Source organism: Denticeps clupeoides, chromosome 15, assembly GCF_900700375.1.
Source record: "Denticeps clupeoides chromosome 15, fDenClu1.1, whole genome shotgun sequence".
Lineage (NCBI taxonomy): Eukaryota > Metazoa > Chordata > Actinopteri > Clupeiformes > Denticipitidae > Denticeps > Denticeps clupeoides.
Window position 1 is genome coordinate 13,495,953 of NC_041721.1, and position 121,896 is coordinate 13,617,848.

The window sequence follows — 121,896 nt, forward strand, 5'->3', positions numbered from 1 at the left end:
TCATGTGACAGCCTGTCCAGCTTTGTTCCTATAGGACACGACCACAGGCACCATAATTTATCTCACAATCATTCCCGGCACTTCACCTCCCTATTGGATTTGCACAAAACAAGACACACTTAATGCCAGAGTGTACATGCTTAAAAAAAGAAAAGAACAAATGAAGAAATAAATAATAATGCTGCAACAAGACATTCATCATTGGTGAAAGGCAAAGGGACAAATCTCCAGAAAGTTCATGTCTTTGCATAATATTTCTTTTTTATAAATATTTTAGTTATTTTGCATGTACATGTATGATATGTATCTCCAAAAGACAAATCCAAAAATATTTTTCAAAAGGTAAATGCATAATAGAATGGACATTAACACCATTTTTAGATGATACTCTGTGACTGAAATTCCATGAGATTGTAACAACCCATGGTTCATGGTTCATGGTTCAGTCATTGCTGTTGCAACACCTGCCTGAAAAGTATCAAGACAGGCTGGAAATTGGAAATCACTTAGTGAGAACTAACAATCGTTACCAATATAAAACCATGATATAATTATGATGGGGGTGTTACTACAAGGCCCAGCCCCAGAGTGATGGAGAACAGGGAGACACGGGAGCTGAACACTGGGATTGAGGGGGGACGGTGCGGAAATGCCAGACGTATCAGGTGAGCTGTTCGAATAGGGAATACAGGAGGAATGGAGCTAAGGACAATCTGTCACCCCACAGCCAGACTGTGTTCCCACAGATGATGTGTTCCCCGTGCAGTCCGCTGAGACGCGAGGAAGAGTGGAAAAATAAAGAGAGAGAAAGAGCTGGGACAAAATATCATCTTTTGCTCAGGTAAAACATTCTCTATTGACTTATAAAGGTCAAATGAGTAGATTTAGATAACTTTAGCTGCTGAAAAGACAACAATATAGTGAGCAGAAGGTATAGACTGTCTGTCCTGAGAGAAGAGGGCCTGCAGACTAATGGTTTGCCAATTACTACCATACTGTACTAATTACCATAATGTAATCTGCAATATATTCAAGGAATCCTGGTCTGAAAAGGAACCATCTGAATTGCTGTCAAAAGATCAAGGTGCTGTCTTGTGTAACAGAAAAATAGAAGGTTTTCATGGTGAAGCACAGGCACCTTTGTCGCCAGTAAGACTAGAAACCGTAATTAAATCACTGCAAAAACCTGATCTTTCACCCCTTATCGTTTAGTCTGTTGGGCCTCCAAAACACAATTCTGTCATGAAAAGACACGTGAGACACGATGTGGGAAATGAAGAGACCTTCAGAGAGAAGCTGTTAAAAACGGGCCTGAAAATATTCCATGGAACTAATAAAAAAACCTAAATGAAATAGTTACCATGAATATCATCCATCATCCATGAACAATGGCTTGAAATCCAAGCAGTCCTCTATACTGTATGTCGGCACCCAAGGACCAACCGGAGTTTCCATTGAACAGTATATGGGACCTGAGAGCCGGCCTAAAAGCTCATGGGTCAGGTCCTCCACAGACTGTATAAATGCAGGAACGAGACTTCCTCCATTCTTCAGCGCGTATTTACATTGCCGGGACGGGACGGTGGTAAACAGCAGCTTTTGTTCATGTTGATGTGTGTGAGTGTGTGTTTGTGGTGACTAAAGGACTTTCAGGGTCAATAAAAAATCCAGGCCTGCCCCGTTTACAGAGGTGGAGAACATCAACCACGTCGCCAAACACAGAGAGCGGAGAGGAAGAGAGGAGTTGTGTTTAGACAACACACAGGTGTGGCCTGGTTTAGATACACACTCACGTTTTGCAGCCTATCCGTACAAATTCATAAACCCACATACACACATATGCATATGCACACACACACACACACACACACACACACACACACACACACACTCAGCAACAATGTAGGTACAATATTTTTTTAAGGAGAAAAACGTGCACACATTTACACTAACAAGCACATACATGTATCATTAAATCACTCCCACACAGTCTGCGCACACACAAAGCAGAAACATATACACACCCACACTCTCTCTTTCATAAACACCGTCCACGGCTGAGCCAAAACAGGAAGACGGGACACTACATAACAGCCGAGGTCACAGGGGCAGCCCCATCTGCGACAACTTTACAGCCCTACAGCTTCCTGCCACACCGCACGGAAGACGCTGGGCCTTCGCCTTGAGTTAAAAGAGCAGAAAGGTCACGGCTGCATCGCTGAGCAAAACGGTGGCAGTGCAGGCCATTTGCGAGACGCCACGTCCAACTGTTTTCATCAGGCGGCGGCAGCAGGAAGTGAGACGTGCTAGGGAGCGGGAAGAGGCAGCGGCTTTATGTTTTTTGTTGTGTCTCTTAAAAGACACATTTCGAGTGAAAACTGACCAAAAACTATATATATGTACAGTAGACAGAGGGGAGAAACGTGCCCTCCTTCAACACACTTGGCAATTTTTTTTCCTGGATGAGGCGAGGAGCTACAACCCATATGTCACACAATAAAAAGCCCCATGAAGCGTGCCGCTTGAGTGCATTTGACAGAAAAGAGGAGAGCGAGCAAAAGAGAAAGCAAAAAAACAATCTGATTGGAGAGCGGGGGGCTTTTTGCGGCTGAGTGGGTCAGCAGCTGAGGAGGACAGCAGCGACACGGAGCGGGCCGAGAGCAGGGTGGTCCCGATAGGCTCTGGCGGGGGTGGGGGGGCTGCTCTCAGCTGGCCCCGTGCATTGTTGCCGTGGCAGCACATGCATGGGGGGCGGACAAGTGTCCACCCCTAACTGCCCTCCTGCCCTGTCCCCGTGGCCAGATCCCTTAGGTCTGTCCTGTTCTGCTTTACTCTGCTCCCTGGCTACAATACCATGACTATTGGCCTCTGTCATATTATGGACTTGCTGATTGGCTGACTGATCTGAGTTGTCATGGAAACTAAAGATGACCCTGGATGACCGTGCAACAGCAGCTTGAACATATGTTACAGTGCAAGGTTTAAGGAAAGAACTGGTTTAGTGATGGCTGTTGGTCTAATTGGTTAAACCATCATTTGAATCAGCTAAATCATAAACAGTAACAGTGTCATGGAAACTCACCGCAAAACAAAAATTTCCGTATTGACGATACCCCCCCCCCCCTCCCCTTTTTATAAAAAACAAATTAAAACACTTATATTTAGGCTACATGTAATGGTCTTGCATTTTTATGTCCATGGCACAAATGTAATTTATTCTGGTGTATTTTGGGAAAAGAATGCCAGTATCAACTTTGTAATTTGTCACATTCATAGAGTTGCATATATATTCCAATTAAATGTTAGCTATTGATTCATTGGTGTTGTGCATCCTGAGCTCTGGACAGTTTTGGAGGCCAAATTGGTCTCTTAACCAAATTCAGATGAGTACATTGCTGGGTAATCTTGTATACAAAAGTTTTTACTTCATTCACTAATATAGTGTATTTATCACAGGGCATACAATTTATTAAAAAAATAACAATGAAATTTATTTATACAGGTCATACACAACAGGAGGCTCATAAACATCAGCATTAAAATAGGAACTGACCTACAAACGACCTGAGAGGGAGGACGCCGCGCCACTGGACCCAAAACCCACCGGAGAGGAACGGAACCCTTGAGGAAAGGGAAAAGAGAGGGAGGAACAGAGAGAAAGAGTGGGGGGGGATAGATGAGCAGATATTGTACAGCTGTCAGCAGACGTCTCGGAGGGACAGTCTCCACAGGTGGATGACGGCACAGTGTGTGGAAGACACACACACACACACACACACGCATGCATGCGGCATCACCTGCCTGCGAAGAGGCTCCCTCTAATCTTAATGGAAATACACACAGCCTGCCCCTTGGCTGCTGGCGGAATAGATGGCACATTAATAGAAAGTGTTTGCAGAAAAAACAAGGCAGGAGAGTCACTTGAAATGGGCCCTAATTCATTTGTTATTGAGGTGAGTGTGTGCGAGCGAGACCGCTGGGTCAAGCAGAGCAGACCCTTCTATGGAGTCACTGCAGAGAGATGACTGCACACACACACATAACACACTCGGTTTCTATCTCAAACACACACACTATGTGTCTTTTCCGGGCCCTTGCTCACGTACTCATATTCAAAATTCGGTCTTCTGATTACCCCATCGCCCTCACACACTTGTCCTTAAACGTGAAATCAGATGACCCAAGCGTCTCATGCTTTAATCCACACGCCCATACCCAAATCAGCTAAGGGAGCTGATAAAACAGCACAATAAATATGAACGCGTGTACTCATTTCTACTCTACATTCAACTCTTCTCAAAGAATACAGAGAACAGACCTCCTGCTCTTGTAAATAACACACACACACACACACACAGCTTCCATTTATTACTATTTAAAAAGGTCACCATTTCCCCTGGCTAAGCACCCCATGCTATTGATAATTTTATGCATAAACAAATGGCAAATTTGTGCCACATAAATATGTATTAGCAATTAATAATGTCCTCCATCTGAGGCAATTCCAGGTGCATGCAAAATGGCCGGCACGGCGCCGAGCTGGTGCCTTTGTGTGGCTGCCGTTCGCCGACTCCGGAGAACAATGGGCGCACAATGGGCACTTCTGGTGGGCACCACGAGAGGGGCACCTCGAGAGCGCACAATTGCGGGGCCAGCGGCGTTGAGCGCTGAATGTGACCACCATCACCTGGGCATCGGCGCAACAACGCAGGCCGGGCCCCCAACATGTCGTTAAATGATAGACAGAAAGGGCAAAAAAGCAGGTGCTAATAAGGGGGGCGGGGTGGGGGTGGGGGGCACTGCTGGGGGCCACCACATGCCAACCAGCACCCGTGTGGCTGAATGTGTGTGAATGCTGCGATTGTGTGTATGTTTTATAAATGCATGTGCAGCAATGTGCATTAGAGCAGCGTATGTGCACCTTTGGAACATATACAGTGGTATTTGTGTGTAAGTGTGTGTGTGTGTCTGTGTGAATTCAGCTGGTGTAATGTCAGTATGTGAGTTTGAACATGTGGAACAACAATGTGTGTGTGGACAACCCGAAAAAGCCCACCTGCCCAAGCAGTGGCTACTCACCTGGGTGCTGTCACCTCAGTTTTCACCTGAGCTCTCCACCAATGCAGCTACTGACAATACACACACACACGCAGCGCAACACCTATGGCAATGTCATATCACTGTAACATTTATATTATGTATATGCTTCACAACCATCCATACATTTTTGTTCATAAATGTAAACAATAAAAATGTCCTTTTCCACATTGGAACCCTGTAGGGAATCAGTGTCACCAGTAGCATGATACACACACACACACACACACACACAGGACAGTGTCTGGCCCTTCTGTCTCACTTAGCTGTTAATAAGGATGAGATAAAAGTGGTCAACCTCACATTATAAACCAGAGAGATCAGGTCAGAGAGGGGATGTTGTATAAGTATATCCCTGAAAAACGCACACACACACACACACACACACACACACACACACACACACACACACACACACAGGGATAACAGAGGGCTTTATTCGGTTGGCAGGGTGGGGGGTGGATTAACGGCATTTCCCTAATCAGAGCTCTCATAATTTCCCAACAATAATCATAATAGAGAAACAACACATCTGCCTATTCATTTCAGTCCTAATACAATAATAGCATTGAAACATCTGCTAATCACGCCGCATGCAATCAAGACGAGGGGGACTGGAGAGGAGGGGGGGGGGGAGCGTGTGTTGGGTGGTTGGGGGGGGGGGGCTGTGATTCAGAGCTACATCTGTTTCTGACTGCGCCTGCCTGCCCCGTGTACGAAACAATCACTCCCCCGTTTCGAATGACCCCGGAGAACTTGGAAAAAAGAGGGCAGGCGCTCTGATAGGGGTCACCTCTTCCACATCTGCAAATTACCACCGCTACCAACAACACACCCACCACTCTGGTGGGGGGAGGAAGAGAGGGAGAGAGAGAAAGAAAATGAGATAGAGAGAGAGAGACGGAGGACCATTTCCTGTCTGCGTCCCGAGGGCCCCGAGGGCCCCACACAGTAGTGACACTGCAACCCTCCCCACTGAAAGAGACCATTGTTCACTATGGTGGTCCTGGTGCGAGGCGTCTAGGGCTCTAATCACAGAAAGAGATGGGGGGGTGGGCAGTGGATGATCGGGGGGGACAGACAGCGGTAAATATTTATCTGCTGGGGATGTAAACGAGGCCGTGCCCGTGTAATTTAGTGACATGGCTGTTCCTTCCACCATAATGATACTGTTTAGTCTCGGAGGTCCAGGACGGACAAGAGGGACAAGTGGTGATGGGGGGCCAGGGATGGCAGTGGTTTCCTCCTTACTTTAGTGGTGTGCATAAGAGATGTCATTATGGCAAAAAAAATGTATCACAATACATTTCTATATTGAACAATTTGATTGTTCAATCAGCGTTTATCACAATTTTTTTTTCTGACATTGCCAGACTGAATTCAAAGACACCAGAGATACTAAACCATTTATTAACATGACTATCGCTGCCCTCAGCCATTTTGCTCTTAGCTAGTTTTACATAGTGAACCTCGTCTCGTGGTGTCCCGTGTCTCCAGTTAAAAGAAACATAAACACACTCACACAAAAGTTGTAAAGTTCTCCCATTTTCATCATGATCATCATGATTTTTTAACCCCCTTCGAATGAGATCATATATTGCCCAGCCCAAGATGTCAGCATCACACGCATATACAAATTGTCAGACTGCTATTTCACCACTAATTTATAAAAAAGTGTAATTAGTAAATAGTTTAGAGTCAATATCAGTCGATATGCATATTGCTATTACTATGCACGTTTTCTAAATATATGCATTTTATGGTATTTTATATAATGGGCCAATCACTGTATTCAAAAGTGTTCTCTTTGTTAGGAGCAGTAATATGCAAACACGTGGTAGAGTTACACTAACATTAATGGTTTAACTTTTCACTTTCACGAAAGCCATGGTGTCCTGTAGCCCCCCTCACACAGGCCTGTGGTCTTCTCCCGTTATTCCTGTTTATACAGTAGCCCGCTCTGACCCACACGCTCCTGCCATGTAAAAGAGGGCCATTGTTTCAGAGCAGATGTTATCTGACGCGCACGTACATGCATGAATGCAAACACACACAGTTCATGGGCTCAAACAACCCATGCCATACAATACCAAACCACAACCCTAACCTAACCTTACAAAGCCAGACCGAACCCTAACCAAACCACAGCCATTACGCTCAATCCATACGCTATGTGTATAAAAAGCCCTTGTGTAGTTGTTGTTTTTCAAGGGGTTGGGTAAGTCAGCATATGGTACTAGGGTACCAGGATGAACACGTCACTGGTGATGATGATGCTATTTATGGTTTCTATTTGAATAAACAAACTCAACTGATAGCAGTTGAGGCTTTTTTGACATTTCTCAGAGACAACATCATCTAATTCGTCATTTTCCCCTTTTATTAGCACTTAACAGCTGTTAGAACTGTCCAACTGAGCCAGATTCAGTTCTGATGCAACAAAATAACCCAGAAATACTTCAGTGCTTCGGTAGATGCAAAACATACACGGCTGCAATCCCGACACATATCCCAAAGAATACCCCATTCCATTAAAAAACAGAACACAAAACACAGACGGCCACACAGACATGTCACAGACTTTTTCTCCTCCCACCTTACACCCCGCGTTGTTCCTTCCCCTCCTCTCAATCCACTCTGCAAATTCCCCAGCCACCTCACCCCTCTCCGCTCTCCCTCTTCCTTTAATTAACAAGTGTATCATCGCTGAGCGCGTGCTAAGAGCCTTTTTTCTGGGCCAACGCTGTCCACAGCCCCCGTAATTAAATCCCGGCCACCGCTCCGCCAGCATCTCCCCGGCCTCCCCTCGCCCGGCGTGGGCCTCCTGGAGTCCGGGCTGGTTCAAGTGGAGGAGGCTGAGATGAGACCTGGCGGTTGGTGAGGTCTATCGAGCGACGTGGTGATGCTGAGCTAATACTAATTAGGAGAGAGGAACAATCAGCAAACAAGAGGAGCTGCAACCATGATTCTGACTGCCATGCAGGGTGTTTGCAGTGTGTTTATGTGTGGATTTGTCATGATGCAGTCACTTATACAAAATACCACTAAATATTCTCATATATTGTTCAAGTAATTAAACGTGTAAAACAGTGTTATGTCATACTGAATTGTTGGTGATGAAAGCTGGTTCAAGACAGGCAAACCAAAGTGACACTGTGTGGTTCATGTTACATGATTAGTTTGCAAATCTATTAAAAACCACAAGAGCTTTAATGGTACATAATGGAACATTTTTTGGTTTATTATTTAAAGGGACGTTTTTAGGCCCAATTCGGTCTGCCTCATACCTGAAGCTGATACCACATGTGACATTTGTGAATATGTGGAAATTGTGGCAAATTAGTTCGCAACATGATGTTCTGACATTGCAAACAAGGAGAAAATTGTGTGTGTGTGTTGACTGACAGACGTGGCCTGCCCTTTAAATGTGAGCGCATGATACAAAGCAACTGAACCCCACTGGTGCATTGTGCGGACCCAAAAAACCACACACAGTGGCCACTATTAAAAGGAATCATAGAGAACAGCCCCCCCCCCCCCCCCCCCCCCCCCCCCAACCTGTTGGCCACCGCTCTGCTCAGTCTGTCCATTAACCCCCCGAGCATGACTGGGGGGCTGGCGGGCGGGAGCGGTAAGCGGCGCGGCGTTTAACGCACACCCGCCGCCTGACAGGCGGGAGTGAAACACGCAGCGGCGCGCCCCCTTGATGTCTGTATTCATCTGCACTGTCACAGCCTGGGCCACGCCGAATATTTCACTTCCTCTGTCAGCCGGGCTAAATTACAGCTTCCCTCTTTCGCTTAGTCGCTCTCTCTCTCTCCCTCCACACGCTGGCTTTTATTATCTTTTAACACCGACTCCTGACTTTACACACATTCCCACATTCCGCTTCACTCTTTAATGTGAACTTTTCTTTCTCCTCCACATTTCGGAAGACTACAGCCATTTTATCCAAGGTACATAAGTTATAATAGTAATAAACACCCCATTCAGACGGAGTTTGCAGTTGTGTCAGAAGCTGTCGGACATGGGATGGGGATGTGGGTAGCATGAGATGGGAAGATCAAAAACTCGTGAAGGGGGAAAAAGTGCCTGGTATGCAGCTTTCAAACCTCGACAGAGAAGTAATGGCGCACATTGTCTGTTGAGGTAAAGTGCCAGATGTTACTGCAAATAAAATCAAATAATTGAAAAATTCACTTTCGGAGCATTTAAGAAAGAGAAACTCCAACTCACAGCCCCTCCTGCAAATTAGTGAACTTGAGTTACATCTAAATGGGGCTCAGCATAAGACCTCCATCAGAACATTCTGGAATGGAACCGACCCAATGCCCAAGTATTGTTGGGAGAGGACAACGGCCTGATTCCTCCTGCCATGATTTAATGATGACGCCTGAGCTGACCTCTCTTCTTTTAGGGCAGTGGTGGCCTAGCGGTTAAGGAAACGGTCCTGTAATCAGAAGGTTGCAGGTTCGATTCCCGATCCGCCAAGGTGCCACTGAGGTGCCACTGAGCAAAGCACCGTCCCCACACACTGCTCCCCGGGCGCCTGTCATGGCTGCCCACTGCTCACTCAGGGTGATGGGTTAAATGCAGAGGACAAATTTCGCTGTGTGCATAGTGTGCTGTGCTGCTGTGTATCACATGTGACAATCACTTCACTTCACTTCACTTCTGTGATTTCACAAAGCCCACAAGGCCACCGTAAATAAAGGCCATCGATTCTTCTCAGCCAAATGATTCACAAAAAAAAGAAGCCACCTGCTAGCTTTCTCAAGATGCATTTTTGGTGTTTCCTGGCAAAATGAGATGAGTGAAGCGCAGATCCCATGTTGCATGCACGGCTAAACTTTAAAAAATGTAAGTAAGGAAGTGTTCACTTTTTCAGTGTAGACAGTATCAAGTTCGACCCAGTGGTTTCAAATGACTGTCTGTTGAGTTCTGACCTCAATTGGCATTGGTCAACCACATCAGCAGCAACAGGCTGGAACTATTTTATGCATAACAGTAATAAGAGCAGGTTATGCCCTGAAGAAGTGGTAAAATTGTAAAATGTTAGGTGTGACAGATTACTTGTTGAGAGTATTGTTATTCCTGCTAATCAATATTGGTCACAAATCAAGTTTACATTCCAGCTCTTCGATGTTGGCTACAATCTGGTATTACTGCTAAGCAGTTTCATGCCATCAGCAGAATGTAGTTGTCATTTGTCACGTTTGGAGACACTTTGGAGGAATGCCTTCGGAGGAAATCAGAGAACCCGGAGGAAAACACAGGGAGAGCATTCGAACCGCGGCACGATGCTAATCTCAGCGCCACCGTGTGGTCCAAAGCTATAGCTAACATTGCTAAAATGTAATACACAAATTATTTATATTTTATCCTCAAAGTGCAACCCACTTCAAGTATCACTGATGCTAATGTAATGTCCTCATATTGCAAAAGCCTAATCGTGTTTCTAATTCAATAGGCATTATATACTGCCCTTCATCAATGGCCACCTTCATTATTTCTATAGAGTTTATTGTGCCTTGTGCAATAATGAGAAAGTTCCCGTGAGTTTGCAGACAATGTGCAATACAGAACCATGTCTTACCCACGCTGTTGCTGTGGCAAAGGAGGTATTTGTGCAAGACAATGGCACTTCAAAAATAGTCCTGTCGAACAGACACAGGGTGATGGTAACCTTTGTGTCTTTTTCTACATGCATTTCGTTCTGTAAAAAAAAAAAAAACCCTGCCGCCTACTACGTCTCAGACCTTCTATAGAGAAGACTGCGCCCAAGATTCAAGAGACAGACAGCGAGGAGGAAAGTGGTCAATATCTCTGCTTGTTCAAGTTTTTCCCCTTCCTTTGTGTGTAAAACCGAGACCTTTGTGGACACTGTTCCTATTTTAAACAGGGAAGTGACCTCTATCGATTCATGTTGCTGCCACTGTGGTCGAGGCATTTGTCTCAAAAGAACTGGGTCTGCAAAACTGAAGAAGCCTATTGGGTCTTGCATTTGTACAAATTGAGTTTCCGTTCTTTCGTTCTCCTTTTCTTCTCTCTGACCATGTCTCCTGGTCCTCATTGTTTTTTTAAAGGTTCAATCTTTAAAGGTCCAGGCTGTATTCAAGTTTCCTTGGTGATTATGAAGTTGAACTGAGTAAATGAACATATATAAAAGTTAAATGAACGAATGCACCTTGAACGACTCTGACCATATAGGATTTGTCCCATACTGCACTGTTGCTCTTCTCTCCCATTTACTTGCATTAGTATAAGTATGTCATTTATAGGCCTGCATCCTTTATCCTTCATGCTAAAGATGGACTTTATCCATTTATCCACATTTCATGGTGTGGCGATGATTTCTGTTCGCAGAGTCACTCCGCTGCTCATGCATTAGGACACACAACTACCCCCCACCCACCCAACACACACACACACACACACGCATGGCATAGTTTTAATTCCATCTCAGTGTGGTAACAAACACTCGTTAAAGCAGATTAATTCCACAAGAGGATTATGCTCCATATTAGATAATGAAAAGGGGGTTGGGGGGTTGGGTAGACGGAGGAAGAGAACAGAGGGATGCATGGCAGAAATAGATGGCTAATCCAGGTGTAACACATGTAGAGGCGGCCACCGGTGATCCGGCGGTAGCTGCCGTCGCTAACCCCTTTCTCCTTGCTAGTCTGTGTGTGTACATGTTGTATGTGTGTGTGTCAGTGTTGGGGATGCAGGGATTACTGTGGCAACAGCTTCCTCTGTGAGCTGCTTTTGTGCGTCTCCTATCATTAGAATTGGATGATAACTACTGACTGACCCATTAACTACAGAACGATCGTACCCTAATTTTTATTTTTTTTTAAGTGTGTTTCTGTGTGCAGATGTGTACATGCTTGACGGGTGCAAAGCTGTGACACTCAGCTACCACGGCGATGCAAGTGTTATAGCGTTTCTGGCACATCTGGGCTATTTTCTACTGTAACCGTCTCGCAACGGCGTGAAAGCGATCGGTTAGGAGCCTCTGCAGTGTCACACTTCCTGCAGGGCACTGAGAAGAATGGGTAAAAAGAAGACAACTACATTGCTGGAGAGCAGTGCTCTTGTGACAATTTCACTTACAAACAAGAAGAATCAAATCAATCGGCAACATCGGTATTAGTGAGGTTTTAATTATGCTGGGGCCGGCTTCACCTGAACAGGGGCCACTTGGAAGCGTGGCGCGTTGACAGGCACCCAGAGGGCCCGGAGGCCTGCACCACTTGACCCGAAGGGGTCCTCGCCTTTATCATCTCATCACCGACTGCCCCGCAGGAACCAAGTACTCGTGCAGAAGTAATCAAATAAAAAGCGCCGCCTCATAACCTTCTACCAAACTACCCACCCCCGCCGCCCCAGTCCATCTTGAGTGTGTGAAGTCGCTATCCAAGCAGAAGTAATCAGAACTACTCTGGAAAGCTGAGGGTCAGTACACTGATCTCAGAGCAGGGGAGCGTGTTTTAGTCTAATCACTCACCGCGGTTCCCACACTTACTGAGACGTGTTAAAACTGAACCATTTCTTAAAGAAAAGTACAGATTGGGACTGTGCACAGTTCGGCAAACCAGCCGCAGAATTTCAAATCAGCTGAATATAAATCAAGAGTCGTTTCTCGCCGCTTAATGGTTTTCTCTGTGTTCTTACTTTTTTCCTGTATTTGTAGTGCTGAGACAGATTATATGCACAAAATATGTACAATACATTAAATATTATATCTACATTTGTGCCATTTGTCCAGTACAATCAGTAGTTACGGGGACAGTCCCCCCTGGAGACACTCAGGGTTAAGTGTCTTGCTCAGGGACACGCTGGCACTAGGTGGGGTTTGAACCTGTGCCTCTGTGCCTTCTGGTTCACAGGCGAGTGTCTTGCCGAGTAGGAGATATATTTGTTTTATGGAAAAATTAATAAGAAGCTGTCTCAAGGGGGTTTGCATCTGCACAACCCGCTATGACCAATGTGCTGTCAATCAGCACGAAGCTCCGCCCTGCGACGCTTCGACAGACGCGAAACAATCCACTGTATTCCGAAATTGAACAACAGGTTCGGCCGCCCAGCCCCCCGCCGGAAAAGCATCAGACGGAGGCACAAAAAGTCCGACACCCTGATGGTATGACAACACCGGAGACAGGCCGCACGCTGCGAAAACTGGAACGCTAACTAATTGTTATCATTACACGTGTTTGAAAGGAGTTTTCAAACAAGCAATCAAAGTCGGTCTCTATAATTAGCACAAACCGCCCGTCTCTGTTGCTGAGTCGCGGAAAACGGCGGATAAATCAGATCCTTTCCCCCGCGGAACACTCACTCCGCCACCGACAGGCTGACTGGAAACAAACTGACACAAACCATTTGAAGCAGAAAGGAGGAGGAAGACAAGGGAAGGAGGGGGGGGGGGACTGAACAGAAAAAAACACAACAACCTGTCAGGAGCAAAATGCCTCTAATTTTTCTGTCATCTGCCAGTAGTTTAACAAGAGGGAGGGAGGGAGGGAAGGAGGGACGAGAGCTCTGCCCCCACAGCACAGCTTTCAGCCACTTGCGGTGGGAGAGAGAGAGAGAGAGAGAGAGAGAGAGAGAGGGGGGGGGGGCGCTGTTAGTCTGGAACATGGACTCCTTCTTGTGTCATTCATCGGTGTCCCGTCCACAAATGATCGCGGAGAGGGACGATTCGCGTTGCGCGCGCTCGGATCAGCCATAACAATAAAACCACTGGCCTGTGAGGTCAGTGACGCTGACTGTGCTCACCGTGGTGTGCACCGTGTGCTGTGCTGCTGTGTCTCACAATGACAATCACTTCACTTTAGACCTGTCCTGGGGCTAGGATGGGCCGACAACTGGGATCACTTATGCGACAATGATAAAGTGATTTTTGATTTAAGCGGGAAACAGTTTACGGGTTTTTTTTACGGAACGCCTTCTTAAAACTGTCACATTTGTACTGTATGGCTTTGTTTAAACTTAAGTTACACTTAAAAGCAAGGATTTGTTCTAAAACGTCCTTAGTATTAGATTGATAAAAAAATGATTTAAGCAATCCTATAAACAATCCATTTCATGTTAATGAAGGAATATTGCCAGATGGGGTGTGGGGTGTTGTGGGATTGCAAAATAATATGACAGTTGTGTTTGAATATTCCAGTTTCTTAATATTGACAGCAATAAAAATCTTAATAAAAATACAAATTTCTCTAATAAGAGTCAAGCAGTGGTGGTATGGAGGTAATGTCATACAGTACAGCACATGTAAAGTGTCCCTCACTACACAATTTCAATTGTAGAAAACATACAGCTCTGCATACTAATGCACACTAAACTTCCAGAATTATACAAATCTACTTTTAACATCCTGCCAAAATTCACAGGCCTTTGTGGCCTCGATGTTTCTGAACTGGTTCAGTGGCATGATGGGTACGCTACACCATAGTTGGCAGGTGGCTACAATGTTGGTCCTATTCTACGTTGGTGTTCACAACTTACAATCAAGACTCGCATTTGTTTCCAACGCTCGACTTCCCGTCAACGCTAACATACGTACCACTTATAAATAACGTAACAGGATATCCAATCTCCTGTACACAACTTTTGGTGCGGCCTGGGTGGTAGCTGTGTGTCCTGCGTTTGTGTGGCACACAGACAGTGTGTTTATATTATGGGGGGGCGGCATGGTAATGCTAATGTGGTGTAATGGTAGGTGGTGTTTATGTAGAGAGAGGCCGGCTCGGTGCGGCGCGGCACATTAAACCGATGCCGCTGTCAGCTCGCGTTATGTCGGCCCCGCCAGGCGGCACAGGCAATTGGCCCAGACAGCCCGAGTGGGAAGTAAATGAAATATTTAACTCGGCACCGTTTACAAAAGGCACAACGCCTCCTTTGTTTGGCTAACTAGCAGTTTGAGGCCTGAAACGCTTACACCGGTGTGACAAAGCGAGCCGCAAATGGGGGAGGGAGCGATGGTGGCGCGTGTGACGTGTGTGTGTGTGTGTGTGTGTGGGGAGAATGCCTCATGCCTGTCCCCTGCCATCAGTGCGGATGTGTCTGTTGGCCTCCTCAGCCATGAAGCCACCGGGCAGCACCCCGCAGCAGTCTCCCCGATCGGCCTGGTCCTCAGATCCGACATGGATCCACACACTGGGGTTGGGCCATCTGCTGTACTGCGGTCTGGAGCACCCGTCTGATAGACAGAGCAATGCCTCTCTTGTCTGTCTGTTCTTAATGCAACTTTAGTGAAGTGAAGTGATTGTCACATGTGATACACAGCAGCACAGCACACGTGGCACACAGTGAAATTTGTCCTCTGCATTTAACCCGTCACCCTGAGTGAGCAGTGGGCAGCCATGACAGGCGCCCGGGGAGCAGTGTGTGGGGACGGTGCTTTGCTCAGTGGCACCTCAGTGGCACCTTGGCGGATCGGGATTCGAACTGGCAACCTTCCTTAACCGCTAGGCCACCACTGCCAGTTTTATGCATTTTTTATGCCACCTTCTGTACCACCACTTGCAACTTGTATTGCCAAGGCCAAATGATCGTGGAATGTGAAAAGTGTCTCCAGAGAAATGGACAGGCAGAGGCTTTAGACAAACAAACTACTACTAAGTCAGAGGTATGGAGTCAGAATTGTAACTCAGGAGATGAAAAGAGAGGCTTCCAAAACCATGATGACTTAAAAAAAATCTCACAGTTAGATGGGAGGAAGTAGATCTTTTCTGGTGCAGAGTGTTCAAAATGCATAAAGGCAGTAAAATAAATGAAAAGACAAGTAGCCAGTGATTTCGCTGGTCCATTTCTCATTGCTCCTTTCTCATTGCTGATACAAGCCCAAATTCACATGAACCATATCTGAACACCCCCCAACCCTCCCCTACATCTGACCGCTTAGAAGAGAGCTAGGGACCCATTATGCCTGCTAATAATGATGATTTGAGCAGACGCCTCACAGTCTTGCAGTTTCTACACAGGAGTGAAATGATGGCCTAGGGTCAGTTACCATGGGTGACCCAGGAAAGGGACTTGGAAAGCTCCTCCAGGAACAGCACTTTAGGGAGTAAAGTAAGCGGCATTAGTGAGACCCCAGAGGGGTGGTGGGGCCAGCAACGTCTGGTTCAGCACATCGTAAAAGTTCAGCGCCTAATATAGAGCAGAATCGCCTGCCGGTAATATAGGACCTGCAGATTACAGCAAATCAGCAGCACGAGAGGAATGGAGAAAATGTCCCTTTATCCAGAAATGGAGGAATTTAAGCTCTCTATTCTGCTACATAGAGGTCATGAAGACGACAGACAAGGAAAGACAGAGACAGATCAATCAGAGACAGATCAATTTAGATGACAATTTATAAAGCTATCACTGTCTGTGCAGGGGTGCAGGTTATTTAGGTGGTTTTGTCTGTCTTGGCTGATTCGGGTTATAAACCCGTTGGGACAGTGCAAGTCTACACCATTACATTCGAATTCCTACGCTACAATTTGTATTCGTTTCAACAGATTAATGACGAATGACACATATATTGCATTAATATTAGCAACCACTGAAATAAAACTGGTTTAAATCAGTAGTGCCCAATGTGGTCAGTCATAAACACAAAAAAAAAACCTAGTTAACATGATCACCTGATAATGAAGCTCCACCCCGTGTTGCTTCCTCATTTAACACTGAATAATGATGCCCTACTTTTTCAGTTTTTTTTAACACCTATTTGCAGTTAATAATTTGTATATATTGTTGTGAATATGTTCTAGGTAAATAATTTAGCAATCCTTTATTAGTACTTGTAAGTGGTGTAAGTTGTGTATGGAGTGCTCTGAGTAGTGTATAAAATATTCCAAGCTGGTTAATCAGTACCACATTATGTGTCCAGGTCAATATTGCATCCTGTTTCAGCATGAGCAAGGTATAATGCAGCCAGTGCATGATATTCAGTATTGCGGGATGCACGGATGTTCCAGAGTTAACCCGCCCCAGCCTCGTCCCTTTAACCTTCACAGGCCATCTCAGGGATAGCAGTCAAGCTTAATCAATGGAATGGAAGTGACATTTGAAACTAAATCAAATTACATGGAAATGAAGGCAAACTAGAGGTCTACACTAAGTGCCACTCACATTAACACCCAGGTCAGAGCCACGGCAGTCAAGGATCCGTCCCTCAGCAGAGCGCGTGTAAGGCCAAGCGCATGAGCATTAGCATGGCATCCTCTGCAGGTATTCAGTCACGCAGATATCATGCACTCATACACACATGCACATTCCTTTCTTTTATAAAGCCTCTTGTCTTAGTATATTTCCAGATCTTGGGTCTTAAAGGTTATGTGTGGTATTCTCCTGTCAAGGATCAGCTGACGTGCAGGGGAAAAGGATGCATTTACAGAAAACAGGATTTACTCAATGATAAAACAGGCCACATGGACACTCCAGTCATTCAGTCCCTCCAGGAATTCACAGTGTTGTGATCGCAACTATTAATGCAAATTCAGCCCATCAGCGTGGATTATTTGCGTTTTGCACTTTTGCCGAATCACTGCAACTTTTTTTGCAGTTTTGACCTATTGTAAGAGCTTAAATTCCTCCATTTTCTCAGGGACTATTTATACTGTGCACCAATGTCACTCTCGCACTTCCCCTTAAACTATTTTGTACCGCATGCGACGTTGTGGTGGAACAAAACACACATGGAAGGTTGCAGACATGGGTGGCCAGCTGAGGTAAATGACCCTGATGGAGTATTACTTATTTCAGCAGTTTCCCAACAGCCTTCACCGCAACTTTTGTCACAACTTTTCGCTAAATTTGCCGCAAATTCAGGCATTTTAGATGGCAACAATCACAAAAGTTTATTGCAAAATCCTGGAGGGACTGATTAGTACTCAAGACACAGTAAAAATACCATGACCAGACGCAATGAGGATACATTTATACTTAACATGACAGTTGCACACAATGAGCACCCCAAAAAGTCAGGATTTGACATCTCTGTAGAACTCGCATTATGTCTCACTGACTCCATGTTACGCATTAGCTCAATGTTTCAGCTTCAATTCATAATGTTCACAATGAAGTATTGCTCTCAATCAAGCAAAAATATATACACATAAGTTAAGGGTTAAACACATTCTGTAAGGTATCTTATAGACTCACACACTCTTGTCCAGAGCAACATATATCATTTGTATTCATAACTGTATAACTAAACTTAATTCAACACCTGCTGTTCAACAGAGACTAAATAAGCTAATTTATCACATGACCTATTAAAGTGCAGAGAAACTTACATTTAAAACAAGCAAAATGTACAGTCAAGAGTACACACGTTAATAGGGAGAAGTGATGTTTTTTTGGGCATAGTTAGTCTGGTAGAAACTCTTTGAAGAATTCAGTTTTTAATCATCCTTATGTTTATCACCCTTCTGGTAGGTTGGAAGACTGGCAGTAGTCTTATAGTATCAGGGCCTTCAGGTAAAATCAGAAGCGTGTCTGTATCATATAGAACCCTGCTACTGGGAAACTGTCCGAGAGTATTGCGTCATACAGGCAGTTCATACATACATACAGTTCAAACTCTTCAAAGGAAATTACAGCCGCCCTCTGTTAAAAGGTTAACAGAGTTAAAGAGGTTCCCACTAGAGAGAGGACAAATCCCAATCCGATCCCACATGAAATACAACCATCACCACCCCATGTCCACATGACCCAAAAACCAACTTTTCACATCCCTGCACACTTCAAACATGTATTACTGGTTCACTGACCCACGCCTCATATTAAGCACTTTACTCAATAACTCATATCTGCAATGTTGAGAATAACAATGCTGTGTTTAGAAAATCATAAAAAGGACAGGCATTTTGTATATATGTTTGTGTGGGATGAACATTTCTGTGACGGACAGGAATTAAAAAGGCTGCCATGGTGCCAGTCTAAGGTAGAAGCAGAAGGCAAATTTCCAAAGGGACTACCAAAACCCTTAGTGAGCAGTGGGCAGCCATGAAAGGTGCCCAGGCAGCAGTGTGTGAGGACAGTACCTTGCTCAGTGGCACCCAAGTGGCACCTTGGCGGTTCGGGATTTGAACCTGCTTCCTTTCCTGATAGGCCACCAGTTGTTACAAAAACACTTTATTCAATTAATTTCACTGCAACTTTTTAAAAATGGTATATGAAGAAACGCACACTACCAGTAAAACAGTACACCCAGTCTCTGGTGGTTATGGATACTAAGATGTCGACATTTTGAAGAATCAAATGCAAGAAACATATTTGGTATTTTTGTATCAGGAGAAAGTGGAGCATGTCCGATGATTTGGTATTTCCAGAGTCGCCTCTTTTTACCTTCATGGCTGCTTTGTTCACTATTGTCATCATCAAAAGCCGCTTCATGAGATAATCATTAACATGAGTGAATGATAAGAAAGTGTTCTTTCAGGATGCTTGGAGAGTTCCCCCGTTGTTAAACTTCTTTATTGATCTCAATAAGTGTCAAGTCTCTCTCTACTCCCAACCAACCAAATGACCTAAAATCTAACATGACATAGATTATCAGACACAGAGAGAGGCAGTAGTGACAAATGTCTGGATATCGCCAGCCATTTACCTGTTTTTTTTTTTTATCCTCTGCTCACGTGTACATGTAGAACATATGAGGTATGGGCCAGTATGAAGATGTGACCAGTGGAGGCTCATTAAGCTTCTCGGAATCAGCACCAGTGTCAGTGCAATCCCTACCAACCGGTGCTGAGCCACAGCACCTGCCTCAGCACACATTTCAGAACACACACCCACACACATACAGATGGACACAAACACACTGGCACTCGCATACATATACTAAATACGTCAGGTATAAAAATACACGTGGGCACCAAACCACGGAGGTGCTGTGACCGACTCTCAACGCTTGTGCTATACAGATATAGACATCACATGACCCCGAGAGACCATGGCATCTGTGTTCTTTCAAACAACAGCATGGGTGACCTGAGAATCTTCTCTAAAAACAGAAATGTCTTACATAAAAAGGCAGATGCTGTGCTTTATTTCATTTCAGCATCACACCAACATAACAAAGAAACACACAAAAAAAAAAAAAACATCACAGAACACTTGGACACCAGGACACTTGTTCCATGATGTTCTGATCATGTTATTCAGAACCTGGTAGCAAAACAGATTTTTTTTTCTTCTGATTCACAAACAATCACATTTACAAGCAGAGGAATGATGCAATGTTCTCTGAGAACACGGTGGAACACCAGGAACAGGCTGATCATACTTCTGAAGGTCCAGTGCATACAAAGCATAGAAAACAGAAGGGATGATAATAAAAATAAACTACAAAGAGAAATGAAACTACAGTGGTGCAAAGAAGTGTTTGCTCCTCTCTGATCTCTTACTTTTTTCATGCTAGTCACACTTAAATGTTTTCATTAAATAATATTAAATCATGGTCAAAGTAAAGACAGAATGTGGTTCAGTGAAGGATTTTATTATTATTATTAGCAACAACTGCAATCAAGCATTTGTGATAACTTGCAATGAGTCTCCAAAGTCTTCATTCTGTTTTTCTTCAGCCAATCAGAGGTGGACTTGCTGTTATGTTTTGGAACATTGTCCTGCTGCAGAATGTAAGATTATTTCAGCTTGAGGTCATGAACAGATGGCTGGACATTCTCCTTCAGGATCTTTTGGTAGACAGCAGAATTCATAGTTGCATGTATCAAAGCAAGTCTTTCAGGTGCTGAGTAAGCAGAACAGCCCCAGACCATCACACTATCACCACCATATTTTACTGTTCTTACATTTACACCAGACGTAATGGGACACACACCTTCCAAAAAGTTCAACTTTTGTCTCGTCAGTCCAGAGTCTTGAGACGAGCCTTAATAGTTTTTGTCTTGGCCTTGCAGGCCATTTTTGCCCAGTCTCTTTCCTTCACTTAAAAAACACATTTAGTGATTACTTGTGTTGTCTTTTAATATTTAATATTAAGATTTAAATATTTAATATTTCTGGATGATCTGAACCATTTAAATTGGACTAACATGGAAAAAGTAAGATATCAGAGAGGGGGCAAACAATTCTTTTTACGCCACTGTATATGTTACATCATGTACTGTACAACCGTGTAAACACAAATTATATTGAACACTTCACCTTATTTATTTTATTTTACTGGCCACAAGCTAATATGACCAGCATTTTATGTGATCACCGAAAGAATAACATCTAACAGGTTGGTTAAAATGCGGTAGTTCATATATATTTGAGGTATAAAAATCAATGGTGTAGATCAATAAAACCTTGGGAATCAGAACCATAGACAGTTCCTCTAAACTATTCAGTAATTAGAATTCATTACTGCAATAACTACATAGACTAGAACCTTTTAAATAGCATAGCAAAAATACAATTAAATTAAGAATTCTTAAGATCAACTGTATGTTGCTTCCACAGCAGAACAAATCACGTACCAAACTTCATCAAGTCTCATAAGAGGTCTTGAGTCTCTTACGGGCATTCGAAGGCATACATCACAGGCGCACTTTGATGCTGAGGTCCCGTCCAGCCACGCCCTTAAGACAGAACCAAGACAGGCAGCTCAGTAACAAGAAGAAAGCAACAGGGTGCAGGGGTGGAGGGAGGGGCAGAGGAACAATAGAATAACAGACAGAGAGGGAGAGGCAGACAAAGTAAGTGCATTCATTAAAACCCATCAGATTGTCTTCCTGTCCTATCAACCGGCATCAAAACCATCTACAATCTAGAGAGGAACTACAAAGTGGGTCCCGGGGCCTACAGAAGTGAGGTTTTGATCAGACTAATTAAAAGCCATTTTGTTTTAAACAAACAGACACAACTCTAATTGGCTCTTTTCCATAAGAAAGGGAAGATGTTGAAAGTGAAAGAACGCACAGGGAAGATCAGAGGGACACTCTCAGGCAGAGGCGCTTGCATACACACACACACACACACACACACAAAACCGTGGTCTGATGAAGCCTGAACGCCACAAACATGGAGAAGCACACAGCCATGCACACACACACACACACACACACACACCACGTGTACACACACTGACAAATCACAAAAAAAAAAAAATGGAACATATGGCGCGGACATCCAGAGTTTAAGTATGTCACACGGTGCATAATGATCCACTAATGTGTTCCATACATCTGATTCCGCTCCGTTCTGCGAAAAAAAAAAAAAAAAAAAAACGAAGCTCATGAACACTGAGCTGAAAAAAAGGTATCAGGGGGTTTCGCACTTCCACTAAATCGCTGAACAAAGGCCTTTGATTCTGTACCAAAAAAAAAAAAAACAAACACAGTGAAAAACTATCTGCAAGCACTTGAACAATGCCACCGATGCAAACGTCGGACGCGCTCTTCAAACACAACTAGACAAGAAACCCTATGGGCTCTCACATCCACCTTAGGACAATTTAGGTTTTTAACCTGTTATTAGTGCTTGATATTGTGGTATATTTTGGGGGAATTAAGATAGGACGGTCCTTTATTAGCTCCACAAGTGGAAATTTTATAGGTAAACTAAGGAGCCATGTGTCCATCTCCAAACATTTACATTTACATTTACAGCATTTATCAGATGTCCTTATCCAGAGCGACTTACAATCAGTATTTACAGGGACAGTCCCCCCTGGAGCAACTCAGGGTTACGTGTCTTGCTCAGGGACACAATGGTAGTAAGTGGGATTTGATCCTGGGTGTTCTGGTTCATAGGTGAGTGTGTTACCCACTAGGCTATTACCACCCTGTAGTAACACGATTATTAAAAGTACAAAAAATCTGAGAAAAACGACCTGGATTAGCACGAAATGGCAGTACATGGTGTCAGAATTGAATTACTAAGTTACAAGGATAAAGAGAGAAAATTAAGAATGAAACTCACACAGAAGTGTGAGCAATATATTAGCACAACAAGCCCCAAAAATGAATGACAGCTGACAGCCCTCCCCTGCATCAGTTACCTCCTCTTCCATACGCAAACAGGCTGCGTTGGTTACGCAGTGGTGGCCTAGCGGTCAAGGAAGGCAACGCTGTACTTGAGAGACACCATCTACCGGGATCAAATTCCTTGTATGTGCTTGCACATACTTGGCCAATAAACACGATTCTGATTCTGATTCTGAATACCGATCTGCCACTGAGGTGCCACCGAGCAAAGCGCCGTCCCCACACACTCGCTAAGGCGAGTGTACGTCCACTTGAAAGATTAGCCGTGGACTTCTTATCAGTTGTTAGTAGCTGTAAACCTCAGGTTTTTGTGATACATATTTCCAACCACAACGTTTTTTGGATTGGTGATGCATATTTATATATGTGTGTGTGTGTGTGTGTGTTTTCACCCTCATAGACCACACAAGTGTATTCGTCTGGGTTAAGTCACACGGTGTTGAGAATAACAACAGGCTTTAAACAGAAACTGGAACAATAAAAAAGAACATCAAGAAAATCAAACATCACCAGCACAATAAGGATCAGAGAACACCTCAAGGAGGATCGCTTACATCCACATTGTTCCTCTTCCTCCATTGTCCAAATGCAAAACACTACAGACACAGTAATGAATGAATGCGCGCACAACACACACATGTTTTTGTGTAAATCTGTGACAATCTTTGATTTTAACAAAATGAGACAGATATTCCAGGGCCTACAGACAAAATGATCTGGCTTACATGCAGGTCTTTGTTGAACAGAGACACTAGACGTTATTGCCCACTGTTTTTAAACTGGTGCTAAGAGAAGTGCTCGCGTTCGCTAATGAAAGGTCAGAGGTCGTCCTCACAATTTACATGGACAGGGTGGTAGTTACCTAGTGGGTAACACACTCACCTATGAACCAGAAGCCACATGTTCAAACCCCACTTACTACCATTGTGTCCCTGAGCAAAAATGAAAAAGTAGCAGGCGTGAGAGCAGTCCATCATCCCTTTGTGTTCTGAGTGACCAAAATGAATACACAAAAACTAAAAGGGTATTTTGTTTCTCATATGTAAAATACAGATAAATGACAAGGGTTCTTTCTATTTTATCTGTGTAAATCCTGAGTTCTTTAACCATAAAAAAAATAAAAAAATCACACTCTCACAAGGTTCATTGGAATAAGTGCATATTTCAATAAATTGCAGTGGTTTGTGTGCTACACATGGGTGAGTATTTGAGATTATAAACTTAGAACTGCAACAAATTTCTCTTTTCCTTTGAATTAGCCCAGTGCGATCCTGCCACTGGCGAAAATGGTTGTGTTTTCTTAAGTTTGTCACTTCCCAAAGCCTGAAGCATCTTATGCAAGTTAAGTTGAGTGCCGCTCATGAGAATTATGATTCACCTCATTTATCTACTCACCATAAGCCCACAACAGCCATGGCTAAGATCTGAGTGTTTATATAAAGCGACGGTAATCTCCTAGAATTCAAAATATTTAAATGGAGTGTTCCTTTATGACATTTAAAAGTTGGACACTGATGCCCCTACCTCACTGATTACACACTCACACTCTCAGCCAACATGCATAATCGGGTCAGCGCTTACCTACACGAGCCTTTCATCGTGTACTGTACGGTCTGTGTCTAGAATGGCTGCGGAATACAACCGTTTCTCTGCTAACAGGTGGAGAGAAAGAGATCACAAAAGAATATAATTTCATATGATTTAATAGTCCAATTTTACATGGGCACCTCAAATTTTCCGTCCCGTCTTTCGGAATATTACATTGAGCAAATTAATGAGGTAAACGTAATGATCTGCGATGATCAAAGGCAATTGGTTTTGAGCAAGTATAGCCACCAATTAGTAAAATAAGCCCGGGAAAGAGACTAAAATATGCAGTGCGGCGGCTGATGAAAAGACGAGGTCAGAGGGAATGTACTAATTTTCTAAATGAAACGATTCTGCGGTACGGGGCCAGACTGCACCGTGTGTGGTGGATGGGCGCGGTGTTAAAGCCCACCCCCACGCATCTCCAGCCCGAAATTCCCTACCGCAACACATAACCACCGCCAGTGTATTCCAAGACTACTCAAAAACTGCGTCACTTCACTTGTGAAACCTCCTGATAGATGCCATGCTGCGAACCTGTTCAGACAGTTTAAGGGCTGAATTAGTTTAATATCGCAAAAGAGTTCATTAGAAGGAGCATGTCTGTCAGAATACAGCAGCCAGCTATTAAAAAGCTGCAGCGTGTCGGTAGCATAGTGGTCTATGGGTTTGGCTTCTCACTTACACCACATACAACTGTATTGTATTTTCACTGCATCCTAAAACATGTTTCCTCAGCACTCGGTACAATAAAACTGCACTGATACTAATATATAAAAAGACTGATAACTGGTCTTACATACGTAGTGAACCAACAGCATTTGCATGCAACAGACTCGAGGCTTTGTACCAGATGTGCACTTTGCAGAGTGGCCAGGTGTTGTGCATGAACGGAAGGTGTGGTCTGCCAATCAGAAGCCTGGAAATGATGGAGGAGAAGGAGTTTTATGGGTTGGGTCACACCAAGCCCCGTTTGGCTCTTTTTTTCTTATCTATAAACTTTGACCACAGTGACTGAAGGAGACGTCACTTTAAGCACCCATGATGTCTGTTTTTGTGCAACGTTTCGTCTATGAAAATGGCACTACTACCCAGTGAGCATTAAAGATGAAGTGACCCTCTCACCATCCGTGATCATTCACATTTTCTTTTCTGACTTTTGAATCTACTGGTAGGATGGGCCCCGGTGGACAATGCCCTTTCTTATGAATTCACTATTCACAAGTGAATGCTAACCAGCCATTTAAAGGTCATGAAATTAAAAAGCCCAAAAATGTTCCACTTATTAATGTGAATCTTTAACGGAGCGTCTTTAACGGAGCGTCTCTCTTCGCCGCATTGACTGGCATGCCGCATGAGACCATGACATGTGGAGAGCCCTCATTTCTGAGAACTTCCGTCCTAAACAAGAGAGTGGCTTCCTCTTCCTGTGACACGTGAAGAGAGCGAAGAGAGGGAACTGATAAAGGGCCCTTTTCTCCCGCTCCGGAGGGAGAACCTCACTGGCCTTATTGTGTATTGTGGACCGTACATCATTCCAACGGGGCCTTAAAAAAAAAAAAAAAAAAGACACACAGATGTTCTATCACCATCTGCAGCCACAATGGCTCCTAACAAGAGTCGTATTCATCGGGGAGGGCGCGCTGATGATTTCCACGAGTTCGATGACGGATACAGACTGCCATGGTCCCGCTACGGCCAAGTTCAAAAAGTGTGCGCCGCTCGATAAAAGGTTCCCAAAACTGGAGGCCGATGGGCCGACCGCGAAAGCACAAGAGTATCCAGCCGCTGGCAGAAAGAGGCCAGCCGTTTGTTGTAGCCATGTCCAGATGTACAGCTGGACCGCCATCTAGACCCAGACCCCCGGGACGGTGGCCCGAACCGATGGTGTAAATATCAGTGGCCAGAGAGAGAAACCATTTCAACGTGGCCCAAGCAGTCCCCACTCCCTCCACCAGCACCCACATATTTTCTGGAATGCTGCGCGGTTTGTTTTTCCCTCCTCTCCGTAGTTTTATGTCCCAGTTTTGTAAATGTGAGAGAGGGGGGGGGGGGGGGGGGTGTGTGTGTGTGGAATAATATCGCTTTAAATGTCAAACCCATTACACTTAAAACTGCGGCCTGCCAAATGTTACAGGATTTAGAAAGCAAAAAAAAAAAAAAAGATCTCTCAATTTGCAGACAATTGAATATTTCATGGTTCCATGAAAATATATATATATATATATATTTCATTTCATGAATTCTAATCCTGACCTCATAATAGGCTATTTTGGTTTCCATCTATTCCTGTTATTCTCTAAGCCGGCTGCAGCAGCGTTGAGGAGAGACAATGTTAGGACAAGCCACTTAAGCCCATTAGCCTTATAATTCATATGTCTTGGCAAATGCTATTCAGTGGCGTCCAAGATCTGCAAGCTCCTTCTCCCGCTCCCACCGTCTCTCTCTCCCCGCTGGCTAGCGCGGCGAAGGGTGGGCGTTCCGGCCTGGCGGCGGGGAGACCTGCCGGGGAAAGCGGGGCGAGGTATGCTCCCGCATGCCGCCACATGTTGGGGAATTTGTTTACCGCTGGCTGTTTACCGCTTCCTGTCCTGTGATCAACACACGCACACAAAAAGAAGCTACTGGACTGCGTGGGACGGCCTTGGAGCCTCATTGCACTGGTCTAGTGTGTCTAGTCTGGTTTTTTTTTATTTTTTTTTTATTATTAATATTTAGGTCCCTCCACCCTTCGGGGCAGGAAGTCCTTGATCCTCTCCCAGGCGGAATCCGTCACTTTGTTTTATTCTTTGACAGCATACGCAAACTGGGCTGAAGAAAAACTTCCTTACCGACTCGACTGTACCCCGACTGTCCCCACGCCTCCGAACACCTGACATGAGGTCCTTGCAGACGGAATGTTCGGAGTAAATGCTCAATAACCGTCTCGGTCAACCTGATTATCAGGTCCGATGAAGGGAACCGGACGCCAGGTCACTAGCACGCTGCTCTCTCACCCACCGCGCCGTCTGCGCGCGTGTTTGTGCTTTCCTCCCAGACTCGCCGCAATCGGAAACCAATCCCCGATCTTACATCCAGATAAGAGCAAATCCCTGCTACTAACACGGCCTAAAACAACAGGCGCTGCGAGCCTTTCACAGACAAGCTGTTTTCCTGGGGAAATATCAGTTACATTCCACAACACAATCAGCCTGAGCTGCACCGCCGGGCGCTTTACGTATGGAGGCCAGTCAATACGCTCTCTTCCCAAGCGCCTGCGACTGGGTTATTATTTAAACTACGCCGAGGCGAATAGGGGTGATTATATAAAAGTGTTGTCTTTGAACTCGGAACTCGCGGGGGTTGGGTGGAGGGGGGCAAATCACTTAAAGGGCGTTTTAAAAACCGACTACAGATAATGTGGTCTTCGTCAGGGTGGAACGGCTGAGCTTGTTTTAATGTGACAATATATTGAATACACACACACACGGTCTGGGTTGGTGTTACACTGTAGTGTGTCGCTTCATCCTTTTCAGCTGTATTACTGTCAGTAATACAGCGTTCAAAGCGAGTGACACTATTTAATGGTCCTTAGTGAACTCAAGACGCCCTTTGTCACTATAATGCAAATTGCATTTGATTTGGTTAAAGTAAATTCGGCTTCGCCACCCAATTTTAACTCCCGAAGTTCACATCTTGGATGTTAAGCGACATCTGCCATCGGAATAACGTGGACTGCAGTGAAAGTGCATCCTGTGTTAATTAAAAACGTGTTAACGTGTGTTCATCATTTATTACATAAAGAGCAAACAGCAGCATGACGACAAAAGCAACTGTTGCAGACATATATATATCTATAAAACCAATAAATATATATATAACCAATATATATATATATATATATATAAACCAATAAGTTAAATGCGATGTTTTATGGTGTTTTATTAATTTTATATATATAACAGTTCTTTTTAACCTTCCCCGCGGATACAGGTACGCGCCTGTGATTGGAGGGCGCCGAGTTCGAATCCCGGACGGGGTATTACGCGGCCCGGCTCTTTTCTCTTTTTTTGGGGGGTTTCCCGTGGCGCGCCGTCCCCGAGCGCGTCTCTTTCCTCCGAAAAGTTGCCACTTACCGCTGCTCGTCGGTCGCCTCGCCCCTGGACGGACGTCGCCGTGTCGCGAGATCGTCGCCACAGACGGCAGCCACGCGGCAGCTTCGGAGCGCCGGCGACGCGGCGTGGGGGTGGGCGCAGGGGCTCGTCTTACCGCTTTTAACACGCGCTGGAGCGAATAAGATGTCAGTGTGTGTGTGTGTGTGTGTGTGTGTGTGTTTCTAAGTCTTTATTAGCCCGGCGCAGGTAACACGGCGACCGCGGTCCCTGTCAACAGGACGCCGCTACTCGCGACAAGCGGCTTTTAACAGAAGAGTAAAAAGGAAAGTTAGACCCCAGCTCGCCTGGTTAGTATTGTGACGACGGCGACTCTGACTCGGGTGGATGGACGCGTCTTACTTCGAGACCCTGTGACAACCCTTCTTTCTTTTTCCTAATTCGTACACACCTTTCCTCCGGTAACTTGGAGGTCGAGGGGCTGCCGCGCATGCGCAGACCGATGCGCGGTCACCTGTCATTATTCTCACAGTCACATTTACATTTACGGCATTTATCCAGAGCGACTTACAATCAGTAGTTACAGGGACAGTCCCCCTTGAGACACTCAGGGTTACGTGTCTTGCTCAGGGACACAATGGTAGGAGGTGGGATTTGAACCTCGGTCCTCTGGTTCACAGGCGAGTGTGTTACCCACTACACGCACTATACGTTGTCTTCTTCTTTTTCTCTTTTTCTTTTGTCTTTGTAATGGACGAGGCCCCGCCTCTGCTGGGGTAATAAATGAGGGTGCTGGAAGGCGGGGGTCCTACTGAGTTTGTCACCTTTTCGCCGGTCACATCTGCCCAACATCCCCTGCTTAAGATCCTGTGGGGCGTGAGCTGAGGCGTCTCCAGCTGTTTCGCAGTCAGCAACTTTTCAGATTCCCTGCTGCTGTTGCTGCTGTCCTATTGCTCAAAAACAATTATATTATTTCAGAACTAATAAATACACGGGGGCAGTGGTGGAATGGGGCATTGGTGGCCTTGCCCCGTAATCATTACATTACATTTAAAGCATTTATCAGACGCCCTTATCCAGAGTGACTTACAATCAGTAGTTACAGGGACAGTCCCCCCTGGAGACACTCAGGGTTAAGGGTCTTGGTCAGGGACACAAAGGTAGTAAGTGGGATTTGAACCTGGGTCTTCTGGTTCATAGGTGAGTGTGTTACCCACTAGGCTACTACCACCCTAATCGAAAGGTTGCTGGTTCGAATCCCGATCCGCCAAGGTGCCACTGAGCAAAGCACCGTCCACACACACTGCTCCCCGGGCGCCTGTCATGGCTGCCCACTGCTCACCAATGGGTGATTGTTAAAAGCAGAGGACACATTTCATTGTGTCACCGTGTGCTGTGCTGCAGTGTTTCACAATCACTTCACTTTCACTTTTTCACTTTCATTAGTAATGTGGGCTTTCGGAAACATCTGCAAAACAAAAGTGTTTTTTTAAGATCAGTTTTTAGTTACAGGTTTAAAAAAATCCCCAATGCATTGCACTTCAGATATCTTTTGATGGATAATTTTTTTTATACAGTTAGAACATTTGGAGAGCTTTTATACTGAATCAGCACTGCGACTGGCATCTGGGTGCGTATGATGAAGGCTTTTAAGCTAATCAGTGTTATTCTGTTTTTTTAGACCCATGGTGATTCCTGGTCACTTAATATCACAGCAATGCTGCACATGCTTTCACACACACACACACACACACACACACACACAAAGCAACTCTTATGAATTCATATTGTTCATGGTGGCAGCGCTTCATGTAGTATTTAAATATTTATTAATAAGACTTTTCCTTGTTGGAGTATTTTGTTTTAATCATGTGAAACATAGCAATTCCATTTTTACTGCCTCATGAACCAAATAGAACCAAATGTTTTTTCTTGAATTCTTTGCAACAAACTAACAACAGATCTAACCGTATATAACACCAGTGTTATAATGCAAAGTGACGTAACATTCCAAGGTGGTGAAACCGGAGAGTTCTGCAGCAATTTAACCTACAATGCAATGTAATGTATGAGAGGGAGCAGAGCAAAATATAACTTATCAGTGACCAAGTTAATATAGCACATTAACATGTGTTAAACAGTCTTGCTGCACTCACAAAGAACAGTAATAAATTAAAACAGCTGTAATGGCATTTGGTGATTGAAAGCCCACCTTATGTTGTCACAATTAAATATGTAAATTGTGACCTCAGAACTGTTGGTTTTTGGTGGCAAAGCTTATCTCCTATTACATATAATTTTTAGTTAAAAGCCTGAGGCTCTGCTCCTCTCAATGTTTACTTAGACGGCCTAATTTACCATTACAAAAAAAACCAAAAAGTATTGAATAAGAATAACTATAAACTCGACTGTATGCCAGAATAATGATTTTTAAGAAATAAATTATACATATGAATTTATTTATTTGTATTTTTTCCCCACCAAAGTTAGTCTGTAAAAGATTCTGTAACGTCTGACCTCTAGCGGTGACGGCGAGCAACTGCAGCCAGTCCGTCATGACACCGAGGAAACGGTTTTGTCCGCAAGCAATAATATATCATCCGTTTGCCGTATCGGATGTTCTATTCTTGGTAAAAGAATGAAGGAAGTAGTTGAAACATAAACAAAAGGCAATGAAGGAAGTGAAGTTCAAGGCAGCGCGTCCTGTTCCAGCAGAAAGGCACTACAACCCCATTTCCTCTTCTCATAAGAAGCCTGATCCGGACAGAACTCCACCAACCTGGACAATCATCAGATAGATAGATATATTTTTATTTTAAACGACTGAAACAATTAGACTCTGACTCTCATTACAGACGTTATTGTTTTAATAATGTCATTATTATTACTATGTTACTATGAAAAATTCATGATTAGATGATATTATGATGAATTAAATTCAACTAAACATAAAGTGACGTCGGTTTAAGGCAGAATACATTCGGTTTCTGCTTAAAAATACAAGAAGACAGGATAAAATACGATTTTAATGGAGGCCCAATAGACCTTTGGCAGTGAACAGCAAAGTTCCACGATGCTCCATTGGCCCGGTTCCACGACCCAACAGAACACAGTTGTCAGATGCAGCACGCGCGCACAGGAAGCGAGAGGGAGAGAAGGCGAGCCGGGAACAGCTGTCTCCTCCAATACCTCCCCTTTATCAAAGTATTCCTCTCAGCACAAATGAGACTGATACACTGAGCACCACTGATTTTTTACAAAGTGGCTCTGTGAAGTGTGTGTCTGTGTGTTTGCACGCGTGTGTGTGTGTATGTGTGTGTGATGGTTCAAGTGCTCTCATCTCACTGTGAAATATTAACCATATGTCTGTGAAGTGTCTGCTTGTGCTAATTTTTTTTTTTTTTTCGCCTCGGTACGAATCCCCCCAAAAAGTAAACATTCAAGTGCAAAAGGTAAAGAAAAAAAAAGTAGATCATTATTTCAGTGGTTCAGCAGTTAATTACATAAATTCTGATGAGACTTTTTCGGCATGCACTGGATTTAGCCCAGGATGCTGCAAGTGGGCGATTATGTCAAGGGAACGGACCCTCGTTTTCTTTATCTAAATAGCCCATCTCCAAGAAAATCCAAGGGACTAATACTAGTGGGGATTTAAGAAAAAAAAAAAAGACACACACACACTTAGTTCAAATCAGCTCGTATCAGGCGTCCTGAGAGATGCTTTAATATACGCGCGTATGTGGGCCCTGGCTTGCGTCTGTCTGCTTAAGGCTTTATTACTTAAAAACGATGTGAAGGGGGGGGGCAACTCTCGACAGAGTGAGTGACTAATAACTAAAGCCGACAGAGCACAGAAAATCACACACACAAACACACATTTATGCGTAAAAGCCACCAAAAAGCCATTGCAGCAAGACAGTTACACATGGCGAAAAAGAGGAGTCGATGTGACATTTTAGTTTCTTTGTTCGGATAAAACTCAATCACCCTAAACCCTGCAGCGAGACCCCTTCCCCACAGAGTGACACACTGTCACACACACACACACGCACACGCAAATTTGTTTTTCTTGTGTGCAGTACAATTGCAAAATATTCCAGGCCCGCCCCCCAGGGATTTTACATCATTTGGACGTCGTGGTGACAGGGCCAAGTGTTCCGCAGCCCTTCGCACAAGACGTGCACGCGCACTTCCAAGGTGCTCTGGTCCGTGGCCAGCCACCCCGTTCGGCAGCGAGAGCGGATGGGAAGCCGCTGATCCCGGATCAGCCGCGCCGGCGAGACATATTGTGAGAGAGAGCCGGGCCTAATCCCCAGGAGCCGGGCGGCGGCAGCTGCCGGGTGCAGATGGAGCGCAGAGGCCCGGCTGAAACGGGCGCGCGCCCGGGCAAGCGTGCAGACGAGCGAAAGCCACACACGGCAAACCCACATGCTCGTGGACGCACAACCACTTCCTGTGTGGGCTACTGGGAGCGGCAGAAGAGCGCAGAGGGGAAAAAAAGCTTTTAGTCCAGCGCGGAGGGCTTATTGGACACAGTTTTTGAGTCGTAAGAGCTTGATGCAGCCAGGACACCAGAAGTGAAGCTTAGCGGGATTTTGCTGACAAATTCTCTCACTTTTAAGGACAAATGCACCAGAAATGTCGGAGTGCATGTCCGTGCACTTCATTGTAATGTATTATTCCTGATGAAATACAGTGCAGTATGCGATACAACAAATTACACAATTTCCAATGAAGGTCTTATGTGCGGAGAATACAGAATACATGTCATTTACATACATAACTAACAAACGAGCACATCTATAATATTACAATCACATGGGTTTTTCCGACTTACGCCTCAATAGGCAGTTTTATACATGACAGAAAGGCCAAGGCAGCATATATCTCCACTAACCTGGATATGTCTGGTTCTACATGTGTCATATATGGTTATAAAATTTTATGAAAGGTTAAAGTTCGGTCAAACGAAATAAGGCAAGTTGTGAATGCTGACAAAAATCACTTTGACCCTTGTGTCACAGACAGAGGGCTGAGGACATAAAACTAGAAACAAAGTTGTCTGGCAATCAAGAACTTCCATGGGGGGAAAATGTGTTTGTAAGACACTTTACAACCTGTGCGAACTTTTTTTTCGCAACTTTTTCACCATTGTTGTTGTTGTTTTGCTTTGCTTTTCGGCGCCACGGTCTCGTCAATCTTTTGTCACACTGGCTGTTTTAATAGGTGCATGATTTACATCCATCAATGGCCGTATCAGCTTTGGCCACAACGAGCATTGTTCAGCTCCTGCGGAGGAAGTCACTTTTGTGGCACTTCCTGTTCCCGATACGTATGCATCGGACCGGCCGGTCGCATTGTTCCAGGTAGGGCCAAGCCGCGGGCCGCTGATCCCCAGGGATCCGCCGGTCTCACAGCCTCCTTAATATAGTGGCCGACGCAGGCCCGTCGGAACTGAGCACAGCCGCGCCGTCTGCTTGCGGGGTTTTATTTAGTGCAGCGCAGACGGCCCAAAATACCAACAGGAACTTCTCATGGCAACCTGGTCTGCCTCCCAAAGATAATCGTCCGTATTTTGTACCGAAACTGCCACCATTGAAAGATTACACGTTCCCCCTGTTTTTATGCCGCCTGTTCCGTCTCCTCTTTTGAGAAAAGTATGAGATGCAATCATTTTCCAATTACGGCGAGGGCCGTAGGAGCGAATGGGAAAATAACAACTCTGATCACGATTTCAGGAGGAATTCCTTTTCGTGTTTTTTTTTTTTTTTTTCACCTGTAATGGGGACAATTCAGAGGCTCTTCCACAGCGATGAGGCCCTTTGACCAGAAAAAAACACATTTTCATCCCTAACGTTTCCTCAGCAGAACACGGGTCTGGTGGCAGGCGCACGCCACGCCTCGACCTGACGGCACTCAGGAACAAACGCTCCGGAATTTTCCCAAATAACCCCTCACTCTGTCACCCTGTAGGGACGCTTTTTAAAAAAAAATTTCTCTCGATGCCTTGCCCCTTGTTGCGGGCAGCCACGGGAGGCATCGTTTCACAGCGGTTGCTGTGGCTTTTGACGCTGACGGAATTTCGATTAACCTTAGCTTAGCTTTTTGGCACTGCAGGGACAAGGCGGGCTTTTGTGACGATCGCGGAGGTGGTCCGTCAGATATCTCAGGCGGTGATGACAAAAAAGAGCTGGAAATATTTGTATGTGTGTCATAAGATACAATAGACAAGTTAGACATGGAATTGAATTCCTTTATAGTGATTGGCTCACACTGCAAGTGATGCATTATGGAAACAGCATTAAAAAAAAATCTTTAAACCATATACAAATGATACATAAAAGAGTATGAGAATATGATGAAATATCATAAAAATGATTTGGTAATTTGCATGCTCTGTAAAACGGCCACGGCCTGTATTTGCTTGCGTATGACTCCAGGCATTTACGTTACTGTATGCATATGTACTGCTTTTTATTTGTCTGGAAACGTCACCCCCGGCATCACGCTGCATGAGCACACGCTTCTGACATTTAGCATTTAGCGGACTGATTCATGGGAGTAAAAAAAAAAAAAAAACAACAACAAACAGAAAAACCAGAGCAGTTTACCCCCAGAGTAAACCTCCATTTTGCCGCTCTGTCATTTTCTCCATCAAAATGGAGCGGCGGAAAGTGGTGTTGTGGCAGATTGTGACTCTGCTTCGCTCACACTGTCACACTGCCAACCTGTGGGTACAAAATATGGCGGGCCGCTGTCAGCGTAATTTGTTTACGGCTATATTAACTTAGCATCAGTGTAATTCACTTTAGGGGTCCCTTGAACCGGAGAAGCACGGTGATTCACTTTTGTGTGTTTTAAGTCACAATCGACGCAATCCGGGCAGGATTCCGCCTTTTCAAACGGTCGTTTGAGCCGAAGCCGCCGCAGCGCTGGGAGTGAATTAGCCTGAAATTCACACCGATCGGCCTGTAATTTCACAGCGCCCGCGGCCGCACGTAGTCACAGCAACATGTTTCCCTCTGGAGGCAGGAATTTTCCACGGAGCATCTCCCCTTTTTTTAAAATGTGGGAGTGCGGTGGAGGGGAAGACAGATATTGTTATCAATTGTACGTCTTGCATAAATTTATAATGTGCGTGTTGTGCAATAGGCCACTTTTTGTTGTTGTACTACCTTTGAATTTTTTATTTTTGGTTTATGGCATTTTGCACTGAGGAATGGTGGGCAGGACCACAATCTCGTTGTACTATTGTACTAAGTATGATTTGCAGTGACAATAAAGCCTTTAATCTAAAACTTACCAATACTTCTCCTTCCCCAGTGTGCATTATACTCTCGCCCAGGAGGTGGACGGGTGTGATGGAGTAATGTTGTCTTTTCTCCGGGACCGAGGCCCCAGTTACCTTCGTAGAGGGTCCGCGTGAGAGGGACGGCCCCCTGCCTCAGACGGTGTGCTGTTGTTGTGTTGGGGGAGGCACGGAGGAGCGGGTCGGCCTGAAAGGGCCCTTTGTGAGGCGCTCTGTTTTCACAGGAAATAGCTGGCCTTTATTCTCCGCCAGGGAATATGAAGCTCTGATCACCTAATCAAACCAAAGGCCCCGGCCTGCTCAAGCACTGCTGAGACAATGGCACACTTATGTCTTCCTTCGCTCTCTCTCCCTCTGAGCCTCTCATTCTTTCTGCTGTCCCACATTCCCAAATCCTGCTGCGCTTACTGACTTCTTTTAGTGGCAAGACGCATTATTTTCCATCCAACTTTAACACCAGGAAACGTTGCATGAGGCACGTGCTCCGAAAATATGGTCCCATGTGGAAATGAAAATGGTTCCATATCATAGAGCCTTCGTATATGGCACCACAAAAGGTTCTGTATGAAAGAATATTTGGTGGTTCTTGATACACAGAACTCATTGTTCTAAAATTCTAAATACCTTTACACACCTCTTTCCATGAAATGGAAACCAACCACAAACCAACCACATTCCATTAAAACATCTGACTCTTCAAGTCATGGACTCCTCAAGATCGCTGAAGGTGTCTTGAACCAAGACGTCAGCAGCAGATCACTGTATTGCACTTGGTTTCCCAGCGCAATCCAAAGATGCTTTGTTGAAGTTATTCCTGGCAATTTGGTGACCAAGTCAACATCTTAAGCACCTTGTTGTGTCCCTCCTCCTAAAAGAGGGCACTGCCATTAGGCAACACTTTGTCCACGAAGCATGAAGCGATCAGCAACAATGTTGAAGTAGGTAGCACGAGACAAAATGTACCCACATTCAGGGACGGATTACGGACTGGGCCAGCGGGGCCGCTGCCCAGGGGCCCTTGGGGTGCAGGGGGCCCGTGGGGCCCCTAGCCCAAAACAATTTGCAACGCAAACAGTTTTTTTCACATTGGAGAACTTGCAATGTGTAAATCATGGGGAGAGACCTATCTTTTCCCATGGTAATAACCAGGCTGCTGAATAGAAATGGGATGATTAGCAAAAGATTTAGAGCATGAATTGTATGACATTCAAATAATGTTTGTTATGGTACGATCTGGTTGTGCTACGTTGCCACCTGTCTCTATAAACAGAGATGGGGAACCTGGTACTAACATTAACCTGAGGTAATGGCATTAGGCTGTACTGATTATAATTTGAGATCCAACTTACTGTTAAGATCCAACTTAAGCCACCTTCTTTTCACTTTTTCCGAGGTAAAAAGCGGCAAAATATTTTGTCAACGTCATTCTGCTTTTACAACACGGTACACCGCACTAGTTTGGACCCACAAGTGGCATGGTGACGTAGCAACTAGCCATCCCAGACAATGCTGGCATATTTTTTTTTGCCCAGGGGCCCACACGACCCATAATCCTTCCCTGCCCACATTGCTCAAAGCATCACACTGCCTCCACTGGCTTGCTTTCTTCAATAGAACCTCCTGATACCATGTCATCTCCAGGCAAATGATGCACACACATGATGTCAAAGAAGACATCATTCATTCGGCCAAGACACTGTTCCATTGCTCCTTGGTCCAGTTCAATTCAGAATCTGTAAATTCAAATTCTCTGGATTCTCTGGAGCACAAAGACCCCACTTACTCAGACTCATTTACACTCAAGACTGAAAACAAGACACCTTCTGATCCCAAACCAGGGATTAACAGCACAACACTGATCCAGCCCAGACACGGGATTAAGACTCTTGCCAATCCAGACTGAAAAGAAAGGGGAGTGCAAGAGAGAGACGGGCGGATGTGGCCGAACATGAAATAATACAGCGAGGGTAAGAGACCAAAGGAAGAGAGAAAAAGGGACGGTCATATGTGAAATGGATGCTGCATTGACAGGAGTTTACAGGGCCATGGTTTGAAAACAAAAGCTTTTAAAAAGTCAAAGAATCATACACACACACACACACACACACACACAAAATAAAGTGCAATAATAAAACCATGGGTTTTGCACCGTTGCCATGGACCCAGGTACGCAGAAGAAAACCTAGAAAAAGCTGGCCCTGACCCTCAACAAAGACTCTCTCCCACTCCCCCTCTCTTTCATTGTGTGCACGGCCATTCCTCATCCTTTGAGGATAAAAAAGAAGGGGAAAAAAAAGCACTTGTCTCCGAACAAACAGAACACATGGAACACGGCGTTGTATATGCGCTAACTGCGTCTGCGTAGTCATCTCGGTTCGCGCCGGGTCACAGATTCCTCTTTCTTTCATTCGGCGTGCACTAGTCGGACCAAAACGGTGGGTCACAGCTTCACCTTTGTATAAAGCATACGCTGCAAACAAAGCTGGTTTTTAGCGCTGGAGCGTTTTCACCACCTCTAACTAAGCACCTTTCTCGGGAGATGGGAAAAAAAAAGCAGCGTTTTCTTACACTGTGCCATTCAGTTAAGCCTATTATTGTGCCGAGCAAAAGGACGTTGGAGCAAGGGAGATCGCAGGGGTTGCTGGGGAGAGGAGGCAAGAAAACAGAAGGCCAAATGAGAGAAGAGTGAGGAGAGAGAGAAGAATGAAGGGAAACAGAGAAAAAGGTGAGCAAAAGTGGCTTGAAGTCCCAGAACTGCCCCAGGCCACGGTGCAATATTGATGGGCGGGAGACGTCTCTTTCTCTGTCGCTTTTGCTCGTAGACACGCTGGAAAACAAACAGACGCACACTCGCCTACACATCGTGCCTCCAATCACAGACATCCCACAATGGCTGGCTCTGTGTAGGCACCTGCGCTGCCTTCCACACTTCTTCATAAAGCATCAGCATACAGGCATGTCTCACCCGACCCCCATCAATCCTTGCATTCATTTTGCATCGTCGCAGAGAACTAGAAGCTATTCCACTGAACTCCAGCATCGAGTACTAAAGTATTAGCCAATGATACAACGTGAAATATAGTATCAGGCACATATCTCAAATGCTGTTTTTTTTTTTTGTTTTGGGTTCCAGAGCCAGTTACAGCAATCTACAGCCAAAGACAGGAACAATCGAGCATCATGACACAAGAATTGTAGTGAATATGTTTAAATGTACACTTTACTGTCATCAATGCAGATCATGGATTAAAAAATACATGTATAAGAACCTATACTATATATGTCCTCACGACATTTAGACTTTATAAACAGTTAATATAGGTTCTAGAGGGCAAAGACAGAAGACAAAAACCTTACTGTCATATTTTGTAGCATATTGCATATAATAACAGCATGTTCATCAAATGCATATGTAAGTATTTTATGTATGCATATGCAATATATCTGAGAATATTCAAAAAAGTGTGACATTTATTAAATAGCAGTCCATGCAAATGTAGCAAACCTGTGTGTGTGTGTGTGTGTGTGTGTTTAAGGACAGCTTCTGTTCACATCAGTATGATCACACAGGCGGTTGGGATTTAAGCCTCCCCCGATGAGTACGACAGGCCCGTCTCTCTCAGCAGGACCTGAGTGGCCTCAGATGCGGCCCCATCCAGCTACATTCCCTTACAAAGATCAAAACGCCTCTCAATGGGGTAAGAAGCCTTGGATGTGGTAAGCAGAGCCAGCGAACGTGCTTGAGACTTTGTAATTGTTTCCTAGTAAGCACAAGGAGAAGGCTCGGGTTGCAGACCGAGCCAGAACCCACCCCTCGCTGAGAACCGCCGCCTTGTTTGAAAGTAATTGTGTTTAATGGCGTCGAACCGTCCTCAGAGCAAAGACAACCTTGCGAGTGCAGCAGACAGTGGATTTCTCATCATGTATTCTCAGCACGTACGGAGGGACACCTGTGGAGTTGTACTTCTCCTTATTACAGTGTGGCCCGCTGTGATGACCTCTTATCTTAACTCTTAACTAAGTCCTCTGTCTCCTCCTTTCTCTTCTTCACATTAACGGGAAGTATGGAACAGTGTAAATTTCAGCAATTCCAAATTGAGTCCTTTGTATTGGATAAACAATAATTTTTTTTTTTTACATGTATTATATATTCAGTTGTTTTTATTATTAAAAAAAAAAGTTTTTCACTGGAGAAGGTTGTGTGTAACTGTTACAGAGCAGTTTTGGTTCAGCAGTCTCCATTTATGAGCAAGAGAGGGACCTTGCATGTGTTGGCACACAGAGGGCACTCAAGCTGAGATCCTGCTCAGTTGGCATGGGACGAGCGACGTGGTTTGCTGAGGCCACCGTTACTCAGGACCTGTGACTGGCAAGTCCCACCCCAGAGACCGCTACTCAGGACGCAGTCTCGAGCATGGAGCGCTGATGAACCACATTCAGGTTCACAGATTCAGCACTTTGTTTGTTAATGTGGATTCACTGTTTTTTTTCAGAAGTGTGTCCTCTCTCTCTCTCTAACCCTTCCGCCACTGAGCTGAAGTCAAACAATGCATGCTGGGTTAAACTGATCATACACACAGGAAAGCCCCCTGACCAGCTCATCTGTTGGCAATTTACTGAGGTTGGGGTCACGGCTCAGATCAAAAGGTCTCCCTGCAGCCCTGAATGCTGCCAGTAATTCTATTGTCAAGAAGACAGAGCCCATATTCATACTTCTTCAGCAGCAACTGAGACCAGTTAAAGGGGCCTTGCCTTGAATACAGGGGCGTCACAATCCACTTCAAGCCCCTGTTATTAAGCACATGTGATTCAACTCATGTGATAATTAGCAGGAGTTTGACTTCCCTGCCATATTAAATAAAAGGCGAAACGTAACTTTCAGAGCGTTCTCTCAAAATAGGCAGGCCAGCCAAACACCTACGTGTGTGAACTGACAGGAGTGGGTTTAAATAATCTACAGATCAGAAGTGGGGTGTGTCAGAGCTGTCAGTCATGATCAGGGGCTGATAACTTATGAAATATTATGGGGCTTCAGACATAATAACACACACATGTGTCGGTAGATACAGATGTTTAGCACACGGTCTTTCCTCAATTGCATCTTGTTCTTCAAACCCCAAAAACACGAATGTTGTGATATAACCAAAGAATCCCCATGTACAGTGTCTTTTCAAGCACCGGGACAATTCAGCCCATTGTCCCCAGCACAGTTGCTGATCACAATCCTCATATTTAGAGGCAGTCAGGCTCATTAACACCACCCCCCCAGAACCTTCCATAGTCTGGCCTTCCTAAACCATACTTCCACACGCAAAGGATCAGGGGGTACCTTTACCCTCTAAATACATTAGTCATGTGACTGAACATCATTGAACAATGAATGGCCTAGCAGCAAATGCAGGCTTGAAAAGGGGAGGTTGCGGGCTCAAATCCCCTAACCGTCAAGGAGCCACTGATGTACCTTGAGCAGGGCAGCACACACTATTGTCTATGTCTGAGCACAACAGAGTGTTGTTTGTCTATGTTTGAGATAGATAGATAACAGATTTGCACTCGCCCTTTGCAAGACTGAAAAGTCAGAAATAACACAGATCACACTCAAGGTCAGAGACATTATCACATATTCACATTAAACAAAAAACGAAACAGAGCACTTAAATTTGGGTGTTTTTGGGGAGACAAACTCTCAAATCTGAAGCATCTGGACCAGTTTCATTTTCCCTTAATTTAATACATGCATCAAGCACATACAGCTATTTATATCCAAATTAATATTAGCTTATACCTTCTAATTTGACCTGCTTAAATGTGAAATTCAATTTAATTTTGCTCAATTTCAAGAGGAAACTACATGGAGTAGCAGCATTTAAAAAAAAAAAAAAAAAAGATTTGCAGGAATATAGTGAGCAGTAGTTAACTTGCCTCTGTACTTCCTCTATTTCCAGATTCATGTGTTCAACTTCATTTCACTCCATCAGCTAGCTGCGATACAGCAGGGTTTGTGTTTTTGGAGGCTACTGTGCACTCTAGTACTGAGACTTGTAGCTAAATTAATATAAGTTTTCCCGCACATTTACCCAAATTCACAATTTTTGGGTAAGAATCACAGCTCTATAGATAGAATTTTTAGAAAGAACATCAGCTAGATGGTTTAAGCAGAAGAGCTGCCCACTCAGGATGCTCTGTGCATATCATACCCTTCATTTCTCGCTGTGTGCTTTGCCAATGTCAATTGCATTAATAATTTTTTTTGTATCTTTCTCCGCCATTGCAGATCATTAGTGATCAAAGAGGCTTCTTCAGAGACTCCTGCAACAGTGACTCCTTCGAGAGACTCCAGCAACGGCTTCCAAGGTGTGCGGTTCCAGCAAGAGGTTCCTGCACAGGAGGGACGGGCAAGAAAGACCACCACAGGCTTCTTCAGACCCCTAAAATATACAGGAGCCAAAACCACACTCAGGAGTGAACACCTCTATGTTCAATCTCCTGTCTATTTTATGATCTATTATTATTCATTCTCACTCATTTCTCTGTTGTTGGAATAAAATGTGATGAGGAGACTTTGGTGTGATTCATGGATGTATGACTAAATAAATGATTTGCTCTCTCATTGCCAATTGTTAGAATATTCATATACCTGGTCCGTCAGGAACCCGGTCCATCACAAGCTCCACATTTTCCAACACCCACCAGCGGAAATCTAAAATTGTTCCAGGAAGTGGCATCCTGATATCTGATATTTTTCTCACTTCTTCCTTCCTTCTGCATTCACAACCAGAGGGTTTAGATCCTGTCTTTGAGGGTCATATTTTGTGATCCTGGTCAGTGCACCAGACACAGGAATGTGAGTTAATTATAAAATAGCCATCCCCTATGTTGCGAGACAGGAGGTTCTGCGTCCCTGTTTGAGACAATCTATTATCTTATGCCAGATAAAACAATCTGTAAACATCTCTCCATCTTACTGGACATTCATTTATTGCTGACGTAACCGGTCTGCGTGCTTCTGTTTTGCATAAAGTCGTTATGATACCAGGAACTTTGGACAAAGGAGCGAGATCCTGCATCAAATTTGCTGAAATCCATAAATGTCGCCAGAGAGAGAGAGAGCGAGAGTGAGAGGGGACGTGACCAAGACACTGGTCTGGGGCAACAGTGTGACACGACTCTACCAAACAGGAGCTTTCCTTTGAACTAACCACTCCGCCAGCATTTCACTCGCGCTCTTTTCATTAGTTCCACACTCAGGGTCAGAGCTGCCGGAGCCCGTCCTGGGACGCTGGATGCAGGGCGGGTGCACATACCCACCACAGACCACTATTTCATTTTATTATCTTACAGGTGGAACTTCATAAGTGCATTTCAAATGTGAATCCATGAATCACGTACTAAGAGGAGACGGGTTAAATCCAATAGAAACTGGAAGTTCGGTTGTGCGAGTGTTTCAATCATAATCGGAGTTAATCTTTACACACCAACAAAAAGGGATGGGTGGGTAGTTAGCTACTGCTAGCTATATTCCCCTAAATCCTGCACTGTATCTTACATAGCACCTATTCAACATACATACATGTACACGTACGCATTAAAATACGATAAAAATCTAAATTACAAATGAAAAAATAACCTGCAAGAAAAATAAACACATGAATGCAAATACAATCAAATACAAAGTAGGTTCTCTTCCTGAAAAGACTAGATGCCCTAATTAAAGGTTTCAAGTAATCAGCACCATCTACCACTGACACATGAATCATGGCCAACATTAACATTTATTTACATGCATTATCTTAATTGACACTGTTTTCCAAGAGCAACTTCCATTCACTAATTACAGGTTCGGTCCCCCTGGAGCAGTGCAGGGTTGAGTGTGTCTTGCTCAAGGACAGCGGTACGACGTGCAAGACTGGGCTTCACACTCGTGACTTTGTTGGTCAGATGGTTGTTGCCCGGTACAATTTAAAAAGGCAGAAATAACAAGTAAAATGTAAAAATCCCTGCAGGACTTCATGTAGCGAGCTTATGACAGGAAACACAATGGAAAGGGACCATGTGACAGTTTTGACGCAAAGGTGACAGAATGTTGTGGAATTCTAGGGCAGCAATCTCAGTCCCTCCATTAGCGGGGTGTGGGCTTTTTTTTTTTTTTTAAGCTCTTAAGCAGCAGAGTACAGTTTCTAACACACACTAAAGGCAGATCACAAGTGTGAGGCGAGGATAAAGCCGATGTAAATGTCACTGACACCGCATTTTCTCGCATTGCTCGCTGAAATGGGGGCGAGGGGGGGGGTGGACTGTCTCTCAGCGCTCTAAAGCTGCCACTGCACTTAATCACGCGTTGTTATTTAAAACGTTTTTTACGCAACAGTCGGGCGGCAAGGCGAGGCAGAAGATGATGGTGCGCGATTATATGATTTCATCACTGTATTAGCGGATTAAGACGTCCATGAAAATAGATTAGTCCTGCATCCATTTTCACTCTGACTGGCAGAGGTCCAGCGCTCAGAGATTCAGGGGTGGATGGAGAGTGACAAGGCCCCCGTGTGCCGCGACAGATGTGTGAGCGCCATCCACAACTAGGAGTCGGCGCCACCTGCTGGCCCATGGCGGCTTTGTCCCCGAAGTCGAGGCAACTTCTAATTTCCCCGATTCTGAAGGGTAAAATATTCCGCTGCGTGCGATTGGATTCTTTTCGCCAGTGGGACACAGGGGCCCGGCCCAATAACCATAACACAGGACAGATACCGCTCAGTGCCGCTATTGATCAGCAATTCTTCAAAGCCCCGCCCCCTTATCTCAGGGCCCCGCCGAATTGTCATGCCGCCTGTTTGTTTCCTTGTGGCACGAGGTCTAATTAAGAGAGAAGGGAGAGGGGGGGTCTGTCCTCTGTGAGCGCACGGGGGTCTAATGGCTCTCGCAGCCTTCAAACCGCCAGCGCTTCTGAGGCCTTCAACTCTGGGGTTAGATGGTGCGGGGATAACCAAAAGACAAATAGAAGACAAACGGCAAGGCCACCGCAACAACAGCACTGCGAGAAGGAAAACCTCAACACGCGATGTGGCTGCGCAAGTAGCTGCGAGTTCATTAATTAGAATTTCAAATTGGACAAACTGGAGATGACAGAGGCGCGCTTGTCAAATCAGATCATGACCCGGTGGGGAGGGCCGCTGCAAGACAAACGGGGGGGTCGCATTGCCTAACCCGCCCGCCCCCCCCGCTCCCTCGCGAAACACAAAACCACGGCAGCTCTCCCTTTCTCTTCGTCTCTGCTGATTAAACCCGGCCCTCCTGGCCCGTCTGCCAACGAACATCACCGTCCCCTCGTATGTGAAGTGACAATGAAACGTCTCACTCCGGGCGAAGACGCCGTCCTCTGCCCACAGGTCCGGAGACGGAGAGACGAAGAGACACGAGGTTAGGGAGAGGCTAAGGAGACCTCCCTGGGCTTCACTTAGCTAAGAGAGAGGGCGAGATGCCAAGCTGGCCTCCCGGGGCGACGCGCCACAGGGTAAGACATGGACTCTGGATCCAGCGGCAGGCCAAGTGCCGGCTGCTTCAGTCCGTCCGCCAGAGGTGGAAAGTTGATTCTGGGCACAAACTCCTCAAAGTCAGAGGAGAGCAGAGCCAGGAGAGCCTCGCATCAGCCTGAAGTCAATTTAACCCACATTTCGGAGACGAGCCAGCAAGTTCCTCTCAGTTTCAAGGGGAGTAAGGGCCATATTGACCGCAGCAGTCCTGTAACAGAGACATCATATCTTCGCCATATATATATATATATATATATTTTTTTTTAGCATTCTGTCTGAATGGCGAGATGTTTCAGTTTTAGGAAAACATTCAGTTAGAATTTCCACCCTGTCAGATCCGAAACGTAACCTTTTACAGACTAACGTAACTTTAGTAACCATGTCGGATATGTTTTAAAACTTGCTTATCGGACCAGTATCCTACATAAAATATAATAACAAGGTGGAACTTTACAACTGGGGCAAGCAAGGTAACACGAAAACCACCGTAAGAAGGTAGGAGCAACCGCTGAAATACAACGAAATTTACTGAAAATTGTCCTAATGAAATTGTAGATTTTTTTGGAAAGTACATACAAGTGTGAAAAGCAGGAACACAGAAAATGAAGGGAACAAATAATTACAGTTTCACCACATTTTAGAGGAATTTTTAACATAACAAAATTATATTTAAAATTTTTAGCATTTAATGACTGCAGCCTGCAAAAGGGCTTAAAGAATAAAAAAAAACTTGCTTGTTTGGACTTGGAGAAGATGGAAGGAATCTTTATTCTCTGATGAGAAAAAAAACTACCCTGGACAATCCTGATGGTTTCCGACATCACTGGCATGGCAAGGAGATCCCACCAGAGATGATTTTTATGACCATGACATGGGGTACGTTTCCCTTCAATGGAACCACATCAAATGGCGGCTGGCCATGTGGAGATGCTATGGCAGGAATCCTTCTTGAAATTCCAGCGTGGTCTAAAAATCCATTGAGAACATTTGGGGACGGGAGGCAAGGGAAGTTTACAAAAACAGACGTCAGTTCCAGACCATGGATGGCCAGTGTTCGTTGTAACAAAATGTACCTTCTTGAAGCTATCGACAAGAATGGGTGTTTTTTTTTTTTGTTTAGTTTTTTTTTAATCAGCTGATCCATCAGCGCAAAATGGTGGATCAGTGGTGTCAGTGGTGGCCTAGCAGTTAAAGAAGCTTCCCCGTAATCAGAAAGTTCGAACCACCAAGGTGCCACTGAGCAAAGCACCGTCCCCACACACTGCTCCCCAGATGCCTGTCATGGCTGCCCACTGCTCACTTAAGGGTGATGGTTAAAAGCAGAGGACACATTTCTTTGTGTCACCGTGTGCTGTGCTGCAGTGTTTCACAATGACAATCACTTCACTTTCACTTCAGTTCAAATTGCCAACACATGTTTTCCAACATATCGTACAGGAGGGTCTTTGGCTCATTGGAGAATATTATGCAAATGTTTCAGTGCCGAGACGTCCGTGTATCACAGGGTCTACTCACGGGTGACACCGAGGACAGACTTGGTAACGGCTCAAAATTCGTAACAGGGCCTGAGCCTCGTTTCTTTCTGCGTTCGGAAGATGTCATGACCTCGGGTGCAAGTGGAGGGCTGGATGGGGGGGTGGGGGTGTTTTTTGTCTTTTGCAGGTTTTCCATGCAAAATCCGACTGCGTTGATTGGCTCGCCCTCGCACCCTTGCTACTTTTGGCACCTGGCACCGTCACCTGTGGTGTGCTGAGCGATGACTCGCGATGACACCATCGTCATGCCATCAATCCCTATTTCAGCCCAGGAATTCATTAGCAGCGAGCAGGCATTAATCAACGAGAGATGCTTTACTCCGGTAGGGTGTCTTTGTTCCTCGGGACAAGCGTTGCAATTGTGTATTGGGGGGGGGGGTTAAAAAATAAATAAAAGTTTCAGTTTACCGAGGCGAGGTAAATAAATTAATGATGGCTAATTAAAGTAGGCCATGTTTTTGGTGATGAATGTGTGCATGGTGCCTTTACCTTGGGAGAGTGCCCGTGGGTGCGGCTAAGGCTGCAGTCCATGCCAGGAGGACCGGCGCCTCCCAGTGGGGTGGAGTGGTGTTAGCCCGAGTGCACGGTGGATCTGTTTCTCCTAAATGTGTTTCATACATCACCACGGTCCCCAGTGCCAGCCTCCATTCACACTTCCTGCCTTTACTGGCTACAGACGACTTCACACTTTCAGCGGCACTTCCACAGAATTCAGGAGGGGGAACAAGGATGCGGGAGAAGGGCGAGCGGGATGAGAGAGAGAATTTAGAAAAAAAAAAAAAAATGTGTGTTACATTAACATGTGCATATGCCCCCCAATTCTTTAGGCATAAGCTGCGGAGATTTAGAGGCACAAACTGGTATTTTATTCACATTTATTATTGGATCTAACAGAGTCTGACAGTTTACAGAAATCTAATCACACATCTACAAATATAGAACTCTATGCGGCTGCTATGTGATTTTTCACTCCACCAAAAACACACAGGTGGCAAATAAAATACACACTTTGTACATCAATAAAAAGTACAAAGTGCAACATTACTCTGCTTATTAGAATATTCGGGAGCTAAATGAAAAGGAAAAGCATGAATAAAACAGAAACTGTGGATTTGTGGAACAACAGGTCAGTTTCCACACGACTGCATTCAAATATTATTCATGCGCTCGTGCATGTGCTTGTGTTCTTCCAGCGTCATCACTATGAAAGGTCCTGTTAGCCGTGGTAATTTTCAGGGTGAAGGGAAGCCGTCAGTGTGCAAACCTACGTTTCTGTTGAAGTTCTGTTTGTGCAGGTTTCAAGTGTCAAGAACATGAATCAGTCTCCAACAGCCTGGGATATTGCATCCAAAATCATCAGTTTTCCATGTGCTACGGAAGAAATCTCATCTATGCCGTAAAATCACAAAGCATTATATATTAACACTATATGTGCCATTGTGGGTATACCAAAGCTTATTCTATGTAACCAATCTACTATAATATGGTTTAGTAGTAGATATTATATGTCTTTAATTAAAGTACTACATTAATAATAAGTCATAATACTTATTAAGCATTACGTTTCAGATGTACTGCAGTGTCGCAATTAAGTACTTGTAAGTCATTATTATTTGCATTCAAATAGTAAAATTTACCAATCTAACTTTATTCTATCTGTAAAGGGTACAGCACTTTGGTGAACAATTTAGTTTAAATGTGCTTCATAAATATGTGTGCTTGGCTTTGCATTGAGTTTTGCATTGTTCTCTCATATGTTCTAGTTCATCCCATAATAACACCTCTAATACTACCTCCAAACTCAAGTTGTGTCATATACAGCTGATATAATGAGTACATAAGGATTATAGTACAGGGGTGAGCAGAAAAGTTCACAGTACCTCTGTGAAGTTATTGCTGTTATTGGTTTTCACACTCAAAGCTAGTTTCACTAACCTACCACAGACAACTAGGGTCACCAGCTCTGCTGTGACAATATTATCTATGGAATAAATCTTTAAAACATCTGTACAGAGCGAGGACGTGAGTTTTGCCTCCATTTGTCTCAGCAGACCTCAGAAGCTCCACCCGCCGTGATTACACCTCGAAGTTCCAGTCGCTTGCCGTCCGTCCATACTGCAATCAAAGGAGAGAATGAAAAGGTCATTAAAAGATCAGAAAGTGGTCATTAATTGGTCACATCAAGCAGATTCTCTCCATCCGAGACGTACGCGCAGAACCAAGCGCAGAAAACAAGAAATATCCCCGAGTGAATCTGCAAACTCAGCCCACGAGGCAAATCAAAACGGAACGTTCCCCGATCCACGACAGCCGTGACAACAAATCCAATTATTTGCCTCTCATGTTGCAAATTTGTTCTAATGGCCCACACAAGAAATAAATAAGCGGCCGCGACTGGAAACAAAAGGATGCAATTTCTAATTAACATGAAAGGGGGGGAAACAGAGGGATGTGTTAGTAAACCCATCTTTCATCCCTCTCCTCTGCGCTTCGGACCACACGCCTGCCTATTCTCTTTTTTTCCTCTTTGTTTGTGCCGAGCGTTGTCTCCGATGCGAAGGGACACTGCCTCTCGCTCACAAATTAAATGTCAACAGATTTAACAACATCGGCCCGCACCCTTTCATATTTCTTCCGTCATTTAAGCATCTTGTCTATTTTATTGTTCATTAGGCTTCCGCCGCATCTTTCCTCCGTCTCTTCGTTCTCCAAGGCTTTATTTTGTCGCTACTTCAGCTTTTTGAAGATCCGCACAAAAGGCGGCGGAGCGGTAATTAGGTTTTGCGTAATTAGGGCCCAGGCCTAATGAGTGCTTTCAGGAGCCGCCACCGCCGCCACCGGCCCCCCCGTCTTCAAGCCCCCCGCGCCCGAGCAGCCATCAATCCCACGTTGACCTTCCACTGCCGGCCCGGCAATGAGGAGCGTAGCGGGAGCCGCGGAGCAGGGCCAGGCTGCTCCAGCCCTTTACATTGCGCACATCTCAAGGACTCTTCGGCAAACCGGCCCTCTTGATTAGTCATCAGTTTACTGAGTTTCTGGGTAAGACCAGACCCCAGAATAGGGATCTAGAATAGAGAACTTACTTTGACAACCTCAGTGTGTATGAGCGTGTGAATCATACACACCTGAATGTCCGTGAGCTCCTTCATTATTCTGGAGGCAAGTGAAGAGCCGTCCTCAGCACAGGGAAGTTCTAAGGCCTTCAGAATAAGCGTGGAAGGCAATAACATAGTAATCACGACAATGTTCTGTGTAAACTAATACATATCAAACAATGTCTATTAGAAGTATGAAGATAGAAAGATTAACATTAACAAGAGCACTAAATCCGATCTAATTTTTTATTTACTTATTTTCTTAGCATTTGCAGCAATGTGGAAGAAATGGTGGTTCTCATTCAAGTATTTTACTCACTTCTCCTTGATACAGTATCCGACTGACTGGACAGACTACACAAGCTGTACCAGAACCAAACATCTCTGTCACCCGGTTCTCCTTGAGAGCTCGCTGCAGGTCCCCCATAGTCAGGTAACGTTCAGACACTTTAAACCTGTCCTGAAAGTAAAAAGAAAAAAAGTCATACACACGCACAATTAACACGATTAACTCATGAGCTCTAGCAATTGTGACGTAATACACATTAAAGGTGTCTATACACTGGATGAGAATAAGTAGGAAAATCCATCCGAAGTTTCAAAAATGTTCTCAGTTTTTCAGGTCATCTTAAGAAGGCTCAGATCTATTTTTTGGCAAGCATCTTTGGTCAGTCCACAAACCAGAGGAATTTATTTTTTTTACAGAAACATACATTTCTAAATATGTGAAAGTGAAGAGAAGTCACTCTCATCGTGATACACAGCGTACAGTGCACACAACACTTAGTGAGCAGTGGGCAGCATGGGGGCAGTGTGTGGGGACGATACCTTGCTCCCCTTGGCAGTTTGGATTCAGATTACGAATGCACTTCCTTATCTGCCAGGCCACCACTGCCCCTCAATAAATGCAATGGAATTTACTGTAAATAGAATTTAATTTTTGCTGTCTTCCAACTGTATAGAAGGAAGGAAAATATATTTAATTTATGTCATGATTGATTATTACAGTCAAGATCAGTGGGAGTTTTAAACATTTAAAAAAAAAAATTTAATAAATGAAACACTCATGTTTTATAGCTAATGGCTGGTTTACCCATTTCAGTGCCAGCTCCAGAATACTCTGCCTGGTGATGCCGGGTAAGATAATACCATCTAGTGGTGGAGTTGCCAGTTCCTCCTCTGTGACACAAAAAAATATATAAATATATATATATACAATATATATATGAATTCCTGTGCCAATATAAAGTCATATTAATTAGATCAAAATGATTGACACATTTTCCTTCACTTACCTCCATCCTCATTTGTCCAGTACAGAAAAAGGTTCATTGTGCCAACTTCTGTGATTTGGTGATCATCACCGTACAACCAAAGGACTTGCTGGCACCCATAATCCAATGCTTCATACTGAGCACATATAGACGCCCCATAGTTCCTAGAATCAAATCCACTCTTCAAGTCCACTCTTCAAATCCACTTAATCAATTTGCATTCATATAAGTAAAAAGTATTAAACAGAGCTCCCCACATGGCTTCTGTGAATTTCTGCAATTTTGTGTATAATAAATAATACCAAAAAATCTTTAATATATTGCCTATTATATGAGATTAGTATTTTTTTATATGTAAAAATCCTTTTATTTTTTTAAGTCAACAGGCAAAAAATAAAAGGTCTTTATATAGAGTCCAAAACTACAGTTTCCCAATTGTGTTCATAAAGGCCCTCCCAATGGTGAGGGCCATCATGGAGCCTCCAGAAGCTCAGAACAGAACAGAAGAACTGCAGGATATGTCCACAAGGTGGCAATAGAATATCAGCTATGACTGATGTTAAAAATATATATATACCCAAATAACAGGCAAATTAAAACAAACACTTGAAGTCTTTTAGTGAGCTACACACCAAAGTGCTTTGAAATTGCACAACATGTTGGGCTGAATAATTCTATCCATGTAAACAGATTTTTGAAGTAATTAACATATTTATTTTAAAATATATCTATTGGGGGACCTTTGCATGATTCAAATATTGAATATGGTTCCATGTTATTATGGAATAAATTATTTTATAACCTTTTTATCTGTAGTACCCAATTCCATTAATATACTCAGTGGACTGTGATTCAGGAATCAGCACCATAGACAGCTCCTCTATATTATTAAGCAAGTACAAGTAAAAAAAAAAAAGCAGCTGTCAACCTGCCAACAGGTCCTAGAGATCTTATCAGGATAGAGAATATATCAGGATATAGTTTAAGGTATAGCTCATATTTGATGCTCAATTGGTGCTCTGATGAAATTATGTTTCAGAAATGTGTAAGCATGCAAGAGTTGAAATGTTACCCCCCCATTTTGCAGTCCCCTGTGCCTCCCTTCCAGGCACGGATGTATTTGCAGTCAGCCCACAGGGACACAGCCTTGGCACCCGTACTGAAGTATGCAGCCACAGGACTGAGGATGACATACAGCAGAGCGCGAGAAGGTCTCTTCACACCCAGAGAGGCCTACAGAAATACACACGCAGACAGGCCTCTTATTCAGATATAATAAAAAACACACACACTCAGACTACAGACCTCTGTTCCCAGGTACGTGGGACGGATGTAGAGGCTGGCGTTGTCAGAATAGGGCACCCATTCCTGATCCACTTCCACTAGCTTCCTGATGCACTCCAGCAGCTCAGCTTCATTAAAGCTCTGAGGAGAGAAGCACAGGATATGGATTAAATTAATCCACAGCCATGGAGTAAATATGTCAATACTGCACACTCGGACATTTAAACATCACCAGAACAGCAGATTTTCCTACCGGCAGACATGCCCTCTTGGCAGACTTCAGCATCCTGTTCATGTTGAGCATCGGCCTGAAGAGACGCACTCGGTTGTCTTGTCCTCTGTACGCCTTCATTCCCTCAAACAACTACCCACCGCCGACAGCGGAGAGAATGCAGAAGAACAAAGGCAGGAGGCAGGAACAGAACATGTTAGTGTGTGCCATTTTCAATTAACCCTGGGCAATACATAAAAATGTATTGTTCTTGTTTGAATGAAGTGAGCAACATAGTCCAGCATACACTGCAATTAACTGCAACAAGCTTACCCGTTCTATACATAAAGCCAACAGATGTTTGCATAGCTGAATATTATAATTTCCATCATAGCTAAATACAACCAGGAACAATGCCCACAGCAGCTGTTGATAATTTCACAGTAGAATTTAAATCGAACATCTGTTTTGCATCATATAATTAAAAAATTGCCCAGCCATAATTTCCTTGTTTTCATAACAGAATATGGAAAGAGGCAATATCACAGCCACCTCAACATGAAAGCTCAACCTGAACATTGCATATTGGATGTGCTACTAATGAGCGTAAGAATGTCTTTTTTTTTTTCTTATGATAAGGTAATTGAAAGTTTTATGGACATTATAAAGGGCTATCCACACTTTTCAAGGCTGGCCTTGATGAATGAACTTGCTTGCTAAACAATTAATCAAACCGCATACAGTATGGATATATTTTAGAACATTCAAAGCATCCAACATGGAGATGGAAGTCGTGTTTGAATGGTAAAAAGTTCACACGTGCGTGATAATCCTGGCCCTGCTTGGGCAGACATGGAATTGCGCGGTGATTCAGGGTTTTGTCCTATTTCCTTAGTGAGCGTTCCTACACCTATGCAGCCATACTCACGCCTCCTTAATCCTGTAGTAAAACACTCACTTAAGATTTGGCTCCAGTATAGGAAACATTTTCGTATAAAGCAACTAAGCTTATTCTCTCCCCTTTTGAATAACCATGGATGCAGCATTTCAAACCTGACACAACAATGGCTTGATCTTTATCCAAGACCTCTTCGCTGAAGGAACACTTATGACATTCGAAACATTGCAAAAAAATGTCAACATCCCCAAATCTCATTTCTATAGATTCCTACAGATTAGAAGTTTTGTGAGCGGACACTTTAGATCTCTACATTCACCAGCTAAAAATGCTGCAGATGAAATTCTTGCTCTGGACCCCTTTATGAGAGGCAATATATCAAAATGATATACCCTGATCCAGAACATTTATTCACCCTCATGGGAGAAAACTAAAGTGGCATGGGAACAGGATCTTAACATTGTAGTTATTGGTGAGAGCTGGCAACAGTGCCTAGAAGCTATTCATACTTCCTCGGTCTCAGCTCAGAGTGCCTACGATGTCACCAAGGGCCAGCTACTTTAGGCCACATGTTCTGGAACTGCCAGTCTTTGTACAATTTCTGGGAAAAAGTTTTCATTGTCTTGTCATCTTTATGTAATAGAACGATTGAACCTACACCATACATTTCTATTTTTGGGGTAGCCCCTCCAGATATAATTCTTACAATATCACAAATAAAACATTTAAATAAAAAGCTCAGACGTGACTTTACTAGTTTTTTTAACAAGTGAATATTCGTTAAAAGCACTAAAATAAAGTAGAGTAAGAGCATAAACTCACCTGTACAGCATAATGCAGGCTGGAGCAGGCGGGGTGCAATGACAGGTTGCCGAATGGCCGGATGTGGGGTTTCTGCCAGCCCTCACCACTGCTCCACTCGATGGTCAGCATGTGGTCCGTGAACACAGTCCCAAATGCCAGTCCAGTCATCTCAGGTTTGGGTTTTGGAGTCTGCGACATCTCAATGACCATATTGGATGCCTGGGACAATAAAGGAAGTCCGGAGAATACCCATTATGGCACACTGCAATTATGAATTCTTGAATGTCATAAAGGTCTTAGTAGTCCCCTATTACTGTATCTCAAGTCTCTTTCCGAAATTCAGCCGTGATTTTTACAGAAAAAAATTAATTTCTACTCATTTTTACATCCAATCACCGAGCAACTGCAATTATTTGCACGTCTGGGAGCAATGACAGTCGGTGGAGATAATGTTTTAGGGGAGGGGTTGGAAAATTCTCTGGCCAGACAAAGCATGAGAAACGGGAGGTAATCTTTCCCCTCATGATAACATAAGGGGACAAATCGCAGATCCGACCCTCTGAGCTGCCGCTCTCTGAATGGAGAAGCTGAGGCACTCTTTATACATCACCTTTTCTAGCCACTGTAGGACCATGGACAGGCTAGAGGAACTCATATTAAACTTGAATAATCTCAATTTTCATAATAGGGGACCTTCAAAATCTTAAAACAATGCAGTTCCTTGGGTCACCAGTAGAAGGCTCAACCTCTTCCAGTTATTTCATTTTAATGAGTGTATAATACATTCCTCACTTGAGAGAAATACACAAAGTCCACTTTCTCACTTTATATATGATGCAATGAAAATAATATTCAGGGCACAGATGCTGACCCCAGATCAGCACTAGAGCACTTGGGCTGAGAGCGTTGCAGCTCTAATGGCCACAGACAGAAACACATTAACCCCAGACCCGTCTACCCTTCATGCTCCTCAGTGACTTGGGCTGGGATTAGAGATGTCTGTGGATGAGCCACCATGTCATGGTGTCCCATAATCCCAGATTAGGCATACTAGGACAGACGCAATACTGAAATGGTTTCTTTTTAAGCAATGTGCATTGCACAGCACTTTCCTGCGTTTTTGGTATGGTACCCAAGCACGGTGCACCAGTGTCTTCTTTTGACAATTTCATGAAGCATGCACAATTTTAAAACACATTTAATTATTAACACACATGCAGAACATATTGTGTATAACTAATGGTGTACCAATTGCGGAGTCAATCCGCAAATTTGCTAGACTGTCAAGCACATGGATCTGAAATCAAATTTGTTTGTATGGGATAAAGAACCGGTCCTGCCTGTAACCTCACCTCAGAAACCAAAACTGCTCTGTGTACGTGGCTATTAATACACTATATCCAATTGAGCGATGGCCCGTAATCCCTCTAGCTAACAAGGAGTTCGAAAAGCGGCCATTGTCGGCCGAGGCTGCTGCGGTGTGTTTCCTTGTTTTTTTCGGTGTGTGAAGTGCACAATGATCTCCAGTGTAAACCGTGTCTCCTGTTGAGTCATGAAATCTTGACTGTAATGTGACTAACGCCATATCACTTACACCTTGAAACCGAATGTGTGCCATTCCATCGCATGTTTTCCTTTTTGGAAGTTCACACGGACCCAGTTGAGCGGTGAAGAGGGCGGCAATAGCCAATGCAAAGAGGAATAAACATATTTATGTATTAATATTAATGGTGTTATGTTAGAATTCATCTGTCATCAGCGCTCATGAGGAGCCATAATATTCTGTTTCACAGGACAAGCGTGGAATTAACCCTTTAAAAATCTGTAAAGAGAAAACAAAACGCAACGCAACAAAATGCAATAAATTGGCATGAACCTTTGCATGCAATATTATTCATGTCAGCATGTTCGTATTTTAATACAATAAATGTCTGTGTGTGAGCTCTAGCATGTTTACAAGCTATTTGCGTGATTAATGTTGTGATGAATATCCCGCACGGTACACGCTTTGTCCTAATCGCTACCTGAGTCACAGAAAAGGTCCAGGCCTGAAGCCAGAGCCCAAGCCTGATTGACGGGGCTTAGTGTGATAAAGTGGCTTCGTCGGTGCATTCGGCCCAGGACCTGCCGGAGGAGCCACGGGCCCACAATCCGCTCCATGCCTTTCAACCTCTGCAAAAAAAACGGGGGGTCCTGGTTTCACCCCGGCCGTCTGGAAACCATTTTTGGAAGTTCACCATGGATAGGTGTCAAAAGGCAGCTTTAAAACATATCACGTTATCATCATAACCTATGGATGTTGCATTTGTGTTTCTGGGGATGGCTTCGCTAAAGGAATAAAACGGATTCACTGTCACCAGGATATTTTGATTTTTTTTTTTTTTAAAACCGATCCTCCTGTCAGTCATCAAAATGCGGCCACTGGCGCAGGAGTTAAAGGCAAGTGATGGACATTAAAACACAATTACATGGGCAACCAAGGGCATGGTGGTGTTGGTCAGTTACCTTGAAACTGTGCACGGCCGCTCCATTGCTCCCGACATCATGTGCGTTCTGCAAAAGGGGAAAAGAAGAGAAAATACTCCCATTATAAATGCACACAGGGGCTGTTTTTTTTTTTTTACGTCATATGACAGAGAGTATTCGGACGCACAGTGAACCTTGCGTCCGCGTTCTTGTGCATTTTAGTGCGTTTGCGCGTAACGTCCAGGGAACGTTTATTTATGGTTAGCGACGATGCATCGGTCTGCCTTTGTGCGTCGATGCTCTTGTACACCACATACCACCGTAGATATTATAGAATAAGATGATATACAGATATCTATGTATACGTATGTATATAACACGCGACAGAATTCTGCTCCGAGTCCGGGCTTTTCACACGATCGAGTCTCCGGACCGGATCTGGGTTCGGCGTTCGGCGGCCGAGATGTGCGTTTAAAATGCGGGCTTCGGCCGGCTCTGGTTTACCTGCTGACACGGAGCGCCGGTGACGGACGCGGACGCTGCAGCACTCGCCATGATGAAGTGGAGGCGGGAAACCGGAGCCGCGCGTCCGATAAGCCGCTGAACCGGTCCACGTTATTAAATCGGGCCTTCACTACGCTACCTGACGACTAGATTTATATACATTATGACATATATATGTATATATTTTTTCCATAATGTATGTTTCACAAAGACCATAGAGGGGTGTCAGGCCCAGATGTCAGGTTTTTATTTTCATTTCATTTTCTCTCTCAGTCTAAACGAGAGTTTCTGTTCAAATAAAACAATGAAAAACATGGGGCTTCGGAACTAACACCGCGGTGCCCGTCCCGAAATAACAACAATAAGAGCAAAAAAATACAACTTAGAAAAAAAACGATAAGTTAACTTTAAAAACATATACAACATTTAAAACATTAACTGTCCGCTCAAAACGTGGGTGAAAATAATGAAGTAGTCCATGTCGGATAGAACGTTTAAGTTTAGTTGCAATTCCAAACGCGCAATAACCTAGATTTCATGTTGCCAGGTCAAGATAATGTAACGACCACAAAAGAACCGATTGTGTCTTGGAGAGACACAATCCCATTCTATGTTGTTACACTTGGGGTTACGTACGACCTGCGTAATATTTAAATCACGAAATGGTTATTTTTGCTGTTACTGAAATGCACATCTTCTGCAGATGATAGAGATACAAATTATTTGCGACAAGAAACGCACTAAGATATAGTGAACGTATATATCTGTAAATTTTGTATTTAGCATTGTTGTACAATATAGAAAATAAGGTGAATAATCCAGCGCGAAAGTCGACCGACGTCGCTTAAGAACAGCGGATCCGGCAACATAATCTGAACCGCCATTACTGTGTCGCTGCCGCAAGGTGGCAGTGTTTCCCTGCTTGTCAGAGCGTCCTACGTCACCACGTGGCTCGTCTTCAGTGTTGGTCAGGTGTTTCGCGAATTTCAATTAAACTTGCCCACTGTGAGAGCTAATCGCATAGCTTCGTCCCGAAGGCTGAACAGAATCACAAGGTAAAGGCAAGTAAGCCAGAATTCAGGGAGCAAATACGAAAGCACCGTTTTGGTTTTGAAATAAAAAAAAAAGTCTGGTGTTTTTGAGAAAGAAAAAAAAAAAGATTTGTTCACCTGATATATATCCTTCTCCTACTAAGTCAGTAAATGTATCTGTAAAATCTACCTAGTCTTCAATGCTCTAGGTGGTTAAATTAAATAGCAGTAAAATAATGTCTGGGGTTTTTTTGTACCTGAGTAATGTGTACAGGCTGATTGCTTCATAGAAGATTATTACTTCTAAAACAAAATGTGCTAAAAGAGATTAAGAGATCTCAATGCTGTGTAATTCTGAGATTTTACAACTATGAAAAAAAAGTCATTTAAACGCATGAATTTTCTGGTGCACAGGCCTGTTCTTCCTGTCGGCTGAGTTATGGAGTTGGGAGTGACCCCTCGCCGACACAATCCTGTGGACAGCATCTGCCGCAAGTTACAAACAATCCAGCGCCGTGATCAAGAGGCTAACTTGCTCTTCCCGATCCCAAAGTTTCAGTCCAGCAGCTACGACAGCCCCCAGTCGGGGCTGCGGCACAACCTGGAGGCCATTCTGAAGAAGCGTGCCATCCGCGCCGACGACGCCGACTCTTCGGATGCCTTTGACATGCGAACGCCCACTGGCTCCCCAAGGCCCAAGGACATTCAGGTTGGTGGGATGCTACATCTGGCCACTCCTGTCCCGACCCCGTCCAACGCAACGTACACAATCACCAGCACATTGGGAGAGCGACGATGTACTACAGGTCCCGGCCAGAGCCGGCTGTGGCAGAGGACGTGCTCCACCCCGAACACAAAGACCGGTGGCGACGGCTACTTCACTTTCAACCGCTGCCCGCCATCCACCCAGCCTCAAGGTCGGGCCTTTGGGGCTAGCGGTGCGGCAGACAGCGAGAGGCTCAGGAGCCCCACCCAGGCTGTGCTGTCCTACAACCTCAACTTCTGCTCATCCGACACCTCCAACCTGCTGGACAGTGATCTGGGGTACCCTGCACTGGTGGTGAAGAGACTGTCCATGGGAGATGGTGGGTAGGGCACTGTTCTCGCAGACTCCCTTTACATGCAGGGGGATATTATATGGGCTGTGTAATCAAGCTTTTTTTTATAATTAATAGTAAGTTTCACTTAGGGCTGCACGATTTAGGGAAAAATACATATTGCAATTATTGAGATCAATATTGCGATATGCGATTGCAATATGATAAAGGGCACTTGCTTGTATATCAATGAAAAGTGGCATAGAAATTACTAATAGTGAAATGTTTAATTTCAAAGTGAAACATACAAACTACTTATAACAACTTGAAATGCCCAGTGCTTTCAAAATACAATATTCTACTAAATTAAATAATGACAAAAAAAGTCTTTACTTTAAAAAAAATTACTGTTGAACGACAAACCCTGGTAAGGCTAAACAACTGTTTTGATTATATTTGGCCATTATAAAATCCCGTATTACAGTTCTTACGTTTAACAAAAACGTTGTTTGGAGGCTGACTTGAACACAGGGATGCATAGCTTCGCTAGCTTAGCTAAGGTTAACATTTGTAAACTGAGGTGATTTTCTTTAGGAAACCTTCAAAGTTTGGAAAAAAGTTAACTAAACAGCTAAGAACAGTCTAAATAGTTAATGCCTACGTTTAGCTAAAACGTAGTTTGGAGGCTGACTTGAACACAGGAATGCATAGCTTCGCTAGCTTAGCCTAGCTTAGCTAAGGTTACGACTTATAAAACGGGATTTTATAATGGCCAACTATATTCAAAACAATTGTCCAGCCTTACCTATGAAATGTAATCCCCCGGGATCTGGTTTGGAGCGTACAGCGGTTTGTACAGCCCTAAGCAGCACAATAGTGAGGCATTTTTATGTATATGCTTCACTGCACAGCACAGCCTATCGCAATATGGCGGCGACGTTGACGTACGTGTTCCCATATGTCTATGTGAGTCACGAATCTGAGGTCTCCATTGATCCGAATCGAAAGTCATGTGACCAAACACGTCACATTTAAATCGCATCTTTTTGCGTTCATGTAATCGCACAGACTGACATCGCGATTACGATTGCGGTTAGATTAATCGTGCAGCACTAGTTTCACTCAATAATTTTGGCCTCAAGCATTTCCTTCAACTAAACACTTGAGAAATCGTGCCACTGGGGAACTGATACCATAGCAGTGAGGCTGATGTGCTCCCAGAAATATGACCCGATTGTGAGGTATTACAGGTAGAGTTTTATATTTAGATCTTCATCTGAATAGAACTTATCTGCCGCATTATGTATATTCATTGATTTAATTTTTTACATTTGGAGTTTTCTTTGTACGGTGTATCGTAACATAATTTGTCTGAAAAACCCTGGGATTTGAGATGATTTATGTCTTCCGTCATATGACCTGACTTTAGAGTGTTTCCTTTAGAGCTCAAGAAAGAGAGCATGGCAGAAGTCAGCCTCATCTGTGAAGAGGACTTGCTGGACACCATCTTCCATGCCTGTGACACCCAGCGCAGAGGTACCAACAACTTGCACCATAGAGAGACTCTACAAGATAGCCTGTAAATAAACTAGTTTAAGGTGTCATGCATGGGTTTTCTGGCTTGGATTTTATGTTTTAGTCCTAGCACCATTCCACTGAAGCTTCCTTGCACCCACAGTTGGGCATAAAAAGTATTTGGCAGGCACCGATTGTGTGGCAGAATGTAAAATAATCTCCCTCGACCTGGGGCTCCATGTAATATCTCACCTCATTGGGTACGACGATCTTGAGGACTGAGAGGAAACAGCCCAGAACTATGCGGGGGGAACTGGTCAATAGCAAAGGTTAATATTAGTAACCGGTTATGTCATTTACATTTAATGCCGCTTGGCAGATGCCCTTATCCAGAGCGTCTTTCATGTTACCATCAATGAAGTAATCGGTTCTGGTTCACTAGGACCCCAACCATGAATACAAATCATTTTGTTCACTTTGTTATAGTTTTTCTTACATGAATCAGAATACAAGAAAGTTATAATTTAATCTAAGTATTCTAAAAAGTACAGTCTTAAGTTGCCATTTGAAAGTATGCAGCAACTGTGATGTTCTGAAAGTTCGTTCCACAACCTAGGGGCCAAGACATGTCAAGACATTGTCATGAATTAAAATCCTACAAGGTCCCCCTGCCTAAGCGCGGGAGAATGTCATGTGGTCAGATGAGACCAAAATAGAGCTTGTGTTTGGAGGGGTAAGAATGCTGAGTTGCATCCTAAGAACACCACACCCACTGTGAAGCATGTGGGTGGAGCAGCTTTAGGGCTGCTCTTCTGCAAAGGGAACAGGACAACTAATCCATATAAGGCCATGTATTGAGAATTTGGGCAAAAACCTAAAAAAAAATCTATCAGTGAGGGCATTGAAGATGAAAAGTGGCTGGATCTTCCAGCATGTCAATGATCCCAAACACACCACCCGAGCAACAAAGGAATGGCAATGTAAGACATATTACTAGTTTCTAGAGTGGCCTAGCCAGTCTCCAGAGAATCTGTGGCCAGCGACAGCTCCAAAACATCACCGCTCTTGAAATGATCTGCATGGAAGAATTAGCCAAAATAGTACCTATGATGACAATTACAGACCTCATGCATCTTTTTAAGTTGGACAACTTGCAGAATCAGTCATTGAATCATATCAAATCCCATTCTTGCTCTGTCTCTTGCCCTGTCCATTGCTGTGGAGCCAAAAACCCAGTGGCCCTCTGTGAACAAAGCTTGCTTTGCCATCGTCTCGTGTAATGTTGTGATCTGTGATAAGCATTCAGTCCTGCTGGACTCTTCCTTGTGTTTCTATGGATATAGAAGCTACAGTTTGAAGTTGTATACAAAATGCAGCAGCACGACTGATTTTCAACCTTCCCAAATTCTCCCACACCACCCCTCTGCTACGCTCCCTCCACTGGCTCCCAGTAGCTGCACGCATCACGTTCAAAATACTGATGCTGGCCTACAAAGCCAAACATGGAGTAGCACCATCCTACCTCACAGCCCTTATTACACCTCGCACTGCACCTCGTATACTCCGAGCCTCCAGTACTGCTCGCCTGGTCCCTCCATCTCTGAAGGTAAAAGGAAAACATTCATCTAGACTCTTCTCCGTCTTGGCCCCTCGGTGGTGGAATGAACTTCTCCTCGAGGTCAGAACAGCTCAGTCACCGAGCACCTTCAAACGACAGCTCAAGACCTTCCTCTTTAGAGAATATTTAGATTAAATTGTAATTTTCTTGTTGTCGAACTTGTGTACAGAATCTACAACAGAGTGAATAAAAAGATGTATTCATTGTTGGGGTTCTAGTGAACCAGAATTGATCTCTTCATCAATGGTAACTTAAGCACGTTGTAAGTCGCACTGGATAAGGGCGTCTGCCAAATGCCGTAAATGTAAATGTATTTTAGAAGTACAAGGCACATTCACTTTGCATGAAGCTCTTGAGGAAAAGGATAACAACTAGAAAGCACAAACCACAATGTGACTCTAATCCCAGATCCTGTGCTTCAGGGAAGGTGTACGTTTCTCGGATAGTGGACTACCTCAGACACACCACCAGCCGGACGTCAGAGGACAGTGGCCTGGAGGAGCTTTGCAATATGCTGGACCCAGAACACAAGGACATCTCTATCGACCTGGACACCTACCATGCCATCATGAAAGAGTGGATTGAGGACTGCCGTAATCAGGGGTAAATAAAACACGTGTGTGTGTGTGTGTGTGTGTGTGTGCACAAATGAGTCAATCACAGTGTGTGTGTTTTATTTTTTTGTCACTTCAGAGATGATACAGCAGAAGACTTGACAGAAGATTCTGTGAAAGTCCCTGACACTTTATCAGGTTCATTAAATTTTTTTCCTTCTGCACACATTGTTGATGTTATGGCAGTGATTTATTTCATTGTCATAATAATATATTTTGAAACTAAAGTTTTAATATTTTTGGACTGTATCATACATTTATGGAACTAGGCTAATTCTTAGATAAAATGACATAAGCATAGATAATGTTGATTCTGACAACCTTTTGCTTAATTTTTCACCTTTTGAAAAACTTTTTGTATGTGAAATAAATGCAAAGATTTCTTGTAATTAGATGATATTTTCTTTGTGTTCCGTATGAGAAACGTCTCTCTGTGACTTGTTGATGTGTCACTGACTAATCTTTTTATTTTTCTGGCAATGTTTGTCCATCACCAGCAAAGAGATCTACTCTGCTGAGTATGACCTCAGGCAGCCTGGAAGCTTTTGGTGGGGAGGTCTCTAGAGCTGACCTGTGAGTGACCTTATTGATTGTGTAATTTGAGGGAGGTGTAAGTGTCACCAACACTGATTGTTCATTGTTGTGTGTTTCTCCACAGTGAGACCTCCGATCTGGTGTACTGTGTAGCCGATCTCCAGCTTAACAACCAGAAGCTCCAGGAAGAGGTGAGGAAACTGAAGCAAACTGTGGAAGCCATGGAGGAGACCAACCAGAAGCTCATGGAGGAGAATGAAGACTTGAAGACAAAGGCCAAAATGCACGTTGCCCTTTCTTTCTCTTGTCACTGTTATACTCCAGGGTTACAGTATGATGCTGTCTTTCACATTTTAACTTTAAGGATAGTCTGATAGATACTTGACTCTTGGATCCCGAGGGAACTTTAGAGTAGCATTTAAAAGCTCATTTCCTCTAAATTTCATACATGTATTTCTGCACTCATGTCAACAAGGATTTGTAGTTTTGATTGTTGAATGAATGAAAACATCTACTATCCATTTTTTAAGTGGACAACTCTAATCAGGTGACACTGTAGTACTTTACCTATGCAGTCACTGTAGCAACTGCTTTGCTCTTGCATTTTTAAATATTTAAGGTAAGAAACTTTTACCTTACTGTACCATCTCATCTTCTCTGCTGGATCCTCTAGATGGCAGCATCTGCTCCAGAAAGAGAAGCTTCTAAAGGAGGAGGTGGAAGAGATGAAGATCTCACTGAGCTCCTCAGAGGAGAGCCGAGTTCGGGCTTCTGCTCAGACCAAGCAGATGGTGAGCAAGACTGCAGGACTGATTCAATCAACCTGTTAAGATAAAAGCACCATTGTAACCGTGTGATTGATCTCAGTGGATCTATGTGTTTATCGGCAGTTGTATGCTACCATGGCAACTAGATGTTTGACATAATGAACTATTTTTTTAATGAGTCTGAAATTATTATTGTAAAATATGTTTAAGTCCTTAACCCCAAGATCACTGAAATAGATTTTTTGTTTAATGACTAGGCGTAATACAACTGACCCTATATTTTATCTACCAAATATTATCTGAGGTGTTTGTCATGTAAAAAGAATCAGAATCGTTTAGTGGCCAAGTAAGTGCAAGCACATTCAAGGAATTTGATTCCGGTAGATGGTGTCTCTCAAGTACAATGTAGGAAAAAAAACAACAACAATGTGTAAGGATGTGTAAGTGTTATTTGTACAAGTTGTAGAATATGTTTATACTGTTGATAAATATATATATATAAATTTATTTATGAATGTACATAGGTCTATAAATGTGTATAGATGAACAATGTGCAGTACAATAAATAGACAAAAAATCTAAATATTATAAAGTGTACATAAAGTGCAGTGCAAACTGTCTCACAGTGAGACAGTTTCATCTGTAGAAGATGTTATTTATAAAATAAATAATATCTGAAGTGTTTGTCAAGTAAAAAGAAATGTGTTCTTGGTCCTACCTAAAAAAAAAAAAAAAAAAAAAAAAAACTAAAACAAAGAAGTGCCAATGTCAAAGAGATATGCCTGATAAATTATAACGTCTGTTCTTAGGAGCGAGAGAACCAGGGTCTGATTATGAAAATATCTTCTCTACAAGAAGAGGTGGGAGCCCCATAGTTCCCTTTTTTTAGTACTTTTTTTCCTTCTTTTTCCTTCCAGTGGAAAGTCATTATTGAAGTATTACATAGTTTATCAGTGAACTATTTTAAATTTCAGATTTTGTTTTTGTCACCGTCCTCCTGTTGCTCTCCAAGTGATGCCTTTGACCTGTTTTCCAGAACATCAAAGTTACCGCAGAGATCCATGACCTTCAGAAGAAGATGGGAGAGCTGTGTGATCTCAATACTGACCTCCAGGTTTGTTTGCTCTTGTGGGATTGATTTTTTTTTTTTTTTATTCTATGTGTGTGCTGAAGCTTTTCATTAATTTCATGTCAGGTTCAGATTCATTCATCTGAAGGCGTCCTGTCAGAAAAGGACTCTGTGATACAAGAGGTGAGTTGGTTTTCAGTTTTTCAGCAAGTCAGAGTGCAGCATCTCCAGTTATGATGAATATTTTTCAAAAAGGAGTATGTAAATTAGTTGCAGAGCTCATGGAAGTCACTGTTATTCCTCATAAATTAATATGTATTATTGAACATTTTTATTTTAATGGTTATAATTAGTCTTTTTTTTTTTTAATGATTTTAATATATTACTCAATTTAATATTAATTCATTTGATATTAATTATATTTTGTTGTCAAATCTGTATTTAATTGAAGGGTTGATATAAGATTCTTTTTGTTGCTGTAGAAGAACAGTCAGCTGGATGAGTTGAAGGCAGCGATAGAAGAATACTCATCTGTCACCGAGGTAAAACTCAGCACACACTCGCCTACTCTTCATTGTATGACGAATGCACTTCAGCTCTCATTGTCTCGATAGGGCCCTATTATCAACATTATTATGTTCCATCATGGTATTTGCAGCTTTGCTGTGACATCAGTGGTGCTGTCATAAGATCTTTCCAAAAAAAATTTCTCTCTAAACAGCTGTTAAGAGCCGAAAAATCCAAACTTGAGAACCAAGTGCAGATGATGCAGCCAGACATGAGACTGTGAGTATAAAAACACATTATTTTGCAACACAGTTCCACTTGGTAATAAATTGGATATTATGGTTTTGGTGTGCTTGTATAAACACAGCTGCTGCATGATGTCCTGGTAGGGGACTAGGGGAAAGTTAGAACCTTTTTTATGTCCTGAAGCCGGGTCTGATCACTTTGTGTTTACGTCCTGTCAAATGCTAAGGAAAATAGTCTATATATTATATAGAGATTATTGAAGAACACCCTTAGCTGTAGCATCATCTAGTCCGTGTGCGTGAGACAGTCAGGTGACCCTTGGCCACACATATGATTGCACTCAAAATCTGTCAGCAGTTTGCCATTTACAAAATCTGAATTAGTAATTCGACAGATTAAATCTTTTTTTAATGCAACGTGGATAAATCTATCTAAATTCAGATGACACGATTGCTGTGTATAGCCAGAGTAACAGAAGCCTCATCTGACTGTTCTGTTTTTGTAGTTACACAGTTTGAGTAGTGTACTCAAAGTAAATATCATGTGCATAGCATTTCTGAAAGCCTGAGAGCATAGGGTTTTGTTGTCAAATTAAGTGATTAAGGAGCTAAAAAAAAAAATAAAGGGAACACAAAAACAAGACATTGTAGATCTGAATGAATTAAATCTTCTTATTAAATACCCTGTCAGCACATTCAACTATGTTAAGTACAATCACACAAAAAGTATTGATTGAAATCAAATTGATCAACCAATGGATTTAGTGTGGAAAAACACACTACAGGCTGATCCAACTTTGATGTAATATACTTAAAATGAGGCTCAGTAGTGTGTGGCTTCCATGTGTCTGTATAACCTCCTTACAATGTCTGGGTATGCTCCTTATGAGGTGGCGGATGGTCTCCTAAGGAATTTCCTCCCTGACCTGGACTAAAGCATCCACCAACTCTTGAATAAAGAGTTCCTGTGGTGCAACGTTGCATTGGTATTCCTCCTGTTCCTCCTTGCTTAAAGGTGGAGGTAGCGGTCCTCCCCTCAACATCTCCTGATGTACTGGCCTGTCTCCTTTTAGCGTCTCCATGCTCTGCACACTACGCTGACAGAAACAGCAAACCTTCTTGCCACAACTCACACTGTTGTGCCATCCTGGATGAGCTGCACTTCCTGAGCCACTTGTGTGGGTTGTAGACTCTCATGCTACCACTAGAGTGAAAGCACCGTCAGCATTCAAAAGTGACCAAAACATCTGCGAGGAAGCATAGGATTTCAGAAGTGGTCTGTGGTCACCACCTTCAGAACCACGCCTTTTTTAGGGATGTCCTGCTAATTGTCTATAATTTCCACTTGGTGTCCATTCCATTTGCATGTGACAGCATGTGAAATTGATTGTTAATCAGTGTTGCTTCCTAAGTAGACAGTTTGATTTCACAGAAGTGTGACTTGGAGTTAAATTGTGGTGTTTAAGTGTTCCCTTTTTTTTTTTTTTTTTTTTGAGTGTGTTTGAGTGTGGATTCAGTCTCATTAAGCCAGCTCAAATAATCTCCAACATACTGAAAATTGTTGACTCCTTTAACTTTGTTGCAACCACTTTCGTAATTGCTCTTTTAACACACACACACACACACACACGCACGCAGAGAGACATAATAAATGATTTACATCTCTTTCTATTGCAGTTCTGGCCTTTCTCTCTCTGTAGCATACCAGCTGAATCAGACCAGCTCCGGCTCCCTGCAGACTGAACTGGCCCTGGCTCAGAGTCCTCTGGAGGTCTGTCATTCCATTAATAAAACACAACAAATATCAGGCACACAAAACAATGACTCTTTCGACGCCCACATTCCTCTCAGTGCACTCAGCCTCCCACGTCAGATGACACGGTGCATATCGAAAAAGCTCAAACCACACTTATTGCTCATGGACATTTGCTGCATTTGCCTGGAGAATAATTACCTGCTGTGCGCTTGAGAAATCATCTCTGTCCTAATACATAATGTTATGAAATATTAGGCTGAATTTGGGCCGATAGCAATGGCAGTTTCGTCCCACACATGAAAAAGGTCTTGCTCAATTTTATCTTTCCACAGTCTCTGACTGCACAGATTAGTAAGCATTCTTGTACAGTATTGTTCTCTGAATTCATAAAATCTTTCATAGTCATCTAGCCAGTCTCTATTTTAGACATTTTGTACTACAGCAAGGCGAAAGCTTGTCCTGTTAAACGTTCAAGGCATGTATTGTATGTTAAATAACGTGTTCATGCTTTTCCTCTAGGGTGTGGAGCGTCTGTCTGGCTCCATGTGTCTGTCCCCTCTGGATGAGACTCTGGACAGGGAGGTGCTGCTGCTGATGCAGGGTCCCACACCAGAGCAGATGTCCTTGGAGTGCAAATCCCTCATCCGCAGACTGGTAACTGCTCCTTTGAACATTAAAGTAACATATAGAATTTTTTTTTTTTGGAAATGTGTATTTTAAAGTAAACTTAACTGTTGTGAAATTAATGCTTTTTTCTTACCACCTCTGAAAGCACAAAGAATTTAAGGTGGATGCCCTGGCTGTCTTGACACAGCTCCAAATCCTCACCGCCACACAGGAAGAGAAGGAGAGCAGCACCAACTCAAGTTTCCAGGTGAAGTGTGACCTCTGCTTTTCTTCAGCTTCTCTCAGGCTATGTGTAGGAAGGACATTTTGCCCTTCCATTCACTGCTTAAGAAATAAACGAAGAAGAGAGTGTCAGTGTTCACTTTTTAGTACTTGTGTGGGTGTTTTTGGTATTGATTAGGATTTTGGGGTATGCAGGCATTTTTGAATGTTGTGTAAGATGGCCATGGTCTGTACTTCTGGGATCCCTTCATCTGTGCTTGTTGCATAACTAGCCCCTCCGGGCAGAGAGAAGCAGTCAGTTTGTGTGGCGAGGCGTGAAGCGGTGGGCAGCGTGGACTCTTCTGTCCAGCGCTAGTCAGCGGAATCCTTCAGTAAAAGTGAATGTTCACTGTGAAGGGTTAAGGGGGTTTGGTATGTTGGGTAAAAGTGCATCGACCAGAAAGAAGCTCTAGGCTTTCTGCAGCTTTTCTTTTTCTGCTGCTTTGGTGATTCTTTGATTTTGTGTTTTGTTTTTTTGTTTTTTTTTCCCCATCAGTCTCTCCGGTCAGAGGTGGAGGGACGTCGGCAGGACTGGGCCCATGGTTTGGAGCAGCTGGAGCAGTACACTGCCTCTCTGGAAAAGGAGCTGCTGAAGATGGCCAGTAACATGCGGCGCTCGCGCACCGAGATCCTGCACCTGTCTGTTCGGTGAGACCCCCAGCAGTGCCCTACTCCACACCTCCACAAACAGAAAAGAACAACCCACACAGGCACTGATCTCAGAGATGGATCTCCCTGGCAACACTGGTAGAGGAGGGCGGTCAGCCACATTAGACTGACAGGACCGGAGGGCGGACCTTCTCAGACTGGTCGTTACGGTTGACCTTTACCCCCAACCCATCTCACACCATCTCCATTTTTGGATGCAACTTTGGCCGTAGAAGTTTTCTATGTCTGCCACGTGGCCTTTCTTCCTAGCCATGGTGTAGATAAAAGAGGGCTGGAGGGGTGGGCCTTTATCAGCCTCGGCTGTGGGAATTCAGCAGCAGCTCGGTAGGCTCCTGCCGCTCTGGAAGCGGGCCTTTCGTGAGGGGGGGGCCATGGGGCACTGCATGGGCCTGCGCATTGGGTACAGTATTCGACCCGTCTGACCTTACAAACACAGACAGGCTTTGAAGTGTTGAGCTGAGGCATGCTGTAAAGACTAAAAGGGATGAGCCTCCGCAGCCCGTTAGTAGATTCGAGCCATTTTTGTTTCTATTTCTCCAGAGTCCAGGAGCAAGAGAACCAGAAAAGGCAGCTGTGTGAAGAGCTGGATCAGCTGAAGACCCCACAGGACAGCCGAGAGGTCAGCTGCCAGACCCCCGACCTCCAGCCACAGGTTAGGAAAGTGGTTGACTGTGTATGGCTGACTAAGAGAACATTTGCTAGAATTTTAGGACTGTGCTACTGACTTCCACACAGATTGGGTATGTTGGTTTTAAAGAAACACCAGGGGATTGTGGGAAAATGGAGAGTGACTAGCTAAAGTGCGCTCTCCTTGCCACTCAGACAGTGGTGTTATCAGGTGCTTTCAGTTCAGCTCCATTGTTGAATCCTTCTCTTTGGTGATGTGCACCACATCTCTAAAGGTACGTCTGTGGTGTGCTTTTAAGGTGGAGGAGGAGTTGAATGACCCATCATTGGAATGGGAAGAGGAAAATGTTCTTCCTGAAAGCCCTCTTATTACAAAGGATTCTAGGACACAGAATGAGGAGCAATGGTTCAGAGACCCACCTGGCACCCAAGAAGAAGGCATTCCAGGCGTAGATGAGAAACGTCTCCACAGCACAAAATCAGGAGAAGAACTTTCAGATTTGGGAATTAAGGAACAGGATCTTCCACTCTGCATCCTGAATGATCCAGGTGAGTAAATCTTGTAATTGGCTTACATGGAACATGGGGGCTTAAGTATTGATGTCTGAAGCTTTGCCTTGTTGTGTGTGTCTGGAGGGTTACATTTACTCTTTATCTGTCACAAATCCATCTTGATTGGATAATCTCCATTCCTTAATCCCCAAGGAGTCACAGGGCAAGCAACCATCCAGTGACCAGAGACACTTTAGGGTCTCCTCTGGAGACCCTGCCCTTCTATGGTTGTCCTGTGAGATTTCTTTTTTTTTTTCCCCTGGACCCTGCCTTCTTTGGCCAAGGATTTCAACTTGGGCAATGCTCCCAGGGGCCTGGAATGCAGTGTAGCAATCCCTCAAATCCCTTATTTCCCCACTTGACTGAAGAGCAAACGTCAGAAAAAGATGTCATCATTATGGTCATCAAATAAAAAATATAAAAAAAAAACCTTATTCAGTTGCCTGTTATCTTTTATTGTTTATGGGAAAATGTTACATACATACATTTAACACACAACAAAAGTGAAACATGTTCTTTATTTCAGGAAGCCCTCAAGTGCTGGTGGCAGTTCTAGAAGAACAAAAAGAAAGTCCAGAGGTAGAAAGCATTCACACCCTTACAGGACCAGTTTTTCTGTAATGGTTATTTGGAAGCACATTCAGTAAATGACCATAACGTTTTTTTTTTTCTGAAATTTTGGACTAATACATTAAATCGTTAATCAGCATCTCAGAGCTCCATGTGAGCCTTTTTTTTTTTTTTGTTTGTTTTATTACGTTATAACCCTTTGCATTGGGAAGCATTGTGATCACACCTCCATGGTCAGTGGTGCAAGTTTGGGTGCAGGCTGTCTGTGGGTGTGTTTGACGTGACCCTTGTGTAAATGAAGTGGCACCTGAAAGTGTGTGAGTGAGTAAGTGAGCTGCAGTTGCACAACAGTTGTGCACGATGGCAAAAACAAAACCAAAACGGCACGCACAGACAGTTCAAACCTGAAACACTCATGTTTCTGTAGTCAAAAGACAGCTAAGTCAAGACATCAGGCCAGAATCAGGAAAAACAGACCAATATTCATGGAAACACAGGTGGAAGTGCCATCCCAATGGTGTGTAGCCTGGCACCCCGTTAATCTGGCAATTATACTGGGCACATCGGACATGTGTTCTTTGTTCAAGATTTGCTGTTTGTACTTGGTGTCTTTCCAGTTAATAAATCAAAATTCATTTACATTTATATTTTCTTTCTTAGCCCATTCAAAATGGACAGACGTATATAATTGGCCTTTTGCACTTCACAGGATGACGACAGTCTCCCAGAATGCAATGGACATGAAGACGCCCCCAAGCAGGCTGTGTGCACAGAGCTGAGCGATCCTGCTCCTCCATCTCCCTCCCACACCTCAGCCTTTGGTAGCTTGCTTGTCTTATTATTAATTATATAATTAATAAATGGGTAACACACACACACCACCATTACCATCGTAGATTAGATCTTTCTGACACCTTTTCCTCATCTTAATTTCCATATTGCTATTTCTCTGTTCAGATCATTTCACCTTTGACCCAAATGAGAGCTGCCCAACCTTTCACTCGCCAGAGTCAGGGACTTCTGCTCAGAGCCTGCAAACATCTTGCCAAGAGGTGACAGTGTTAGCCAGCGGGCCATCGCCTAACCTGGACAAACACATTTCTTCTCCAGAAAGGTTGTATTTTTAAATGTATTCATTTTAAACTCGCTAACCTCTTCCGGTAGTCATTCTGTTTTGTGGAGCTGTTTAGAGGATGTGTGCATTGCACATATTTGCCTTTCAAAACACTTCTGATGCTGGACTGTGAAGCGTGAGGCCTTTGTGCTAGCCTGTCTTCAGAGGTGTTTTGCATGGGTCACCACTGGTTTAGGGGAGGGGCTTGGGGATGCCCGTGAACATACATGTGTACATGCACACAAAGTCACAGTTTGTGAGCCCAGCTGCTTCCTGCTTTTTTGAGTTTGTGCTGAGAGAAGGGAGCAGAGTGACTTTGCAGAAGAGAATTTTAACACCCTTTACCCTTTTATAACCATTTTGGGCTCAGCTCCCCCAATCCAGAGGCTGGAGAAAAGGCACCAGGAGACGCAATGAGCAACTCACAGGTCAGTTGGAGGGAAGTTTATTTTTTTATACTTCCTCTTCTGTTTTCCCCTTTTTCGCTCAGTTTTGCCCATATAAAGTATTTCTGTCTAACTGGGCTTCCAAAGCTGGTCTCTTTTGTCTGATGAGATGTGTGCATGTTTTGACTTGGCAGGCCTTATACATATATATTATTTTAAACAGAATGGACATTTATTTCAGTGTGAGCATTTACTTTGCTTGTAGGCATGAGGTGTGAAACCTTGCGCCTTATGTGTGAAACCAAGCATGAGTGTTCTTTCATTTTCACCAAAAATACAGTTGTGCCCCCCTGCCATCCCCCTTATTTCAGCCTTTTTAATGCAATGGTAATGCAATTGGTATTACTGACAGAACTTACCAGATGTTGTGAGGGGTTCTGGGTTTTCAGGGTCATATCAGAAATTCATTGTTCTCCTATTTGTGGGCTCAGTTGTCTGTCCTCTCTGTTCAGCCTGTTAAAAACAGTAGCTTGGCAAATGGTCTTTGAAGGAGGCACCTCCTCTCACCCCTGTGTGTGGTTAATACTGTTGCACTCCATCTTCAAACTTTAGTTGGATAAGGTACAAAATGCCTTAATTAACACTGTACAGACAGAGAAAAGTACAACAAAGATATTAGAGAGCACAGAATAGATCCAAAGCAATGACGCCGGATTAACTCCAAGGCACTTCACTTGGAATTATGACGTGCACGGCTTGCCCATCGCTCTCTTTTGTTTTACTAAACTCTTGTCGGTGGATAGCAGAATGTCCTGGCAATAGCGCCTCTCGCCAGCCCGCCCCCGCCACTTTAAGGCAGGCGAGCACATAGACGCTGGGAGTTTATGCACACACATTACACACTCAGAGGCGGCTGGAGTGCTTTTGATGAGCTCACGCATTATGTAAGAAATTAGCATTTCACTCTTTATCATTTGAGGTGCAGAAACGGACTGTTGCACATTTCGCTCTGGATGCCAAAAGACAGGTATGGAATGGAAGCGACTTGCTGTTTTTCTTGGGTGGGAGGGAGGGCGGGCAGGCAGACGGGCGTTCACACGTGGGTGGGTGTCAGTGGTTGAAAATATGCCACCCGGTCAACTCAAGTTCCTCTTCTTTTTTTTTTTTTTTTTCCTTTTCCTCTCCCCCCCCCCCCCCAGAGTCTTTTAGAAAATCAGCTTCCAGATTCCTTAACAGCACCAGACAGGTATGATGTTACTTATTTGTTGCAAGTTTTAGTGTATAATTAAATTTTATTATATGTGAAATCTGGACAATGTTGGTCTAAATAGATTTTGCGTTGTAACAGGAGCAGCCTGCTGCCTGTAGTGGAAGAAGAGGAGACTGCAGAGGTGGCTGCGGACGTGCAGGCGAATACAGGTACCGTTCCAGCGCCTTGTTTTCAAAACGCCACAATAATCAAATCGCATTGGGCATGTCTGATCATGTCACATCAAATATACCAGGATTTGAAGGAATTAAGACACATATAATTAAGGTGTTGTTAGATAGTTATCTGAAACAAATCCTGTCCTGGAGCAGCAGAAACGGCCAGGGCTTCTTATCTCCCCTTTTTCTTGTCATCTTTTCATAGGGCCAAACAAGGAGCCAATGGATGCTGCCTCCTTAGGCTCCAGTCCCACACCTGCTGCCTCCAACACGACAGGTCTTGCCACACCAGAGGGGTCCAAGGACACAGAGACGACCCCTGACCTTACTGCTACCGATGGAAGCCTCTCTTCAGAGCAAGGAGTCCAGCTTTCTCCGGGCACCAAGAAAGACTCTCTCAACTTGAAGAAGCTCAAGAAGGTGAACGTGCTTCCTCGTATTCATGCTTCCACAACAGATCAAACTTTTGGCCAGTCTGCACTTATTGTGACTTATAATAAAGACTTTTCTTTATTATTATATACTCAGGAGATGTCACACAGTATGGAGGCAATTGAGGAGCAGAAAGGACAGGAGGACAGTGACCTCTCAACAGCCACAGAAAAGGAAGGCAAGAAAACTTCCTTTCTTTGTCTGTAAGCGTATCGTTCTCTCAGCATTTCTGTATAGAGCAATCTCTTATTCTAGGTGACACATCTGTTGTTTCTGAAGATGCTGGTGACTCAACCAAGGAGGACAAGAATGGGTGAGTGTTTTATGCATTATAAAAAAAAAAGTCCATAACTTCATGAACATATGATTTAATTTTTTTTTTCTTACTTGCAGCTTGTCCCAAAATGACAAAGAGATTGAGGTATGTCCATAATTTTGGCTTTATTTTCAGTACTATTATACTTTGTGACAGAGCTTCAGTAGTTTCATTAGACATTAAACTTCTGTTAATCTTGCTGCTCATAGCATTCCAATACATTTAAAATAGTCAATTTTTTCTTAGGAAAAACAGATTCAAATAATTTTTTGTCCCTCCCTGTCCAGTAGCGTACTCCATGTTAAGTTATGCCCATGCCAGGTTTGCATGCACCTCGTGACCAGTTTGCATATTTAAATTCATCCCACAAATCTGCATTTGTGAAATGCCAATGGTGCCCTTTCCACAGGCCGAGTTCCACAGGCTCTCCCTGGGTTTCAAGTGTGACATATTCACCCTGGAGAAGCGACTGCGTCTGGAGGAACGCTCGAGAGATCTTGCTGAGGACAATGTGAGGAGAGAGGTGTCCAGCTGCCAGGGCCTGCTGCAGGTATAAAGAGAGAGATGGTGAACTGTATTAAATCTCGATTTAAGACTATTTGATTACAGTTTTGCTATTCTGAGATTGTTTATTTGGTCTGAAGCATATTTAGTTTATGTAGGAGCAAGTGGTGATATTAACTGGACTCCAGTGAGGATGTTAAGAATAATAACTGCAGTGAATTTAAACACACAGTAGCTATGAATATTAACAATAATCTTATAATTATTGACCAAATATTACCTTTTGGGAGGTCTCTGGTTGTGACAATTGAGCTGAGCTTTTTGCAAATCTGAATCTGATTATTTCAACCCTATAAGTTATAAAGTGAAGTGATTGTCACTTGTGATGCACAGCACACGGTGCACACAGTGAAATTTGTCCCCTGCATTTAACCCATCACCCTGAGTGAGCAGTGGGCAGCCATGACAGGCGCCCGGGGAGCAGTGTGTGGGGACGGTGCTTTGCTCAGTGGCACCTTGGCGGATCGGGATTCGAACCGGCAACCTTCTGATTACGGGGCCGCTTCCTTAACCACTAGGCCACCACTGCCACCAGTGGACAGTCTGATGTGGCTGGTGTGTTTATATGATTCTTCTAGAACTTGATTCTACTGTATGAAGAAGACAACAAGTCCATGGAGATCATCCAGCGGCTACAGAAAAACCTAGACATCCTTACCCAGTCCATGACCAGAGTAGCCAGCCGCTCCGAGATGCTTGGAGCCATTCATCAAGTGCGTATTACTTTATTGCTGTAGAATTCATCTGCACAACCAAAAATGTTTTATATTCTTACTAATACGCTGTGCACTTTGCAATCCTTACACCCTGCAGGAAAGCAGGACTGGCAAGTCAGTGGAGGTGATGATCCAGCATGTGGAGAACCTGAGGCGGATGTACACTAAAGAACATGCCGAGCTGGTGGAGTTGAGGGAGACAATCATGCAGAATGAGCGTTCCTTTGGTGCCCACACAGGTAAGCTATTTCATAAATTTTATTCGGATACCTCATATAAACTTGCATCAATTAAGCATAAATGTTTCTGTGCCTTCCATTAATATCAGCCAATTCATGCTGCTTGCTTTGTAGATGAATTTAGGAAGAAATCAATTGGATCTTATTACAAGGTGAGTTATAATGGTGCTAAATTAGTACAGTGCTGTCCATGTGACCAATGTTTAAGATACCAGAGGTCAAAAGATGCACTACCTTTATTCTGTATTAACCTTAGATTGTAAGTCCTAGATGTATGTAGGCTAGAATCAAAAGAAATTAAATGCATCCCCATTCGTTCTCCAAGAGGCTGTCATAAAGACCACTAAGTTGGTTTCAGTTTTGAGAAACAACACATGTCTTCCTTAGCCTTCAACTCGCCGGGTCAGCATGCCAGGACTTGGGGTCACGCCCTTTGACTTGGTGAGGTCCATCATGTCATTTGTATGTCCTGCTTTACCAATTCTGTCTGCAGTCTGTCTGCATGTTCTACTATTTTCCAGTGTATGTAAGCATGACAATCATTGCATTTCTAGTGGTGCACTTATCAATTACAGAACAGCCTACCTTTTTTGTGTTGAGAGACCTTGTCCAAATTTGCAACTACTTGGGGACTGAGTGTGCATGTGCTTTCCATGTAGAAAATGTATTTCCTTTTGAATTCTAACAATAATTTCAACCATGAATATCCAGTGTGCTTTTTGGTTATAAAGTACATCTACTATTTTACTCCTGTATTTCCCTACCTGCTACAGCTGCCCTTGCCCATCTACTAATTTACCCTCCTTGGGAAAAAAACAGCATAATGCTACTACCTGCTTCAGACTGAACTTTTCTGGTGTGACCATCTAAACTATGCAAAAAGACACAGCTATTGTGCTATTAGCTGGTCTGGCCACTGTGAAAGCTTACCATAAATTGGTCAAACTACTTGATTATTCTGTTTTTTTTCCTACCAGGGTATTGCTTGTTTTGAAAATATTGTAATCATTAAAAATATTAATCCATTCTAAATGTTTTCTTTTGCAGCCCAAATCCCATGAGGTCACAGAGTCTGAAGTAGACAAATTGTCAAGGAGATGGTATGTAATGAAGAGTCTACTGTACTGTTTGTACATGGATAGGGTTGTGATGCCAGATCTGGGTGCCTCCAGTTAGAATTGCTGTTGTGGGTTGGACCTGAATGATTCATGGTTACAGTACTGTATGTCACATGGTTTGCAGGAAAGTGAAGAGCAGTCAGCGACCGCCACTAAAGCGGTTCGTTAGCTCCGGGGCTTGGGCTGACACCGATGAGCCCTCGCTAATAAATAGGTAAGGGGTTGCTGCGAACACTGCTCTCAATCTCAGCTTTTAGACCAATCGATAAAATCAAATCATTGACGATACCTTAACCGGAGCTGGTCAGAGGTGAGCGGAGGCTTGGACTTGAGGTGGTTTAAGCCTCCGGAGTGATGCAGGGGCTACAGGTTCCAGACCAGTGATGTGTAGCTGACTGTGTGCAGGTTCTGCAATGACACAGACCCTCACTCTGAGGAGGAGCGAAAAGAGGAGCCTGGGACCGAAAGGAAATCCAGCCTCACAGAGCTGAGCAACAAAATCGCCTCCCTCATTTTGCCACTGAAGCCGTTAGTGAGAAGTCCCTCCAATGCTTCAGAAGCATATTTTGCTCTGTGTGTGTGTGTGTGTGTGTGTGTGTGTGTGTGTGTGTGTGTGTGTGTGTGTGTGTGTGTGTGTGTGTGTGTGTGTATGAAAAAAGAGAGATGTGAGGTGCTTTTGCTTTAGGCTCTGCTTTTTTGGATCTCCATTTCTTAAAGTGCACAACCTTTGTTCTTGACTGGTGTTATTGCCCAGCAAACAAATCTGCGACTTTGTTCACAACGGTTTTGGTCTAAAAGCTCTGACGTCTTCTGCTGGAGTTTCATTTGCTTTTCCTCTTCGTTCCATTGTCTTTCTTGTTCAGGTCATGTTGACTATCATTTAAATGTTGTCTAATCTATGTTCCTTGATTCAGTTTAAAGGTGCACTGCCCTATGCTCTAACAGGTTTCTTCAACACGTTCCTGAAGGTCCAGGTATCGCAGATGTTCCTGTAGCTGTGAGGCAGGTGGGAAACCACTGTGGCCAATCGGAATCAGTAACTTCTGGTCAGAATTGAGAATGAGACCATGGTCTCAGACGAACTTCACCATGTAGGCTAGCCACATAGGAAGGCCAGCCTCACAAAGATGTATTTACCCTGTTATGGAGGGTTTGGATGGAATACATCATGCTGGAGTGCACCTTTAAATTTGTTTCCCTTCTTCGCTACTTTAACAGTCACGCTGAAGCACCATCTGATCTGATGCACTGCGTGTCCTCAACACCATCTTCAAATATGCTTTTTACCTAATAATTGTCTTTGTTCATCAGCATCTGTTTTCTTCTAGCTCTGCTGTGTCATATGGCCTGGGTTAACACAAAGATGACCAGATTCCAGTTATTTGTAACATATTTTTGGCTCACTTCGTATTTTCCCCATATCATGCAAAACCATTCAAAAAGATGTTCACTAAAAAAAACTGGAATCTGTGTTACAAATGAGCTAGATCATCCTATGATGAAATGGTCTCTTTCTTCTTTTATTTTTTTTGTAGCGTGAACCCCAGCCCCAACCCCACTGTGACTGAGCAAGTGGTGCCATCCCTGTTGGAGTCTCGGACCCGCAGGCCAGCCGCAGCCCGCTACAGCAGGAGCTTGTGGGTATGGGTGGCTCTGGTGGTGGTGCTGGCTGTTCTCCTGACCCTGCTGGCCAGCCTGGTGCTACAGCCAGCTGTGGACGCCGCACCTGTGGGTACAGGGGACTCCTGGATGACCATCCAGCAGCTGCTGTGGCCCTACACTGGTCTCCGACATAATGGCCAGCCCCCCGTGTGAAGGCGGGGCGAGATCAAGGACCTGTGAGACCTAAATGTCCAGTCCAGCCAGGGGAAGCCGGTCAGCTCCCCCTTAGGCTACAGTGAGTTGCCCTCACATATCCTTGATTATTAGTCAGTGTGTATTTTAAGCACTTATCGAATACCGGACAGGCCGTTCCCTGATAATGCAGCCGGACCCTTTGACCTGCTACTCCTGGTCACAATTGACAGCAATGAAGAAAAAGAAGTGTGGCTCTCAGGATATGGATCATAGCCATGTGTTGCAAAATTTCATGTCACGCACTTCAAGTCAAATAAGGGACCTCTAGGAAAGCTTGATTGTTTTGGCTGCTTGAATTTTAGTTTTTTTTTTTTTTTTTTTTTTTTTTTAATAAATCTTTTTTTCCTTACTTATTTTTTTTTCACTTATTTTACTTAAACATTTAAAGAAGGGTCACACCTTTTACATTTTGTTCTTCAAGAAGACAATTTATTTATTATTTTAGCATTTTATCGTCATGCATTATAGCGAGTGCTGGAATTTGTTTCTTTTCTTTTGAGAACTGTTCAACACAAAGATTTTTTTTATTTTCAATGTTCTTGCAGTGTTCCCTTTCAGACACTTTTGTATGTTCCAAAGAGGGGAGATAAAAGGTTTGCACAATAAAGTAACCAATTCTATATAACTGGTGTCTGATTACTGACCATCTATGGAGACAAACAGCCCATTTATATGTTGGCGACCTTCCCCCCTCGGGGTTAGGCCATGTCTATGAATATGTTAGAACACGGGTGCCACACAGCAAATGCTGGACTGTGCTGATGTAGAGATAGTGAGATTGACGGACTCTGGCTTGTGCACTTGCACTCATGCCATCCTGGAGCATGTGCAGAAAGGTTGAGTGGTACTCTGTCCCCTCTGGCAGCTCTGGGCTGAAGCTGGCACTCCGTTCATTCATCTGCAATCGCTGGCTTCTCTGGGCACCGAGTAGGTACAAAGACCAGGCCTTCTCAGGCACTGGCCCTTCCTCCAAGTGCTCAGAAACCTAGCATTGGGGAGAAGACTCCTAGTATTGGTGTCACAGAACTGACACTCGTTTTATAAAACATGCGTTTTAAGGGAACCTGAAATGTATATATTAATAATTGTTGGATTAATTCCTTCTACGATTTGTTCCTACCTGCAATACCAGGTGTTCCTGTCCACACTGAGTGTTCCATTGACTCCAGCAGAAAGCAATGGTAGATGAGACCAATGCAATTTGTTCATATACAGTATGCTCCAGGAGTGGATCCTACAGTCATCCGCAAAAATAAGGGATATCAGTGCAACAATCAATGCACCAGCAATCTACCTCACCCAACAACAATAGATCCTCACCTTGGCATTGATGCTGACATATTTATCAGAGTACTCATTGACAAATATGTTCACTCCAGTGCTAACCATGGCCTCCTTCAGCGAAGACACACTCATCCATTTTCCCAGGATGTGCATCAGGCCATCAGACTGCTCTGTCTGTAGCATGCACTGATCTCCCTGCCCAAGAACACGGATATTGGGTCAGTTTCCCATTTGTGTAATAAGACTAGTCCAAGACTTCAAGCATTTTTAATGGAGAACGTCCCTGAAGCCTAAGTCTGAAACCCCTCAGATGGTACGACTAACTGTATTGTTTGACCATAGTGTGAATACACTTCTTGCCTTGACAACAATTTTAACTTCAATTAGTGCAGCGGTGATCGTCAGCAGAGCTGAGTCCTGGCCTAGAGGCCTCAGTTCCCATGACTGAAAGGGCATGTTGGCGTATTTGTCTTGCAGGAGGGTGAAGGCATAGAAGGTGTCCATCTTGAAGGAGACAGTCCTGTCTGCTGCACTGTATGAAACTTCACTTATAAGATCTGTCCTCCAGTGCAGGCCTGTGTTAGACACAATTATTATTATTAATCTACACATTTTCATAAGTTTGCATATCAAGGAGTAAGAACCAGAGAGTAGTGAGTGACATTTGGTGTCATTAAATAGCAAAAAAATTATCTATACTTGAGTGACAATGTCACTTGGTGTTCACCACTTGATAGACGTGTAATATCCTTCAAAAATCTGTAGTGCCAATCAACATATTACACTCTAAACATAAATCAAGGTACCTATAGGGTCCCAGCGAGCCACTTGAGGGTCCTCCAGAAACGTAATGAAATCTGGGATGGCCATTGAGACTCCTACTGGTTGGGAGAACCCAGAACTGTTGTCCTCTGGTGTATTTGAAGAGGACCTTTCTGATTGGTGTTGCTCAGGGAGATAGAGAAATGTCTGAAGCCCTGTGTCCACAACCTTACAAAAAAAAAGAAAAAACAAGATGTTATATAAAGAACATAACAGTTGATGCTTATCACAAGAAGCTAAGAAACATTAAATCAGCATGAAAAACCTCACCTCTCTTATCACCCAGCTCTTGACTGTCTTGGGCTGAGGTGGAAGATGGAAAAGATCAAAGTAGAAGACCCCACCTAGGGGAGTGTACTGCTGCAGGTCAACAATGCTCGCCTCCATAGCAAGAGGAGCCTCAAAAGAAAAAAAAAAAAACATATTTTGCCTCCATGACATTTTGTTTGTAATGTCATTTGAAAAAAAATAGAAGTGGACAAGCTGCTGCATACATCCTTGGTTGTGTTGTACTTGGTTTGTGATCATGAAAGTTACATTGTGTTTGTATATAATAGAATATAAATGAAAGTAAACAGGTAAGAGCAGACAGTGTCAAAATGCTCCTGAAGCACAATGCAAGAGGAGGACACTCTGCTCTTGATAGTTCTGCTCAAGCAAAGGGCTGCAGGCCCTCACCTTCTCACCCTCGGACCATGCCGACTGCACGTCTTCCCTGCCCTGTCGTGAACTCTCTCCATCCTCTCCATCTGTGTCGAGCTCAGCCCCTTCAGTGGTTTGTTCATTCCCAGCCACACTCAGCTCGGCCTGTGAGGCCATGCTGTTGGACCTGTGGCCCTGGTCTGGCTCTGTTTGGTGGCTCATGTGGGACAGGTGGTCATAGCGAGTGTGGAGGATCCTCACTGCCACATCACTCACTGCCAGCTGCTTGGGAAGCTTAAAACCAAGCTTCACCTCCTCAAACTGGACTGCTTCTAATCTGTGAAGCCATTAAGAGAAGTGTTTTTTCCATTTCAAATAGAAATAGCATATTGAAAATATTTTTAAAGGTCCCCTTTAAAATTTGTGAGATTATTTAACATTTATTAATACAATATTGTTGTATTAATACAGATTAATACAAGTTCCCCTAGCCTGTCTATGGTCCTGCAGTGGCTAGAAATGGCAATAGGTGTAAAGAGTGCTTTGGCCATTCAGACAGTAGGATCTGGATTTTGTCCCCTTATTTCGTCATAAGGGGAAAGGTTACCTCCCCTTCCTCATGTGTTTTCCACCCAGAAAATTTCCCACCCCTTCCCCAAAGAGACTGTAAAGAAACAGTGAGTTAATTAAAATTTTTCTGGAAAAATGGCGGCAAATCTTCCTATCTGTGCCAAACATTGTGGTTGATGAAGGGTTATCGATGGCCATAATTCTGCACAACAGTAGAAAAGATACTTCAGATACAGCATTAGGGGACCATAGAAAACCAAAAAAAGAATCATGTCATGGGACATATAAATTAGGGATGCACCGATACCACTTTTTTGGAGAACGAGTACGAGTAAGAGTACTTACATTTCAGTACTCGCCAATACCGATACAGAGTACTTAATAAAAACATGATTTAAATTTACAAGTCATATAATTTAACAAAAAAAACATTTAAACAGTGACAGTGCAACTCTCGTCTATCCACTGGGAGGTTAGGCTAATTTGCGACACGGGGCTAACACTGTTTGTCCAAATATCCGCGGTGAAACTAAACGCAGAGGAGGCTTGCAGTAGGCTGTGGAGTCCGGTAGTTTAGGCAGCTCCGTGTCAGTCATGTAGCGGCGGCTTGGGACATCATATCTGGCGCCTGTGGTTAACCCCTTACACTCCCCTCAAACATAGATTTCTCAGACTGTGGTATCGGTCCCTGGTATCAGGGGACTTTTAATGAGTACGAGTACTTTAGAAAATGTGGTATCGAGGCCGATACCAGATCCCGGTATTGGTATCGGTGCATCACTAAATGAACATTTTGTTAAATTGGTCTGGAAGAACATGGATAAGACTTCTATTTGACAGACCTTGGGTTTTTCTTAAGGTTTGCCCAGACACAGAGAGTGATGTTTTCATCTTGGACCACTGTCTGCATGTTTCCTGTCTTGATGTCACAGTGAGTCTTAGCATACTTGGACCCATAAAAAAATCTCAGTTATACACCTCAGTTAAATCTTGGTTTAAGAAAAAAAACACAATGCAGTCAACTGAAGTGAATGATTTACCTTCAAGATCTCCTCTGTTATTTGGTTGTGTTTTGTGTGAATAAGATTCTGGAGTGTCAGCAAGGTCTCTTGATATTGATGAGCTTCTCTGGGTTCAGGGTTGTCACTCAAATGCCACTGCAGCTCATTGATTAGCTGAGGATTGAAAGTGTTGTACGTTGTACGGTAAACAGTAAGTAAAATAAAGTTTGGCATGTGAAATTATTCCAAATGACTTTGTTTAATGTTGGTCAAAACTGTAAATGACTGTTTTATTGATCCATCATGTGTTGAAGAATACTGATCTAAATTTGTAAAAATGTATCAATTCACAAATCATGTCCCGGAATGGAAACTGTTGTCTGTAAGAAGGTTTACCCTCACTGCCAGGGCACACTGCGTTAAAACCAGGTTGGCCTGGACCTCAGGGTCGTCTCGCCAGAGGCTGATGAAAGTGTTAATTTCCCGTATAGCAGATGGGTCCGGGCTGCCATCACAGCGCATGTACCGCTCCCACTAAAGAAACGGAGAGTGGGTCTCTTGGTTAGGGTTCGCTGTATGATTATATAAAAAGTCACTCTCAGAAAGAGTGAAAGATGATTATCATTTGGATCACAGTGCAGGTGTAGTGGATTTTACTCTGGCCTTCTCCCGGGAGTCACGTTCCCATGTGGTGACAGCTTTATGGTTCTCTTCCAGCAGATGGCGCAATTCGTTCAGCTCGTCCTCCCTGCGCTCCCTGTCCTGTTAGAAAACATTGGTTTAGCTATTTTTCCCAAATCCAGCTAGTCTAAGGCATAATAATTATCAAAGAATCCACATTATTGTGATGCAATTTAGAGGCAACAAAATGCATCATCGATATACTTTCTACAAACAATAATAACCAAATATATTGAATAGCTATTCATATCAATGCATTCAATTAACTGCTGAGGTAGTGCCAGTTCACCCTTAGAAACTGCATGCTGCCGAACCTTGAGCTCTAGTCTGCGCTGCTTCGCTTCCATGCGTTCTCTCTCCAGCCTCTCCTCTTCCTCCTTCTCTGCCAGCAGACGCGCCTCTTCTGTGAAAGAAGCGTGGTGAAAGATGTACGTTTTTGTGAAAATCATTGAATTCCTCTATAGTGTAATGGACAAAATACATGAGGTGTCAGTAAAAAAAAAAAAAACTAATTTGTCCCTGCAAAACAGGCAGGAAGGCAGAACTGTCTTTATCAGCGGTGGGCAAACTCAGGGGCCACATTGACTTTTCAAATTTGTCAGGTGTGCCGCGGCAGCAACAGATGCAAACCTATCACACATAAAAACCTAAGAAAGGCCTTACAGTGTTAACATTTACTTTTAGTGGGAAGCTTTCGCTTTGTGGAAAGGCTCGCTAGACTAAGAAAGAAAAGGAAATGAGCGGGTTGCATGTAAATAGTTTTATGTTGCATGTTGAGGTGTGCATTACATGGGGGTTAGACACAGTTTAGTGTAGGTGGGCAGGTAAGGCGCCGTCTCCATTGCGCGGTGTCTGCGAGTAAGAGTAGCCGTAAAAAAAAAATGGTCGTGCTGTACCGGCTACCAGCTAGTACAAATAAAAAGCTCTTATTCCAGCCAGGACGAGAGCCGAGCGAAAGATCTTCAGCTCCATCTGCGCCTACTGTGCCACCTGGTGTAACGCCAGGCATTACTGGATGAGTTCAAACAAATGCTGAACGAAGTTCTGTACAAATCTCTGGCAGGACGGATGTGGGCCGTATATAACCCAATACGAACGTTCATCAGTGGCCAGGGCTTAAAAGCAAGAGAATTCAGGATTCAGAGGCCTTGTGGAGTTTTGGTTAAAAACGATACACAACATTAGTCATTTTAAGAAATGAATTGTATGGAAATTTGGAAATCACATTACCCTCTTCCTTCTGTTTTCGCTCATCCTCCTCTTTCTGTAGCTTCTCTTTGTTTTGCTTGTTTAGCTTGCCTCCTTTCTTTTTACCAGACTTTTGAATGAAACGGACAGGTTTTGTCACCTTGGTGCTTCGATTACATACAAAATCTCAAAGTGAATGAGTCTCTGAAACCGTCCAACTTGTCACCGTGTCTTTCTCCCTGTCATTTTACCTGACAGACCAAACTCATGTCTTAGCCTTCTTCGCTGTCCACCAAAAGAATAATGAAAAGACAACAGTTGCAAGTAGACTCATGTGCCACAAACACTGACCGTGAGAAAGTTAAATATGAGCTTTAATGCCAATACCCTGTGCTAATCTCTCCTGCGATTTGCCGAAATAAAGACATTTAATTACTACTGCGAGTCAACTCTCTGAGACATTTTCTCACCATCGCGGCTCTTCTTTTCTTGTTGCTTGCGCTGCTATGGCAACCTTCTGGCGGCCGCACCAGTGTTGCCATGTTCGCTCGGTAAAGGCGGCTCGTAAATGTTCACGGTCTTGGGCTGTGGGGATTTTTTCTTGAATCCAAAAATCTGGTTTGGGATTTTCAGAACGCACAAGCAAACTTCCATCCTATAAATCGGGGCACATCACGTCTCTTGCTTTTTTGTAGAACATAACATTTATAACGTCTCCCAAATAATCTGTCAAAAAGTGAGCACAGTCCGAGTTCTTGTCCACCCTTTAAACAAACGATGATGATTTCGTACTTTAAATGAACGCTACACAAGATCTGGCAACATGTACACGTGTTTTCTCGTTTGCTGCTAATGCAGTGGTACTTCTGGTCCGACATTTCTAAAGATCACTGTTCGTACAAAGTATCCGATAAATACGAATGCTTACTGTACAACACCACAAGGGAACAAAAATTGATAACCAAACGTATTGAACAGCCCCTGTCCCATTCAGATGACGTAACAAACGTTCGTCCTATCGGTCCAACCAGATGCGGCGGAAACTCTTGCGCGCAATTGACGCGCAAAGGTTTTTCATGAGGCTAAAATATTTATAGGTGGGTCAGGCGCGGGCTGATATTATATGACAATGTCCGCCTTCTCTTGTTATGTCGCGGTGTATTGGAAATTGGTGGCGTTATAGCACGCGTTGTTGTTATGGTGTTGTAACTAGCACGCATGCTAACACATAATGTGTGGAAAAACAGGCTGTGTTGCAGCACTATTCGGGGGATATGATTCCCTTAGCGGATTATTCATGGATGGTGTCGTAACTCGTTTAATTATATAAAGGACCAGTCTAATATGATTTCCTTTCATCGGTAGAACCTACCTTTTACAGAAAGCAATAAAGTGTTTACTAGCATAGCGAAGGTCACAGCCTCCGGTCGTGATATTAAAAGAACCCAACCATATGTTCCATGTGGTTCCTTAAAGTCTGCTTCGAAATGTACGTGGGTATTAATATTGGATTTGTGTTCTAATGTAGCTGCGACAGCAACAACCGGCTTCTGCACGGAGAACATGACCAATCCACTGAGGGGTGAAGTCATTAGATTATACAAGACTGTAAGGGCATCACTTTCTTTCGGGACACGTTTTATCTTGCTGAGTTCCAAGTGTGCGGCTAGTTACACGGCATTATTTGTCTCTCTGCCAACAGCTTCTTTACCTGGGACGGGATTACCCACAGGGCAGCGCGTACTTCAGGGAGCGCCTGAAGGGAGCATTTATGAAAAACAAAGATGTGACCGATCCGGAGAAGATCAGAAAGCTCCTGGCCCGTGGGGAGTTTGTGATAAAGGAAATAGAGGCCCTATACTTTCTCCGGAAGTACAGGGCAATGAAGAAGCGCTACTATGAACCTGAACACTGACCATAAACTGAGCATCCAGCTGGGCCAACAATTGGCAGATTCCATCCATGTATAGACCTGTGAACTGGTGTGGACTACATAAATTGTGTCTCTACGATCTAAATGTGTAAAATATAAAAGTGCCGAAATATTTAAAGTGTGCATTGCTGATAATTGCACAGGTCTATGGTCATGTTCTGCTGTTGTGTATACATGTAAATAAAGTCTTTATTATCCATTATTACAACGTCATTATTTTGTGTCAAATATAAATAGGTAAAATATATTGACACCAGTGAGTTATTAAGATTCTTAATTATCTATCCTTATGTAAATCCTTATTTTCAACCATTCCAAAAAAACATTATTAAAAAAATTATGATTTCAAACCCCACCATCACTGATATATCTGCACTACATTCTGTAAAAATGGCTTCAGGGTAAAAAATAATTAGTGAGAACAATTAAAAACAGACTAGGGTTTTTTAAAAGAATTTGACATTGCATCTTCATCTGTAATAAAGTTTGGTGAGATTATATAAAGTTCAGTGTTGGAGAAGGCTGGATTCATGTTGCCCCGCTCCTTCACAGTGTTCTTCACAAGATCAACACGGCCAGAACGTCTCAGAGCCTAGAGATGAAAATAAAAGTTTTGAGGCTTGAGAATGGACAGTGGAGTAGAGGCTATGGTCAGTTAATTGAACTGGTATTTTATTAACTGTACCTTTTCTTTCATTAATTTTAAAAGATAATAAAATGTTAGATCCTCTTTGCTCAGTGTAAGCCTGGGTGCCGGTTGGAATTTCCTGCCACCTAATTAAAATTGAAAATGTTTCCATCAGACACTCTTCATCACTTAAAATATTTTTTCATGTGCATTCATGTTACCTGAAAGTAGGCTAACAATAAGGGCAACAATCACAGTTGTCAGAGCTCCAATGGGGGCATAGTACAGATAGGACACAGAGTACAGGTCTTCAGCAAGGAAAGGCCTAGAAAAAAACAGCAAATATTTAATCCACCAGTGTCTAATCAGTGCACGGAAGTGCATACTATGATAAGGTTTACTTTACCTGTATTGTGTGCTGTGGTTTGGTGATGGCGTGATTAATGCCTGATCTGCAGTTAGGTTGGTGATATTGCATTCGTCTGTCACAAGTTTTAGTGGTCTGGTCCACTCAGGCAAAGGACTGTATAGCTGAGCCCCAACACACACCCAGAGTGACAGTGCCAAGCCACAAAACATCCCTACAGCAGCGCTCTGTAGTACAAAGTACATGAAACATCCAGGTACACCAAGTACACAGAAAGTAAGAGATTTCTTCACTTACTCTGGAGTTCCCGAATGGGCAGAGGATGCCGAATGAAAACAGGCCCAGCACGGGTCCACTAATCACACCAAAGATACTGACAGTCGTCTGCAGAGGAAGAAACACGTTTTTTTTTTGGTACCACGCTATATATAGAAAAGGAACTCTAATGAGATAATACTTGCTTGGAGCACCCCACCCAGGAGCGATGCAAAACCAGCCATCCCAATGCACACAACACCATAAATAAAGGCTGCAAGGGGAGAAAGAAGTGTTGCTGTTCCATGGCAGGCAAAAGACCTCTAATAATAATATAATGGCGATTGCACTAACTCAGTCCCTTGGACATCAAGGACAATTGCTTCTCCGAGAGGTCCATGTGAGGCTTGAACAGGTCTTCTAAGGTCACGGTGGCCAGAGCATTTATACTGGATGAGACTGTACTATGGACAGAACAAAAATGTTGTTAGTGATTTATCTTTATCATATTTATCTATTATCTTATAAATGACAATACACATTTTAATGCTGTTTGGATTAAATTTACAAATACACGTGCTGGCCATAACAGTATCTTGTTAATAATGTTCAAGTGGGCTTATAATTTCTGCCATTAACAGGTGTGTGTGAGGGTTTGCACCACATATGCACCAAGTGTCCTGGTTTTAATGTTGTGGGTGATTGGTGTATATGTTCGCACACTTCACTGTACCTCAGAGTCCCACTGTATGCTGCAGCCACAAACAGTCCAGGAAGACCAGGATGATCTCTCAGGATATCAAGGACCAGGTATGGCATTAACTTCAAAAAGAAACAAAACTAGTGTAAACTAGAGTTTATTCTCATATTCTGCTCATAGTCTCATATTCTACACAATTTTATCCTTTAAAAATGATTTTAGGGCATGTCCAGTGGAAAGTGTTTCAGACTGAATTTGCTAATGAAATACAATGTGTTGCTCTGTAAGCCACAACTGTAACAGCATTGCCAGCGTTAACAACGTATGTCTCTTTATTTAGCAGAGCCACAACTATCATAAGTGGGATTTGAACCTGTGACTTTACAGACAATCTTTTTTTTCTACTAATTCCATTCCATCTCTATTTCACTGGCCACTGGTACCTGATCTGTTGACGAGACGGCATTCGATGTCCAGGGGTCACATTGCTTGTAAAAGGAGTAGAGACATAGCCCAGCAAACACGGCACACAGCAGAATAACGCACAGCCCCACCAAGTTCAGATACAGTGCTCTGGTGAGACAGAGTTTGACTATAAGGCCTTGGTTAGACTAGAATATTTGCCGTGGCATGTAACTTACAACTTAGCCTGTATTATGGACTTGCAGGAAACATATCTCTGAACCTGGGCCTGGTTTGTGGCGTAGACATTGAGCCAGCTGAAAGACCCTCCAACAACAACAGTCCAGAAGGTGTATCTTTTCAGAGGGTTTGGATCAAAGCTGGCGTAAAAGACACATTATACTGTAATTCACTGTTAAGATGGTGCTTTAAAACCTCAGCCATTCAAACTCACTCCCACATGTTGAGGCGGCCTCCAAATTCGGCATCGCTTAATATGGTAGATACGCCACCCCTGAGAACCACTGCCTTGATAATGACGGAGAGGAAGCCGGCCACCATGATCCCCACCTGGAATGCATCCGTCCAGACCACAGCCCTCAGACCTCCCTATGAAAGTCAAACAGTCCAACCCCCTCAGAGTCAGGTAGACATTTGTCAATGTTGTACAACACATTCCATAGTTTTTTTTCAGGTAACCATTACCATTGTGCAGTAAAAGATGCAGACTGCACCCGTCAACACCACAGCCCCCCACAGGTCAAAGCCAGTCACTATTACAATGAGAGAATATTACCACACATTGCATAACCCCAACAGAAATGATTTCCCAGAATAAATTAATGCTGCATTGTGAAAGGTTCATGTGCAGCCACCTTGGTTTAGGGCCAAAGCTGGAGCATATATGACCACCCCAGCGTAGAAGACCTATAAGTAGGGAAAAAAGGCTCCATGAAGTCATGATTCTATATATCTATATGGTAATTAACACAAGTGGTACTTACTGTCTGCAGAATATACAGTGCTGTGACAAACAGGCGTGTTGGTTTGTTAAAGCGCAGTTCCAGATACTGCCAAAGACAGACAAACACTCAAAATCAATATTACTTTGTTTGATATCAAGAAATTGGCACATCTAAAATTTAGAGCAATTTAATTTGAGGATTTATGAGACTAATACATGTGTTTTTATATGACAAATTTTCTTGATATGAGTAACTGATTGCTCATCTCTGTTTGCCTTCTTGAGGTTGTTCAGCCTTCTATGTCATCACAAGAGAATCAACATCATTGTCCTCGTATCAGAGCTTTGCCATTGTTTCCTTCTCTGGAAAAATAGAGACCACTGAGCCTAACCCTGACCGAGTCATGTTCTGTCCAGACTCGCGATAAGTCCTGTTGCAGTGTCTGCACCACAACTGTGACTGGTTCCCTGGAAACGACACATAGCATCAAACAATAAGATTCTCAGTCACATTGTGTCCTTTACTTACCTCATTTGTGCTGGTGATTCCCAGTCTATAAAAAACTGGCAAGAAGACCTCTGAGCTGACCACCACAACTAGTATAAAGGTCAGGCAGTGCAGTCCGTAGATGGCCCCAAAAATGTACACCTCTGCTGGTGTGGCCAGGACAACGATGGCAGACATGAAGCTTGCAGTGAGGGACAAAGCCACCGGCACAGGTGTCATGCTCCGTCCCCCCAGCAGAAAGTCGTTGGTGGTTTGTGCCGCTCTCCCCACATAGGCAGAGTAGAGCCCAATGGCAGTGGAGATGAGGAGCATCAGTGCAAAAACAACATAGTCCCACACGGTGAAAGTGCCAACAGGAGACGGAACCTCCATGGTTCTGCGCTCCAGTAGAAGCGTTATTATGACCAGCCTGTATAATACCAAGGCACAGATTACGTTATATAAAGAATGCTGCGTCCTACGCACGTGGGCTAGGGACACATGGCTTGAACCCAGAGTGTGTGATGTTTCAAGACCCTCCTTTGTCCCGGATGAGCACGTTAAGTCCTGGCACGAAGTTGCTCTCTTCTGGTTAAGTACCCTCTCAACAGCACCGTAGCTCCACCTCTGGCCAACCCACGCCTCCTTCTCATCAAAGGATATGTTAGCCTTCCCTGGTCTCTGAATACCTGGACATGGTCAAGAAATTAATACATATTTCTTGAAGTTTAATTTTTAAATAGGTTATTTAAATGCTATTAATGCTATTCATTGTGACATGACATAGCTAAGTCATTGCAAACCTTTATCATGTAGGTGGAAACAGGCTGAGAAGTGCACTGAAAGAAAATTTCATTTAAATTGACTTGATTTGAATGTATACATCGATACCATATCATCAGAATACAGCCAACCAACATAAGTGTTTCTCTTTTTCTCAATGAATTGTTACTCTTTAATTCTAAATATTTAATTCATGTAAGATTGTTAAATAAAATCATGATGAGTCAATATGATATTCAGTTCCTTATAACCAATTTATTGTTTAATTCCAGTGGAATTTTATCACTTTTGAAGTATGAGATTTCCAACTGTAATGCTAACTTGGATGGATTTTAATTTGTGAAAGCCTTGTTTTTATGAGGGATGTGCTGATCAATCCTAAATATCGATACTATCAATACCAAGTTGGTATCAGTATTGGATAAATACTAGCACAATGATATCTATATTTTCACTAATCTATTTCTGTACCACGTTCCAATTGAAGAACAATGTGCTTCAGTGACATCACAGAAAGGGGCGAGCACAAACCCTGCCCCCCAGTAGCTCAGTACCCAAGACAAACACCCACTGAAGTGTGTGTATATATACCATGGCATGACACACACTTTTTGGTTTGACTTTCCAATCACATTTACTTTTTGAATTAGATATCACTATCAAATCGGTGTCGTCGATACCAACTTGCTATCAGATCGATAAGGAAGTCAGTGGTTTCGCCCATCCCTAGTTTTTATGAGATATTGAAATAATTCTAAGATGAGAAGAGACCATTTAGGCAAGCAACTTTTATGGAAGATGGAAACTTTTATGGCAGGAAATTTTATGGTTGCCGAGGTGAGATTTTCCAAAATGATCACAGCATTTTTATCCAAATACTGTGTTGCTGTCGCACAGTCAGCGACCCATCAACCAAAGGCACTTAAAGGCATCACACCAGTTTTATTTCTTTTATCTATCCAGGTTTCTATTTAGCTGTTTAACTGCATTTAACTGTTTAATTGTTTTAATTTGAATGTGTCTGACTGCTATTTTTAACTTTTGGTTTATTCCTAAGGTAAAAACGTGCTATATAAATTGATTGATTTGATTAGCCAAATCATTATTATCATATTTGATTAGCCAAATCATATATTATTGTTAACTGGTTTTCACCAGCAGAAACTTGTAACAGATGGTCCAGCTTAGTATCTTTTTTAATATATCAGCAATGCAGATACAGTTAAAATCTAAAGAAGCTGAAACTTTATTAATATCTTTACTATTAACTGTTGCATGACCCAAAACAATGTGTGTCTCTCACAGTTGAAGTGAACCTATGATGAAAATCCTGGCCCTAGCAGGCAGTGATGGCCTAGCGGTTATGGAAGCGGCCCCGTAATCAGAAGGTTGTCGGTTCAAATCCCGAGCCACAGAGGAGCCACTTAGCAAAGCACCGTCCCCATACACTGCCCAATGCTCACCAGTGATGGTAAAAAAAAAAAGAGGACACATTTCATTGTGTCACCGTGTGCTGTGCTGCAGTGTATCATAATTAATTTCAAATTAAAGACCTTGGAAACACATAAAGAAATCGGAAACACTTGTGCAAAAATTGTATTATTTAATCCAAGCAGGAATTTTAATTGACTTAATTGGGCTTGATGTTTCATATGGTAAATTAATAAACATATATTATTTTACTTGTTTTATGGCCTATATTACTATGTTACTTTATCCCAACCGCTTTCTTAGTTTTATGTAATAGGATTTCAGGATAATATTTTATTTCTATAATAAGAAGTATGAAATAAGTGTAAGTGTAATATGTGCATGAAAGGCGCACTATATCCACCATTTACGGCTTTAAATGCAGAGCAGAGCACCAATAGCAAAACGCGAACCGGGTTAAGACCCCGCCCACATTGACTTTCTACCACATGGCCAACTCCCAGCATGCTCTACTCAACATGGCGGCGTCCGGCGACGGCATGTGTGTGTAAACAGGTTAAGCAGCAGTTTTGAACAGCATACGGGTTGCGAACGAAAATACAACAACAATGAAGCTCAAAGTGAAGCCGACGTCCCACAAATCGGAGAATACCTTCAGGGTAAGCGATGAAATTTCTGCGCTGTACAGCTTCTCTCAGCTGGACACTCCTTACAAAAAACGAGCAACGTCTCAATGGTCAAACTCTTACGGGCTTTAGATACAAAATATAAATATTGGTCATTTCCCGTTTTAGAATGTATGAAAGGACTGTTGCATAAGTTATGTATTAGATCCCACCATATTTATTAAGTCATGTATTAGATCCCACCCCATGGTCTATTGATCTGTCTATTGACCTATTTTATTTAAAATTGAAGTGATGGTCATTGTGAAACACTGCAGCACAGCACAAAGTGACACAACGAAATGTGTCCTCTGCTTTTAACCATCACCCTTGGTGAGCAGTGGCCAGCCATGACAGGCGCCCGGGGACCAGTGTGTGGGGACGGTGCTTTACTCAGTGGCACCTTGGTGGATCAGGATTCGAACCGGCAACCTTCTGATTATGGGCCACTTCCTTAACCTCTAGGCCACCACTGCCCCACCATGGCCCTATTTAATCGGTATGCTGTCCAGTGATCGCTGTCATGTTTCGTCTTTCTAGTTTAAGACCTTTTCCGAAAGGCTTGCTAACGTAAACATAGATGTCATCCACCGCATCGACAGAACGGGAAGTTATTCCGAGGTAAGTAATTTTTTTCTATTGATAGTCAAATTTCAGTAGATCAGCAGCACGACATTTGCTTATACGTATTTTTCTTCCTCATAGGAGGTAGAAACGTACTTCTTTGAAGGCCTTACTAAATGGAGAGATCTCAATTTAACTGAACACTTCAGTAAGTCTCCCCGGAAATATCTCAGGACGTCAGAATGCACACTTCATGATGTTGGTCTTCGTCATGGTTTGTCACCTTTACCTCCACAGCTACGTTCTGGAAAGAAGTGTCTCACAAGAGTCAGTCTTTCAACATGCTGGTCTTCCATCAGGGTGCCATAGTGGAGAGTCTCAAGGCCCACCTTAGTGTAAAGCACAGCATGGCCTACCAGCCTCTTCTGGAGTAAGATATCTTCTTTTATATTTGCAAGTAGGCTGATTGTTAGTAGGGCATCGTATATAATAACCTTACCTCTGTCTTCCAGCCTGGTGGTACAGCTCGCTCGGGACCTTCAGACAGACTTCTACCCCCATTTCCCAGATTTCTTTGTCATCATAGCCTCTATTCTGGAAACACAAGACACAGAAGTACTAGAGTGGGCATTCACCTGCCTTTCATACCTTTATAAATATCTATGGAGACTGATGGTCAAGGACATGACCAATATATACAGGTGGGGGAGGGTCTTAATTCTATTGTTCTTGCTTGCTGCCTAGTTTGTAGTTGACTCCCGGTTGACTCACGGTTTTTACTACTTCCCACTCTGCAGTTCATACAGTAAACTGTTGGCGCACAAGAAGGAACACATTCGCAACTTTGCTGCGGAAAGTTTTTCCTTTTTGATGAGAAAGGTAAGAAGTACAGTTTAGTGTCAGTGTTGCATCTGTGCTGGAATTGGGTAACGAATGAATAAAGATGTTATAAACGTCTGAATTTCAGGTACCAGACTTTGATGACCTCTTCAACCTCATGTTTCTGGACTTGGTGGAACACCCTCAGAAAGCAGAGGGCGTGGGTCAGCTCATTTTTGAGATGTGCAAAGGGGTCCGGAACATGTTCCACTCCTGTGCTAACATGGTGAGAATCACACCTTCAACCTGATTTTGCTTTTCAATCGGCACTGTTCTTTTCTAACTCCTTTCTTGCTCCCTGTTCCCACCATGTTACGTTATCCAGGCCCTTCCTGCTGTTTTACGTAAGCTGGGCCCTGCCGAACCTCAGGGACTGGCCCTTCCCTGGGATGTCATAAAGGAGACTCTGGATCACATGGTAGAATCTTCAGCTGGTTATGTAGAGAAGGAGCATTTGCTGGTCCTCTGGAAGGCTTTAAAAGTAAGAACGTTTCACAGAAGAATAACATCTGCTTTGTTTTATATATATATATATATATATATATATATATATATATATATATATATATATTAATCTCCAACATAATGTAATTTTTTTTTTATCTAATGTTCATGATTGATTTGACTACAGTATAATTCAGATGTGATATTTTATATGTATATGTGCAGTCTTGTGTGAAAGAAGTGGTTGTGAAGCTACAATGTGGTGAAACTGACCAGACCCACCAGCACCTGGAGCGTCTGTTGTTCATTTACGAAACCCTAGTCTTGCATCGTAAAGGAGCCAAAGTAACCAACCCAGACTCTGTCTGTGAGGTAAGTGACGTCATTGTTGATGTGTGATTGTGTGTGTGTGTGTGTTTGTGTGTGGCTTTGACAAGTGTCTTGTCTTTGCTTTCGCCTAGACCCTTCTCGAGCTTGTCCAGATCTCTGGGCTCACCTACTCCTGCTGCCAACAGCTTCTGCGGGTTATAGGATCATTGCTTCTGGGAGAAAATGTGGTTTTACCATCACCACTAGTCCAAGATATAGTCAGAAAGGTCAGTGCTTGCGTCATCCAACTGTATTTGTGTAAGGCACTGAAAGCACTTATTCTTACTATGATTGTTTTTTTTTTTTACTTTGAAATAGGTGTTCTGCAGCAAAATGGATTCTGATCTTATTTTGAACTTCTCCAAGGAGATGTTTCCTCTGAAGCAGTTTGAGACAGTTAGTACAGCAAGGTCTGAGGGACCCTGCTTTCATTGCATTTTTTTTGTCTGTGTAACCTCCAAGCCAACCTCCAAGTTGCTAACAACAAGAATGGATGCTTTTTTGTTTTCTCCAGATTGTTCTCCCCAGCCTCCTGTTGTATCTAGAGCAGATGTTCAGAAGGAAAGACCCAGTAAGTTTGCAGTTGGCCCTGGAACTCTTGGTCAACCTGATTCTGGAGAAGGCAGAGCCTCCCACTGATGGCTCCATGGCCTTTGAGAAGTATCCACTGGTATTTACTGGACAGGCTCTCGGGTAAGTACATACTTGATCCATTTCACAGATTTTATGAGAGAGGATTCACCCAAATTCACTAAAAAACCTTGGGAGAAAAAAGATAGATACATTGGGAAGGAGTGAGTCAGAGTGTCACACCCTTCCAGGGTAGAGTGAGTGTGCAATAGGTTTACATTTACATTTTCAGCATTTATCAGAGGCCCTTATCCAGAGCGACTTAGTCAGTAGTTACAGGGACAGTCCCCACTAGGCTACTCCATTCTTAGAAGTTTCAGTGCAGGGTTGGTAATGATTTGTCCAAGAAAAAAAATAGTCTAACAGGTGTAGTATGGAAGTATAAAGTGTTGTTTAGCACAATCGTCCATGTTTGGATGTACTGGTTTTATTCCAGTCTCGTGGTCTACACTGCATGTCAAATCATAATGCAACTGGTCCATTTGAAGATCCCTGAAGCTTTAGCCATTGTGATTTTGAGTTGTATTTTTGAATGTGTTGTCTCAGATATTCTCCAGCGGAAGCCGTGACTCAGAAGGATGAGAAGATGCCTGTGCCCCAGTACATCCTCTCCCTGATAGACCTGCCCCAGGATGATCCTCTTAATGACCTCTCTCATCCATGGGCAGCCCTTGTCCTCTTGCCTCATATTCGGTAAAAAGACGGGATGTGTACACACATCATAAAGACTTTGACAAATAGGGATCCTGAAGGCTAATCCATGTAAAATTACAATGGTGATTGTTTCAGGCCTTTGGAGTCATCCTCTGTGATCCCCATCCTGACCACCTTGCTGAAACGTCTTTTGGGTGATGTTCAGAGTGGGACTTTGGGGAAAGGTCAGTGGAATCAGTAGATTCAGCTTTGTACGCTCAGGCCTGAGTGAAAAGGGACCTTTTGTCAACCCATGAGTCTTTTGTGTCCTCAGAGGGGCTGTTTGTGGCGAGACAGGCTCTCAGCACATTACTGACCTTCAAGGAGTCTGCTGAGGTCCTGTCCCTTCTGCCTGTAGAGATGGTCAGGGATATCATAGAGTAAGAGCAGCTTTTGACATTTTTTGTCTTGTGAATGTACAAAAATGAATTTAGATAATGATGAAACAAAACTAATGTTACAGGAAGTACCCTACCAGTCTCTCTGCTCTGTTGCTCTGCGACCTGTACTACACCAGACTGTCACTCAACGGCTGCTCTACCCACCTGTCTCATAGCGCTTTGCAAGAGCTGTATCAGATTTTACATTCCAATTTTTCCTCCAATATATCCAAGGTAATAAGACTCGTTATTGACGTGAAAACAGAATTTTTTTTTCGTCCTAAGTTAACACCTCCCCTCTTTTAGATCCGTTTCTTGTCTTTGAGGATCATGACTCACTTTGAAGCAGAACTATCCAAGCCCACAGAGGTAAAAGTCCCCTTTTGGCTTTAACAATTTTTCACCATATGCAGTATATGTTATATAGTAACCGATGACTTATATTGTGTTCTGTCTCTTTATTCAGAATGAAGAGTGCTCAGGAGCCCAGACGGTGTTTGCCATCTGCCTACAGGCAGAGCTTGTCCCTGCTACCGTACAAGACTACAGAGAGAAGCTGTTACACCTGAGGAAGCTCCGGCACGACCTGGTGCAGCGTTGCCTGCCCCGGGGCCCATTTCAGGAGGTGCGTGGGAACCATTCATTCTACTAACTCCTCGGGGTGGTTTAACTGTGAGAATTGAAGTTGTGTGTTCTTTTTGACAGGTACCCTTACGCTACCTCATCGCCATGCTGTTTGTTAACTTCAGGAACCTCTGGGACTCGGTCATTGACCTGCTGGTGTAAGTTATTTTTTAGCCTTTTTTTTTTTTAGTTCATCTTGTTTCAGAATGTGTTCTTGGTTTAGTTTCATAATACTCATAGACTGATTTTCATGGTGTTATGTAAGACAGTGGTTCTCAACTGGTCTCCCTTTGGGAACCACCATAATTTTTCATGAATTATAATTAACTCATGTTATATAAACGGGTTAATGAGCCACCAGCCACTGACATAAAACATTGGACATGGGTAGTATTCACACGTCTTGGAGTTGAGTAACTGTTAGTGCGTAATTGTTTCCTACACCCAAACTCGAAGAGGTCATAGAGATGATTGACATTTCTCATGCATATTACTTCCTCAATGACTTAATGACTTAGCACTCAAAATGAAAACACAAAACATTTACTATAATGGCTGTTATTAAGTCTTTACAAAAGTCTCAATTTCTGTATTTTTTTTTTTTTGCTTTTCAGGACCCATGCAAGGGAGATGGATAACAAAGACTTCTGGAAAGTCTACTATGAACATGTGCAGATGGTCGCTGTACTGGCTGGTAATAAATGAGCCAAATTCTACATTTATAGATTATCTATAAATTTTTCCATTGATTGCATTTTATTTTTATGTTTCTCAGAGAAAGAACTACTTGGAGATGATGAGGATGTGGAGGGCGTGGTTGATGGAAGCCCCAACTCAGGGAGGGATGTTGCCAAAAGTGGGGATGTTGGTGTGCTTTTCCTGCATCACTTGGATCAGGCTGAGGACTCAGACGAGCGCACTGACTTCACCAACTTCCGCAATCTTCTATGGAGGGCCATGGCTCTCTTCCCTGAACGTGTGGAGCCCAGGAGTCGAGAGCTCACTCCACTAGTGCTGCGCTTCATCAGGTGTGTTTTGTGTGTGTTTCTGTTTGTAAGGACATTTGGCCCCTCCCATTTTCTTATGTGCTGTCTGGTCATGTTTGGCAGTAATGAGTTCTTCCCATCTGACCTGCTGGTGGCCCCTGCCCAGAATCTGAAAAAGACAAACAAAGCTTTCTTGGACCATGAGACACCTGAGGATGAAGCCAGTGATAATAAAGGCGATGAAGAAGATGATTATGATGCCAAACAAGGCGGAAGGCGTTTCCCCAGAAGGGCAGCAGCCAAGTAAATATGAGCCCTGGTCACTTTTTTTATTTTTTTTTTATTTGATTATGTACAGTTGATATTGACTGAAAATTGCTCTCAACAGGCAACTGATCGCCCACCTGAAAGTCTTCTCCAAGTTCACCAACCCCCGAGCTTTGTTCATGGAGTCTAGTTTAAACGACTTGTACATCCAGGTATTATCCCATGCCAGTTTGACCTAGATATGCTGCATTCCAGTCATTTTCACCTACTTTCCCCCACATTTTCTTTCTGTGCCCAGCTCCTCTGTCACAGAGATCAACAAATCCAGAAAATAGCACTGGATTGCATCCTGACTTACAAAGACCCTGCCATTTTGCCTTACAAGTAAGTCCTCTGTCAACTCTGGACCGTACATCATCACATCTCTCCATATTTATGCCCACTGGATCTGCCCTGCTTGGTTTGCTTGTAATCCAGAGGTCAACACCGTCTTCTGTCTACTGTTGGGCTGAATGAGGGTCATTGTGGATCAGATCAGATAGTTCAGTGGTTCTCCTGTCATTAGCATACTTTGGTGTCCAGTATCCGGGAGTACTTACATCCTCTCCATGATTTGAAAGCCTTTGATCAGTGATCTCCATTTTAACTTTTTTTTTTCCACCCCATTTCCCATGCACACACAATAATAATTGATCTGCAGTTTTGGATCTGCAATGTGTTGTTTTTTATGTCACAGGCTACAGTTGTTTCCCTTTATGTGACAAGTGTACATACTGGTTTTGATATTATTCTTGTGATAATATAGCATTTTATAGTCTTATGCATTGCACATTCAGAAACATTGAATTGTTACTTTTACTGTACTTTGTCTTCTACTTCCAGTACTGACAACTGGAATTAGCCGTTTCCAATTTTTATGGTTTGAAAAACCATGATCAAATGCAGTGGTCAAACTTTAACCATTGCCATTCATTAACATGTATTTGTTAGTAAGTAAGTTAAGCTTTGTCATCCCAGCCATATACATGTAGTACACAGTATGAGGGGCAGCAGGGTCTGGATTAGTCAGTTTGGTCTTCAGGAGTCAGACTGCTTGGGGGGAAATGGTGTTGTCTGTCCTCTTTAATGTGAACACGAGGAAATTTGGTGCTCCTCACTCGTCGATGTTGAGTGGAATGTTACTTTTTTTGTTTGTTCAGTTGTGGTTTGGGCTTTTAAAATAGCCCTATGTGGTTATTTACTTGTGTTTGGTTGTGTTTGCTGCCAACAGGGAGAATCTTGAGAGACTTTTGGATGACAAGCACTTCAAGGATGAGATCATTCACTTCAACATCTCAGATGAGGGGAACGTGGTGAAGGCCTCACACAGGCCCCATCTTATACCGTTGCTGATGAGGTGTGTGCTTTGTGTTTCTAGGTATGATTGATTTTTTTTTTGGTATGATTCTGTACTGATAATTTGTTGTTGTGTAAAATCCTGCAGGATCCTGTTTGGACGAATGAGGACTAAAGCTGGAAATAAATTCCAGGCCAAGACTGGCATGGCTTCACGTTCCTCCATTGTACTTCGATTCCTTGCTGGCTGCCAGTCAGAGGAGATGGGCATGTTCATCGACATGCTGCTGGAGCCAGTGGTTCACCACGGACAAGGTAACATGCAAAATGGCCCCAGATCACATTTAGTTGTGTGTGTTGTTTTATCTGCAAATTATGTATTCATTAAATGCATCTTATTCTCCTTCTTCCAGGCGGGTGTCTAGCTGCTGTGGACCGGGCTGTGGCCCAGACTGACTCCTCATCAGTTCTTCCACTGGGCCGACAGCACAGTCTGCTGAACATTGTAGAGGTGATCATCCACAAACTGGGCCACCTCATCCACACCTATCTGCCCAAGCTTCTGCAGATCCTGCTGGGACTCACCACCTCTGTCTCCAGCCTTCTGGAAAAGAGAGAACAGGTGAGGTATTTTTACTTGGAACAATACCTGGTAACATAAATATGCATGTCAATTCAAGTATTACAGAGTGCACATTCTCTCCATATTTGAGTGATTTCTGTAACACAGTTGGCCTGGCTGTTTTATCAGATGTATGATGTGGTTAATGCTTATTTCTCTTTTCCTTTCTTCCAATTTTAGTTGAAGCCTGGCTGCATTTCTCCCCTGAAAAACCTGAGGCGCCTGGGTGTGCTGCGGATCCAAGACTTTTTCACTGGCTTTGACTCGTACAGCTTCACTGTTGATGAACTGGATGCAGTGTTCCAGGCTGTGGTCTGGCCTCAGGTTTGTGTGTATATGTGCATAATTATCTGCATTGAAAGTATATTTGTAAATAAATACTAACACACTTTGGGCCGAATAAATCCATTCGGTCTGTGCATGGCCTTCACCGGCTGAATGCATTCAGCATGGTCCTGCTCTCTGAATCCCACAGTGTTCTACAGGATGCATGCCTGAAGAGCGGCTTTCGCTGCACCTAGCGATGCTCCGCTAGCTTCTGCAGAAAGAGGTCAAAATTGAATATTGGGGAACCTCTGCCATTGTGACTTATTAAAGCTTAACCAATAGAAACAAACCGTTGAAGTGGGTTAACTATGCCTACTTTTTTAAGACCGCAACATGAGCATTTGGTTAAAATAAATGGAAATTTCTGTCAGATGTTTTTTTCCCCTTTAATCCATATAATCCAAAAGCAAGAAAATATGTTCAAGAATTCTAATGGTCAAGTTAGTCACCAACAAATGTGAACGTTCCCTAATCTTTTCAATTTCTTTAAGTCAGTTCTCTGGAGTTCATCAGGGTTCCATCCTGGGACCAGATGTTTCAGGTCTCTGTGCTCCCACTAAGGAATATCATTAGTAGAGTCCTTTTCATATCTATGCGGACAACTGTCATTACAATTGACTAAATCCTTACAGACCCTTGGATGTTTCATTTTATATAGATGCAAGATTGCTGACTGATACTAAAAAGCAGCAGCATATCACTATAGTCCTGGCCTCAATTCACAGGCTGTTTTAGTTTAATGCAAGATCTGAGGAGAGTATTCTCCAATTTGCACTACAGACTTCATTTATTTACACTTTGATCTCAGTTCTCTTAGCCATTTAAGGTCTAATATTTTTTCTGCCTGTGATTGGTGTGCTCTGTTTTTTTTCTGGAATGTGTTTGTGTCTGTCGGATCATATGTTTAATTTACCTTACTATGGTGATACCTGTATAAGTGTCCTTAATACTTTTTACTGTGTACATACTTCACTTTTTCAGGTGTGCCGTCTTCCCACTGAAAGCCCCTATTCCCCTACGCCTCTGCTAAGACTTATTAATGGGTGGAGCAAGAATCCAAGGTAAAAACAACCTCCAACTTCATCGTTTCTTTTATGTTTTATTTGAATTTGTTGCCACATTTCCCCTTTTCTTTTCTTTAGATATTTCCCATTGTTAGCGAAGCAGAGACCAGGACAGCCTGAATGTGACGTCCTGCTCAACGTATTTGCTCTGCTATCAGCCAAGAATGTTTCTCCTACCACTGCTGCCATGGTAATGGACATCGCCGAGAGCCTTTTAACTACTGAGGATTTTGTCCCTGTGGATGCAGAGACCGAGCTGTGTGTGAATGGCTGTGTATATCCAGAGCTTGAGGAAGGCTCTGGCATTAATACAGGTAATTATGTGTGTGTTTTATCATTGTAGATCTCACTTAGATAATGTCCAGAACTAGATTGTATGCAGTAAAAAATAATAATGGGAGGCCTTTTGATTAAAATGTTATGGTTGGAAAAAGAGAGATGACCAATCTGTTCTTGCTGCTTTTTTTTTTTTCTTCTCCATTTTAGACTCTCTGAATTTGGGTTCTCGGCTGCTCCTGCCTCATATTCCAGCTCTCCTGCAGTACCTGAGCTCCATGGTGCGCAACTCAGACCGCCTGAAGAAAAAGAAGTTCAGGGCTCAGGTCGGCAAGGAGCTCAACATCCTGTCCAAGTACGTTGCCTTACCAACCGCCGTTCCCTCATGAAGGTGATTGGTTGTATTTCTGCTAATCTCTGTTTATGGCTCCTCCAGAATCAGCAAGTTTGTGACTGACAAAGAGCAGAGCTCAACTCTGATTCGACTTCTCCTGCCATACCTGCAAAAGCCCCGAACGTCCCAGGTAAAAAGGCTTTAGCTGCACCTCTGCTTGGTCTGTGCGTGCAACCCTTGTATGTTGTAGTAATGTGCCATTGGTTGAGGTCCAACCATGGCGCATCGGGATTCGAACCGGCAACCTTCTGATTCCAACCCTTCCTTACCTGCAAGATCTATGAAGGCTGTATTGTTTTGTCGTCTGTGCATTAGGAGACAGAGCTGGACATTCTGGAGACGGTGCAGAACCTGCTGAGGCAGTGTGCCGACCCCTCTGCCTTCCTCAAACCCCTCAGCCGCCTGCTGTCCATCTTGCACAGCAAGCTGTCCCGCCAGGCTCTCTGTGCTGTCTTCAAGGTGGGAATACGTTATGGCATCGTGCTGTGATGAATTTGTGCTTTTCGTTCAGTCACTCAAATTAGTATAAAAAACTTTTTTTTTTTATACTATATTTTATATTTTTTCTTTTCTCCTTAATGACAGACTTTGTCTGAGCTGGATGGGGAACTGAAGTACATTACAGACATGGCAGTTCAGGTAAGACTCTTCCTTTAGCATTCACATTATTTTCATTACTTTCTCCATTTGCAGAAATTATAACTTTTCTTTTCCCCAGCTCAATGCCTTTGACAGCCGTCACCTGGATGAGATCCACTTTGACGTTCGTCTCACAGCCTTCCAGAAAGCCACCCAGTGTGTGAAGGACATGACAACTCTAGACAAAAGATACCTAAACACACTCATGCACAACTGCTTCCATTCGTTTGAGGTGAAAATGTGGATGCTCAGCGTACATGTGACAATTTGGGTGTGTCTATGTATAATGTGATGGAAGAGGTGGTGAAGAATGAACAACTTCTGTGTTTGGTCATTCACAGATTGGGGACATGTCCCTTGCAGACAGTGCCATCTTGTGTCTGTCAGCCATCATCAGCCAGGTGGCAGCAGTGGGCAGCTGTGAAGAAGAATATAAAGAAATTGTGCAGTACACAATTCTGGATGCCGTGAGGAGAGGTCTGAAGAGCAAGCCCGAGGTAGATCACACACACACACACACACACACACACACTGGTTTCTACATAATTTGTAGTTAAATTAATAACATTTCATAATCTCTGTCTTTGATCTGTGCAGAGTGTGAGGAACGACTACACCACAGTCCTCTCCTGCCTCATCCGCACATTCCCTAAGCGTTCAGAGTTCCATGACCTGGTGCAGCTCACTGACTACAATGACCCCGAGTCTGACTTTTTTGAGCATATGAAGCACATCCAGGTAGGTGGTGACAAAAGTCTCTGGCTGCACACCTTAGGCCACGGGGATTGAAACTAGTGCAACTGCCCACAGACACTAGCTCCCATATCATTATTCTATTCATTCCCTTGCAGTTATTTGTACAGAACAGATGGTTGATTAGTAATAGTTTTGAAGTACTAAGTAAAAAAAAATGTTCAAATCTGTGGTGTGAAGGATTTTTTTCCAGTTATACACATCATGGTTGTATCAAGTATAGCAGATGTTACAACATTGATGTGTTCGTCGTCATGGATATGCTGCTGTTCAGGACATTCATTGAGTTGAAAGCTTGTCATTGTGCCTGAAGGTGCACAGGAGGGGTCGAGCTCTCAGGAAGTTTGCCAAACAGCTCACAGAGGGTTTGGTGGTGATCTCCTCACGCTCCATGCAGAATTACATTATGCCCTATGCCATGGCTGCCCTTTTTGATGAAAAGATGCAGAAGGTATGTTTTTGTGATCTGAGTTTCTTACCTAATATTGGTTTGTGGAATTAACCTGTTTTTGTGTGTTTGACTTTAAGCATGAGAACATGAGCTTAGCTGGAGTAGAAGTGGTCGGAGCCGTATGCAGACATCTCACCTGGTCTAAGTACCTGTACTACCTGAAGCATTTCATCCATGTGCTGCAGACGGGTATTGTTGAACAGAAACTTGCTGTGAAGTAAGCCTTTACCTCCGCACAACCTGTGAACGCGCGATGGAAAGTTATCCAGGTCTGTCATTGCTTACGTGTGTATTTTGACCCTGCAGCCTGCTGGTAACAGTCCTTGATGCGTTTCATTTTGACCATGAGTCCCTGAGCAAAGAGATTGAAGCTGCCAAAAACAAGAAGGATGCAGGTGAGTGGAAGGCATCCATTGTTTTTGTCCCTTTTTCTTACTTTTATTGGCTGTCCGCTCATCTAACCATTTTCATTTAAATGTTCCTTTCAGATGTTATTGCTTTAGAGGAAGAGCGAGAAGAGGAAGACAGGGACTCTGAGGACAGCGATGACGAAGAAGCCATGGAAACCAACTCCACTGAGAACAAAGACACTGAGGGGGCTGCAATGGAGACCGAATCCGGGACTGATGGCACCGCAGTGTCCACCCAGAAGACGAAAGAAGTTCCTCCTGTGGTTTGCAGTGGACTCCCACAGAGCAGAGAGGACCTGGAGGTCCTGATCTCCACCATCCACCACACAGTCACTCAGAGCATCCTACCGAGACTGCACAAGTGCCTCACAGCCAAGGTACAATTTAGGTTCCAGCTCTGCTTAAGCTGAAACATTGTGCTCAGGTACTGCAGGAGAGCAGGAATATGAGGCAGGAGCAGCCGAGAACCCAAATTCAGAGAGTCTAAAACGGAGAATTGGTCATCTCTCTTTTTCCAACCATAACATTTTAACATCTGATAACATTGTTGCTACCACCTATTATTGTGGAGATCCCCCATTTGCTGACCCATGAGGGCCAGGACTCCACTAGACCTTTGTATGTATGATTTTGGTCTTCAATGGATTGGACTTATTCTGCCTGTCATAATGTTATGGCTGATTGGCGATTCCATTGTCTTAAAACGTGTAGATATTGTTTGTTTTTATTAATGCTGGTAAATGAAAGTTGGTAATAATCTTAGCATCATTAGATTAACTGCTTCTGTGTGCAGTTATGATATCACAGACGTTTTCCAGGTGAAGCGAGATGATGAGCACAAGATGGTGAAATCAAAGGAAGTGAAGGACGATGAGGTGGCAAGAGTCCCAATCGCCTTTGCCATGGTCCGACTCATGCAGTCCTTGCCACAGGAAGTGATGGAGGAAAACCTGCCCGGGTGTGTTTGTGTGTGTGTGTGTGTGTGTGTGTGTGTGTGTGTGTGTGTGTGTGAGCATTTACTGTATGTTAAAATCCAGGCTAAATTGTCTAATATCTATATAAATTCTATATCTATATAAATATATAAAATGCCTCTATGACCTACACCTGAACATTTTCCAGTTGTGACAATAGTTTATGGTTAACAGAGTCCTGCTGAAGGTGTGTGTGCACCTGAGAAGCCGGTTTCAGGAGATCCGCGACGTGGCCCGTAGTACCCTCGTCAAAATTATAGAATCCCTGGGCTGCAGGTATCTGCAGTACTTGCTACGAGAGATGCAGGGTGTTCTGGTCAAGGGCTACCAGGTCTGTGTGTAAACTGAATTACTCTTAACATATATTTGTCCTTGTTTAATGCTTCATATGAAAAGAAGCCTTGTTTGTTGTTCTCTTCCAGGTACATGTGCTCACCTTCACCGTGTTCCACCTGCTGTCTGCTCTGAAACCCTCCCTTAAAAGTGGAGACTTGGACCCCTGTCTGGGCATGCTGGTGCAGGTAAAACAGCAAACAGGTGAAGAACATTGTTCTGTATGTGTACCTTAGTTGGCAAACCTGATTATCTGTTTGGTCTGCTCCAGATCTTTAACAATGAGCTGTTTGGGGCAGTCGCGGAGGAAAAGGAGATCAAAGGCATTGTGTCCAAGGTGATGGAGGCACGACACAGCAAGAGCTCTGATTCGTACGAGCTGCTGGCTCAGTTCTCCAGCCAGGAGCGGATTACAGAGATCATGGTTCCGCTGAAAGAGGTGACCTGTCAGAGCATGCATTAAAAAAAAAAAAAAAAAATAAATTTATATATATATATTATATATACACACACACTCATATACTTACCTGGGTGTGTCTGTCTCGGTCCTTCTGTCTCTGTAGGTGCTGGAGAACACAGCCAGTCTGAAGGTGTCTCGGCGGGTTCATGCTGTGTTGAGGCGGGTGGTGTCGGGTTTGCTGTTGAATGTCAGCATGGGACCCCAGTCTGTCCTGCTGCTCAGTCATGGCCTGATAAGCGAGAGTCTGCCCCTCATCACCAGCAAGTGCAAGTAGGATACGTTTTGAATGATTTTTACTAAACATGTACACAGTCGTACACAGTCGTACACATCTCTACATTATTAACATTACACTAGTACCTTGGTGAGACTCTGGGGGTCTCTGAGTTCATTGTAAATAGTTTTTTTCTTAATATCCCTGTTGTAATACAGTTGATGTCCTTGCTTATTAGGCTGCAGCATTGACAGTGGATGATTGTCAGTAATAAATAATATTCATATGACTGAGAGCTACTAGTACTAGTGCACAAATTTTTGAATTTGTGAAAATTGTCACTTTCTGTCATCATCTACACAGAGAGAAGCCTCTCCCACCTCCAGACCCGCGCCTGCCACCCCCTAGCTGCCTACTGCTGCCCCCCACCCCTAAAAGAGGGGGCCCAAAGGCGGCGGTCAGCAGCAAGACCAACATGCACATTTTAGTGGATTCTGGACTGAGCGTGAGTGACCACAGTTAGAGCGCAAGATCTTTAAAGTTCTGGCTAGCAGATGTTCTCTAATGTTTTTATGTATATGTGTTTGTGTGTATGTATTATTGTATGTATGTATGTATGTGTATATGTGGTAGAAGTCATATATGTAGTTACATGCTGAAGGATGTCACTATCTTCTTGTAATTAGCTGCTACATCAGAGTCTGAAGAGCTCAAAAGTGAACTCTGCAGTTGCGTCTGTGAGAGAGATGCTGGACCCATTTGTCTGCCTTCTGCTCGACTGCCTCAATTCCATGCATGTCAAGGTAAGAAAATATTAGTATGTGTTCGTGTGGCTGCGTTTGGGGCAGGAAAAGAGTGTCAAGCAAAAGAATGTCCAGGATTGGGAGACAGCCAAATATAGCTTGGCATGTTATAAGATGGAGATAAAATGTCTTCCCACAGGTGATCACCGAAGCTCTGCAGGCTTTTATCTGGCTCCTGAAATTCCCTCTACCTGCTTTGGAGAACAACGCCGATCAGCTCACCAAACAGCTGTTTGTCCTGCTGAAGGACTACGCCAAAGCTGGTGCCGGCCGGGGAGAGAACTTTCACCTTGTGCAGAACTGCTTCAAGGTATTCTCTTCAGAACATGGACCTACAAGCTTCCTGTAAAACTGTACCATAGCATTAAAGAGGGTTAGAGTTACAGTTTCAAAGCACTACTGGGGCAGTGGTGGCCTAGCGCTTAAGGAAGCGGCCCCGTAATCAGAAGGTTGCCGTTTCGAATCCCGATCCTCCGAGGAGCCACTGAGCAAAGCACCGTCCCCACACACTGCTCCCCGGGCGCCTGTCATGGTTGCCCACTGCTCACTCAGGGTGATGGGTTAAATGCAGAGGACAAATTTCACTGTGTGTCACTGAAGTGACAATCACTTCAATTAGATGTAGCCCATGGGGATTGTTCACCAGCTTTCTAGTGAAAACATTTTGCTCAGCCATCTATGAAAGTTACATTTTCTGAAATGATTATTATAATTATTCATGTTTTTTCCCCATTGCAAGTAAAATGGTCAAATTTGTTTCATGTTAACGTATTGTCACTTTCCTCTTAGGCCATATCTGTTCTAGTTAAAAGTATGACCAAACACAAGATCACTGACACGCAGCTGCAAGTGCTTCTGGGATATGCAGAAGAAGACATCTATGATCATTCACGCCAGGCCACAGCATTTGGTTTACTTAAGGTAGCGTTCCGTTCCACCCTGGTCCTTCGGTGCATTTTACTGTCAGGAGTTTTATTGGATGCATACCCGAGGGATGTTTTGAGTATTTTGTTATTTTTGGTGTAATTCTGTGCTCTCTTGTCCCCTGTAGGCTATCTTGTCCAGGAAGTTGGTGGTGCCAGAGATGGAGGATGTGATGATGAAAATAGTCAAACTCTCAATCACTGGTCCCAATGACCAGGTCCGAGTCCGCTGTAGACAGGTGTGTCTGAATGTTTTCCAGTCTTAAACATTTACAATGGGAAAAAAACTTTTTTTTTTTTTTTTTATTCTGAGACAAACATCTGCCTCTTTTATCTTCAGATTTACCTGAAATACCTCATGGATTATCCTCTGGGAAAGAAACTTGGCTCACACTTTAATTTCATTGTTGCTCAGCTCAGGTAATATTGTAGAAGGGTTTATGATATAAATGTAATATTCTCTGTCTCCGTCTCACACTGCAATATTTCCTGCAGTTATGAATATGACACAGGACGACAGTCTGCTCTTGAGATGATGGCCTATATATTCCAGGTTTTTCCTGAGGTAAAAATTGTGATTTTTTTGTTTTTTTTCCTTTTATAGATAGATATCTATCTATCATGAATTAATGGACTGTATTAATATGCCTTCCTGGGCTCCATATTGTTTTGTTAACATGCAATTTCTATATTTAAACTGGGTTTTGTTGTTATTGTATATATATCTGCATTTGGCAGGTTTAACGGCATGAAATGAAAAATTAGATATGACCAGCCAATCACATGGCTGAAACACTCTGCACTGAAGTATTCACTTCTAGCTCTTTAACAGCGACTCCTGATGAAACACTGTGGTCTCTTCTTCGTACCCTTGGCGTTGGCCATGGTTAACGATGACTCAAGCCGCTGTAAGAAAATGGCCGCCCTCACCATCAAGTCTCTTCTGGCCAAGCTTGATGCGGGACACCAGAATAACATGTTTACCCTGGTCAAGAACTGGCTTACTGGAGAAAAGGTGAAGTGTCTCACGATCAGTCAGAATTGAAGAAGTAACCTTACCGTGGTGTTCTATTGAAGCTGACTGATTTGGTGTATCTGCATGTGTGTAGATGTCTCTAAGGCGTCTCGGCGTCCAGGTTTGTGGGCTCTTTGTGGAGGTAGAGGAGGAACGTTTTGCTCGGCGGCTTGACCCCTTGCTGAATCTTTTAGAAAAAGAGATCCGACCACTGAATTACGATAATGTAAGTCTAGTTGTGCATATCAAATGTGTGAAATTGTATGGATTTTTTCATTTAAATTTGTTTATGCACAGTTTAATAAAGCTAGTATCCCCCCCACCCCCCAGATCGATGAAGAGGAGGAGGAGAAAGCTGCTGATAGGTTACTTTTCTCTTACCTAACCCTCATCACCAAGCTCATAAAAGATTGTGACTTCCTCCAACTCACCAAGCCAGTGGATGTGCTCTCCAACATCTGGGGTACTTAACATTTGTGTGGAAATTCTGAATTAAATACAACAGGAAGTAATGGTTTTATACCAAGATATGAATTCTGGTGTGTTTTTCCATAGGTCACATTGATGCCCATCTTCGGTATCCTCATTCCTGGGTGTGGCTCACTGCTTCCCAGTTGTTTGGCCAGCTGTTTGCTGCCCAAAAGGCAGAAGAGCTGGTGGCTTTGTGGAGCGCTCAGAAAGAGAAGAACATTAAAACTCCCCTGCCAGTGGCCACTGGCTTCCTCTTAACCAACATGGACAAGAAGGTACGAAAGTGTGCAGGTTCACACAAGGCATGTTTTTAGGAAGTATAAATGTGAATCTTTTACTGTTCCTTTCCATCCTTTTATATTTCTCATTTCGTCCATATCTCAGATGAGAGAGCTGGTTCTGTCTTTCTGCCACCAACTGCAATCAAAGTTCCTCGACACAACCACAGGAGAGCAGGTGAGAATTTACATTTTGTTCTGTAACTAAAAACAAGAAGGGGAAATAAGACATTTACATTTACAGCATTTATCAGATGCCCTTATCCAGGGTGATTTACAGTCAGTAGTTACAGGGACAGTCCCCCCCTGGAGCAACTTTGGGTTAAATGTCTTGCTCAGGGACACAATGGTAGTAAGTGGGATTTGAACCTGGGTCTTCTGGTTCATAGGCGAATGTGCTACCCACTAGGCCACTACCACCGTTCAAATAAGAATATTATTTGCTTCAGATGTATGTACAATGATTAGATGCTCTGGATTTAGTGTCTTGAATTGTCAGGTTTTATGCTTTTGTTGTTTATATCCATATAATTTAATTACTTTTAATTAGCCTGTGTGCTCTTTTTTTATTTTAATGAGGACGAGTGGTCCATTTACGTTCTTTTGAATGACAAACGCATCATCATCTTGTTTCTACAGGTTGTGAGAAACCTACTGTTTGTCGCCAAGGTGATATTCCTGCTGTCTCCAGAATGCGATGGGCTTGACTGCCAGGAAACAGACAAGAGTGAAGAAAATGGAGAAGAGGAAGACGAAGAAGACGATGATAATGATGATGGGAAGCCTCAGGAGGATTCAGAGAAACATGATGATCGACCTCCTTCCTTAATCTGGGTCATGAAAAAGCTGTCAGTTCTGGCAAAAAGAGAGGCAGCAGACACTCCTAAAGTTCCACTGAAGGTGAGGCCATCTAAACAAACAAACAAACATACAGATAGAACTTTTTTCTTTATAAATACATTTCCTTTTCAGAGAACATGTGTGTTCAAGTTCCTGGGTGCCATTGCGGTGGACCTTGGTAAAGACCGTCTTGAACCATACCTGACCACCATCATCGCTCCTTTGTATAGAGAGTTGGACAGCACCTATGCAGACCAGGGTATGACATCACATCCGGTCGTCTTTCACAAAGTTTAGTTCAATTACAGTGGCATAAAGGACATACAGTGACATTGATTGGTCTGTTCTATGCAGACCCAACATTGAAGAACCTGGCACAGGAACTGATCGAGGTCCTGAAGAAGCTGGTGGGCCTGGAGAGGTTCTCGCTGGCTTTTGCCCGTGTACAGAAGGAAGCCAGTCAGAGGAGGGCATCACGCAAAAAACACAAGGCCTTGCAGGTATGGGGAAGGGCAAGGGCAGAGGGAAACATCCTGAGATACGAGATGATAGTCTTATGGTTAAATCAAGCCTTCTGGTAATCAGTTGAAAGTGTTTTTATGACTTATTACATGTGGTGCGAACATTATATTCATAACAATGGCTTTATTTCCCCCTTGCATATCACGAATATATAAATTAAGTTGTGAGAACAGGATTTTCTGGATTAAATCTTTTAACCCTGATTCTTTCCCCAGGCTGTTTCCAATCCTGACATTGCTGCTAGAAAAAAGATCAAGAAGCACCAGAAGAAAGCAGAAGTGAAGAAGAGAAAGATAGAAGCTTTACGACCAGGACACAAAGCAAAAAGACACAAAGGCAGCTCACTGAGAGACTTGGCCATATTACAGTGACCCAGGAAAGGAACAAAAAGTTGTTTGTATTAGAAACATTAAAGGGTATTTTAGGAATTGGTTATCCTGTAAAATCATCCTTAATGGTGATACAAGGGCAACTGGCCAGATGTATGGCTGTCTATGGATGTGTGTAGTTCAATGCACAGAGTTTTTATTAAAAAAAAAAAAAAAGAACGTAGTTTTTGTTTTACAGCCTTGTATGTTAACTCTTGCTTTACATTTCAAAACTGTTTTTGCATATCTTTGGGATGCAGATGTGCTTAAGTTGCCAGGTTCATCTGAAGAGGACCAACACTGTTGGTGCAACACTTTGGCCTATTTGCAGCAGTTGGTGGAGAAATGTATAAAATGACCCCATAGAAGCCAAATTTGACGGTGTACTTTTTTTTTTTTTTTTACATTTACGGCATACATCAGACGCCCGTATCCAGAGCGACTTAGTCAGTAGTTACAGGGACAGTCCCCCCCCCGGAGCCACTCAGGGTTAAGTGTCTTGCTCAGGGATACGATGGTAGTAAGTGGGTTTTGAACCGGGGTCTTCTGGTTCATAGGCGAGTGTGTTACCCACTAGGCTACCACCAAATATGAGTGCCATTATACCTCATTGGTGTGGCTTTAACAATGTCATCCTGGCTCAAATCAGACAAATATGATGCCAATACCGTAGTTTATTTCAGCATGAACACAAGTTTCCTTCCAACACTGTACATGCTCTTATATAAATGTGCAATTACAAATCACAGTCTTAAATAAACCAGTTACTAAAATACCAAAAGTTAGATACCAAAGCCGTAATATTAATTTTAGGACTGAAATGCAGGCAAAACTAAACGACTAAATAAACCAATCACCCTGACATCCTAGTTCTGATGAACAAATGTAGTGGAATCAAAAAATAAATGGGAAAAGACAGATGGGGAGCAAAATGAAGACCATAACAGTTTGAGTACTGCTGGCCTGCAGTGATTGGAGCATTTGATGTACTACCCCGCCCCAAACCGCTGTGCTCGGGGGTTCTTCTCCATTAAATGTGGGAAATGGTTTGAGAATGCTGGTCCTCAGACAACGGTTAAGGCCACCACAGTGTTTGACAGGCGATATTAGGACAGCCTCTCCTATGAGGTGGAGCCTCCTGGAAGGAGGGAGCAGCCTTCCAACAACGGGGAAACAGTGCAGTCACTGGTCCAAAGGGCACGCAGTTAGGAGTCTTTGTGCAGGAGCTCAAACATCAGACGTATTTACAGAGAAAAAGTGAGCGCAGCCTTACTGCCTGCTCTTTAGAGCTTCCACAAGCCTGAAAAAGGGGAACAACGCCTCATTAAAACAAGTATTCTGATTGAAGCTCTCAGTTAATAATACCACATCTGAAGTCTCTCTCCGAATTACAGCCACTTTTAGCCTCTAACTCTTACCATTCCATGGCCTCATCCAAGCCTGTTCCTTTGGTGGCTGACGTTTTGAAGATTTGCCACTTTCTGTCCTTAAGTGCGGGCAGGCCAAGCGAATTAGCCACCTCCGTGGGCGTCATAGCCTGCTCCATGTCCTGTTTGTTGGCAAACACCACCAAGATGGCCTTCTTTAGCTCTTCTTCCTGCCAAAAAAATGCACAGAAACATGAGACCAACAGTTTATATGTACATACAGATATAAAGAGGCATGAATCCACAGGCACAGTCTCTCAAACATGCACATTACTGGCCTCCAGCATGGCAACCAGCTCAGACTTGGAGATGCCCATCCTGTCCCGGTCGCTGCTGTCCACGACATAGATCACTGCATCCGTGTTGGAGTAGTAACAACGCCAGTACGGCCTGAAGGGAGAGGCGGAAACCCGGGCATGAGATGACAGAAGAAGACGACCCTCGCCTGCATCGACCGCACACTTACCGAATGCTCGTCTGGCCTCCGAGGTCCCACACTTGGAACTTAAGGTTCTTGTACGTCACAGTCTCCACGTTGAACCCGATCGCTGAAAGTGGACGACAGTGCAACATTCTTCAGTGACCTTGCTTAGCCATTCATACGGAGACGTTTAAAGTAGCGTTAATGCCGAGCCGCGGCACGTACTGGGGATGGTCGTGACGACCTCTCCGACCTGCAGGCGGTACAGGATCGTGGTCTTTCCCGCGCCGTCCAAGCCGAGGATCAAAATCCTCATCTCTCTTGTGCCAAAAAGGCCCGAGAAGAGGCTGGAGAAGAACCCACCTTTCGCGGAAGAAAGAGCAGGGGTTAGAGACAGGCATGTGATCCGGCCACCACGACGTTCCCCCGAGTTGTCGCGTTCCTAAAGCCGCGCAGGGAACATGGAATTCTGCGGCTACGGGGTTGACAGCCGGAGAAGCCACCCTGTGATCCGTAGCGGTCCGTAAAAACACGTCTCCGGTTTTAATTCCGGTGCTATTGGAACTATACGCTGTCTGATGCCGCGTTTACAGGCTAGCCAGCTAGCTAGCCGCGTGAATTTGTTTACAGCGTGTCACGCAGCCGCAGCACAGAGTCCAGGCGTCTTCACGCGAACCCGGCGCCGCTTCCAGAGTTTTTAGGATCATTAAACGTGTTAATCCTTCGATACTTGTCCACGTACCCATCGCTGTTTAAAAGCCAGGTAGATGCGAGCAGCGCTTCCGTGCCCCGCAGTCCGCAATGACGTGTCGCTCCGACGCGTGACGTAAACGTGGCTCGCTTTTCCGCTCCTTGGATTCAACACTTTAATGGCGAATGTGCAGCATAAAAATAGTTTTTATTGTATTTGCCTATTAATACTAGTACAAAAACATAAATTAAATATACATTTAATAAATATTTATTTCAGAAGAAAATCCAAGTTCTGTTTAGCTTCATGTTCACAAAGGATAGATCATAAAGAATTGTTTTTAATAATCAATTTATTCATTAAATATATTAAGAAAAATATAATCTTGAAATGTCTTGATTTCTAGACACCAGCTAACTTAGAAAAATTTTGTTAATCAAAGTAGTCTTCGATGTCAATTCCAGGGTTGAGCAGGTCTTCTCCATAGGCTGACAAGTCCATCTGATTGAGGATGAGGTTCTCAAAGGTCTCCTCAAGATCTGTCTCGCCAATGAGGACAGCACCCATCATACGTCCACCACTCAAGACTACCTTCACGTACTCCATGCCTTTGGAGCAACGCACCAGCAGCTCATGGTTTTGCCCCAAACCCTGTGCATTATACTTGCCCAATAGTACAACCTTGAGCAAAGGGGGGGAAAAAAGTTCAGAAAAACGCTCAAATTTTCATGCATTGCTGTCACGGTGACATTACATGTACCTTATAGTTGAAAAACTTTGTCACGTGAGTGAAGAGTTCAAAGCAGAAATCCAGTTCTATGGGTTCACCAAGGACATCTGCTGCCATACAGCGTCCAGCATACCAGCCCATCTGTCGAGCCTGTGTCCAAAGACGCATCTGACAAAAGCAGGCTGATGCTGGTCAGGCAGACAATCGACATTTAAAATAAAGAAATTGTACACGTGGTCAGCCATCAGTGTAAATAATACAGAGAACCTTTCACAAAGGCCACAAGGCACACAATAAAATAAAAAAAAGACTGATATCAAAAATTAATAAAAAATAAAATATACATATACTATACTTGTATATGTATGTACGTTCTTGGAAATATTTTCTCTTTCATAGATATTTCAATATAAAAAAACAGGTACTTTTTAACTTGAAAAGAAACTGTATTAATTTATAAGCAGTCTGGGATTTTCCCCGATATAATTTATAAATATAAAAGATGAAAATTTACTTTAACTCTTAAGCCTTTAATTAAAACCAAATTGGTTTGAGAGGGTAGTTTGTTATGCAGGATATAGGGGGGTAGACCATGCAATCTCTATTGAAATGGTTTGCTGTACCTGCTGCCACAGAGGACCTGGCTCCCAACCAGCACTGCACACATCTCCAGCAGCAAACACATCAGGCTCAGATGTGCGCATGTGGTCGTCCACAAGGAAGCCCCCATCTTCTGCCAATTCAAACTGAATGGAATTCCAAAAAACATACACCAATTAAAAACCGACCTGATGCACAGAATATGTGATAAATGTATTAACTGAGCTGATGTTAAATGAATTACTTTGTTTCCAGGGAGAAAAGGTTCAGTGTTGGGGACAACGCCAGTGGCACTAACAATAAAGTCACAGCCATATATTTTGCCATTGGTGAGTTGCACATACACCAGCCAGGTTCCTTTACAGTGGACACAGGAAAATTAATTATTAAACAATTTTACTCTGGTGTACTGTAAACTGGAGAAGCACAAAATAAATAAATGCATCTGCCTCTCACTTCACATCTGTACATACCCATGTCGGATGACTGGTGGAGTGGTGACAGCATAAACTCTTCTTTTGAATAAATCTTCTGGATTTCACATTCACACTCAACGCACACTTTATGGGAAACCTTGTGGCAGAAAATATTGAATGTAAGAACCTCATGATGAATATTTACAATATGACTGCATAAAAGTTCTAAAAAAACACCTTCTCCTCTGCTCCCCTCAGACTTATGCCTTCATGCCAGTCAGGGCCCAGGGCACTGCCAGGCTCTGCTGATGGCCCACTCTGACCTGGTTCCCCTGCGTCTGAACAGACACACATTATCTACCTAGGAACATATTCACTGGGTGACATTGGTCTACAGATTCACCACGTAGGCCCAATAATCACATCCGCCTGGAGAAACTTGCCTTTTACCTGCACAGGGAGGGTCAGAAGCTCCAGGTGCTTCAGTGGTGTAGCGACTTCGTTTGCACGTTATGGCCTTTTCCGGCTTGTCCGCACCCAGAGAGGGTATAAGGAATTGTGCAGCACCTGCATCAAAGAAAGTGTTTCCAATGGCTTTGTCCTTAATGGCCCAGATTACTTCACAACCTTCAACCTCATACCTGCAAAAACAAGCAGTGATAAAACAGCACAGATATAACAACGAATGGGGCCCACATATAACTGATGCAACTCTAAATGTACAATACCAGTCAAAAGTTTGGAATCACCGACTCTGTGGCGGTCATGGAGAATAAGGCCATTTGAAGAATCCAATACAAGAAACCTATTTATTATTTATGTATCAGGAGAAAGTGAAGTATGTTTCATTAGCCAGCTCTTTTTTTACCTTAAACACTGCTTTGTTCACTAACCCAGCCACTAAGGACACATGTGACTGTGCGGTTGTGTCATAAACGGCATCCGGCGTAAAGCTGTTGCCATACCATTTATGTGGTCAATCAGATTGGTTGATCTGCTGTGGCAACCCGAATGGGAGCAGCCAATGGCTGCTTTGTTCACTATCGTCATCATCATAGCCCGCTTCATGGGATGCTCTTCAACATGAGTGAATGATAAGAAAGCGTTCAGCATAAACTTTGTCCAACTTAAGGTGGTGGAGAGAAGACGCGAGTGTAAAATGCTGCAATCACAGCAAATGTTCCCTGCTTTGGAAAGACACTTATATAACCTTCCACAGTTGTCTTTGTTTTCATTTTTATAATGTTAAAAATGCATGACCCATAAACAATTAGGTGCATCCAGACTTTGGTAGTGTATGTTCCAGTTTGAGTGATGAAATATTGTTTCACCACAAGAAGGTATCATGCACGTGTAAATGTGATATATATGTGAACTATAAAAAAAAAAAAAAAGTACACACACAATGCTGCAATACATTTAGGACAAACTGGTTGCTCAGTCATTTACTTCCTGGCTGATACTTACACTAACTCCAGAGCAATTCCTCCATTGCCTACTACAAGAACCCTCTTTGCCTTTGATAAACGTTTTTGGAAATCCTATGAGCACAAAACAAAAATAAAGAAATGAATGAAATAAAATCATTTAACAAAATTGGGTAATGACAATTGTGTAGATATTGTGTCATATTTGTTTAAAGCATCAATGCAAAGATCTAAAATTTAGAGTGTATTATGATTAGGCACTATGGCTTTAAATGGATTTTTGTAAATAAAAAAAAAAAACACATCTCACAATATCAATTAAAAATGACAGCAGCACAATCTGCGATTGCTGCTCCAGAATGAGGAGGAGAACTATATCCCATTATTATAATTATTCTAAAGGATTGGTACCTGGGCACTGTCAGTGTCTCGTATACCAAGCACATGTGGGTTGTCCTGGATCAGAAGCCTGGGCCTCGCCCCATTGCACAAACACAGCTTCTCATAGCTCACTTTAGCCCCCTTCTCGGTCAGCAGGACCTGTGAGGAGATATTTTTAATTCTCCACCACTGTGCAGACATTAGAACAAATCAGCCAATATCATGCATTCAAATATTTGCTTATGAATATACATCCCCTCTCATTCTCTTACATGATCGTTTGCTTGCAGGGATTTTACTGCAGCGTGGACAACTTTCAGGTTGGGATACTTCTCCTCCAAAAGACTAGAGGGCTGCTCTTCAACATCAAAGTCTTCTATAATCTTAGACACCTGAGACATTGTTGCAAAATTCAGTAAATTAATAAATAAAATTGAAAAAACTTTCAGTGTCAGTACAGTAGATATTTCAACATCCCAGGCACTGGTGATGCACGCGGCAGTGTGCTGGTGCCGGTCCCAAGCCCAGGTACATGGTGAACTAATCAAAATGGGAATGCAGGGCTGGAGAAAAGAGCCTCCACAAATAAAAATCAAAGTAAATACTATTTTATTGGACAGTACCTTTATTATGTGTCATTTGTGCAACACATATGTCATATTCTGTAAGAACAACTGGGCCAATATCCTTTTACAGTGTGCATGTTATGCTCTCAAGGCAACTTTCAGAAGGTGTTTCGAACCAAATGGAAAAAATGAATTAGAGCAAATTTAGGTTGTTTAAGAATAAGTATTAAAGATTATCTACAAATAATCACTTCACAATCTTTACAATCTTCACAAAATGACAATTACAAACACTAACACAAAATGAAGATATCCTAGGATCCATTCTGTAAGCGTGTACCTGCGCACATTACCTGTTTATAATTAGTCACAGTCTTAACTAACGGAGCCGCTGTCAGAAGCACGACGTTATCAGACGGAAACTGGGATGCGAGCTGCAATCCCCCCCAAAACACAACAAAAGGGAAATTAGTGGAGGAGACCGTCCATTCATTACAAAATGGTCGAATGCGGGGCATCACCGCACCTGTTCCGCACACGTAACCCCAGCGACGCCACCGCCAACCACCGCAAACCTGACAGGTTTATCACGAGGCGAACTGCATGCCATGCCCTTCTGTTAAAGCCTACAATTTCGGACAAAACGTAGCTCGATTCGAAGTTGCTTGAAGTTGCTTCCTTCGACTGGGCATGCGCAGCAGTTACAGCTGACTTCCGCGTTGGGCGTCGCGGTACGGTGCGCCGTATGGGACAAGATTCATTGGTAAAGCACCTTAATGCAATAAGTGTGCATGAACTTTAGGTCGACACGGTCACCGTGTCCTCATGAAATGTTCAGGTTTCATTGATTGAGGCGACTCTGGGAATATTACACATTTAGTTGTTTTTTTATCATTCTTGCAAAAAGACATCACAGACGTGAACCCGACCCACGTTCATAATGTGCAACATGGAACATTTTTTTTACTACAATTTACTACACAAGGAGTTTCGGTTTTCCATAATAAGGGTTGATAAAAATACACACCGTGCAGTTTGATCTATTTGTGGTTGGAAAATTCAATCACCAGCCGCGCAGAGTGGAAAGAGACGCGGCGCGTGTCACCAGTTATAAATAGGGTACAGTTAAATCGTTCAGACAGGGAAAATAAAACTATCAAAGGAGTAAAACAGCCGTGAGAAAATATGGCATGACGCATTCCGTTCCTTCAAGAGTAAAAGGGAAGACCTCAATCTGTCATGCAGGCAAACTACATTATCACCTTCCTGACAGTTT

The 121,896-nt window shown here is 43.4% G+C and overlaps 8 protein-coding genes across 20 annotated transcripts; 3 read left to right on the forward strand and 5 right to left on the reverse strand.

Moving 5' to 3' along the window:
• Positions 1-47,988: 47,988 nt before the first annotated feature.
• On the reverse strand, positions 47,989-64,773 carry LOC114764291 (branched-chain-amino-acid aminotransferase, cytosolic-like). 4 transcript variants are annotated; one of them, XM_028953791.1, is made up of 11 exons: positions 64,665-64,773; positions 57,217-57,264; positions 54,730-54,930; positions 53,052-53,162; positions 52,820-52,939; positions 52,587-52,747; positions 51,536-51,678; positions 51,334-51,419; positions 50,560-50,700; positions 50,271-50,345; positions 47,989-49,260 (listed from the first exon to the last, which is right to left on the reverse strand). In XM_028953791.1, exons 1-11 carry the CDS (start codon positions 64,680-64,682, stop codon positions 49,222-49,224), a joined length of 1,143 nt encoding a protein of 380 aa, XP_028809624.1. In that variant the 5' UTR covers positions 64,683-64,773; the 3' UTR covers positions 47,989-49,221. The 4 variants fall into 4 exon arrangements, 3 of the variants coding, with proteins under 3 accessions (XP_028809624.1, XP_028809622.1, XP_028809623.1); XM_028953789.1 differs by lacking the exon at positions 64,665-64,773 and adding an exon at positions 57,682-58,087; XM_028953790.1 differs by lacking the exon at positions 64,665-64,773 and adding an exon at positions 57,365-57,444.
• lrmp (lymphoid-restricted membrane protein) lies at positions 56,805-80,475 on the forward strand. 6 transcript variants are annotated; one of them, XM_028953781.1, is made up of 38 exons: positions 56,805-57,150; positions 59,127-59,797; positions 61,193-61,285; positions 63,305-63,485; positions 63,576-63,634; positions 63,994-64,069; positions 64,155-64,313; positions 64,704-64,821; positions 65,607-65,657; positions 65,834-65,911; positions 65,993-66,049; positions 66,349-66,408; positions 66,588-66,652; positions 68,296-68,389; positions 68,894-69,028; positions 69,147-69,248; positions 69,759-69,910; positions 70,472-70,583; positions 70,858-71,107; positions 71,637-71,689; positions 72,390-72,501; positions 72,638-72,794; positions 73,165-73,222; positions 74,380-74,426; positions 74,529-74,599; positions 74,814-75,028; positions 75,137-75,218; positions 75,296-75,353; positions 75,434-75,461; positions 75,766-75,906; positions 76,499-76,633; positions 76,734-76,875; positions 76,990-77,027; positions 77,263-77,316; positions 77,923-77,975; positions 78,118-78,207; positions 78,399-78,521; positions 79,529-80,475. In XM_028953781.1, exons 2-38 carry the CDS (start codon positions 59,152-59,154, stop codon positions 79,806-79,808), a joined length of 4,425 nt encoding a protein of 1,474 aa, XP_028809614.1. In that variant the 5' UTR covers positions 56,805-57,150; positions 59,127-59,151; the 3' UTR covers positions 79,809-80,475. The 6 variants fall into 6 exon arrangements, with proteins under 6 accessions (XP_028809614.1, XP_028809615.1, XP_028809617.1 ...); XM_028953782.1 differs by having other exon boundaries at positions 75,320-75,353; XM_028953784.1 differs by lacking the exon at positions 78,399-78,521.
• On the reverse strand, positions 80,258-87,008 carry dnai7 (dynein axonemal intermediate chain 7). 2 transcript variants are annotated; one of them, XM_028953787.1, is made up of 14 exons: positions 86,509-87,008; positions 86,081-86,168; positions 85,165-85,253; positions 84,827-84,931; positions 84,566-84,703; positions 84,209-84,343; positions 84,011-84,114; positions 82,635-82,935; positions 82,227-82,355; positions 81,941-82,124; positions 81,495-81,709; positions 81,171-81,329; positions 80,971-81,084; positions 80,258-80,835 (listed from the first exon to the last, which is right to left on the reverse strand). In XM_028953787.1, exons 1-14 carry the CDS (start codon positions 86,578-86,580, stop codon positions 80,560-80,562), a joined length of 2,109 nt encoding a protein of 702 aa, XP_028809620.1. In that variant the 5' UTR covers positions 86,581-87,008; the 3' UTR covers positions 80,258-80,559. The 2 variants fall into 2 exon arrangements, with proteins under 2 accessions (XP_028809620.1, XP_028809621.1); XM_028953788.1 differs by lacking the exon at positions 86,081-86,168 and having other exon boundaries at positions 86,509-86,618.
• Positions 87,009-87,049: 41 nt separating this feature from the next.
• lyrm5a (LYR motif containing 5a) lies at positions 87,050-88,173 on the forward strand. The gene is made up of 3 exons (XM_028955200.1): positions 87,050-87,135; positions 87,567-87,646; positions 87,741-88,173. Exons 2-3 carry the CDS (start codon positions 87,602-87,604, stop codon positions 87,951-87,953), a joined length of 258 nt encoding a protein of 85 aa, XP_028811033.1. The 5' UTR covers positions 87,050-87,135; positions 87,567-87,601; the 3' UTR covers positions 87,954-88,173.
• A 234-nt stretch (positions 88,174-88,407) lies between these two features.
• slc5a8 (solute carrier family 5 member 8) lies at positions 88,408-92,167 on the reverse strand. Its single transcript, XM_028955296.1, has 15 exons — positions 91,817-92,167; positions 91,328-91,393; positions 91,199-91,250; positions 91,029-91,096; positions 90,778-90,932; positions 90,563-90,703; positions 90,365-90,494; positions 89,955-90,043; positions 89,576-89,685; positions 89,428-89,495; positions 89,264-89,350; positions 89,006-89,193; positions 88,821-88,924; positions 88,657-88,745; positions 88,408-88,563 (listed from the first exon to the last, which is right to left on the reverse strand). Exons 1-15 carry the CDS (start codon positions 92,165-92,167, stop codon positions 88,408-88,410), a joined length of 1,854 nt encoding a protein of 617 aa, XP_028811129.1.
• A 2,429-nt stretch (positions 92,168-94,596) lies between these two features.
• Positions 94,597-114,129, forward strand: utp20 (UTP20 small subunit processome component). Its single transcript, XM_028954328.1, has 62 exons — positions 94,597-94,647; positions 95,194-95,274; positions 95,359-95,425; positions 95,515-95,647; positions 95,730-95,918; positions 96,015-96,096; positions 96,185-96,322; positions 96,422-96,577; positions 96,766-96,912; positions 97,002-97,136; positions 97,228-97,305; positions 97,424-97,602; positions 98,086-98,232; positions 98,329-98,417; positions 98,507-98,612; positions 98,696-98,846; positions 98,919-98,981; positions 99,079-99,237; positions 99,318-99,394; positions 99,851-99,930; positions 100,012-100,264; positions 100,346-100,525; positions 100,611-100,701; positions 100,788-100,873; positions 101,760-101,885; positions 101,973-102,139; positions 102,238-102,446; positions 102,627-102,770; positions 103,755-103,834; positions 103,916-104,151; positions 104,324-104,468; positions 104,550-104,637; positions 104,823-104,966; positions 105,093-105,146; positions 105,226-105,378; positions 105,488-105,643; positions 105,744-105,884; positions 106,213-106,350; positions 106,428-106,567; positions 106,657-106,745; positions 106,839-107,137; positions 107,579-107,718; positions 107,909-108,065; positions 108,157-108,255; positions 108,339-108,506; positions 108,631-108,797; positions 109,105-109,246; positions 109,428-109,544; positions 109,684-109,854; positions 110,334-110,465; positions 110,596-110,706; positions 110,808-110,887; positions 110,963-111,032; positions 111,300-111,482; positions 111,577-111,708; positions 111,813-111,945; positions 112,038-112,228; positions 112,338-112,409; positions 112,871-113,131; positions 113,204-113,330; positions 113,426-113,571; positions 113,809-114,129. The coding sequence occupies exons 1-62, from the start codon at positions 94,597-94,599 to the stop codon at positions 113,962-113,964; spliced, it is 8,382 nt and encodes a 2,793-aa protein (XP_028810161.1). The 3' UTR covers positions 113,965-114,129.
• Positions 114,130-114,620: 491 nt separating this feature from the next.
• On the reverse strand, positions 114,621-116,652 carry arl1 (ADP-ribosylation factor-like 1). Its single transcript, XM_028954214.1, has 6 exons — positions 116,552-116,652; positions 116,035-116,172; positions 115,855-115,936; positions 115,667-115,778; positions 115,380-115,558; positions 114,621-115,261 (listed from the first exon to the last, which is right to left on the reverse strand). Exons 1-6 carry the CDS (start codon positions 116,553-116,555, stop codon positions 115,231-115,233), a joined length of 546 nt encoding a protein of 181 aa, XP_028810047.1. The 5' UTR covers positions 116,556-116,652; the 3' UTR covers positions 114,621-115,230.
• Positions 116,653-116,688: 36 nt separating this feature from the next.
• On the reverse strand, positions 116,689-121,304 carry pyroxd1 (pyridine nucleotide-disulphide oxidoreductase domain 1). 4 transcript variants are annotated; one of them, XM_028955064.1, is made up of 12 exons: positions 121,147-121,304; positions 120,974-121,054; positions 120,327-120,446; positions 120,085-120,213; positions 119,714-119,787; positions 118,697-118,887; positions 118,484-118,584; positions 118,304-118,403; positions 118,075-118,187; positions 117,854-117,976; positions 117,261-117,380; positions 116,689-117,181 (listed from the first exon to the last, which is right to left on the reverse strand). In XM_028955064.1, the coding sequence occupies exons 1-12, from the start codon at positions 121,228-121,230 to the stop codon at positions 116,933-116,935; spliced, it is 1,485 nt and encodes a 494-aa protein (XP_028810897.1). In that variant the 5' UTR covers positions 121,231-121,304; the 3' UTR covers positions 116,689-116,932. The 4 variants fall into 4 exon arrangements, 2 of the variants coding, with proteins under 2 accessions (XP_028810897.1, XP_028810896.1); XM_028955063.1 differs by having other exon boundaries at positions 117,261-117,398; XR_003742571.1 differs by having other exon boundaries at positions 117,049-117,181; positions 117,261-117,412.
• Between the last annotated feature and the right edge of the window lie 592 nt (positions 121,305-121,896).

Bases quoted from the DNA above. Each gene is read 5' to 3' on its own strand.
- LOC114764291 (XM_028953789.1), bottom strand. From the start codon at position 57,732: ATGGCGAGTGCTGCAGCGTCCGCGTCCGTCACCGGCGCTCCGTGTCAG. The intron at 51,679-52,586 runs GTAACATTTCAA...ATTTGATTCTAG, and splicing joins GGGGACTGCAAAATGGGGGG to GAACTATGGGGCGTCTATAT. The intron at 50,346-50,559 runs GTGAGTAAAATA...CTTATTCTGAAG, and splicing joins GGATACTGTATCAAGGAGAA to GCCTTAGAACTTCCCTGTGC.
- arl1 (XM_028954214.1), bottom strand. The intron at 115,779-115,854 runs GTAAGTGTGCGG...CTCTCCCTTCAG, and splicing joins GGAGGCCAGACGAGCATTCG to GCCGTACTGGCGTTGTTACT. The intron at 115,559-115,666 runs GCCAGTAATGTG...TTTTTTTGGCAG, and splicing joins AGCTGGTTGCCATGCTGGAG to GAAGAAGAGCTAAAGAAGGC.
- lrmp (XM_028953781.1), top strand. From the start codon at position 59,152: ATGGAGTTGGGAGTGACCCCTCGCCGACACAATCCTGTGGACAGCATC. The intron at 59,798-61,192 runs GTGGGTAGGGCA...TGTTTCCTTTAG, and splicing joins GAGACTGTCCATGGGAGATG to AGCTCAAGAAAGAGAGCATG. The intron at 72,502-72,637 runs GTAGCTTGCTTG...TTCTCTGTTCAG, and splicing joins CTCCCACACCTCAGCCTTTG to ATCATTTCACCTTTGACCCA.
- utp20 (XM_028954328.1), top strand. From the start codon at position 94,597: ATGAAGCTCAAAGTGAAGCCGACGTCCCACAAATCGGAGAATACCTTC. The intron at 100,874-101,759 runs GTAAGTCCTCTG...TGCTGCCAACAG, and splicing joins CCTGCCATTTTGCCTTACAA to GGAGAATCTTGAGAGACTTT. The intron at 112,229-112,337 runs GTACGAAAGTGT...TCCATATCTCAG, and splicing joins TAACCAACATGGACAAGAAG to ATGAGAGAGCTGGTTCTGTC.
- pyroxd1 (XM_028955063.1), bottom strand. From the start codon at position 121,230: ATGGCATGCAGTTCGCCTCGTGATAAACCTGTCAGGTTTGCGGTGGTT. The intron at 117,977-118,074 runs GTAATTCATTTA...AATTCCATTCAG, and splicing joins CTTTTCTCCCTGGAAACAAA to TTTGAATTGGCAGAAGATGG. The intron at 117,182-117,260 runs GTACATGTAATG...CCTTTGCTCAAG, and splicing joins CAAAGTTTTTCAACTATAAG to GTTGTACTATTGGGCAAGTA.
- dnai7 (XM_028953787.1), bottom strand. From the start codon at position 86,580: ATGGCAACACTGGTGCGGCCGCCAGAAGGTTGCCATAGCAGCGCAAGC. The intron at 86,169-86,508 runs GTGAGAAAATGT...TTCATTCAAAAG, and splicing joins AGAAAAGAAGAGCCGCGATG to TCTGGTAAAAAGAAAGGAGG. The intron at 82,125-82,226 runs GTGAGGTTTTTC...TTTTTTTGTAAG, and splicing joins AGAGCTGGGTGATAAGAGAG to GTTGTGGACACAGGGCTTCA.
- slc5a8 (XM_028955296.1), bottom strand. From the start codon at position 92,167: ATGGAGGTTCCGTCTCCTGTTGGCACTTTCACCGTGTGGGACTATGTT. The intron at 91,097-91,198 runs GTGGCTGCACAT...TCATTGTAATAG, and splicing joins AGCTTTGGCCCTAAACCAAG to TGACTGGCTTTGACCTGTGG. The intron at 88,746-88,820 runs GTAACATGAATG...AATTTTAATTAG, and splicing joins TATTGTTAGCCTACTTTCAG to GTGGCAGGAAATTCCAACCG.
- lyrm5a (XM_028955200.1), top strand. From the start codon at position 87,602: ATGACCAATCCACTGAGGGGTGAAGTCATTAGATTATACAAGACT. The intron at 87,647-87,740 runs GTAAGGGCATCA...CTCTGCCAACAG, and splicing joins TCATTAGATTATACAAGACT to CTTCTTTACCTGGGACGGGA.